We start from the raw sequence: 144,179 nt of genomic DNA, 5'->3' as shown, positions 1-144,179 counted from the left end.
AACCTACTCTGTAGGAATTGTGAATTTCTGTCCAGCATTTGAATACCACGTATTCAATGCAACATTGTCAAGCTGTCAGCTGTAACTGTGCTTAATCAAACTGTTTCCCTTATTTTTAATTAATTCACAGCGTGCCACCTGCCCTGTGAAAGAGAGCTTGTACCTGACTGTTACTGCCACGCATTCCAGTCAGTAATCGGAATAGAGACTGAGAGAGAGCCACAGCGAGCTACCGGCCCTGTGAAACACTTGTGTACCTAGCTGTTACCACCACGTGTTCCAGCTTGAATTTAGGTAACTGTGACTGACCCTGACTGTAATTGCCCTGCAAACAGTTAGTGTGCCCAAACTTTTATGCCCACTAGACCCACTAGATGGTGCTGTAGCTACACCTCATTCACAGGAAGCTACTCCTCATAGCGTAGGTAACTACACTTCTAGGTTAGGCTAGTGTACTGCCCAAGTTACACTACAAGGTGTCTGCCACTGCAACACCATAGCCAAGTACCTAAGTTAAATTCATAACCTACCCTATTTTACATTACTTTAGCTTACCCCTCTAGCTAAACATAACAATGGATAACCCCTGTGTAGATCAGTTTATCTCTTCCGTAGCACAAAGCCTAAAACCTGGTTACCCTGAACTCATTAACAGTTTGAGTTTTAGTGAATGCAGGAAGGAGATAGACTCTCTACTAAATAACAGGTATGATGCGCAGACTGCATCCAAAGACCCATTGTTAACGTGCTTGCTACTGAACTTTCACAGGCAAACCAGCCTTGCCTTTCAGTGCAATGCAGCATTAGAAGCGCAGAATGCTAGTCTCCTCCAAGAGGTACAGACAGCTAACAAGAAAGCTATGCGCTACCTAGGAGACCTACACTCAACAGAGTTAGAACTCTGTTCACACAAGGAGGAGCTACTGAAGGTTAGGTCAGAACACCCTGCCCCACCACAGTCGTTCAGCCGATGTGAGTCTGGTTACTCTGATTCACACTCCTCCCTTGGTGAAAGGTCTACCCCTCCTTCATTCAGATGGGAACACTTCCCAACTGACCATCAGTCCTTGGGAATGAAGTCAGCTCCTCAACCTCCACTGAGAGACCGAGTTAACAGCCTGACTTCCCATTTGCCCCTAACAGATACAGAAGAAACAGGTAGTTTATTCCCCAGTAGATATACTGCCCATCCTTCTTCTCAGCCTCTGTTAAATAACACTTTCTTCCGTGCCCTTCCCTCCGAAGGCAGGACTAGGTCATGTACAGACTGTTCAGCCTCCTCTCCATACATCCACGAGAGTGAGTACCGCTGTCCAGCATCTGCCTCTCACCCAGAGAGAAGCACATTAGAATGTGATAGACATGTCCGTTCCCATGCTAGATTAGTCTCGCCTTCTTCAGAAAAGACCCTACAGAGTCCCCGTCTAGAAGCGCTTGAGCTCATAGCTAAGGACATTAAAATGTTTGACCCAGACCACCGTGATCAACACATTGACGATTACTTTAGGGAACTAGACAATAACATGACTGACCTACCCAATGCAAACCAAAGGGAGAAAATTAAACTCATGTGGAAAACCAGCTCTAAAGCAGTCCACAAGTTTATTCAGGCACAACCTCCCCGTATCAGAAATGATTACGCCGAGCTCTGTCATACTTTAAAAGAAGAATACTCTTCTCCTGTTGACGAGATTGCATCATTGGTTGCTGCCTCCCAAGTCAAACACACCCGTCGAGAACACCCTAGGGATTTTTATAAACGTTTGAGACATGCATACTTCCAGGGCAAGAATGCACCAGGCTTAGAAGAGAGTTCCACCTTCAAGTCTCTGTTCTTGCGCAACCTGCACCCATGTGTGCGCACTCACGTTTCCCTAATGACGCATGAAGGTAACCCCTCAATGAATGAGATCAGGAAGATGACACAGATGGCTTGGGAAACTGTTGTCAATTCCAAAGAAAGGGGGAAAACAACTGAGCCTACCTGCTCAGATAACAAAGCGTCGACCAAATTCACGGCCTCACAAGTTCACCCTCACTACAGATCAAAGGGGGGTGACAAACGGCCACATAGGGACACTGAGCGTAACCGCCATGTCCATCATCAGCGTCGTAATGGAAATACATCCCCTAGAAGCAGCAGAAGGCCATATTCCGAAATCATGGCCCAGAAACATGACCTGCCCCTAGATTCGACGGACGATGACTACCGGTACACTGACCGACACTCAGACCATGGCCGCAAGGCCACAGACAGTGATAGTGCCTCTGACTGTCCCTCTGACTATGGTTACCCCGAGCGTTACAGCCCTGAGCCACGAGTCAGACGACACTCCAAGCGCATGAACTCCAGAGTTCGCCACTAACTGTCTGTTGAGCCAAGCAACACAAGCCCACTACTCTGACAGTAAGACAACTGCTTGCTCAGGGATCTCACTTTTCTTGTAGTTGTAAAGGCCAAACTTGGATTTGTTAGCAACAGCAGCAACTTCCATGATTCTGAACTAGTTTCATTAAAACTACTGCAGTAGCACACTAGCTTCATACATCGCAGACAAAGCTAGTAATGCACCTGTCCACATCAAACACAAGTTTAGGACATTACCATACTGCCACACAAAACCTTGATACAGCCATTTGAGCTTTAAGATTTTGAGATCAAGATGACACCCTTCCGCAGCAGAACATGCCTGAAGGACAAAAACAGCAAAGGCTGCCAAGACTAGTCAGTCACTAGTCATCTACTAGTCAGTATTGTCATCCAATCTATTGAGTGATTCACCAAACACACTCTTGGATTCTCAAGAAATGGTTTTATCATTGTATCAGGTGCCACTATCTCTGCATCTCAGCCTAACAAGTTGACATCACTAACTTTTCCTATTCTCACTAACCCTGATGAGTAGACGATCCACTGGTTTATTTGTTGTATGCTATGTCATTGTCATTACTGTTTATTTTGATTTTGTCTTTGTAACTTGATGACCTTGTACCTGCTAAGCCAGAATAGATAGTATCAACAAATGCCCAGTACTGATGTTACAACTTTGACTGTCTCACCAATGAACTCTTTCCACAAATGGACTATGCACAGTTGTGCTCACTGGATCACACATCCGGTGCAATCAACTGATCACAGGGGGGATGTCGGTGGTAGTCCAACCAAAGACTTCATTACCCACAATTCCCTTATCACCTAAACTTTCTAATCTGCATTCTGCAAGACAGCATTGGCTGCAACCAAGGTGTTACAAACCGTGACGCACTTTCTCACTATAAACTGCGTTGAAACGATACATTCATTTTCTTTGCGCACTCTCTCTCCACTGGCCTTGGCCAGGCTCACTTCTCCTTCTACTCACCTCCAAGGGTGAAGAAACAACTCTCTTTGTTCTCAATGGAAGAGAACAGACTAAGCTCTCACCACGGCAAACAATTGCCTAAGATCTCTCGTTAGCTAAACACTGACCGCTAACGTAGTAGACCTAACTTTAGCAAAGCAGCTAACAAAGATCTGCAGCTAACTCTGCAACGGGAACAAAGCACAACAGAGACCTCGCGGAAACTGCAACATTCCGAGCGATCAACTCCTCCGAACTGAACTGCAGTGAAACAAAGACTTCACAACAAGGACAACGGACTTCTCTGCCTCAGGAACATCGGATGCGCCAACACTTTTCCAAAGGACTGGTAACTTCGACTGGGCAGCTAGCTAATCACAACCTGGCTAAGCATAGGACTGTTTACATATGCCATTGTTCATGTATTGTATCTGTTTTGTTTACCGAACATAACTGTTATATACTTTCATTGTTAGTTGGTAGTTGGCTTCGCCACACCATGTAAGGGTTAACGTTATGATTGCTTCTCATATACATCGGGACTTGCATGCGTTACTAACCATTTCCCTCTTCTAACATGGCATCTTAAATCACATACGATTACAAATACATTGGCCTTCATATAGCCACACACGCGAAGCTCATAATCGAACTTGGCGCTGCATAAAGGCTCGTCCATTTTCACACCACATAGTCACGAACGTGCACACAAATGCACGCGGACCTGCGGTGGTCAGGACAAAGGCACACACACACATACTTTCAGGCGCGCTCCTAAAAGCGCAACACCGAGTTTACAAGCTCGCTCACACACACACTCCCTCTCCCTTACACATACATACTCCTTCAATTCATTAGTTAGATACATTTAGCTAGATTACATATTGTGTGTTATTTTCTTATCATTGTGTAAATAAATACTTTGATTTATATACGCTGGTTTATTTAATGTTACACAAGAATGGACGTTGTCAACCTCTTCTATTCAGAACTCCAATGACCTTCAACCATACTATTAATAAGGTAACTTTGTTTGTAGTTATTAATTTAATTATTAATCAGAGTTCCAAATTGATAGTATAATATATTTTATGAGACTGATATATTTAATGAGACTGATTTGTGGATTATCAACTTAATTGATCTGCCTTTGTGTTGAATGGTTGATCCCTGTCCAATCGGGTGAGATTACCAACATATTGTTGCTGTTGCAAGGACAGCACCAGTGTGTCTTGGTGGCCCTCGTGAAGTCAATATCACAATTCATACACAATTGCACCCACATTCACCCGGCGCCTGCTCACTGGGTAAGATACCTATATAACCTGGTACTCCCATATGAGAATGGTACCCATTTTACCTACAGTAGAATTATATCAGTTATCCTAAATGTTTGCTTAGGTAAATACTTTTTATTTAGTCAGTGAGCTAGATGGTTCAGTCTTTCAATCATTTGTTGTTTTCATAATGTACATCGAGATTTTTTATGTATTTTAACCACACAGGTCAGCAGTGCTCTGTGTTGCCATACATAATATGTGGCGTTCTGGCATTTCTGTATGTCCTCACGGTTGTAGTGGATGTTTACAAATACAAAAGGTACGTCAAACAACTACAGCAAAAAAATAATTGTAAATATTAAGTCTGGGTAATGAGTACACAGCAATTCTGTAACAGGGGTGTTCTGAAATGATTTAGCTTATTTGTTTTAGTTGCCATGATTTATATCTTGCACCAATATGCACGATATATGACTCATCAGTATGTTTGACTGTGTGTATATTTTGGAGTTGAAAATGAGCTCTTACCATTTCATGGAGATGTCTATGACATGAGAGCACCCATGCCAGGATGGCTACTAGGCCTAGACCTGTGGTGTCTTTCTTTAGTCTTTTTAGGCATAATTAACTGTTTTTTGTTTTTGTTGGCTTGTTTGTTTTATGTGAGTGTTAGTCCATCCATCTGCTCAGGATACACTCCTGTTACACTTCATATTAGATGTTGGATCTCAGACCACTTTCCCTAAAACCTATACCTGGCGAAAAACAGTCAAAAGCACGGACTCCTATAATAATATGTATTTACTAACTGAAAGGCTTATGAAGGAAACCATCTATAGAAGTGCAAATTGTAACCTGTTCTATTCTGTTCTACATGCTCTTGGCAAATAGACTGACTGTAAGTATAATTTTTCTTTTGTCCTTATAATGAATTGTTCAAATATATGGTATCTGCTGCATGTATACAAAAATGTGCTAGATTGAACAGAAACACAGTAGTATTACCTACAGTCTGCTGTTAAAATTGTGTCTTGTCTGAATTAAATGACTTACTTTGATTTGGTTGTAATAAATGCCTATTGGACCAAAAGCAGACTTTGAAGACCCAAGCAACGCTTTCAGGGCCATATGCTACCTTGGCTTTAGCAAACATCTCCCCAGATTATGAGCAGATTCAGGTAAGGAGCACAGCCACCCTACGGCTTCCACAGTGTGACCTAATCAATGACTATGAGCAAAGTGTTTCACTCAATTCAATTAAATTGTAATTATATAGTGCCAAAACAATCAAATTGTCTCAAGGCGCTTTCACTCAGCACCATGTAACACTAAACCCCTCATCAGCATCACATTTTACATGTCAACATGTGTTTTATTCTCCCTAGCTCATGTGTTGTTGAGGTTTTCAGTTAACCATGTGTGTTTGTGTGCTGTGCATGTGTATCATTTTATTCTTCCTTTGATAGCAAAACGTCAGGAGGATGCCTGGTACAGAAAACGTGTGTACTGAGAGAAGACAGAGACCAGCATAATGAATGCATTACAGAACTCTTCAATGGAATGGCCTGATCATTCAGTCCACTATTAAGTCTGAACTATTCCAGTATAACAATTCATCAGTATTGACATGTTATTAATCTCTTAATATATTGTATATACTAAAAAGATGGAAAATGCAGGCAATAGAGATCCATAGGTTTCAGCCAAAGAAGAATATATATATTTTCACCAGACTGGGCATGAAGATTGAGCCCATGATTAAAACCAACCCTTTTAATGCCAAAAAAAATGCCACTAAGAACATATCTCACAGTTCAAGAAAATGTCAACTGATGGTTAAGTGGCACCATATCAATGGGTGCATAAAATTGGTTCATAACTGGAAATGTAATGCCTGTAACATCCACTGCGCTATTCACAAGATGCATCTCTTCATTCATCATGTGGTTATATTGTGGTTCATTAAACTCTCTTATTGGCATTGTTTTCGTTGTTGTTGACTCACTTCTTTAAAAAAGGAAAATGATCAAGTATCAAGAAAATTATCAAGTATATGTTATTGTCACCATAATGATATTAAAGATCACATTGTCACACCATGTCAACAGAAGTCCATATAATCACAGGGGCTTGGAGTGAGCAACAGTGGGAGTTACACAAACTGCAGTTTAAAAAGGGAATTAATCAAATTCCACAATGTGATACCCAACTCTACTCTAGGCTTCTTGAAAGGTACATGGGTTTGATGAACAACTAAAACATTTAAAACTTTCAAGGGAATTCTTGATCCCCTCCTCAAAATCCAGTCACCTTGTTTTTCAAGAGGTATGTTGCGCATTGTTCATAAACCTGAATGACCAAATGATGAACACTGACACCAGAACGTGAGGAAACAAATCATTGTATTAACGGTTTTATCATGAAACATTACTCTTTAGTAGTCTCATCAGCAGGGAATGTATTATTTAACATCATCAAACAGTATAAAGATTAACAGACTGCTTCCAGTACCAGAGGAACACCAGAGTACCTTGAAAGATGTGAAATATCTCCTGTCATGTAGGCTAATGTTGCCACTCAGGTGCAACTGATGTAGCGGGATGACTGAATGGTAATAAACTGGGAATGTATGTGACAGGCAATTACATGAGGACTGGGGTGAGAAAAATGCTTCGCCACAACAGAGGCACCAAACAGAGAAGCGATCACTTCTGTTGGTGAGCAGTGAGGGTTAACCAAAACGGCCACATTCCCAGCACACTGGTAAAATGTAGGGCTTTCAGTTAGTTCATTTCTGAAAAATACAATTGAGTGGTTGGCTCTCTGGAACTGTTGAAGGACCCATGAGGGTGAGCAGGGCCCTGTAGGTCCTTTCCCCCCCATCCCGGGGCAAAGCTGGGTCTCAAGCATCAGAGGGTTCTGGGTAACCACACTTCCAACACGACAACCATTTAATATCAAAATGAATGTAACACAGCCAGCGGATACAAGAAAAATGATGTTAAAGGTGCTTGAGGCCAGTGGCTGTAGGCGGGGGGGGGTCATCTAAAGTTGCTGTCCAATCAGCGGTCAAGAGATCGCTTCTGGATTGCCTCCATGACAACGTTCTTGAGAAGGGCGATGACTGAGCGGGGGTCTTCGCTACTGACGACGGCACTGCCGGAGACGATCATGTTGGCCCCTGCCTGAGGAGAGAAGTGCTAATATCAGAGGAGGATTTGCATTCAAACAAACAAACAAACAAACAAACAAACAAAGTACAAATAGGGCGTGCAACACAGCCATAAGCAACTCAAAATCGAGAAAAGGTGCACTCGGTGTCAACAGTGATTTAGTGAAGTACTTTATCATTTAATTAGAACACTCAAGAAAGATGCACAGTGACAGATATGCCTTCATGTGGTATAATATACTGACCTCGGCACATCTGTGAATGCTATTTGGTCCCACTCCACCATCAACCTCAATGTCCAGGGATGGAAACTGACTGCGTAGCCAACTGACCTGAACACAAAGAAAATAGACAAAATGCAAAAATGACAGGAGATTAACAAAAGTGTTCTTCAAGACAAAATCACCTGGAGTTAAGGACAAGTATTTGAACCTATACTAGCAAAAATATAGCAACAGCAATATATTGAAATAACATGAGAATCATCAGAAAAGTATTCTTCTGAGAAAAGTATTCCTCTCAGAAAAGTGTTCCAACCCATCCAGTCATCTACGTAAGGAAGAAAAACAACTCTAGCTGACTGTTGAGTATTCTACATAAAATAACTCTCACCTTTGGCATCATGTCGTCCATAAATTTCTGGCCACCAAACCCAGGCTCTACAGTCATGACCAGAGCCATATCAACCTGTCCAGCCCAGGGGGCAAGCTCCTCAACAGTGGTCCCAGGCTTGATAGCAATGCCCACCTGTCAGAATAACCACAATATATTTACCAAGGTTTACACCCAAAAACATACACACTGACTAAAATGTGCATGCAAATTTTTCAAGACCCAACGTGGAATGTCTTGCAAATGCAGTTCAATCAATTATATATCAAGGTAAGGGCTGACGTAACAGGTTTTGAGATGGGACACTAGTTCAACACAATTAGAGAAGCAGCAAATACAATTCATTAACTGAAGAGTTGTTGAGAAACGGACCTTCATGTTACTTTCTCTGATCTCCTTGATGAGGTTGCCTGGGTTTGTGGTGGACTCCAAGTGGAAGGTGTACTGGCTGGCTCCCGCTGCAGCCATTGGCTTCACCCACTGCTCCGGCCTGGACACCATCATATGCATGTCTGTTAGAAGCAAGCAGCAACAAGCTGGTCAGAAGCTTACTTTGTCTATGCAAACTGTCCTGTGATGATCATGTATAGAGAGACAGTTTAGGTACATGATATCAACAGACCGATGACAGAGCGTTGTGCTTACGTAGTTAAGTGATTACGTAAAGAGCAGTATCAAAACATAAGCAACATAAATGCATTTGTTTTGGTGAGACGACAAGAATATTCTCGGAATCGGGGATGAACATGAAAGCCATTAGTATTATACACAATCATACATTAATATACTGATCAGATAGTTTCTCTCCGTTATATCGGCTCACATTTCGAAAGGCCACAATGTTGCAATCTGAGTAACTTCAGTTAACTCACCAAAAAAAGGATCCGGACCCACGGCATTCCGTAGACATTCTACCATGGGGTGGCCGAATGTAATGTTTGGGACAAAATGGCTATGAAGAAAAATATGTAGCAATAATAGCCTTAGACTTATATAGACCGAAGAGTCTTACGAATAAGCCTAACGTTAGCTAAGGCCTCTGGCTTAACTTCTGACACGTGATTCATTTAGGATCATCACCTTGCTTAGATTGTTAGTACCAGCAATGACAGAGAAAAAACTATGATGCGTATATGAGGCAAATGTCCCCATTGATGATTCACTTTAGAGATTGAACTAATTAGCTACTTAGACTGTTTTGCAGAATACTTCTGCAGATGCTACCTGTAACGCTATTAAAAGCGAAGGACACTCACCCATCCATCACATCAAGGTGAAGGTAATCGGCTCCACATTCCATCATTCGTTTGCATTCATCTCCTAGTTGTGCGAGATCACTGCTCAAAATAGAAGGACCGATTTTAGCAGAATAAGACATGCTTGCCTCCAGCTCGATGGCACCGACCTTACGAAATATTATAACTTCCTTGTTCGTTCAAATTTCAAAGTAAAAGCTCACGTCAGGCACATTCAGTAAAAATAATAAGGAAATACATGGGTGAGTCGCTGCTCAGGATACAATATCCTGAAACTGATATAATTAACTATTCCCTTATTTTGCATTCATTTTATTTATTTATTTTTTAACCTATAGACGCTATTTGAAATGCAGACTTTGGCACACGTCGTGGTCTGTTGGTTTGCTCTATCAAAGTGAGCCAGTAGATGGCGCCAAGAGAAAGCTTTGCTGTTTCCATACCTGTGTCTTTTTTATGTTCTAAGTTTTCTGGTTAGTAATACGATCCCCTACGCTTTCGTTTAGGTATGATGAGAAGGGTACTTTCTTCATTGCTCTCCCCTTCATGACCCTTCTCTCATCTCTGCATAATCGTCTTCAACTAAATTTCGATACTTAAATAATAATAATGACAATATACGAATAATTATTATTAAGATTATCATATACATATGCCTAGGACCATCATTTAGCTGTATATTAGGCTATATTCCCCAGCTCTTAACATTTCGATGAGAGTAAGCTGTTCTAATAAGTTGAAGGCCCAGGCCTTGTGTAAGATGGAATGGGTAAGTGTGTGAGGTCAGGCAATACTGAAGGGAAGTCCTGGAGGCAGGGCAAAAGGTCAGACCTTGAAGCAATGAAGACCTCCTGTGCATTCATTAGACAGGGGTACTCATGGTGTGAAGAACATTAGGCCCCGACGGACACTTAAGTGTTCTTCAAGACGTCCTTAAATCTGTCACTGTGTGAGTATGGGAAATGGATGTGATTGACCTCTACATTGAAGAGGTTAATTTTCAGCGGGTAACTGCCCATGCTGTTTTTTGTGGCTGAGGTGAAAGGAGAAGTCTTTATTGTTACCGGTATTTGTGTAGCAATAACTTATTTCGTATTTGAGATGCTGAAATACAATGGGAATATGAGTAATTGTTGAGGACTGCTTAAGAAATTTGACCCTCTTTAGATAATACTGCCTGTTCCTGTTATTGTGCTTCACTATGATAACAAAGTAGCCTAAGGCCTCCATGTAAAGTTTGATCAAACTTGTGGGACACAGTCATGCTCCAACTGTTGATGGGAATTATTGGTGAGCGACAGGCGAGTGCTATGAAATGGTGTTGTGCTTTTAAAATCAAATGTTCTGGGTTTTCTGTGGCTATGAAACGGTATTGTGCTTACAAGGACCCAACATTGAGGAGTTTAAATCAGTTAAAATATTAAAGTTTTTAAAATAACATTTTCTGGGTTTTTCTGTGGCTATGACACCAATGCAAACTAAAAAAATCTTTAAGACAGCATATTTTCATAGGTCATACATTTATCACCATTTGCTGTGTGCTATAAATATCAGAACCCCAACCAGAATCAGTCTTTGTGAACTGCACTGTGGCATTTTGGCATTACAGGTTCAGCAGGGGACAAAAAAATAATAATACAATCACAATCTAATGTTGAGTCCTGCCGTGATGCCAAGTGTGTGAAACTCCCTACATTCACAAAGTCTTTTGAAGTGTTTCCTCTGAGTTTCTGTTTATTTCGCTTGCCAGCAGCTTTTTTTAATCACTTCAGCCTTCCAACTTGGTACAGGTGGCTAATTAATACATAATCCACAACAGGTTTGTTAAAAGTTTTAAAGTAGTTTTACATGCTTCCAAGGCACATTGTTTATAGCATATTAATCTAATTCAGCTTGTGTGTCACTCCAAATGTGTGGTCCAGAAATGCAGGGGTGTGCGTTCTGTGCAAGCCTGAAGGGTTAAAAGCCACCCATGTAAACAGAGCTAGCCAGATCTGATCGAAAGAATCTGTGTGGCCTTTCAAATCCTTTGAAACGCGTTTACTACTCAGCTATGGTAGGTCCGGGTGGGCTCGAACACAGAGAAGATTTGTCCTAAAAGACTCTAAAATGGAAGTCATGAAAACCAGGTTAAAGGCCAGTGCCCAAGGCCATAAAGTCATTTTGTGTATTGAGCAATGGATGGAGTCATTGACTTAGCTGCCACTGTTTTGAGGAGAGAAATATTGCACTTTTGCAGGACATTACTTTAATGGCACCAGCTGTATGGGAAAAAAGGAACAGTTTCACCTAAAATAAAAAATTTTACTTTTGGGTTCTCCATCTAGAATTATATTTTCATCAATGTATGATACTCTTATTTTTACACTGGTTTTGGTAGTTATAGCATAGTTACAGTTACATCACATTACTACAACTCTCTACAGCTGTCGTCATGCGGAGGATTTCCTGATGAAATGGATAGTGAAGGTGAGATTTCATTGTTCTTCACAGATAAAAAAAAGGAATGCTCTTTATCTTGAAGGGCCATTCCTGTAGTCTTGGTTCAGAAAGCCTTGCTTATTTTGTACTCCATCTCACTGTCTCCAGTAGAGAGGTGCATGTGTGTGTGTGTGTGTGTGTGTGTGTGTGTGTGTGTTTGTGCTTTTGTGTGTGTGTGTGTGTGTGTGTGTGTGTGTGTGTGTGTGTGTGTGTGTGTGTGTGTGTGTGTGTGTGTGTGTGTGTGTTTGTGTGTGTGTGTGTCACTGCCAGTGCCTCCTCCCTTCCTCTGCTTTGTGTCAGGTTGATCGTAGGGGCCAAAAGGAGGAGGAGGAAGACTCCCCTTCCTCTTCACCTTCACCTCTCCTATCTGCCATCTTCCCCCTTCAACCCAGCAGGAGATCTGGAGCAGAGCAGTAATGGCAACTCCTGATTATCTCGGAAGATGTTTTTCTTCCGGGACGGCGGTCGTCCTTGGACATACTTATCACAAGGTGGCTTGATGATAGGGATATCCTCAACACATAACAAGCCCGTAACGAGAGTGCAGCCTACAATCCTTGTAAGGAGAGGGAGAAACTACCCGTCCATGTTCAGACAATGTGGATGTGCATGTGCGGTAGTGTCAAATGAGAGTAAAACATAATGTGTATTGGTATGTATATGAAAATATAAGTTACATTCAAACGCTCTTTTTCCCTATTTACAACTACTACCTCTCCCTGTGTCCCACTCCGTGGCTAATTAGTCCGAGGGAAAACAAATGGCTGATCTGAGTGTGTGCCAATCCAGGTGAAGAGGTCTTTTAATTTCTTTACAAGCTGCAAGCCTCTGAGAGCCAGCATCATGCGGGGAACATCCCATTTCATTTGAGTCCACCTGCAGCTTTACTGGCCCTCCGCAGACAGGCAGATGGTGCTGCTGCAGGGTGAGGAGAAAGGGGTTGAAGCCTGCAGGGTCACTGTGGGGGTGTTTCCACAACGCTGGCAGGCCTCAGATGGTAAGCCCTTAATTCCAACTGTGAGTTATTAGTGGTCCTTCTTCACAGATGCCCCAACCTGTGTGTCATTTTTAGGCTTGATTTAAACAGGTGTATGTCATAACAAGCTAGTAAGTTACATGTAGCGCTAGAACAAATAGGCCATTTGCAATGTATCAGAAGAAAAAGCATTTGCTTTATATCAGGATGTAAAAAGAGTTATACTGTGGACAGTCAACAGTGGCGGCGCCAGAGATTTTTTTCTGGTGGTGCTATGGGGGTGCTCGGCGTTTTACTGAGGGTGCTATGAAATTAGGGTGATAGCATATGAGTCTCATTTTTCTCTACTACAACACCTCCCCACCATATCGTCACATATGTTTACACGTTTGATCTCTAACGCGTCTTTGGGGTACATAAAAAGCGTCATTCAAATCGATTGTATTATTATTATCATTAGGCTACTTCTGACGGACGCGCACAAAGCCGCGTTCATCTCCGACGGTCAAAATGGATGCAGCATGTTATAGATAACGTAATCCCAAATACTTCACTTACTTCAGTGTGTGGATTAAAGTTTGCGCCAGATGACTAACAGGTCACCACTACCATGTGCGACAAATTAAACTACACATACCAAGTTCAATACACTTCTAACTAAAGACGGCAGATTAGAATATCAGATAGAATTAACTTAAACAGGCAAAGAGTCAGAAATGCTTTCAAAAAGTGTATATTATTTTAAGTCACAATCAATAAAAACATGAATGAGACCAAACAGTAGGCACTCAAAACCACAATAATAAGAGATCAAAAAGTGCACACAAAACTATGCTTAAAACATCCCTTAATTGTTTCCTAATCATTTCTGCCATTACATTGATGATCTCATTCTGCAGGTCATGGTGCACATACTTTGCATTTGACGGGTTGTTATCTAACTTTTTCTGAACGGTTTTATCAAATTTTCCAATTACAGATAGCAACTTGCGGACATTACCCCTGTTTGCTGAATCCTCATCTTCAATGTGGCCTCGCTGTGAGATCCCCTGACAAGCAGTGTAGCGCAAGCTTTCCACAACATTTTTGTAATATTGGTCTTTTCAGGCCATCCTGGGCGTTCATGCTTAAGTCACCCAGGGTGCTAGCAGCATGGCTAGCAGCGCCCTCAGTAGAGGTGAAGGGTTAACTTGGACCAGGACGTTCCTCTTCTTCTACATCAGAATCAAAATCCAATACCTCTTGCATTTTTTCTTCCTCTTGAACATCTTATTCAACTCGAGGAAATTTGCGGATCAAATACCGATCCATTTTCGTGATTTTGTGAACGCTTGACTTAGAATTGTCCGATCGCGAGGATTACTGTTACTTAGCCTACTACTCATTGAACAATCACGTTCACGCGCAACGTGTCTGTGTCGTGCTACGTGAACAATCTGTTTATTTCAATCTGTTATTTTCTTTTGTGATTAAAATATTATTATCACACAATACATTTTATTAAGAACTCAGAATGAAATTAAATAACAATAATAGGCCTAAATAAACCATTATTTTCTTGGGGGTGCTATGGGGGTGCTATGGCCAATCTAGGGGGTGCTCTAGCACCCCCTAGCCCCCCCCTGGCGCCGCCACTGACAGTCAAATAACAGACAAAAGATTGTAATTGTGTTGTAATAATGGATGTTATGGAATGGATATGGCAAATGTGTATTTGTGCACCTACATACTGAGTTTAAAATGTATCAAAAGAATATTTCACAAGTTATGCATAAAATAGCTTTGGTGTTAAAATAATGGGAGGACTATTTCATCAGCTGCAGTCACATGGTGTGTTTTAACCTGTGATTGTAAATGTTATTAACCTGAATCTCATTAATCCTATCTCAAACTTCTCCCCCCAAACCATAATCCTAAAACCTCTAACTTGCTATTTTCTCTCCAAACACTGTTTGAAAGTTCTCCATGTCTGTGTTGGCCCAACAGAAAAGAGAATCAGAGGTTAAGACGCAGGAAAACGGCTGGCAAGACATGCAACAGTTCCACTGAACCACTTGAACTGTGAACTTCACTCCTTCATGACTGAGTGAACACGAACAGAGGTTATTCTGTCATCTCACCAGCCCACAGTCGCCTGGTTTTTAATCACTCTGATGAACTGCTCGCTGTGGACAGCTCACAATTATTTTGCGCTGCGAGCCTTCATAAAAAAACTCATGTGGAATGATTTAAAAACACATGGTCCACAAATGCTTACAAATATTTTGACCACCATTCAGTTCTGATAATAATCATATAGAATGGCGTTAATATTATAACATCATCAGGTTAGTGGCGCCTTGAACTATCTAATGGCCACAACAGCATGGAGCCCCACAAAACATCTGTGCCCTTGCAGCTGTGAGACCTGTGGTCAAAGACTCTGGAGGGTTTCAAAATATTGGCAAATTATCCCCTTCGACATCTACTTTCTGACCATAACAAAACATTAAACATCTGTGAACTCTTTCATGACGCTGCATCCATCTTTTTAAAAAGATCACGAAGAATTTAAAAATAAACCCTTTCTCCTAGTGTTTCAGCTGTCCAAAACTCTCTGCAACTCAGGCCATGTCTGACCATGCTTGCGTCAGTTTTGTCAGTCCAACAGTTTGTGTAAATATTTTATAAAGGCCTTTGAAGTGATATCTTACAGTTATTCCACATATCTGTGAAAAAAGAAAAATCGAGATGGAGGTTATTTTCACTCTCACAGCAGAGGTACCGGAAACCTCCCTCAAACGAATAAACCAATTTAAGAGAAGCCAAGGGAAACACAGCTTAACCGAAGTACAATGGTACACACCACATGTGCCACAATTAGCCAGATTGCGTTACCAAATGGACACCTCCGTGAACACTGCATACTCTGTGTGGCTTTATTGTCTTTCCATTGTGTTGCTGTCCCAGGAGAGGCCAGGGTCTTGAACACCTCGTCTTGGCTGGGACACCATGTTTGAAGTTTTTTTTTTAAATAAAGGGATGGGTTTCCATGCATGGAAGTGGACCCTGCATTTTTGGCAGATAGATAAGAGTGTCCCACATGCACACACACACACATACACACACACGCACACACACACACGCACACACACACTCACACACACACTCACACACACACACACCCACACACACACACACACACACACACACACACACACACACACACACACACACACAGTGCATTTACACCCACACACACATGCACGCACACACATACACACACACACACACACACACACACACACACACACACACACACACACACACACACGCACACACACACAGTGCATGTACACCCACACACACACACGCACACACACACAGTGCATGTACACCCACACACACACATCCACAAACACAGACACCCACACATGGACATGCACAAACTGTCTCACACACATACAATCTATTCCATTCTTTCTCTAACGTATTTGCTGTAAAACACAACATATTGTCTGGTTCCATCCACCTTCACATTCACACACATGTTTCTACTTATTTACATCTAGTTTCTTGTTTCTATAGGTACTCCGCAGATGTATTGTACTGTTACTTCTTTGCTCTCCAGTGTAAAAGCTGAATTCAATCACAATCCATTTTCCTCGCACACATTACACCGCTTTGGCAGATTGCTCCCCTCAGAAACACAACAGATCGTGGTGATACATGGCGGTTCGCTTGACACCAGAGATATCAGTGCACGGCACAACCCCTCTGCTTCCCTTTTGTTGTCATTCACCGCACCAAGGTGGAGGCTCCAAACCTGGTCCCAATTGTTCTCCTCCGGCAGATCTCATCTCCAGCCAGTCAGTTCAATTATGATGTGATGGACTGATTCAATACACATGTTGTTCTGCTTGGCCTGCGTCCTGCAGGGCTGTTCACACCTGGACCTCGTCCTGCTCGAGGTGAGCGAGTGAGCTGCGGTATTTCACTGCACACGCCGGGGCTCCTATGAGGAATGTGGTGGCCGTGAGGCTGCCTCTTTTACAGCCGTGGAAGAGTTGAATCCCACAGTCCTGTACTCACATCCACCCCCTCAATTAAAATGTTCACAAGTAAGGCACAGACAGGGTTCATTCACATACTGAAATAAGTAAAACCAATGCACAATAAAACTAATAAGCAAATAACAAATTGATGAAAAGGCTGAAAAAAGACATAATGAAACTTGAGCTAAAGTAGGTGGTAAAATGCCAAATCCCCAAATTGTCTTCATTATAATCCTACGATTGAGCTTCCTCAAGCTCTCTTCAGTGTGCTAGTATTCTAGTGTCGATCGGCTGGCCTGGCCGCTGGGCGATGCTGCTGCTCCCTCCAGCCAATGCCCGTCCCAGACTGGAGAAAAAGTTTTTGCATTTCTGCCATTTCATTTTCGCCATGGTCTGTTTTTAATCCTGCCTCCCAGTGGAATTCTGCTCTGGCTCTTCAGTGCAGCTACAGATGTCTCTGGTCGTGGCGACAATGTTATTCTGCAGTCGACACACAAACCCTCCACCAATATGCCATGTTTCTCATTTGTCTGGAGTCACATGCAATAGAACCAATAAGCCCCACAAACCAAGGTATCTATATCATAGTGATCCACAAAGACTATAACTATAACCATAATAAACTTGACGTAATTGGGTGGACCAGTGTCAATAAACTGCTATACAAACTATGGACAAATGCCTATATATTTACTCAGTTAGCGTATCAGGTAACATCTAATCTGTAGTCCCTGGACATTTCCACAAAAACAGTCTGACTGGCTACTGAAAGACTGAGTATAAGATACCTAAAACCCTTTTCAACAACTTGGTTTGGGCCTTGAAGCTATGAAATGATATCACGTAAACGGGTTCTGAGCATTCTTTACGGTCACATCCATTTGGCTGTTTCCTGGACTGGTTGCCAGGACAGCCTGTAGGCGTGTGCGCTTCCCTAAGGAGTGACCCAGGCCCCATGTGGCCGCGTTCGCGTGCACTCCAGAGGAGGAAACACTATTTCAGCTGCACCTTCTTGGCGTGGACTACCTGACCCCTGTTATCACAGGAAGTCACTTGTAAAACAGAAAGCAAAGACCTCCCCTCGAGAAGGATAATGCATCCAACAGAGCTCGGCAGTGGTGGATTCCAATCAATGTGAGGTAAAGGCGCTCCAAATGGCAATCACCACATCCATAGCGGAACACACTGGTGGATTAAAAATGATTTGCATAGCCTTTACCTTGAGGCTTTTGGGCTACTGACAAGCTCAGTTCACATGGGAAAGCTCCAGTCCTGGATTGTCTGGTCATCGTATAGCCGGTTACTGAGTTGAGTGGTCAGAGCCAACATGGAGATCAGCTTTGTAAATCTAAGGGTCCGCCTGTAATCTGTCTCAAACTTGACATTGTTTTGCTTCATTAATAACATTGTTATTATTTTTAGATCATAATTGAAAATTTGTCAAGGCTTTGGGACAGGTTTTATTGTCAAGGCATGAACCTGCTCTTGTAGTCAAAGTATAAACCTTGTCTAAGATTAAATTATGTTCTCTCTCGGAGGGGAGATCAATCAAATGTCTGCCACAACCTAAACAGCTAAAACAGTTGGATAGAGCTATAAATTAGCTTTACCGGTGATTTAAACCACATTGTTATTGCAAAATACATCACCGTCAATACTCATTCACCCATTTGATGTTAAACTCAGTCTCTAACAGCCCTCTCTGAAGTTTCACATGCTGGGAGCCCCTCTCCACCCAGACCTCTCCACCCAGACCTCTCCACCCAGACCTCCTAACAGTCTGCGCAGGCCGTCCCATGGTGCACTCACCGCTGTGCACACCCACACAGGAGCACAGCTGGCCCCGCATGCAGGGATTAGCCAACATCAGGGCTGTGCATGAAAAATGTAAAAGAATGTTTACTCCCAAACCCAGTTAAGCCCATCTCTGTGATGTGTCCCTGCAGGTGTGGATTTGATTTTATGGTGGGGTTTATGTGGATCTGGTTCAGCTACAGCCTCAGTTTGTTGATGCGTTGCACAGAGACCCTGGGCAGTATTCTGATGAGAAGGGGAAAAAAGCTTGGTTACACTGCATGTAGTAGACCTTTGTGAAACAGAAGGCTTAGGCCTTTGTAGCATTCACAGATGTCTTTGGGGTCATCATTGACACAGAATTTCTCAAAATGAGTTTGTCTTCTTCAAGTCACAGATGAAATGTGGTCGTTGGTTAGGTTTGTAACGTTGTACAGTGTCTCTTGTGAATATGAGATAAATTGAAGATGGCAGCTCCAAACAGACACTGAAACAGATCGTCTGTATCTTTTTCAGTGTTTTTGGATGGCCTGTGTTTGTACTGCTATCATCGCGTGGCTGCTGGCAATCCCCAAGCACATGATATTTGATGTGAAACATGCAACCACACATAAATTCTCATTTCACTACCAAATTTATGGTATATGCTCGTAACAAAAACGTTTTATCTGTTTCTCTGTGCAATACATTACATATTGTGTTGGCTCTTGCTTTTTTATCTACAATATATAAAAAGAAAAACACAAATGGTAGTATTTCATTAAAAAATATGTTTAGTAAAGATCCATAAAGTCTGGCTTTGTTTTACTTTGAATTTATGTTTTACTCACTTTTTGTTTACTTCCTGTCCGCAGTATAACTTTTTAAAGGATCTGCGTGTCCTTAGGGCAAGGGTATATAAAACAGCAGAGAGGCTCATAAACATCACTTCATCATCAATGAACTTTCATGACAGTGGGTGCAAGAATATATAAAAGCATAGTTTGTGGTTGTCCTGACCTTGTGGAATATGAACACATTTTCAAGATTTCAAGCATTCTTTACCAACTGTACACTCTAGAAAAGCCTGTGGTTGTTTCTAAATACTTAATGGGTAGTGTGAGCGCCATGGACCTTATGGACTTAACGCTCACATTCCTCTGGTATTACCGAAAGACAACCCCTGGAACATCAGCAGGAATTTCCCATTTTCCCAAGTTGAGGCAGAGGTCAGCGAGACATAATCTGTAATCCAATAGAGGAAGTTTCTTCTTCAGGAGATGTCTCCCTAGATGAATGTTTATGTTTGTATGTGCATGTGCATGTGCATGTGTGTATGTGAGAGTGAGAGCGTATGTATAAAGGGTTTCTGAGTGTGTGTGTTTGTGTGTGTGGGAGAGAGACAGAGAGAGAGAGTGTGTATGTGTATGTATGGTATGTGCATATCATGGGATTTGCTCCCAGTTGAATACACTTGAGTGAATGTCTCACGTCTCAAACATTACATATTTTTTTGTATTCATAACACATACTTAAACATTGATCTTGTGTTTATGCCATCACTGACCTGAACAAAGTCAGCCGCATGGCTGCGAGCCTTGGTGTTTGAGGGACAGTCACCTTCGGGCCGGGGTTAACCTTGACCACTTCAGCCTTGGTATTTTCAACCCTTCTATGAGCTGACCTCGGGGAGTATCATATTCTGCAGTGGTCCACAACCAGTTTGACAAGATCCATGGATCACAGCGCTGTTGGAGGAAATTCAGGGAATTAGAAGCTGTGTCGATGCTGAGTCGCTGACTACAGCTGAGTCGTACCACACTGTTTGTGTTTCAGGACATTTGTCCATGCCTCAGAGATATTACATCCTTGTAGATGTTAAAGATGGACGAAGACCCCATGCTACTGACCAAAGAGCACATAACCAACACATGCAGTCTCATAGCTGGCCGCAGGCAGAGAATATCAGCGAGTGATACAGAGGCGAACATGCGTTTCAGTTTAGCCTAAGCATTATTTATGATCGTACTTCAAATGCCCCGAAGAACCTTTAGGACGTATCTGTCTATGCAGTCATCTTCAAAGAGCAGCTGATCAGAGGGAGGCATGCGTGTTACGTGCCATAACAGAGCCCTCGGCTGCCATGTGCACGCAGAACAGCTTGTGGGTGGGAGAAGGTGATGTTGGAGCACCAGTATTTCACACCACGTTTTGGAAAGTGCTGAAAGGCGTATATGATGAATTACGTCTCAGTTGGAAGCCTAGTTTGTTTTCAGATATACCTGGTTATATTGTGTGAAAAGGTTCATAAAGTCTCCTCAGGTGATCTCACGCTTTAGTAAAATTCACACATAGTGATTACATATTTACCAGTTGCGGCTTGTCGGCCCATGTGCTCTTGATAAATTCACCTTACATTATACAATGCAACTAAGGATGATGGACATGTGTTTATTCGCATTAAATCGCATAGGTTGACATTTTATCATGTGTTTCTGGAAATGTTGCCATGACAACCTCAAGTTTTGGACCCACAGCTGTTTACAACTCCCTCCTTTTTTAGGAGAGTGTCCATTTTTTATTTGTATAACACAGCAGATGGAAACGTCAAAAGACTTGCATTTCTTTCAGCCGAATATTCCATAATAATTTGCTTAAAATAGGCAAATTAGCTGGAAACCCAGCAAATACAAATGTTGGTGTTTTAATGATGTAAGCCATGGGTTTGTAAACAATGGCCAGTTGTTACTGGCTAAAATGTCGTGTTGAGATGAATTACTAGGTTCCATTTCAGAGTGGCAGTGACTCACCATCAGGTATAGAGCGGAGTGTAGCCCCTGAGACTTCCATCACACAACACATGGATAAAATTTCCACCAGAGGAAAACTTAACGTATACCACAGGTTTAGCCATATTTTACATTACACACACAGGGGTCAACCCCAGTTGCCTTATTCTGTGAGTTTCCCTATTTAATTTCACTGCATGTCAATGACAGTCCATAAGATGTCTTATTTAATGTATTTTTAAGCTGATTCTGAAAGCTTGATGGACAAGACACACTGAATGAACACATTGTTTCACATAACTCCATTACATCTGCACAAGTCTGAAATGTCTATAATTACTGAGCATGGAAATACCATTTGATGTATGTATAATATGACCCATGGGTTCACAAATAAGCTACCATTGATTATGCTGGGGGAAGTTCGCCAGTTCACTGTGCGGGCTTGCAACCTGAGCTAACCCTTCTCCAGTGAGCTAAACGAAACAACATACTCAAGATCTCCGAAAGCGGGCTGTCAGTCACGTCGGCAGAGGCAGTGGGAGTGCTCGCCCAATAGTCCCTCTGCGCTTTGTTGAAAAAAGGCCAAAAGCGTTGGAGCGGTTGACAGCGTTGTCCAGGTTAACTGACTCGCTCGCACCCACCGCTGTGACCCAGGTGGTCTGGTGAGTGACGGCTCGGCCACTGATGGACGTTTAAAGGCACCCCCTGGAGATAACTGCAGTTCTCTATGAAACCCCCACCACCCCCAACCACCCAACCCAGTCGTGCAAGGGGGTGAAGAGAGGCTTTGTGGAGAGATGTTGGAGCAGTTACGCCATGCCAACCACCCACCGAGAGGAGCTGGAGAAGATGAGGCCGGGGCCTCCTGAAGGCTGACTGCTTCACTTGAACTCGGTTTGACTCCGTGAGAAGGAGGCTGGGGGTGAGCGGTTTATCAGACTTTTAAAGTGCTCATTCATCTAAAACCTGTCTGAAAGGCAGACCTCCAACAGCACCAAATTCATTTCTATCAAGCCAGGAAGGGGAGCTAAATGAATAACACGAAAATAATCATTTCAACCAACCTAACTAATGATTGTAGTCTGAAGGTCAATGATCTCAAAATATATAAAAGTCTTTTATACCTGCAGAACGCAATTCACATTAAAGCAGATCATAAATTCTGCTGTGGCAGGATCAGTGAGTTTAGATTTATGAAGTAATGCTTGATCTCAGATTGTTTCAGCTGACCCATACACTCCTAATAGTTGTAGACTGGAAGAACCACAAGCCACATGTGGCTCTGCTGGGAATTGGGAGAGGTGTGTTTTTGGGCAAAGTGCTGGAGCGAGCGAAAGAGGAAGAGAGTGAGAGAAACAGAGAGAAAGAGAGAGAAAGAAAGAGAGAGAAACAGAGAGAAACACAGAGAGCGAGAGAGAGTGAGAGAAACAGAGAGAAACAGAGAGAGCGAGAGAGAGTGAGAGAAACAGAAAAACGAGGGAAAGAAAGAGAGAGAGAGAGAGAGAGAAAGAGAGAGAGAAAGCAAACGTCCAGCCCCGGGTGGCATGGGAAGCTTGGGTTCCCCTGGTGGCAGCGTATCGGGTTCCGCGGCGGTGTGCCTGTGCCGCCTCGGCAGCTGTGATGATGGATGATGCCTGGGGGTGCCTGGAGCGCTCTGTTTGTTTATAGGTGTGGCCAGCCCGAGACTCTCCGGGCCTGGGACCTGAGGTCTGCGACCCAGCTACTGTGCTTCATTAGTGGGATAAGGGTCTCTATTACAGCACACTATTCATAACTACGCTGTGAACTGCTTGTAAGGATGTTTGGTCAGCGGGTGAGGAAAAACAATATGGATCAATCTCAGGTTCATATTCACATAGGAAAGCAAAAAGGCCAACCTGCAGACTCACTGATATCTAACTCCATGAATGGCAGGAAGCAGTTGACACTCCTTAAAAGGAAACCATCTGGATTCTGGCCATTTTTATTTCACCTCTTGATTGTGCTTCTTCCGCTCCCCACTCATGAGCAGCCTCAGTGTTTGGTTGTATTTACTGTAACTACAACAAGTGTGTGTGCATGTGTGTATGAAAGAGATCATAGGATCCAGGAAAAGAAGCATAGACAACTCTCTTTCCTGTTTAACTACGGCAAACTGCATGTGGAGCAATCAAAACAGCTTAGTGACTAAATGCTACGTTAACTCAAGCGTCAAATTGATTTTGCCTGCCTTCAAGCCCTGTGTTTCTATACCACCCATCAACTGTAAGTCCTGGCGCTCTGAGTCGTAAGGATCAGAGGTTATTGTGTATTGTATATCTCATTCTCCATTATTCTATCAACCTTCCCCAAGCACAATCTGATTGAGTACTAAATCAAATGTTCAACAAAGTAACCATTATGTGCTTCAGAGATTAAATATAATAAAGTCAGACCTCTTGCAAACTATTTTCTGCTGACTGTCTCTCAAACCGATGGAAACTCTGTGTGTATTTGAGTAACAGCTCTACTTCATCACTGACATCATCTATTTCACTTACCTCCACAAACTCACTCTCAAATGTAGTTCTGGTCATTTTTGGCAAGTTCCCAGTACTGTTCCTCAAGACTAAATATACAGCCGCGGAAAAAAATAAGAGACCACTTCAAAATTATCAGTTTCTCTGGTTTTACTATTTATTGGTATGTGTTAAAGTAAAATGTACATTTTGGTTTTATTCTATAACCTACTGGCAACATTCCTACCAAATTTCAAATAAAAATATTGTCATTTAGATCATTTATTTGCAGAAAAATGACAATTGGTCAAAATAGCAAAAAAGATGCAGTGTCTTCAGATCTCGAGTAATGCAAAGAAAACAAGCTCATATTCATTTTTAAACTACACAATACTAATGCTTACACTTAGGAAGAGTTCAGAAATCAATATTTGGTGGAATAACCTTGATTTAAAATCACAACTTTCATGTGTCTTGGCATGCTCTCCACCAGTCTTTCACATTGCCGTTGGGTGACTTTATGCTACTCCTGGCGCAAGAATTCAAGCAGCTCGGCTTCTTTTCATGGCTTGTGACCATCCATCTTCCTCTTGATCACATTTCAGAGGATTTTTATGGGATTCAGGTCTCGAAATTGGGCTGGCCATGACAGGGTCCTGATCTGGTGGTACTCCATCCACACCTTTACTGGCCTGGCTGTGTGGCATGGAGCATTGCACTGCTGGAAAAAACATTTCTCAGAGTTGGGGAACATTGTCAGAGCTAAAGGAAGCAAGTTTTTCTTCCGGGACAACGTTGTACTTTGCCTGGCTGAGGTTTGTAAAAGACCATAAGGATTGAAAAAAGCGGACTGGAGGGTCTTCTAGTTCGTCTTCTCTGATGAGTCCAATTTTCAGCTTTGCCCTACACATGGTCGTCTGATGGTTAGACGGAGACCTGGAGAGGCCTACAAGCCAGAGAGTCTTGCACCTACTGTGAAATCAGACTCATCAGAGATGACGAACTTAGAAGAACCTCCAGTCCGCTTTTTCAATCCTTATGGTCTTTTACAAACCTCAGCCAGGCAGAGTACAACGTTGTCCCGGAAGAAAAACTTGCTTCCTTTTGCTCTGACAATGTTCCCCAACTCTGAGAAGTGTTTTTTCCAGCAGGGCAATGCTCCATGCCACACAGCCAGGCCAGTAAAGGTGTGGATGGAGTACCACCAGATCAGGACCCTGTCATGGCCAGCCCAATTTCGAGACCTGAATCCCATAAAAAACCTCTGAAATGTGATCAAGAGGAAGATGGATGGTCACAAGCCATGAAAAGAAGCCGAGCTGCTTGAATTCTTGCGCCAGGAGTAGCATAAAGTCACCCAACGGCAATGTGAAAGACTGGTGGAGAGCATGCCAAGACACATGAAAGTTGTGATTTTAAATCAAGGTTATTCCACCAAATATTGATTTCTGAACTCTTCCTAAGTGTAAGCATTAGTATTGTGTAGTTTAAAAATGAATATGAGCTTGTTTTCTTTGCATTATTCAAGATCTGAAGACACTGCATCATTTTTGCTATTTTGACCAATTGTCATTTTTCTGCAAATAAATGATCTAAATGACAATATTTTTATTTGAAATTTGGTAGGAATGTTGCCAGTAGGTTATAGAATAAAACCAAAATGTACATTTTACTTTAACACATACCAATAAATAGTAAAACCAGAGAAACTGATAATTTTGAAGTGGTCTCTTAATTTTTTCCGTGGCTGTATTTGGTGCCTTGTTTCAAACTCTATTCAGGAAATCGCTTCTCTCTCTCTCTCCCCCCTCACTCTATGTCTTTCCCTCCTTCCCACCTCCTGTCCTCCTCTCTCTCTCTTTTTCTCTCTCTCTCTCTTGCTCTCTTCCTTTCTCTACTCTCTCTTTCTCCTTTTCCTTTCATCCTTAGACTGCCTTCCTCAGGACTCCAGCGTCCTCCCTAGGGGCCATGGTGGCGGGGTTAGGGGGGCATTGGAAATCAACTCAACATGCTGCGCTGCCATTCTGCCGGGTGCCGGGCCTAATCAGGAGCGCAGGCCAGGTGCGCGGGCCAAAGCCCACAGCCGCCACCGCGGCACATTAATGAGCTGTCTGCCGGAGGAGCTTTCCAGTAGCCTCCGCTCCTCCACCTCACCCTTTTCCCTCGCCGGGGTGTCTGCCTAGCACATGGGACCAGATCCTCTGCCCTTTCTCTCTCTCTCTCTCTCTCTCTCTCTCTCTCTCTCTCTCTCTCTCTGCTATCTCCGTGGCTTTTCTTGGCTCCTCGCCCAAACCTGGCGTTTGATCCACGACAGGGCCCTGGTTCCTGTCTGCACGGCGAGGCTCAGGGGTTATCGTAATTGCACATCTATTTACACTGGGGCGCAGTGGTGGAGGACGGGGATGTACACAAGGCACAAGCAGCCTCGGACAGTGCGCGCGGGGGGGGGGGAGTGACAGTGGGTCGATAGAAAGAAAGAGAGAGGGAGAGAGAGAGAGAGAGAGAGAGAGAGAGAGAGAGAGAGAGAGAGAGAGAGAGAGAGAGAGGCCATTTAGGTTTAGATATTCGAGCCCCTGATTAATGGCTCTTAGTGATTCTGCACTTATCGGGATATGATCAGAGCGGGAGCACTTTTGGGGGAATAAGGGGTTGGCGTTTGGAGGATGGGAGGGGCGTGGGGGGGGGGGGGGGGGGGTAGAAGGCGACGGAGTGAGGCCACATTCATGGGCCCCCTTGCTGTCAGGCATGTTAAGTCATGTCAGTTTCAATTATGACACACACGTAATCTCTCCCATGTGTGGTTGGGGCGTTAGGCGCCTTTACATTTTCCTCTTGAAGATATTCCGTATAGAGTCTAAGTCCCCTCTGCACTGACACACATAGCGGGAATAGCAGCAAGTTTGACATGTGGAAGTAATACAACAGCTGACTTGTGCTGTAACAAATATTTCTAGAAATCACACTCCAAAATGTGACTCCTGCTGCCTTCTGCAAATGGTCACACAAACTGCTTCACAACAGCACAACATGTCCAATACAGGAGTGTGTTTCCATGCTTCAGTGTCAAGAGGGGCTGCAAATTGAAAAAAACAAAACTGACAAATTGCCTCAAAGGCCTCTGAGTACAATCAATACTACAGAGGGACTGATCCAATGCACTGGACCCGTGTATTAAGCAGACCAGTGGTGTTTCTCTTTCATTCAGTCTATGACGATGATGAATGACTACAAGTACGCCCCTCCATTCATTACACTTAGACACATAGAGGTGGAACTCCATACAGCCCCAAACAGAGTGTGTGTGTGTGTGTGTGTGTGTGTTTGTGTTTGTGTGTGTGTGTGTGTGTGTGTGTGTCTGTCTCTGTGTTTGTGTGTCTGAGGGTATGTGTGGAAGACTGGACTCTGTCTGCCAACACTGACTATAACCCTCTTTATGAAGCCATCAATCAAGCTGAAGCCCAATTTCCCTTCTATAGAGAGAATGTCTTTTCTTTAAATGATGGCTCTTCAGAAACTCACAGAGCCCGGGCAAGTGTGTCACATATAACACATAGTTTTGGGGGAAATTTGTGTAAACTAACTAAACACATCTGACGGTTATAAGGAACAGAGACTTCAGGGATATTTTCATGAATTTAACATGTTTTTAGAATGTATGCTTCCAGAGACACGGTTTGGTAAAATTGTATCAAAACCCAGCTTTAAATGGCGAAACCACAAATACATTAAGCATTAATCTTGAAGTGAGAATGCAAAATGTTCTACTGATGCTGGGTTCTCATATGGTCATATACATCTCAATCCGATTAGGAAGCAGGGTGGTCCTTTCAACTGTACATGGCAAACCACTCCAGCGTTACCACATGTTGCATGGAGACAGTGATTTTTCTCTTTGCCTTTGACCACTGAATTGAATGTGTAAATAATTGCACAAGAACACTTGAGAGCAATTTGCCGGAGATCCTATAATTTTTCACATGTGCCTACAATTCCAAATGTATTCAAATGTGCTTCTCTTGGTCTACTTAAAAAAAGAAAACGTATTTATTATTATTTCATCTCGTCTACTTTGTCTATCATCTAGATGTAATACTTCATTTAGATCTGAAGATGTGTTTGGTTCATTTTGTGTAAATATTTTCCTTACACGTTTTGATATGATTTCATCCTTGTGCATGAGAAAGGTGTTTTTGAAAGGCGTTGTCATGATGGCTGAAGACATTCTTTCTCCTCAGCCTTTGTGCTTTGACAGCTTTAACAGGAAATCCTCTACACGGGTGTACGCGGTGTCACTCATAGCCCAGAGGGGGTGATTATGGACCTCATTAACCAATGGGAGGGGGTATCAAGAAGAGGATCGCTGAGTCTTCCTCTGGTTCCCATTGAGAAAGCGGGGGGGAATGGTGAGTGAAACTCTACCCGCAGGTATTTTGACTCCTTACATTCTAAGAGGCAGGTGCCAAGAATTTGATGTGGAGTGGGACGGGAGTGCCAAGGGCGAGTAATGCAGCTCGGGTCCGCGGCTCTTCACCTCGCCTTCTCACAGAGACAGACAGTGTCACTGGACTGACAGCATAGCTACCGGCAAGACGAGGCTGAGACCCTTTTGGTCACATATCCGCCATATTTCACCTTTGTGTCACACAGGCTTACGTTTGGACACTGACTGCACTTGCACACGGTGTGAGATTCCTTATCTGTGTGTGTGTGGGTGTGTGTGTGTGTGTGATTTCAGTGCAGTGTTTTCCAGGTTGAACAGATCTAGTGCCAAAATCCAAGCAGTTTTTCTATTGTCTGGACTGTGTATTAACCAGCATTTCATTGAATGGATTTATGTTTGTAACTTCCTCAAACTCTTTCATGTTTAGATGGGTTATGATATGGGTTATGATTTTACTCCCTCTTTATCTGTTCTTCCTCTGCAATTTTGGGCTCAGTTCAGACGAATGGACACCAAAAGCTTAGGAGTAGTCCCTTAGGAGTCTCAGAGAGGTGTACACGGGTCATTGGACCTGTCCTATCTCAAATGGCAAAAGGAATTTGTATGCCCAACCTTGTAATATAAGGTCACACTCCAAACAGCTTAATTAACTCTGCACCTGTTTTTTATTGTTGCCTTCAGTTAATGTAACCCGCAAAACTAATACACAAGTAGGATGAAAAGCTTTGATTAATTGTAATTTAATATGTGGTGTTGGCATGTATATGTATTAAATATGGTTTCACTATGCTCTAGTTGTAATTACTTATCAATAACAGTACTTCAGTATTCAGTATTCAACAAAGGAAAAATATGGCTCAGTCGATCAAAAACAGATGGAACCATTCTCATCAGTACAAAGCTGGAGGGAGAAACACCTACACATGCGCCCTCAAACACTATGGCCAACAAAATCAGGATGAGCTGAACTTTAAGGACCAGGAAGTAATGAATGAACACATGCAAGCAATTATCAATGAAGTCAATAAAGTATGCACAGCACAATATAATTACAAAAAGGAAGAAGACCTCCACTGTACGAGGATTAGGAAGTGCATTCTGGGATGTCATCAGTCCCAGCTCATCAGTTCATCATTCTAAATCAGTCACATGTTTGACAGTAAACTGTACAGACAGGGCGAGGGTCTGGAAATGAATTATGAACCGTTCATTCAATGGGTGTGCACACAGCACACTGTTCAAACTCAAAACAGCCGACATTTTGTTCATCCATAGTTCCAAGTCATATATCTTCTAGTGGAAAGAGAGTGGGGGAAGGATAATGGTGTGATGATGGCATGCCATATAAAACATATAAAACCAATGGCGTTCAAAGCATTACACAGCTCCGTCTCTCAGATTCTGAAAATATAGTATAGATTTTCCCAATAAAAAAGTCAACCTTGTCATTATCCTCTATTATAATCAGCAATGTGTCTGTAATTATGCTACTTCATTCAGACGTTGTTTGCTCATGTGTTTTGAAATACAACTATTGTCAAACTAAAAGCCCAAGTGATAGGGCAATAAGCTTCTGGACATACTGATATCTGAGCTCTGTTGTGTGAAACATATCAACTCTGACATCCGCATCTTTGTCTATGCAAAGCGGCTGTTTTTACAGGCCAAGGACGTGTCACATTAAATACAAGAAGCAAACAGCCTCTCACCACATTTTGGGCTCTCGGACCGACCAAATAAAAATTCTTTATGAGATGCCAGACTTTGTTGGAGGCAGAAAAGAAAAATATGCTTGACATTTGCTTCTCCACGCTGACTATTATCCTGACCATGTTGTTTCCTGCTTGCTTCATTTAATAGAATCCAAACAATCCAAACAAGTTCCGCTTTTCAGGCTGAATAAATCTCCATGATTCACTCTATTGTTCACTCTATCAGCCAAAACATATTTTTGAAATCTAAAACCCTGGTTCATTAAGAAGTTCCGTTTGTCACTCACCTGTTCAGCCGCACTAGACATTTTTCAGGGTTTGCCTGAAACTTTCCCTAGAAATGTTTGTTGCATTCTAGAAAGTTTGTGAAATCTCTCACATCTACTGTCATTAATATGGTTGACAGCCATGGCGGTTGCATGACTTTTGGGCGTGGGGTGTTGTGAATTTTAGGCTTCCTCCATCAGCACTGTTTGAGTTCAGCTGCAGTTCAGGCAGTGTATTAGTGCGCGTCTGTCTTAATTGAGAGTTATCTGGTGGTAATGGCGTGACCGAGCCAGAACGGGCATGCCACACCACCTAAAGAAAACTGAAAACAAAACAAGAAAATGTGCAGGCATGAGAAGTGAGCTAGCTAGGAAATGCATAGTCTTAGAGTCTTCCTCACAGACCCATTCAAACTGACAATGAAAATATTTTAGATACAATATAAACCAGTTATTCATATGTTTTGTTTTCCCAATTACATGTAGCCAGTGATGAGAGATCTATGTTTTTGAGAATATTGGAACTCATCTCATCGGTTCTTTTTAAACGGTATGCGTGCTGAATGATGGGAGAAAACCACTGCGGTTAAAAGAGCGGTCTCCATTTCAAGAAAATTTCCATTGTGCGGCGATCCACTGATTGTCACAGTAGCCTCAGCTTTTGGCTGGCAATCAGTGACCTATAAATCACCGGTGACACAATGGGAACATGATCCCTATCACTGCCCGTGAGACGGAAACAAATGGCGGCAACTGTACCTGGGGTGACACATTTGGACATTCAGCAGCAAGGGTGGAGGCCAGGGAGTTTCACCCCAAGAGCTTTCTGAGCTGCACAAAGCTGGCATTTGTTTTATTGAAGCACAGTGACGGTGTGACATTTCAGCTCTCTTTGTGGAGGTTTCGCTCCTTCTATAAATAGTGAATCCTGTCAATTAGCCAAGTTTTTTTTCCTGGTAATTTCTCAATGAGTTTTCCATTTACCTAATGTAAGGGAGTGGTTAAAAAACAGCCACACCTTTAAAGACTTTCAAATGCAGTCAGAAGATATGTGATGCCACACCCAAAAGAAAATATACCCCTGAGACAGTTACACTACCTGGCATAGCCATTGTGAAAGTAGATAGAAATGTTCAGCTGTGTGTTTCTTATCGCACGTAGAAGATGTATGGCATGGTGTCGACAGCGCTACACAAATAATGCAAGGCACTTGCACAGTAATATATATACAGTATGGTGGTGGCAGCCAGAGAGCAACCTGTCAAAGCAGCCCATGATCAATGCTTTGAAACAGAGCTTGTTATCACGGAATTCATAATACATGTGGAATGTCCACAGCCAAAGGGGGGACTGTGATGTATCATCTGATAAGGCTTTGTGAAGCCCCTGTGAAATACTGTGAGAGCATTGAGAGAGCATTGTCTTGAGTGGTTTTCATCGCTAGTTGGAGCTAAAATTAATCATCATACCACATGTTGCTGTGAAATGTTTTCTTTCTATACATCTATCTAAATTTCTTTGTTTTTTATTTTCTGGAAAACTTGTATTGAATGCATCCCTGTCATGTGAACTGCATCATCCATGTCTTCTGTCAAGAGGACAATCATTCAATCTTTGGCATGCCATCATGGCGAACATCCCTTGGATCCTCTGGGCTGGGATTGCTCTTGTGCTGACTGTCATCACAGACTCTCACGCTAGGAAGATGGACAGTTTCTAGGCTTTAGCTTCAGACCACTGTCAGACCCACTGCGACACAGACACTCCAGCCTTGGGATGAAACACGCCCAGGTCCTGACTGCGTCTGTCTATGAAGATCTTTCGAGAGTTCTTGAAAGTCCTTGCTTCCAGGAAGTAGAACCGCACTATTCAAATTGAATTTAGGCTTATCAGACATCTCTCAGGTCAAAAGCCTCGAGAGGAGACAGCTCCTCGGAAATTAAGTTGAGTGGGAAGGCCTCATTTGGATAACCCTAGTTCTAAATCACGAAACACAAAATGAGATCATCCTTTCCGTCTACAGACCGTGATATGTGATTACATTGAATAGATATCTTAATTTCCATCGAGTGAGTTAATGGTAGATAAAGTTTCTCTGGAGAAGTGTACCAAAAGTCATAGGTGCTCTTTATCCCAATTACGGTTGTTATGGATTCAAACTAATCTAAAACTAATCTTGTGTCAGCGCTTAACCTTGTGGTCCTCTGTTATTACTTAAAGGAACAAACCCCTCTCTGGAACATTTCCCATGAGTCTGGCTTAAGAAAATGGAGATAGCAAAAAAACTATAGGCTCTATTTCATTGTGACAGAGGTATTTAACGGTGGTGGATTTATAAATGAGTTTGTATGCTTAACAATAAAACATCACTGACTGTAACAGATGTGCTGTGCTTAAAAAGATACTTGCTCATATCATACCATTAACTCCCGCCCTCCAGCTATGATTAAAGCACAAGGTCTGGCTCACGACCCACAGGGGCCACATATCTTTTCCCCTCAGCCACGTACCACCAAACCACCCTCCATATGGACCAGGAGCTAATGACCTAAATCGGGTGAGACATCTGGAACTCGAGGACCAGCAAGACGACCGCTGACAGGGAAAGGGCTGTGATGCATGATTTTAATTACTGTTTGGCTTTGAAGTTGAACAACAGTTCATCTAAACGTCCTTTCATAAGACATGAAAATCTTTTCATAATTTGATACGCTTAACAGCCAGAGCCCACCAAAAGCTAACAGGCCTCAGTTGACGAGTCTGTTTGAGGTTTGTTTGGAGCCCGTGCATAGATTTAAATAACTGCATGGCTGTGTTAGCATAGAGGACACAAGAGACAGGATAACCAGACAGAATAGGGGAGAGTAATGTGAACAGGAGGAATTTAGAGATGTTGTTTCTGCCCCAGATAGGGATGAAGTCCTCAGAGTCAGACGGATTACCTATAGCAGTGCTAGAATGGTCACCCTTAGTGGAGCCAGCCTTAAAAACAAGGCTGAAACATACCAGGGCTGTATTATAGTCAAGGTATACGACAACATGCATATTTGGGGCATGATGTAGTCTGCGCATCTGGTTTTCATGAGACAATTCACTCATTTATGGCGTGAAAGTTACGTTTTTGTGTAGAGGGGAGAGGATGTCATCTGAATTTCATAATGAACTGGAAATCACAGATTGGGACGGACCAATGATCAAATTACGCTCCTCATCCAAAAATGAACTCATGAGAGCTTGAGTACTCACACGAATATCTGCAACTTAATTTCAGAATAAATATTTATTTCACCGCACCAGAAATAGCACCAGTCGCCTTTTGAGTGGTGAATGTGATTAGAATGTTTGAATTCCTGTCGTGCTAACATAGGAAGTTCAAACAGATCCAGCGTACACACACTGTGTTTTTGGTTTACACTAGCCAGAATTTCCAGCCTGTGAGTGTTAGACAGGGGTGTGACAGCAAACACAGATGAAACAGATGTAATGCCGCCACAACCTCTTTGATATCTCCACTGTTTTACGCTACTAAAATACGAGGAGGATAGGTCCCATTGTTCCTCGTGTTCCCTGTCATTGTGTGCGATTGGATTGTTAAAATGGGGCCCCTGGAGTCTTGAGCTCAGTGCACTTTTGAGGGTGACAAGGGTGCTCCAAACAGAGCAAAAAACACTCTCTAAATTTCAACTTTGCGTTCCCTTAGGGTACTAAGTTTCTTGAATACTGGCCTTCGCAGTCTATTAAGAGAGCCACACATAGCAGTGGCCATAAGATGTCAGCTAGCAGGAATGAGAAAATAGCATTTGGACATCTCACGTGTTGTCACGGTTCTGGGATTTCGTTTGTTTGAGCGTTTTCTTAGCCATGTGCTCTTTTGTTTATATAGTAATGTGCTTTTGTTTTGCCTATCTCTGTCTTCCTTGTGTCAGTGTTCATGCTCCTTCTGTTACTGCTAGTTCTGCTTAATTTATTCATTGGTCTCATCTGTTTCTTGTTATTTGGTTAATCCTGTATGTATAAGCTCTTGTTTTGCTTCAGTTCGTTGTGGTATCGTTGTTCGTGTTTGGACTCTGTGCTGTTTGAATGCACCTATCCTGTTTGGCCCTGTGTCGTTGTAAGTAAAGACTCCTCATTGTGTTTAAATGGTCCCTATGTGCCGTACATTTGGGTTCGGCTATACTCCTGCAGTTTTGACGGAATCATAGCACAACGAACTGAAGAAACACAAGGGCTAACATATACAGGACTAACCAGATAGCAAGAAACAAGTGGGACCAATGAATCAATTAACAAGAACTAAGGAGCCAGGAAGTAACAAAAAGGGCGTGAACAGTGACACAAGGAACAGAGACAGAGACAGGCCAAACAAAAGCACATGAATACAAAAAGAAAAGAGCACATGGCTAAGAAAACAAACAGTCGAAACCATGAAACTAAGAGAATGAAAACCCAAAACCGTGACACATCTGTGTTATGGTCATGGTGCTAGGTGATCTTGCTATGGGCTTACTGGGTCGAAAGCAAAACAATTAGCTTGTCACAATCATAACAGCAGTCATTCAAACCTTAAATCTTCTAGAGACCATTCCTGTGTGAGAACAGTTTAATTGTCTGCAGGAGAATTTTAAATTCTGTTTTCATGCGCTTGAAGAAACAGCCAAAGTCAAGATAAGAGGGGAGTGGAGGCCCTCCGATGAAAATCAAGCAAGTCACTTTAGAGGGACATTGTCAGGGACGTGCAGTCATAGGAGGCAGGGGAGGCAGAGCCTCACCTGTCATTTTGAAAAGTAAAAAAAAAAAATATTAAAAAAAAATATTTTTTTTTTTTGTATAATAATCATATATATTTATGTATTATAAAATAAATATTCATATTTCTCTAGTTATCTGTGTTACGAGTGTCATTTCTGCATGATTCCGATCATTTCGAGCATTTTTATTATCAAAATCGCTGAATTTGAGCATTTCCGGTTCCCAGTGATCAGCCAATGAACATTGGACGTGCGGTCAAGGGAGGCAGATGCATTGCAGTCTATGGGCAGGGTAGGCAGTGCCTCCCCTAGGATTGCGAAATCACTCCAAACTGGGTTTTACGCATGCGTGCGCAAGCGTAGAACCTTTTGAGTTGAGCTGAAAACGCATTGAAAAATATTGCAAGGGAGGCACGCACTACCACGGATTCAAGAAGGGTGGCGAGCGAGAGGGCACTTGTTGGGTATATAATCTGACGTTGGATTTTCTTCTTCACTTCTCTACTTGAGTTTGACAGCGAAAATGGAAGATTGCATTGCTAACCTGAAGCAGTTCTCAAAACTGAACTTTCAGTCCAAACAAACAGTAGTATTACACATTTGCATTGGAGTATTTCACGTTTCCCAACGGGACTACATATTCATGCGCAACACGAACCTAAAGAAGCTAAAGGATGTTGATGCAGGAAAGTTGCCTTGAAGTTGTGAGCAGACTAGGTAGGTGCTAATCCTGAGCTAAACTAGCGAGTGGATTAATTTAGTTTCACCTCAAACTGACGGTTATGAGCTCCAACGAAAGTGCACCAACTTTAAATTATACTGGCCAGTAGAACATTTTGGTATTGTGTGCTATGTATGCGGTGTTTAACTGTTTACATGTTAATATGTTGTGTAAATAAATATGGAATTGTTTTTTCGAAGCTGTCCGAGTTGGTTAAATGGTCATTTAAATTAGCATCCCACCACCGTAGTTATATTTTCTCCAGACAAAATGAAATGAGCCATATCAGTGGTGGGAGGGCTACATACACTAGCTTGCAACTATTAATATCTTATTAATAACTCATCATAATACAATAAAAAAACAATCGTTTGAAAATAATGGTATTAGACAATAAAACAACGTTTTTTCAGTTCTGATCAGATGACAATTTTAAAACCATAGACATATATACATGTATATATACATTATATATATAGTTTAAACTAGAGCTCAAAATGACGTAATCACTTCCGTTTTCTGTGCCTCACCAGCTCCGAACCTCACTGCACGTCCCTGGACATTGTGATACATTATTCTAAACCCTGAGGAGAGCGATTTGAGATAAAAAAATATCAATGACTGGGTTAAAACAACACGGCGTGAAACGACTGTTCCTTCGCGGGCCGTTTGAACAGCTGTATGCCTTTCCTCCCCCCCTTGAGGTGCACCTCAGCCGAGATTGGCAATGGTCGTGAAAACGAGGTGGTTTGCACTGACCCAGAGGGGAGTTTTCCGGCATGAGGAAGGCGTTGAGTACATTTAACACAATTTAGAGAGCGGATCTCCTCCGGCAGCCCCGCCGTGGTATAAATCATCGGCTCAGACACGGCCTTCACCTTCAATGCGTACCCCCTCGCCACCGAGGCCTTTGAAGTGGACAAGTTCACATCTCCACCGTGCCAGGACCCATGTGGTGATTTTGAGAGGTATAGAGTATCATAAAAGGGAAAGATAGGCTTCTAGAGCCCTTGTTGTCCAGTGTTGTCATTACTGTATTCCGTGGACCAGAGTGTACTCAAGGCTAAAGAGTCAGAGTTTGTTTTAAGGGATAATCTTATATGTATAGGATTTCAAAGAGGAGGAAAATAATGCTTAGCTGAAAAGACTACAACCTCAATTTTTTACTTGAGAGGTAATCTGTGGTAGGATGAGACATTATGCTGATACACATGATTATACATCATCGCTTTACATGTTTTTGTAGTTAAATGAGCCATCGGTATGGTGATAGATGCAGGAGAGGAGGCCTTTGTAGATGTAAATTTGATTCCATACACTATTACAGCTCTATGATTTCCAGTTGGAAGTTCAAACATCAGACATCTGTGACACATGTGTTGTGAAAGTAGAGCCTAAAGGACAGAATTAATCTCAGTCCCCGTCCTGTCTGCTGTTAATTCTTCCGTCTCAGCAACACTTCTTTACCATTTATATCAACAGCTATAATTTTACCTTTTAACTATATAGTTTCTATCTAAATATCCAACCTATTAGTCTTGTCTGTGAAACCCAAGAAAACTTCTTAAGACGTGGTACGGGTGGCGTTTTTTGCGGAGGGAGTCAGATTCTCTGATTGTTTTGATATTAAAATGTTACAAATCTCTTTTTTTGTCAGGCAGTTTAGGTTCAAACTTTAAACCTCACCCTGACTAACAACAGCTGTTAGCTCGAAGTGGAGCCTGCTCTGCATGCAAGGGCTCATCTGCAATTAATTTTAGATGCACTGGAGCACACAAAATGCCTGATTGAATATGTTGGGAAACGGGCCAACATTAAACCTTGTGTGACTGAACCAAAACATTAGCTCACATGCACATAGGGGGCTCCACACACACACACAGACACACACACGCACACACACACACACGCACGCGCACGCGCACGCGCACGCACACGCACACGCACACACACACACACACACACACACACACACACACACACACACACACACACACACACACACACACACACACACACACACACACACACATACACACACCATGCCATTTATCATGATCTGTCACATCAGTTAAAAAAAAAAAAAAACCTGTACCATTGCATGCATGCTTATAAGACCACACTAAGTGGACTTATGTGAGAGGATGTCAGTATGTTTAAAACTATATCAGTATAAATAATGTATGTGCTCAGGAGTAGCACTTCCCTATGCTCTGTTTTACATCATCTAGTAGATCTAGCACTGTATGCATTATCAGACTAATATCTTTGCCATGGTTCATGTTATTCCCTCCATTTTCGTAGCATGCATATATACTTTGTACACTTAAGCCATTGATTTGTAATGAAAACCTAAACCTTTGACATCAGCATAATCCTTCTAGCATAGTTTAAGTCCATGTTTCAAATGATACATCACATTCAAAATGGTGTCAAAATGGTAATCACCATTGACTGGGGCCACAATACTTCTGAAGAGTATAGAATGTAAGGGCTCACTATGTATGTGTGGATTATTATAGTTGTTTGACTATACAGTATCCTACATGATTTGTTAGTTTTGGGAATTGAACTGAAGAGATCTGCAGGGCTTCAGTGTGTTACTGTGAAACAGTGGAAACACTAAGATTACCTGAGTTAATACGGATTATCTGGGGTGATACAGAAACATTTGACCGGAATGGAAAAATACTTTTAATCCTTTTAGTTGTGACCCTGTCCTAGATTTTAAGAATGACTATGGACACATTTGTTAATATTTGCACTATGGTATGTGTGTAATATCATTAGCTAGTTATATGCTATATATAAACTGTTTATAAGATGTGAAATCAGCCATAGCTGAATCATAACAAAATACAATGAAACATTTCTACACAATGCCCTTATTTTTTCAGAGCCTCTAAAGCTATTACAATGTGTATATCACACATCATTTTGCTGAACACAGTTCTGGCATTGTCATTGATATACAAGAGATTTTAGAAGAAAAATGTACATTTAAATTAATTTAATTGCCATAACTATTTTAATTGGTGTATAATACATGCAGAAGTCAGCTCAACCACATAACATCTTCTGCCTATGGTAAATAACAGACAAACGGGACATGACCGAGGACATTATCTCATTTCCTGGACAAACCAAGCTAAGGACTGTAATTTAATAAGAATAATTACCATCCCATGGAAAGGGTTCGTTTGGGTAAAATGTAAATTTCTGCTACAAGAAAAGCCAAACTGGTCTGCAATAGTCTGTTCATATATACCTTTATCCTAACAAAATCACTATCCAACAGCCTTGCTTTCTTCACTGAGTGTTCATTGGTGCTTTTCTCTAAATATGAATTACAAACAGATTCCCGAATGGTGAAATGTACCGTGTAAGCAGCTGAGAGAGAACTGGCAGAGGATTTGATCATAGTTGTGTGCACCGTTGAACAACTGCCATGACGGGAGCACTTTAATAAATAAATGAATGAATGACGTGATGCTGTTTGTGGTTGTCAAAACATAACAATGGATTGGCTGAGCTCAGGATATTGGCAATATCCACAAGTTTTCTTAGCTAATGGTTTCCATGTTATAGCAGGAGGGAAGTACGCATTCAATGAAACAAGAAGTCTTTGAAGAAGAGATCTGCTTCAAAGCTATTGTTCTTATGGTATTTTCATTTTAATTCAAAGTGGCAGATGACACAGTTCTCTTGTCAAAATATGTTCAAGAGAATGTTAAGGTCAATAAGATGTGGCACTTAGAAAGCATACATAAATATTACAATACTTAAATTACATAAAAAATGTAAAATATATACATCTAAAAGTAACAGATAAATGCCAGGATATTCACAGAGGTATATTTCATGTAATTGTAGCCTCAATTGACACCACAATTTCAAACGTGTATAAATGGTACACATATGAACAAACAAGCACTCAATCACATTCATATGCATGCTCAATATACAAAAAACAAGTGTATTTTGATAAAAATAATTTTCCTTTCTTTTTCCTGATAAGTCCAATGGGCAGCTTTTACAAATAGTTTGTGGCTTTGCCAAAGGGCCAATGGGCAAAAATACAAGTGAGAACAAAACATTCTCTGGTAAGAATCAAGGATGATCACCTTTTTTGACGTATAAATACCTTTTCCATAATCTTTTTTAACAGAAGTTTAAAAGTCATAAAAAAATCAAAACTCTTTACAAAAAGCTTCTAAAACAAGTGCATTTGTGATATTTTTTTTGCCTTTCTTCAAGGGCAACCAGTAACAGCAGTTTATGACTCTCGCATGAATGCATGAACACACTTCTAAAAATGAAGAGATGCCTCCTCACTGTCTTAACTCTAAAGCCTCAATACTGCTGAAGATGCCTTCACTGGAAACAGGCACCCTGAATTGTAGCTACATTGCAGCACCTTGTTAAGAATGCAGTAAGGCACAGGTAAGAGGACACACAAAAAGCCTGAACTTCTCAGTCTGTAGGATCACAGCTGTGAGGGGTTCTCCACGGCTGAGTACTCTGTCTCGACACCGTTGGAGTTCTCCATGAGGCGAGCGATTCCCGTCCTGGTGGAGTACTTAAAGATGAATGCCTTCATGAGGTCGTAGCGGTAGTGGCGGTGGATGAAGCTGTAGACCACGGGGTTGACGCAGCAGTGCAGCAGGGACAGGCACTGGGTGAGGTTCATGCCCACGTATAGCGCGTTCTCCATGGCGCAGGTGAGCGGCAGGGTGCCCAGCAGCACCAGGGCATCCATCAGCAGGACCACGTGGTAGGGTGCCCAGCACAGCAGGAACACCACGATGTAGGTGAAGATGACCTTCCGGCTCAGACTGCGCTCGTGGTCACCGGCAGAGGAGGAGGTGGGGGAGGCAGAGGAGCTCAGAGCACTGGCCAGCAGTGCATAAGAGACAGCGATGACAGGGAAGGGTACAGCGAAGCCCAGCACCACGAAACTGAGCTGGACGGAGGCCATCCACTCTTGCTGGCTCTCCTCCGGATACATAGGACAGCATTGGGTAACGTCGGCATGTGGAATCTTCACGGCCCGCAGGAAGTAGGTGTCGGGCATGGAGGCGACCAGAGCCAGAAGCCAGGCGCCTGCACAGACCAGGCGACGCACCAGCCTTTTCCGCCGGCACGGCGAGTCGCCGAAGCGTGTCACCGACAGGTAGCGGTCCATGCTCATGCAAGCGAGGAAGAAGATGCTGGCGAAGAGGTTGACACTGAAGATCAGGTGCGTTAGCTTGCATGCGGCCTGTCCGAAGGGCCAGTGACCTGCCTGGGCCAGCGAGCTCACCCACACCGGCAGCGTGGCCACCACGCACAGATCGGCCACGGCCATGTTCAGGATGTACAGGTGCGTCTCGTGGCGGTGGTGTTCGGCGCGCACGTTCACCCACACCACCAGCGCGTTGGCGGCCAGGCCCACGATGAAGATGAACACGTAGAGGGTGCACATGGCCTGGAGGAGGGTGCCGCGGTCAAACGATGGCGGGCATATCTCCCAGTGTGTGTTGTTCAGTTCTGTGAAGTTCAGGTCTTCATACATGGGAAAGATTTCCGCCATTTCGTGGCTCATCTTTCTGCTGGCCATGCAAAAAAGGAGAACACACAAACACAAATTATTTCTGGGCACATTGAAAGAGATAAATGGCTAGGGTTGACATGAAGCGCTACTAAAAGTTATTTCTGTCTCTGAGCAGTGACTCTTCCTATGGAGAAATTATAGCGGTGAATGATATGGAACCAAAACAGTGTATATTTATGCAATTATAAGGCACATTCCTGAGTCACTCAAAGCGGGAAACCTGATGCTGCATGAAGGAATTCTTTTAATGTTTTGTGCTGGATGCGCAGAAACATCTCCCACGCTACCCGGGTTTTTCCCAAAACAAAGCGAGAGCTGGCGTGACCGTCGTCGTGATTGAGGATCAAAGTGCTGAGTTTTGACCTGTCCTAGATATCTGAGGCAGTCCCCTAGTAACTGCCTGGCCCTCTGAGTCAACCCTGGCTCTTGGCCCTTTCCTCCGTGCTTCATTATACTTATGTTAAAACAACAGGAATAGGTGCCAAAGAATTTCAAATCGTTTCACTTCATGGGTGTCAGCGGACATAGATAAAGACCTCTTAGTGAGACTGTCAGCCTGTGTGTGTGTGTGTGTGTTGGCGTTTTGTGTGTGCGTGTGTGTGTGTGTGTGTGTGTGTGTGTGTGTGTGTGTGTGTGTGTGTGTGTGTGTGTGTGTGTGTGTGTGAATGCGTGCGTGTCTGAACTCAGTGTCTTTAAGAGACCTCAGAGAGAAAATAACCTTAACCGTGGCCACTGTGGTAAATGTCCAACACCTCCAGTTGGACCAGCCATAACTTGTCAATGGCAGGTTACAAGCTGGGTGCACAGGGTTAGAGGTCAAAGGATTTAGGAAAACCGACACCCTGGGGAGCTTAAAGCAGCAGTGGAACGTGACACAGTCCAACTCAAGAGCTTGAGTGGGATTTGGACACGGTCTACTCAGAGTCAAAGTTGGGTCACTGACCACAAAAAAATGGGGACAATAAAAAAACATTCCTTAAATACAGCTGTGTACTTTTCCCTATGCATGGCATATAATACTAGAATGCATCAATGTATTGAGAAATATATGGAGCTTTAAAACAGAGATAGCTTGTATGACAACTGGTCGCATTAGGATTAATCTCCAAATTTCACAGTTCCCACACAAGCATACACGCAGATTATGTTGATACATCATTAAATCAGGACATGTCATCGATGCTCCAGAATGCTTCAATATCAGTACTTGATTACCCTGTGCATGATATTACTGTCTTTATACTTCAAAAAGCTTGATTGGCATTTAGAGTCAGAAGTCTTTTTAGTCTATAGTTATAGTTTATAGCCTATAAAGACACAATCTTAAAAAATAATAATAATGGGAAGATAATGTTTTCATGAATATATGTCAGTAGCAGTAGGTTAATCTGTTTCTATTCTTCATCTGTATCAATCTGAAGCTATTCGTCACTACTCCACGAAGCAGAACGAAGCCTCATCAATATATCAGTAAAATGTAAACAGTTTATCTATAAACGGCCCTGTATGACAATTTTCAGTCAAAAAAATAATTCAGAGCTACTTTATCCATAAAATAATGACAGGTTTGCCTTTCTGCTGCATCTTCACGAAGAAGAATCTATAATGATGGGAATGCGTGTGGAAGTCTGTTTTATTGCATTCGCTGCCCCAGCTCTCTTCTTTATAGACTGCACATGCGGGATACAACATTAAGGTAATAGGAATTTCGGCTACTTTTACACAAAACTGTACTATGATGATGAATTATAACACGATTCATTTCAGTGCCTTGGGCAATGGAAACAATGTTATTGCCAAAGGCACTCATTGCCAATAATTATGTGAATCCGCCGTTTAAATGAAAATGTTAATCCAGCACTATTGGAACACTCGCAGGTGCTGCTAACAAAACGCATCTCTCATCGGTTCATATTCAACCAGTAGTGATATCAGTCCAAGTGTGGTAATGGCAATGGCAATGGCAAGTAATGGTACTTAGTTTCTTTCGCTTTGTAATAAAGTAGCCGTGGCTAATATGTGAATAAGTTTGTCAGGCGATAGAACATGAAAATATTAAGCTTCTCAAAAGTAGCTATTCAGCAGCGGCCTGAAAAGGAGGCTGTATCGCTTTTTAGGTGACAATACTCGTTTGGATAACACAATGTCTCCATTGTTAGGGACTAAAGAAAAACAGAATGCAAAAGAGACCTTGTGGACTTGGAAAATTGAACTGAGGAAGGACTGCAAATGCGCCTCCAATGTTGATGGTCTATTGCCCTTCTCTAGATGTTGGCAGATTATGTAAACCCAGAAAACCTTGTCTGTTGACCCTGATCGAAATTTCTTCAATTAAAAGAGCCATATCAAAACAAACTAATTGCATATTTCAAGTTCATGTCAATTTTACAATATCATTCGTCTCTCTTGCTTCATCAAAGCTACCGAAGTGCATTTCACTGCACTCAGACTGATATAAACTAATAGATTTTAAGTTTTTAAAGGTAGAGGAGAACCTACCAGTTTCCAGAGAAAGTTGAGGTGATTGTGACCTCTTATCTTCCCGCACTGTCTTAAGGGATACCGGAGACGTCTGTTACTGCACCTCTCCGCCCAATATCAAGACTGCTGAAGAGCCGTGCACACACTTGTTCATATAGCCTTCCCTCGCCTGCAAGCAGGAACGCCTCCCGTGGCGGAACTGAACAACTTCAATTCAAGCCCCTTTCAGCAAATAGGGCTAGGCCTACATAAAAAGGAATCGTTTCTTTGATGATTTTACGGAGGCAGAAAACACTGCGTGGCGTTCTTCCCGAAAAAATGGTCGATAAACCTGTCAAGTTTTTTTTTTTTAATACGATGGCAATATATGTTTTTGTTGTTTGGGCAGTTTTGCATTAGTAAGTCACTGTAGTATTTGTAAGACGAGTTCAAGGAACGTAGCAGCATTAAACGACACTTTCCAACAGATTGCATTAGGCACCCGCCCATTCTAAAACCATATAATGAAACCTCAGGACTGGTCCAACCCATAACCGTTCAACCTCAAAATGACATCAAAGATCAAGACGGTTGACGTGACTGCGTGACTGAATGGTGCCTAGTGAAGCCAAAGGCCTAATTAGCCTACACCTGGATAAACCATCAGCTCGCCTTTATCTCACACTGAAACACACACATTAAAAAAGAGTATGTGCAAATTGCTATTTGGCAAGAGGAAAGAAATTAGTTTACCTTGCGCACAGGAAGTAAATATCCATTTGGACTAAGCTCAAGCCATTATGAACAGTTCTGAAAGTAGCGACCTGAATGACGCTCCTTTCCAGAGAACACAATCCGCTTGTTAATCTGCCTCTCTTATTTATAAAACTTGAGGAACAGCAACATTTTCCCAATTCAGTTTATTCGTTGTTCTTTTTTTGTCGTTTAAATGTCTGACATTATGGAATGGAACTGAAGATTTCTTTTCAGTCTTACTAGACATGACAAGTTTACAATAGCGAAACAAATATTTTCCAATAGCATTTTTTTTTACTCAAAACACAGTGACAAATAATACCAGCTCATTACTTATTTCTTCAAAAGGGGTGTATTGCAGTGTGTGGTTACAATGCTTCCTATAAAGAATAATAGCACTAATAAAGCACAGGAATTGACAGAACAACAATAGCTCATCAAAAAAAGTTGAAAGAACCGTTCCAGCATATACGGATGTCCATTGTGCTACCATATCAAATGCATCAGCACTGATTTCAAAGGCACAGAGATAAACATTGCCGTGCCTTGAAACCCATGCCAACATCTTTTCTTCTAAACCTTTCCTCATCCAGAGGCAGGTCACCGGTCACCGACTCATGGGCGGTGGGTGGGGATAAAGGATTTGTAACTTTTCTCATGTTTCACACTCATTTTCACACTTAGTGGCATAGAATGATAATTACGTCAAATAGGCCCATTCTCAATACTTCCCCTTACCCCTTATCTTCCCCCTTACCCTTGAAATTGCGCGTTCATGTGAGAGCTAGTGGTGTCTCAATACCCAATTTGATCAAGATTAAGGGATAAGATTGAGGGCTATGTACCCCTTATTTTTAAGATGATCGGAGAGCTCACTTGCTCCTCCAAGGGCTATCCCAGAGCACACAGCCAAACCAGCTCGGGAATTTTCAGAAAAACATGGCTGCTTGAAGCGAGGAATATTTTACATGAATAAAGCTATCTTCACAACTTTTTATATGTTTATAATGACTCGGTTTGATCTGAAATGTGCTACACGAACGATGCATAGTATTGTAGGTCTTAACTGAAGCTTTCAAACGGTAGTTTTAGGTTACAATTAGCGCGTATACCACCACTCCATTGGCTTATATGGTAGCTTGCCAGCTAGATGCTACATACAGTACATGTAAGTATTTTTGGCTTATAATTAATTTAAAAATGACGACAGTCTTGTTTCGTGCTCTACACAGTTGTATACATATATATTTGCAACCATGTTCTTCATTGAAACTTTTTTTAAATCGCTAGTTTCATAGCTCATACAGTCACGCATGACGTACCCAAAACCGAGTGGCGTCTCATTTCATAGGGGAAAGGGGTTTTCAGCCCTTGGCCCTTACACTTGCAAGTGCTAGGGTTAAGACAAGACAAAGACAAAGCAAAAGGGGCAAGGGGAAGAATCGAGATTCGGCCATAGACTGCTGTGCAGCGCAAGTGCGAGACTGTCCGCACTGCACGTCAGTACACCTGCATCGCAGTTACAGGCCTACTAGTCAACGATATTTCAGAATTTAGAGTGTCAGCACATTCATCACAGAACTACTTCTTATCTCTATGGGGCGAAAATACATACAGTATGTTCACGAAATGCTTAATATAGGCTACCCTTGCTTTTTTGTGAATGTGGGCAGTGAGGATGGATTTCAATCACTGACCTCACGGATGTCAGTCATTTTAACTCGACAGGTATGCATGGTAATGGAATAAGTTCGTTCATCTGCCCGCCAAAATGGATATCCTTAGTAGTCCCTCCAACTATATGCCATATGAATTACATTTTCATAGCTCATCTAGGGTCACATCACTAAGTTGACGACTTGTGTACGAACGTGTGGTGCGTAACGTGACCTTCGAATAAAGTGAGAGACTAAATAAGAATATTTTTTCTGTTCCAGGAAAAGTGTTTCCTTGAATGATTAAGTTTCTAGACTACTGTTTGCTGTATATCTTATTCTTATTTAAAATGTAAGGAACTATAGTTTGTGGACGTGTCAGTGTACACTGAGTTTTGTTCTGTGTAGTGAATGAGGATAAGTGTGACTTTATAAGAGATACATTTGTATGCTAAATTTGAGTGTTTTGGGAAATATAAATGCAACAATATGATGCTCAGTGAAGTTGTACTTTTTTCCAAGGTAGGACAAATATGCATGAATATACAGACAGTAGACCATATAGAATCTAGGATTATTAGTTGAAGGTAAGAAAAGATAGATAGATAGATAGATAGATGGATAGATGGATACTTTTCCGAGGGAAATTTAGGTCATCCAGTAGCATATATACTTGTGCAACTCACAGAGATACATACATAAATCACATACAGGGAGAACATGTACACAAGGAGTGGGTTGTTTACAGATACAGGAATGGATCTGACCTTATAGTACAGTGTGCATTGATTGTGACAGTGTTGATGTCAATGAGGAAAGTGTTCTTGTGCTGCAAGTGTGGATAGTGCAAAGAGATAGTGTTCATGTGCTTGTGTGGATAGTGCAAAGATAGAGTTATTGTGCTTGTGTGGATAGTGCAAAGAGATATAAAAATAGTAAAGTCTGTGAAGGGGCTAGTATAAATAGTATAAAGGAATGGACATTGGGATGAAATATAATGAGATGAGAATAGAAGGGGAGGGCAGACTGAGGTAGACTCATGCAGAGAAGTCCATCTCCCTCCCCCTCCCCTTCTGCGAATATGAATGTGTTTGAATACAATACTAAATGTAGAGTAAATTACATATGTAGGCGTATTTGTATCTACATTTATAACAGGACAGGGATATACACTATCATAATAAAAAGTTTAAATATAGCCTCAAGCAATGATTTTACCACTTCAACAGGTGAAAGAAGACCAATTAATTGTAAAGACGGACCAATCCATTAACTTTGGACCTTTACATTACAAGATATTGGCTAGTGAAGCGTTAGATCTTTGCATTGAACATTATTCCCTCGGTGGCACTACTCTACAAATTAATTGTAATGAACTAGGGTAATGCACCTTGCCATGATGTAGTGAAACGGTTTTCGAGCTTTTAACATGTGTCAGTTGCAGTGCCCCCTATAATAAACATTTCATGAAATTTGGCTTGCCTCCAAAGAGTGTGGTAGTGATGCAGCGTGTCACATCTCCTGAAGTTTGACCCTTTACATCAGAAGATATTGACAAGCGAAGCGCTAACTTTTATATTTTTCTTTATTCACTTGGTGGCACTCCTCCACAATGAGTCGTAATGAGCTGAGAACATATGCCTCCAAGTTGGCCTAACTTAATTTTTTACGTAATGGTTGTCGAGCTACTGCCAAAAAGTACTCAGAACTTACCACACTTCAGCGTTTACATTTGTGAATCATTCATTAGTGAACCACGATCACATTTGTGAATTCTGTGAAATTAATTTGTCAATCACAAAACACATTTGTGAATTGTGTGACATTTATTTTTGAACCTGCCAAAGACCCCATGATTATATTCAGCAGGTGAGAACCGCATGATAACGTTCGGCAAGTGAGTATACTCACTCAGTCAATAGCTGGTTTCCTCATGCCATTAATTTATAGCTTGCATGGTATACAACCGTTATCTCACGCATACAGCCACACACAAAGATATATACTGTATATATGCCCTCTCTATCTCTAGCTCACACACACACACACACACACACACACACACACACACACACACACACACACACACACACACACACACACACACACACACACACACACACAGAAACAAAAAGGCACATTTTGCTGTTGCCTTGCTTTTCAAAAATATTTTACATTTGACATGGTTGCATTTGCCAGGACAGCTGCAAGTGTACGGCGAGAGGAATTCTGTCGATAAAGTTGTCTTAGAATGACATCTTGGGTCACAAGGCCCTGCTCTCTGTTGGTCAAGGCCTGGGGGTCATAGGTCATGTCTGCCAGTTGGACAGCTTCATTAAGGCCTCTCTAACCTTTCCGGCTCTCTGAGACTGTTTGCTGACAGGTCTTCTGAAGTGCTGATGCAGATATGGTTCATACATATGTGTTCTATATTTTTCCATGGAATCATTTCAGATACATGTCAGTAAAGGTATCCATGCATATAAAAATGTTTCATGATAGGTCTACCCAGCTTCGTTAGAGACTGAAAGGGAATGAAAAGTGTTAAGTTCTCAATTCGGTGCTGTAAGGTCAGACAGTGATTGGCAGACCCACCTAAATATTTAGCATTTCTTCAGTGAGGACCGTCGTAGAAGACATTTCAGAAATGCACTTACATTCTGGCTTTATTTAGAAATTCAAAAGTCTAGTCAGTGATTATTAATATAGCCTACTCTTGTATGGATCCTTTCAGAGATAAAATTCACACTTACAGTATATTACTTTCAAAAAAGAAATCAGCTGAAATGCATGTCACATGTACAACACCTCAGAAAACAGGTCCTCTCAGAATAAGACTGACTACTTTACAGCGTAAAATGCAACATAAAGCCATTTTTAATTTGCCCCTGTAATCTGAAGAGGAATGTGCCGTCCCTGTGGGTCAGTATGAAGGGCCAAGTGTGATGCAACTCCTTCCCAGGGAACACAGGAATAGGTTCACAGAGGACGTGAACTCTCCCCTCCATTGCCACACGACAATCAACTCAGAGCAGCTTGCCTCAACATGGCTAGATGAACTTATGGTACTCCTGAGGAAAACAGATGATGCTCATCCTCTTTATCAGTCTCTTGATGTGTCTTTTTTTCCAGGCCCTGATAAAAACCCTACAGACATAAATATTGGCCATCTTGCGGTTTTCATACATTAAACAGCGCTCAGGGTGGGCCGAGGTTGTCTCTGCCATTGGCAGCCATGTGCTTCAACGCCGATATCAAAAACTGAAGTGGTTTAGTGTTGCGGCACTTACAGGATGTACATGTCGAGTGTGTAGGTGTCTGCTATGAGGGTGACGGAGAGATTGTTTGGACATGGGAGCTTTGAATTACATGATTCTCATGAAGACGAAGCAGAAATAAAGTGGCCTTCATGTCCTGGTGGTATGACTTCACTGGTGACACTTCAGAACACATCAGATACTCTTACATTCCCCTGAAGCTATTCTTCATTTACATTAAGGGGTTCTTAATTTGCAGACATACTCCCTTCAATTTACCTTGAATATAGTCAAGCCCTTCGTTACTCCTTTAAAATGTATTGTTATTTGAAGGCCCTACTCAAAATGTCTGTATTGATTATGCTATGCATAGCCCACGTATTGTGAACCTTTTTTGAAACAACCTTAAGTGTGAATACCAGAAGAAGAGTATTGTTGGAAATTGATGTATTTTGTACTTTTCCAGCTATATTGCCTAAAGACTCCAGTTATCACATGAGCAAGCTTTATCAGTACCAATGCAATCTGTTGGTAGAGTTTCTACGTTCTAGCAAGTTGCTAGTTATCTTGTTTTAGACCAAAACTCTTTCAGCTGCTTTAAAAAGAGCAATGTTTTGTGTGTCTTATACAATTAAAACAGGAGCTGTAAACTGTTAAGTATAAGAATGCAGTCACTTTGTGTCTGTTTGTAAAGAGTTCAACACAGAGGTACTATGACAAAGAGACAAAAACAATTATAAACATACTTTGATCACTGTATACTATACATTCAAGAATACTGTGCGGTCTTTAATCTTAATTTCCCCACTAAAATACCAGTATTATTTTTAAGGGTAAGTTAAGGTGTAAATTAAGGGATTCTGTTTTGCAGTGATCGGTGCTGCACTTGGCGTGAATTGATTCAGAGCTCGGTTCCCCTGAGTTCATCTGATGTATGAAGAATGAAATATAAGATTTGTAATATTATCTTCAAGTCTCAAATGTGCTTTCTAGGTCATGTCAGGCATTATGCTCTCTGAATCTGTATTAGAAACAAAAAAACTTAGACTATCAATTCACCCTGTTCTTCTGGTGTGAGTTGTATTAGGCCTTCCTTGGTCTTCTTTGTAGAGTCTGCCATTTCTTCCTGCTGTTCACACTATTATGTGTCTCAGAGGCGTGAGGTTGGAGGAGGCTTCCAGCGCTGCGGAATGGGAGTTCCAGACATAGTCAACAGCCTCTGGAGGGTGCTCAGTAGCAACGCTCTTTGAAAAATGACTTAAATTATGATCCTCATCTTTAAATCTTTATAGTCTCATGAATCTTTCCTTGTAAATAGTTCCATTCTCGAGTCTGTTTTTTTTCTTTTAGGCAGCGTTGTTTCCCAGCTGTTTCTCCAGTCTCATTGTATTACATCCCTTCCCAGCTGATGGCCAGGGCTTTGCAAGTGAACCATGTTTGCATTCCGTGTGAGGAGAGAAATGAGATACCCTGTTGTGTCTCACTAAAAGCTCATGCAGGTGGATTTTTGGCACCGCTGCTGAGCCAAAAACGACGCCATTTTGATACACAAAATGCCTTGGTCTGAATAGACCTTTTCTTGATGACTTTGAGAACCTCATTTTAGAGAAGCCGCCCAATTCAGTGCCTGTCAGAAATGTCAGTGGCTATTGTGAGAGAGAAACCGGTGTCCTGAAGCTGCTGTACTGAGCAAGACTGGTGTATGTGGGTGGGGTTAACCTCTTCCTCTCAGCTCACAGGTACTGGCCGATGTGTCAAAGCGCTTCCATTTCCGTCAACTCCCTGTCTGCTTGTCAACACCACAAGACAGTTTGTGGGGAGGTATGTAGTAACCTACCTTTTCCTGTGAGGTAAAGGGTTGAATGTACTGTATTTTAACTGCAACCATGGGGTTACTCTTTCTGTTTATTTGAGAAGAGGCTGTGTAGGATAACTACTATCCATTCCAGACTTCTTTTATCTCAATTTCTCTGCCTCTGTAAAATGTGGACAAATGCATAAAACACTCATAACTTAAGATGCATGAAATGCAGAAGATAATTGTGGAACATCTGGTGACTGTAACAAAGAAATTAAAGTTTGACATACAGGAAGGCTGGGAAGTAGAATGAATAGTGCAAAATTATTCAAAAGGACAGATAAAACTCTTTGAAGGGTTACATTTGTCCCTTCTCACAATTTTACTCTGAGATTTATTTAATTTCCTGCTAATTCCCAACATTCCTCACAAAACTGTGCACTAGCGGTAGCCTAGCATCTATCCTCATAGTGTTTTTCATGAGCTCCGCACATTCATCTTAGTTCCAGCAAACACCACACCTGCTATGTCATATTGGGTGGAAGAAGTGAAACATCATTTCTATTTAGCAGCGCTGACAGATTTCACACTAAATAAGCCAGACGAATGTGGCTGTCTCTGGTAAATAAAACATCCTACAGAGCTCCCCCTTTCTTCTGCCCTTGTGGTCAGTTTATTTCTGTTAGCTTACCTCAGTGGCTCACAGTTGCCTGCCGCTTTCAATCGGTATAATGCAGCTCAGCTGGTGACTGGGGACAGGCACAGCAGTGGGCCTCACGGGGACAATAGCTTTTCCATTTCTTATGACTCCCCTGCCTGCCATACTGTATTTCAGGAGTGTGTGTGTGTAATGTCTTTGTGCATACCCCAGAGACAATCTAAACACACACACACACAGCGCTCCCACAAATGTTTCCCTTTGCCCATTTGAGGAGGCAGACTCTGGTAAAAGCGGCAGGTGCTGTTCCTGGAATGCTTAATTGTGTTTGTGGAATGGTTGTTAATTTCGGAGAAGCAGCCAATCCGTTTCTGACTCGTCTGCACGCAAAGAAAACTAAAGGGCACTGGCCAAGTCTACGAGCTTTCCTCTTCGACGCTACTTAAACAGTTCTCCTTTTAAAACGCTTCTTGTTTAACCCAGTAAAGAAAGAGACAATGTTTGTCCTGTTGATTTTGTTTATCGCATATAAAAGATGTTTTGGAACATTAAAGCCTTTCAGCCTTTAGTTTGCTTATATTTGTACATATACATGTTCCCTGAGGCCAGAACATGAATGAACAAAAACAGGCCAAAGGGACACTTTGAAGAATCCTCTTCATGTGCACACAGCATAAATAATATGGCATAGAGCTGCCACACATGCTAGACAGTTGATGATGATATCGTAAGTCACTCTGAGCAATCATGACAAGAGGGTTCGTGCCAAAAGGGCCTGGTTAGTGTACGGTTTGGAAGTCTGGATGTGATTACGCTTAAAGTTTAAATACTTACCAACAACTGCTGCATTTTTTGGAATGCACACTAACAGAATGTCAATGATCGTATGGTGGGAACGCTGTCATGGAAACACACACGCAAGGCCAAAGGAAGCAGACATAAATATACATGTGTCAAAACATGCTAAAATAAATGTGTGAATGTGACCAGACCATTTCTGTGCAAAAGTGGACAAGGAATCACATGCAGTATTATCAACCTCTCCAAACAGTTAATATTTTGCCCAGCATAGTGGTGGAGGGAGGGAGCGTGACATAGGGAGGGAGATAGTACATTTTATAGATCTACATGTAGTGCCAAAACTGTGGAGCGGAACATTTGTGTAACTGTACAGCAGGCAAACCCACTGTGTAATGGTCTAGAATGGACTGAAACAGTCTGTCTGTAGCTATCAGACAGGAACTCCCTCTGTAGTTTCCTTATGACTGTGTGACCATAGTGTAGTGGGTGGTACAGGAAAACATATCAACCGTCTATCAACAGAGAGACACAAAGGAAGAGAAGGACAGAGAGAGAGGGAGAGAGAGAGAGAGAGAGAGAGAGAGAGAGAGAGAGAGAGAGAGAGAGAGAGAGAGAGAGAGCAGGCTAGGCGATAGACATGGTGCTAATGAGGAAAAGGCACACTCCTGGACACAAAACTAAAACAGCCTGTAATCTGGCAGAGGAAGCAATGTGACAGTCAAACACAAACATGTGGCAAGTAGCATCACGGGGTAAGAAGAGTCCCCCAGCCATGCCAGCCTGCTCCAGGTGGTTTACATTAGTGGTTTCCCATTGATGTTCAGTCAAAGCACGACAGCCCTCAGGCAAAGGGGAGGCAGGACACACTGTACCATCAGGCACAGGATCAGCTTCTTCTCACACGTCTTGTTGGAGATGATGATGAATCCCTTTCTATCTGTAAGAATAGCACCAGGCATTGGCCCAGTGGGGGGAGGTGGGGGTTCTCTGCTCTACCTCTGATAGTATGCAACATTAGTATAGGATATGATATTTTCTGAAGTATGCTAAATTAAGCAACCAACCAAAAGGCAGAGATTGTGCCTCTATGTCATCAGAAACCATTTGAACCTTCACCTTGCTGTAAGAGTGACGGGGCGCTCACATCTGCACTGCTAAAGCAGTTCTGATGACTCGTGCTAGAGAGGTTTGGGTTCCCAGCATCACGGCTCCAATAACACACACTTCAGTCAGCACCGGTCCTCAAGTCAGCAGTAACGTTGCAGTGAAGCATCTCTGGTGGAAATGGGAGAAACAGAGGAGCTCCACTACGCTCCGTAAAGCTCTGCTTATTGAGTCTGGATGGTTGCATGTGGGGTAATGGACTTAAGTGACTTCAGCTGGCAGAGCCAGGAGCAGGGAAACAAAAGCAATGCCAAAACACAAGACGCTTTCCCTCAAGGACAGCATTATTACAGAGGGGACTCCTTTGATACACCACAACTCCGAGCTTGCAGCACACAAGTATTTTTTCGAGAGCACTCCGATTCGTTTCTTGTTGGAGGTGATGACATGCTAAATAAATACCTCCTTACGAGCTGCACAGTGAAAAGTCGAAATCAAAATTAAGGAAAGGAACCACCAGTACCAGCAGTGCGTTCACTGGGCGTACAGCTTCCACGGAGGTGGCTCGGGTGCCCCCGAAAAGGGGCTGCTTTGCATTAGCGACTCTGAGTTGAAGCTAACAGCTGGATGGGCCTGGATGGAGGGAGTAGTGGCAGCGAAGGCTGTGTAAGACCCAAGACACACACCAATCTGTCACCAAGCCCGGAAGTCATGCAACCCTGTTGAAAAAAATAAAAGAAGGCGCCTTTACAGAAGGCCACACACACACTGCTGTTGATCCTCCAGGTGGCTTCGCTCACTCTAAGGCCCAGTGGTGGAAAATAAACTGCGGCAGCCGCTGCAGATGAGGTGATACGGCCCACCACCGGGGCGACCGGTGGATGCTTGAATTGAAATAATTTACCGGCTGGAGAATCCCTCTCAACTGGTTTACCAGACATTGGCTGACACCTAGCTGCTCGGCCTGCAGAAAGTTGGACCTCTACTTATGACACGGCAGGTTCACCCAGTCTGAGCAGAGTAGATTTCATTCCTTTTTTATGATTCACAATGGCCAAGCTTTTGCAATTATCTCATGCTTTGATTTCATAGCTAGACAGAGAATTTTAACAAATGGTGATAAAAGCGATATAGCAAACATCTCCCTCAACAGTCGTTGCCTCCATGACTTACAGTGTGTGGATGCCATTTCCAGAAGGCGGATGCTCCACAGTGTAACTGACTCGGTTTACACGCCGCTGCACTTCTTGGCAGCGGTTGCTCATCCTGACACCCTCTCAGTCACACAAGTGAGCCTGTGTTGTGTGTCGAGCTTCACGCGCTGCTGAGGAGAGGGAGATTTGTGGGCCCTGAGAGCTGAGCATCATTTGTCCCACTGCGCCCTCCTCCGCTTCAGGGTGTTTGACATGAGGAAATGGAGTCCATAAAGAATTGCCCGCAGCACGCCGTCACTAATCGCTGCTCTGGCGAGTGCGGCTCAGGCAGCAGGCTGGAATGTCTTTGAAGACGTTCCAGAGGATGTTTGTGGGAGATGGTCAAGTGAGTGATATGAAGACAATACAGATTTATACATCAGCAGAAGAACATTTGAGGGTGTCATAATACGTGTCTTGGATAAATGCATCACTTTAAAATGTAAACACAACAAGGAGTTGTGTTAGTGACACATGATAGAACGGTAACTCTATCAGTTACAGTCCAGACACAACGCACCCGGATCAGCTCACCTACCACTGGCTCTTGTTTCAGATTTATAAACACTTAGTCTCATTTGCACTCAAGACTGTCAACCTCACAATCAGAGATATAAATTCCTTATGCACACCCACATAACTGCATATGGGTAGACACTTTAATGTGAAGAGAGTTTGGACATTGGTTGCCAAAAGTGAAACGGATTCCCTGGCGTTGGTTTCTGCTGTCATTAAAGTAAGTGAGACAGAAACACGTGGGCTGGGGTAAGTCAGCGTGGCCTCCACGTCTCCTGCTGAGGTTCATAATTTTAAACGACTGCCCTGCCGTTAACCCTGTCACAGATGAGGTAAACGATAGAGCCCTGTGAAAAACTCATCAATCCTCCTCCTGTCCAAAAATCCCCATATAGTAGTTCTCATCCACCTCGTTAACTCGGTTGCCAAAGATTAACGATGAATATCGGCTGCAAAACTGCGAAGAGATTAACATTCGATGTGTCCACTGCTCATTATGTATCGCAGTCAAGCGTGCCCTTGGAGCCTGAATCAGTGTATGGAGAGTGGCGTCCCCTTGTGGAAAACAGGAATGAGGCCAGTAATTGAGCAAGAGATGATTCAGTATTTGTCTATGCATCGCGCCTAGTCACGATCAAACATGAATTCCCCACTATACAATGTTGTTTTACTCAAAGGGGTATTTTAAAAAAAATGTTCTACATATAGGCTGGGAGCAGTGCAATACACAGTTGTTCCTAAAAGTGTTAACCTTAACCTATACTTAGGATGCATTTTTGGGCATTTGTCTTCACACAATGACACAATAGCAGTAACATAGGCCTACACATTTTAAAGAATTGATTATGCATCCAACAGAGTGACTGAAAATAAGCCATCACTGAGAAAGAGGTGATATCACTGCCTGAACGTCCATTTGGCTGTTTGAATTTTTTTTAACAAAGTATATTTCACAACGGTCGTAAATGAACACAACACAAAATAAAAGTGCAAGAAACATTTGTATCTGTGCTCAAAAATCATGTATTAAACGTGAGATGTTAAAAGCACCTAAAGACACCAAGGGTGCTCATCACATAAACTTTGACATCTAAAATAAAACCAAACCTTGAAAGCAAAATCCTTGAAAATCTAAAGTTGAGCAAAAGCTTCAACGCTCGCTACACTAAAGCCAAACATTTGGGGCATCATTACTAAAAGTTCTTTCAGCTCACAAAACAGATATATTACCAGTGGTAGTAGATAACTCAGGTCCAAGTTCAGTATTTCCACATCTTCACAAATTCAAACACAGCAAAACTATTCAAAAGAAGTTTGTCAAAGCACTGCATGTGTGGCACCAAGCACTTGTTTTAAACCAGAGGGCCTGTAATTATGAATACTTAGAGGCTAATGACTTTCAAGTCAACCAAATTGTTCCCTTAAACTTACATCAAGAGAGGCTGCTGTGGGTTTAATCAACACCTTATGAGTGAGACTTGACAGCAGTTTTATACAAATAAGACTAGAACCCATTATGTAAAACATTACTTGCCTGTAATTATGGCTACAGCCACATCAAAGACAAGTTTGACACCACTGAGGACACATTACGTCAGTTAAAATAATATTTTATTTGAGAAACAGAGGCAACATGGCTTCACGCGGAGCCAAGACTTCACACACCAGCTCTGATCTGGTTGTTGGGAGGGAGAGGCTTGCCCATATGATGACCCACAGTGAGGCCGAACGGAGCTTCAGCCTGCTGCTCCTTCACTTCCTTTGTCAGTTGACTTCCGGTGTCAAAGCTGTCTGAGGGGGCAAAGGTGAGCGCAGTCTCACTGAGGAGACCCTTGAGACGCTGGCGCCAACCCTCCAGCATGGTGCCGCGGGCATCGGATGGGATGTGTGGCGGAGCCCAGAAGATCTGTGGTGCCAGGACCTGGAAGCCACAGTAGTAGAGAATGCCATTCTGCAAGGACAAAAAAATTAAATAAAAAGTCCAGCAAAAGCCAATACAAATGACAAGTGATTTAGTAATAGTAGGTGGTCCAGGCACACCTGTATACTGTACCTGTAAGGGCCACAGTGTGACATTCATGTCTCCATTGATGCCATTGGAGCTGAACATGGACTCATGGGAGCCAGTGGTGAAAGACAGCATGGCCCGCTTCTCCTACAAGGTAAGATGAAGCAAATCACTTTTGCCCTCATGCAAAGACTCTGCCCCAACTGGAATAGAGCAGTTAAACTAAACTAAGATTACAAGACAGCAAGGTACTTAAGGTAATGCCAAATATCCAGATGTTCAAGAAGAGTAAGGTGGAGTGGAAATAAGCCTACCTTAAAAAGTCCTTGACCATACCGCTTCTCAGATGTGAAGGCAAACCCTTGTGTGAGAACGCGATCAATCCATCCCTTCATGATGGCTGGCACAGAAAACCAGTACATGGGGAACTACAAAAACAGGTTCCTTGAGCCATAACCTCTGATACATGTTTTAGTACAAATCAACCATTATAATAAGGGTTCAATACATGTTGCCAAGACCTGTTTAAGGGAATGAGTAACTGAACAGAAATCAGTGGCATACCTGGAAAATTATAAGATCAGCCTCGGTCACTTTCTTATGCTCTTCCACAATATCAGCACTCAGGCGGCTTTCCTTCCATGCCACCATGGTTTCCTCTCCATACTTGAAGTGCTCGGAATTATTCACCTCACCTACAGTATAGGTGGTGTTAAACACTTATGGTAAGACCTTAAAACAGTGTGCAGTCCTTCCTTCCAAAAGGTTTAAGGCATTTCTTGAGGTGAGCGCTATGGATAAACGCACCTGTGACGTCCTCCTCTGTTGCAGCGGCCTTAAACTTCATGGCGTACAGGTCAGACACCACGACTTTACAGCCCTCTGCAGTAAGCTGCTCCACTGAAGCATCCTTGGCAGCAGCATTGAAAGACCCAGCACTTTGGTGTGCATAAACGATCAACACATTCTTACCTGCTGGAGAAAGACGGAAAAATTAAGTAGGGGGAAGAGTACAATAGAACTAGTAATTTCACATTAATTAACAGTCAATTAAAAAACTAAGAACATTATTCAAACAGCTTATTTCAGCAAATCAGACCACTGACCCATTTTGCTTCTAGATGCTTTAGGATAGCAGCGGAATACAAAAAATAAAGCCAGCAGACTGTCATTTTAAACAGTTTCGATGTTAACCAATTAGTAATCAACCAATCCCTCTTTACCTCAAATTTCGCCTCCCAATTAACAGCAACCAATCTAAGTAACCAACCAATTAGCCAACAAAGAATGCATCAGCTGGCAGTAACTCGTCAGTTAAGACCAAATCTCGAAAAAGCAAAATCCTTAACAGCTAAATTTGAGCATAATCTTCAGCACTCCCGACACTCAAGCTACATGCTGTGGGGCATCAGGGCATCATTCATTGAAGTTCTTTCAGCTCCCAAAACAGATGTATTACGAGCAGTAGATTGCTTAGGTCAAAGTTCAGCATCACTGTTTATTTTTATTTTATTTTATTAAAGGATTCCCATTAGCTTATGCCATAGCAGTTTGCTAATCTTCCTGGGGTCCACATAACATAACTGTTCTGCCCATAATGTGTTTTATGTGTTAGGTCACTTTAATCTTGACGTGTTTGTATGTTCACGTCACTTAATGTACTGTTTGATATGAGTCTCAACATTGAGTGGGACTTTTGTTATGATGCCCACAGAGAGTGGTGATGCGGTGGGAAGTATCACCGGAAGTTTGGAATGTAGACAAACCAGGTATGGTTTGCATCGCTACGGTCATGCAATTGTTTTTTATCTCCATCCTTTGTGTCAAACTTCCAGATAGCAATGACTTTTCACTGTACTGCTCAGTGTTGTGCGTCCTAAGCGTAAACAAAGTAAACGGCGTGCCAAGTTCTTTTCCAAGATCCAGGAAGATTAGCCTTCCTGCTCCTTTATTGACTTCCAATTGTCTGCTAAAAAATGGGAAGTTAAAGGAGCAAGGCTGCTCACTTTCCTGGCTCTTGGAAAGGACTTTTGCTTGCTATTTATACTCCAGGTTAAAGTTTAGCACAACACATAGACAGAGCAGTTACAATCACCACATCAGGGTTCCAAATGACAATCCACACGTCACAAAATCAACGTAGCGAAACTATTCATTAGAACTCGGTCAAAGCATCGCATGAGTGGCAACAAGCGCTTGTTTTAAACGTAAAGGGCCTGTTATTGCGAATGCTTTGAGGCGAACATCTTAAGTCAACCAAATTGTTCCCTTAAACCCAGGATGTCAAGAAGCCTTTGCTAATCAAGAGAAGCTGCCTTGGGTTTAATCAACACCTTATGAGTGAGAGTTGACAGCAGTCTTTTACAAGTAAGATTAGAAGCCATTATGTAAAATATGACATGCCTGCAATTATGGCTACAACCACATCAGAGACAAGTTTGACACCACTAAGGACACATTACATCAGTTCAAAAGAAATTCCTTTAATTTGACAAACAGAGGCAACATGGTTTCACGCAGAGCCAAGACTTCACACACCAGCTCTGATCTGGTTGTTGGGAGGGAGAGGCTTGTCCATATGGTGACCCACAGTGAGGCCGAACGGAGCTTTAGCCTGCTGCTCCTTCACTTCCTTCGTCAGTTGAAAGCCACTTCCACGGTCAAAGCTGTCTGAAGGGGCAAAGGTGAGCGGAGTCTCACTGAGGAGACCCTTGAGACGCTGGCGCCAACCCTCCAGCATGGTGCCGCGGGCATCGGATGGGATGTATGGCGGTGCCCAGAAAATCTGTGGTGCCAGGACCTGGAAGCCACAGTAGTAGAGAATGCCATTCTGCAATGGGACAAAAACAAACAAAATTTGATCAGGTTGTGACACCAGCAAAATCCAATACAAATGACAGTGACTTAGTAATGGCAGGTGGTTCAAGCACACCTGTATACTGTACCTGTAAAGGCCACAGTGTGACATTCATGTCTCCGTTGATACCATTGGAGCTGAACATGGACTCATGGGAGCCAGTGGTGAAAGACAGCATGGCCCGCTTCTCCTACAAGTCAAGATGAAGCAAATCACTTTTGCACTCATGCAAAGACTCTGCCCCGACTGGTTTAGAGCAATTAAACTGAAGTCATTTGACAGCAAGGTAATGCCAAATATCCAGGTGTTCAAGAAGTGATGTAGAGGGGAAAATAAGCCTACCTTGAAAAGTCCTTGACTGTACCGCTTCTCAGATGTGAAGGCAAACCCTTGTGTGAGAACGCGATCAATCCATCCCTTCATGATGGCTGGCACAGAAAACCAGTACATGGGGAACTACAAAAACAGCAGGTTTTTCTTTAAGCAATATAATCTTCTACAATTTTCAGTACAAATCAACCATTATAATAATTAAGTGGTCAATACATGTTGCCAAGACCTGTTTAAGGGAATGAGTAACTGAACAGAAATCAGTGGCATACCTGGAAAATTATAAGATCAGCCTCGGTCACTTTCTTATGCTCTTCCACAATATCAGCACTCAGGCGGCTTTCCTTCCATGCCACCATGGTTTCCTCTCCATACTTGAAGTGCTCGGAATTCACCTCACCTACAGTAGGCAGGTGGTGATAAACACTTATGGTAAGACCTTACAACAGTGTTCAGTCCCTCCTTCCAAAAGGTTTAAAGGCATTTCTTGAGGTGAACTCTATGAATAAATAAACGCACCTGTGACGTCTTCCTCCGTTGCAGCGGGCTTAAACTTCATGGCGTACAGGTCAGACACCACGACTTTACAGCCCTCTGCAGTAAGCTGCTCCACTGAAGCATCCTTGGCAGCAGCATTGAAAGACCCAGCACTTTGGTGTGCATAAACGATCAACACATTCTTACCTGCTGGAGTATACACAGAGAAATGAAGTAGAGGGCAAGAGTTTATATAATAAATAAAAATAAAAATAAACACACCCCTAGTCATTTCACAGTAACAGTCAATTAAAAACCTTAAAATAATATTCAAACACGTTTTAGCAATTCAGACCACTTACCCATTTTGCTTCAAGATGCTACAGGAGAGGAGTGGAATACAAAGCAAAAGCCAGCAGACCGACTTTTTAAACAGTTTCACTGTTAACCAATTAGCAATCAACCAATCCCTCTTTGCCTCAAATTTCGCCTACCTATTAAGGGCAACCAACCAAAGTAACCAAACAATTAGCCAACAAATATTGCATCAGCTGGTAGCAACTCGTCAGTTAAGAACTCGTATTTGTCATTCATTAATTGCTATCTCCACCTGCGTCTACCGTTGATAACTGATAGGTATTTGGTACAGGTTACACTCAGAGGAATTAAATAAAAGCATGGGTCAGTGAGGCTGCAATAGGACAATGGCCATCAAAAAAGACATAGGTTGTTTTGATTAAAAACTGTAATTTAATGTAGCCGCATACAGTGTCACATTTAATCTGGAATATCCAAGGCGATAAATTACATATAAATGTACCACCAATAGAGGTCGCCAGACAAGCATAGATGACACACGTCCATGCTGTGGGTCTGTACTTGTTGCTCAAGTTTAAAGTCTAGGCTTCGTAATCCAGTTATTACTGTTGTAGTGTTATATGGACAGTGATAAACTGGCTTTCTTGATTAAATGATAAATAATGAATCTGGCACTGGAAAGTTATCATGTAGCTTTAAACATCACTGCTGGCTAGATACGCGTAAATATCCAGATTCGCATAAAGGAGATTGTGCTTCTTGAAGTGGCGATATTTTGACTGCAGTTAGACATAGGTTGTTGTTAGCATGTTTCTTTAATAGAGTATAAATCAAGCAAAGACATATCACAATTTATAGGTTAGACCACAATGTCCCAACTATAGTGATCACCTCTGTTGTATTGATTGGGTAGGCTTTATTAATGAGATATCGCCGGGATGCAACATCTTGTTGAGCCAAAAATTCAGAGTAGAATTTGCACCTTGAAAACTACAGACATGTGGACTACCAGTAGTGGTCTTAAGTAGGCTATGGTGACGGGGTTCGAATCGCGTGTGCCTTTAAGAAGTGGGGGCTATAAGACAAGGGTTCTGTTTTTAGCATTTGCCTCTCATCATTAAAAATAGCATGGAGGGTGTGAGAGATTGCGATAGCCTTCCCCTGCGCGGTCGCAAACTCGCAAACTGAAAGCAGTACCCCGGAACGTGTATTCACTTCGTTCTGGGCTTTATCCGGGTTTGGACCACAGTTTGGCATGTCTACCTATGACAGTCCAGTGCTCCCTATATGCGTCAATTGAAATAACGAGACTTAACGGAAATATAGTTTTATTAGATCTACCTTCACAGCAATAACTTTCCGTTCAACGTGATTTATTCATCGAAAATATTTTTTTGAGAGTGGACAACGTGCATCTAACCGGAAAAGTAAAGGCAATTACTTTAGTCTAAACTTGGAATAAACTAAAGAGTCATTGATTGACGGAGATTTTGTGAACATTTCAACAAGGAAAGTAACACGTGCGTCGGGGCGACAATGAACTGGATCCACTTACACCAAGTTGAAATGTTCAGTGACTGAAAAAGAATCAAGGAAGAGATCTAAAGACGGATGTATCACAATGCACCTCCATTTACGCTTCACAGAATAGTTGCTGGTGATTTGTATGACCGAGCTACTGGGTGTAGCCTACACGACTGATTTTAGAGCCTGGAAAATGCGTCGTTTATTTTTATGCTGACCTCTTCTATTTAAGGAATTTATGAGACGTCCATAACGCGACGAAGTAAAACAGGATATTGTTATTCATCGTATTGGAATAGAAAAACAAAAGAGTAATAACGTTAAACCACCATGGGGACACAAGGACCAGGACGAAAAAGAATTCCCAACAAGGACCGATTTACAGCAGAAGAGGATGCTCTGAGTGTAATTGCGAGGGAGGTAAGCAACACTAAAATGGCCAAATTATGTACTTCTTGAGTGGTTTCTACAGGATGATCAAGTTATTGTCATTTAATAGGTTAAATGTTTCTTGCAGCCAACATAACGAGTTATGACAGGACTCCTTACTACCGAATGCACAGCAATTGAGGAAGTCACAGGGAATTAAGTTACGATATCGGTCAGTGTTCCTTACTTAAGGGACTCATTGGTGGATGGCCATTTTGCATCAAATAGGTAGGCTATATGAAGTCGCATGGTGGAACTCGATGACGTTGAAGGTGGAAAGATAGTAAGTGTCCCAGGACAGCGTCTAAAACCATATGTTGAGACTAATACCCCGTGCTAACCTGTCAGAATCCGTCACCTAAGTTCAGATCTGCCCGTGATGACAAACTGCCACAGGTGGTCGATCTGACAGGTGCTCGTGTGGCCATGTTCTCTCTTCTTAGATTTTGGCGCATGGGCAGAAATGTTAATCCTGCAGTGTAACGGGGACTATATGAAAGCATAGTGAAAGTTCTGCCCATCCATCCCCTTTATACCAACTTATCCAGCAGGAATGTCCTCACAAAAGGGGCAAGCTGGGGCAAATGGTAGCAACTTTATTAATAGGGTGCTTTGAGGCTACAGCATCTGTTAGGGAGTTCCTACCCTGGAGACTCTCTTACCCTACTCTCTCAGCCTTGTTAGAAGTCTGGCCACAGGGACTTCTGCTTTTAAAGTGTGAAATTCATACTACTGAGACTTCCTTGGGTGTAATTAGCTGTCCTAGACCCTTTACTTAAACGTTAACTATTTCAAACCACCATTGCAAATCAGTTTAGAGTTTTTGGCACTGAAAGATTATTAGATCAGATTAAGTGTGAAGTGGTGAGGTGGTCCTCAGAATGCAATCTCTCGAGGGAAAGAAGTTGTTGATGTTGATTCATTTGATCATTTATATGAATGGCTGCGAGGTGGAGTGATAACTCACAAAGTTGTGTATTCATATGTTGCACAAATTTGTGCTTTTACACTTACATAAAATTGCAAATTCAGTAATCGAAGCACTCTCTCAATGAGCCATCATGCATGTTATGTCTACTGTGTCCACTGTGAACCAAGGAACATGGCATATTCAGGCAGAATAAACAAAATGTAGTGCATATGTATTTAATACCCTTTACTGCACCCAAACAGGATGGTGGTTAAATATTTGCATGTCATACAGTGTGGCAATCTAGTTACTCTGCAGGTTATGCAGTTATGCTGCAGGAATCGAACATGGTTTGCCTTTTGTCATGGCATACTATCCCCAAGCTGTGCAATTCTTAACCAACTTAGTATTCTTTGTGTTGTTGTTGTATTTATGTAGTTATGTTTAGTTATAAATACACATTGCTTTATACAGTTTTGCCCAGAAAGATACAGAGGTTTACTGAAAGTTAACTGAAAAGGGATCTTCCCTCAGAAAACAGAAAGTCATTCATGGAACTCATGTTTCAGCCAATTGTCTGATAGAACTAAACCCCTTAAACGTTCTTTTGGCAGATGGTGCTCACCAGTTATGACAGAGTTCTTGACAACTTTCCATTTCTCAGTGTAGGTACTACCGCCCCTAAAGCTGGTCACCATTGCAATACAGGTTGCCGGAGCCATTGCGGCATGTTATATTTGCATGCTCAGTGTGTGTGTGTGGAGGAACATGGCTGTGCCTTTAAGCAGAGGCAGAGTGGAGTCCCACACTCGCAGGACTCTTGACAGCCTGGTATGTCGGCCCTCATGAGCTGGCTGATTCTGTAACAAGGGCTTCAAAAATAGAAGGCCCTTAAAGATCAGCTGTTGGAACGCTGTGACTGGGCTGCGCGCATGAGAGGAGGACGCTTATCATTCAGGGGAATGTAGGGAATAGAGTCAGCTGAGAGTGGTGGAGACATACAGCTGGAACTGGTTGAACTGGGTTGTGGAGGAATGTCCAGGTTTCTTTATCGTCAAGTTGGAGATTTGTGCTTTTTGAAGGGTAGCCTGTCTGGCTAGAACAGCTATGTGTTTGTCTCCAGGGCAAAGCTGGTGGAGGCTGTTGAGCAGTGAAAGTGAGATGGTGTGTTCCTTATGCGTAACAGGAAAGAATGTTTTGATGAGGTTTATGTACTATGCTTACAACTTGCTTACCACTTGATTTCCCATGTTTCTGATGTATGACAAGTTAGAGGCGAAGACCAGACATGGATTTAGGGTTTGTTATAGATACTGTAATCAGCCCCAACCCTATTGTTGTGAACAATCCGACCCCAGCCCTAACCCTATTTTATTGAACAACATGACCATATGAAATATAGTGCCATTTCTTTTTACTGCTTGGGTTATAAAGTTGTGGGTGTGATGTTTTCTCTGTCCACTTCAAAGGAGATCAGTGTCAAAGTGGTATTATTTTCAGAGCCTGTTGACACCAACATGTAGTGACTTTGCAGTAGGTGAAGTGTCTTAATGGTTTGGTTGTAATACAAGCTTCAGTTGAGGAAGGTTACACAAATAAAGGATTGAAGAAAACAACCGTACAGCCACCACTGGATCTTTAAAATATCTCTTTTTTTATATGCATGTCTTAGATTTTGTGTCTCACACATAGGGGAAAGGGGTAGGTCTAAAACATTATTGGAAATAATTCAATGTTTCTTAGAAACGGACAAGTATGAGAAGAAAAGGCAGAGTTTTCAGTCATTACCAGAGAGGCCATTCCATTTGTGGAAAGGAATTCCACAGAGCACAGCAGTTATGAACTTCCTGTCCAGGGCCATTTGCACAATCATGCTTGTTAAATGGTGCTTGGAATAATGGGGTTGATGATGTACAGTAAAATGCTGTGCTCTTATATGATTTCCATGTTGAAAATGGTGCTCTAGAATTGAACAAGAAAGCTCTATTCTGAGGATTGTGATGTGTGTTATTAGCAGTCCTCTATCCAATCAGATTGTGTTCTTAAATCTTGAACGGGTCCTAAAGCCAATCTTGCATAGATTTACAAGTGGAAATTTGTCTGGCTTGGTGCAGTGAGACTGAAGGATTCCGTCGAAAAGCCCAACTGCGTCTGAATGATAGCCGTAATTGGAAGACTGTGTCGGCTAAACCGTTGGGATGGCAGATTAATTAATTATCCTCCCTCTCTCTTAAGCATTGTAAACATTGAAACTACTGCATCCCCATCCAGTGGAACTCTGGAGGTTCTCCGGATGGAGTTGACCCTAGAATTGAACGTAGTTATTGTCATACATTTATAACAGGAACACATATAATTACATAGTAACTAAATATTATAAAATAATATTACTTGTAATAAACTTTTATAGGATTATGGCCTATATGCTAATCTGTGTGGAGACTCTTCATCAGGTTGCTATTTCCCCGTCTGTAGATTGGGATGTCTCTTTGGCTCCGAGGGCTCTGGGGGTGGCTGGATTAGGCTGAGGAGTTTGACTAAATTGCCGGGCTGTTGAAGAGCAGCTTCATGGTGTTTTAAGACGGATTAGTCTGAACAGCAGAATTAGGGGCAGGGGATCAGTGACCCTCTTATCATGTGGAAAACAGTCTGTCTTGTGGAGATGGGAAGACACATTGAGCCATTTGAAGGGAAACATGCACAACCTGCTTACAGCTTCAATGCAATGCTAAAGTGATATACAGGGTTTGAGAGACATTGAATGTTTGCCAACGATTCAAAACAAACAAATGTAAGATACCGTACAGGGAATAAATCTATACATCAGTTCACTTTTGAGTGTGTATGGTTTGTTTAGTGTGGTTTGGCTTGGCTTTCATTAGAGTCAGAACAGTAGTCAGTGTGCCGCAGTGTGACTGGAATGTCTGTAAAACATTCTAAACAAACAACCATTCCACTCTGCAGTAATGCTGAATGAACATGTACATTTTTAAGATTTACTGGAGTTCAGAGGAATAACATCTGAAAATTGGGCAACATGTACGACAGAAACTGGGGAAAAAACCTAAATACATAGACAAATACAGCTCTGCTTCACTGTAATGTAGACCAATCTGTATAAAACACCCTCCCCCTGTCCCACCACTCAAACTCCCTTTGAATGTTGTTTGGCTGTCCTGACCACATAGAGTGGGAACTCTCCATATAAGGATGTGGGCACACTATGGGTTTTCTTCCTCCTCATGACGTGGCTCAGGGACTGATTGTTATCATGAATGTCTTCCTGTTTATGCTGAACTTTCGGGGCTCCTTCCAAATCAATGGAGTGTGCCTGAAAGGCTAGGCTTTCAAGCACACTTGGGTGTGATCCATGACTTCTGAACATTGTGGAGCTGCTGGGCTTATTGTGTTGCTGGAAACTAACATTTCCGCTTGTGATTTATGTAGCATTACACATTACAAGTTCTGTTTTGAGGCCTGGTGGAATGTGGCTCTATACAAATTGCGTTTGACGTCTGTTTTATGTAATTGAGCTTAAAAAAGAGTGCAAGATAGAGAAAATCTGAGACAGAATGTACATGGTCACATTGTTAGTGGCCATATGTGATAAGACTGTTTGCTGACAAGAATGGAATGCCCCAGCAACGAGTTTGAGGGCTGTGTCTGTGACCTTGGACCATATCTTTGACAGGACCGTGTCTGCATGTGGCAAATGTTTAAATTGTGTGGGAGAAATAGTCCTCTCTCTGACCTCAGCAGCCGACATTATGTACCAGACTTCTCATGGTTTCCTTTTGACTGCAATATGATCCAAGGCTACTAGCTTCTGACACCACACACCGTGATGCAATACCATTGTGCTCTTCTTCTTGGAGTATGATATGGCCTGTGTGACATATTAGCTGTCTTAGCTGGCATACCTGGCTTCAGATGGCACCCTCTCATACAAAAAGCCTTGATAGATATCCAGGTAGCTGTAAGTCATATGGTTTCAGTGACATGTTAGAAATGGTGGCTCTGAAATGTGCCTTGTGATAGCTGTGTTATCGCTTTTTTTTTTTTTTACTTTATAAGGGTTGTTTTTAGCAATGATATCTTTTCCGTTTTACAGCTGTGGTTCTAGTTGTTGTAAGCCAGACATGTTTCATAGATCTAATCATGCAGCTGAAGCGTATGTGGGAAATCACAAGCGTGTGGACCCATGAGGTTTTAGTAGTAAGACCAAAGTTGGGAAGGAAACAAGTTTACGAAAGAGGAACCCGAACCACTGCCCTGCCCTTCTCACATCGCCACATCTGAGCAATCGCCTGTTTTTCTCCATCTCTCCTCACCACACTTGAGCAACTTCCTGAGGCCACTCATCTAAACAGGCCTCACTGGCTCCTTGAGCATCCCAGTTAGCCGAGAGAGTGAGTGCAGTGCCATGTTCTCCGAAAGTGGAGCTCAAAACACCACGCCTGAGAGCTTGACTCCCACACGAGCTGAGAGTGTTACGCCAAGGGGCCAAACACAGGACCTGGCATCCTCTCCTCTTTCACAGAGCCCCAGCACCTTGTTTCATAACAAGTTACAAGTTACAAGTCTTTTATTGTCAGATGCAAAGAATAACACAGGGTCAGACTGGGCACTGAAATTCTTAAGACTAGGCACCGCACAACAACCTACAATAACATAACATAACATAGTACAACATAACATGACATACTGTATACTCTGTACAAGTACAATGGTACTCATGCTGGGCCATCCCCACCCCCTCAGGCTGCATGTGCCTCTCCCTCTCCACTGAGGAGCTAGAAGTTTGGCGTCTCGTACCAAAGCGCAAGGATACAAAATCCCTCTTTGTTTCTCCATCAGTGTGCCTTTCTCCCCATACTTGTGAGGGAGTGTCAAAAGCCCCAGGTTATGTAGTCTTGGGTAAACCACGAACAATGGAGATGTCTTGAAGGCACATCATTTTTTAGGTCATCTGGGAATGGTCACCACAGATGGTGCAGTCATTGTCTTATAGTCAGAAAAGTGGCTTTGCTGAAAACTGAGCCTCAAGTCATAACAGTCATAACTTTTCGGCTTTTCATTATTTAGTCAGTGTCATCTCCGTATACCCTCTATAGTCATATTCTCTTGGTTTTGTGGGGTATTCTGTGCAGCTGGGTGCAGTGCCTGGTGCATTCTTTTCTGCCTGCCTAACTTTTCCAGTCTGGCTCACTTATCTGACCGTGTCCTTAACACAGTGCTAATTTTGGCCATGGAGGGAAAAACAGACCTTTGGAAACAAGAAGTTCTTTTTTTGGGTATACTTCCAATATGAAGAGGGATATGTGTTTATTTGACATGGCAGCCTGACATAATGAAAGCTTTCAAGCCTTTTCGGTGGGACACAGATTGTTTTATATGTCTGACCAAACAGGGTGGGGCAGAGATATTTTTAGACCTCACATAACTTCATCAGATCCAACTCAATTCTCTTTTGAAATCTGCTATGAAAAAGGTGTGTCCGTGTTGTTGTTGTTGTTGCTGCTGCACAAAGCCTAAAAAGAGCTGGAACAATTACCTCCCTGATTGCTGAGAGTTTGGGAAGTCTGTCGCAAATGAACCCGTAATCAAGCGTTGGCAGAGTCACCATGAAAATAAAATGGGCCCTCCTGTGTGTGTATGTGTGTGTGTGTGTGTGTGTGTGTGTGTGTGTTTGTGTGAGAGTGCATTTCCCGGCCTTGCACATTCATGCCTGTGAAAAGGTTTAGTGGTGCTCCAGTGCCATGCGAGGGAATTCTCCTGCATCCGCCCATTGTCTCGTCTGCGTGCCCTAAGTTTAGAGTGGTGAGACAGAGGGTACTGGGTGACTTGGCATTTCACTCTGTGGCATTTTTCCGCCATGATAGTAAAACTCTCTTGTGGCTGTCAGCAGATGCCAGGGCTCTAAGAATGAAAGGACGCAGAGTCGCAGACATACTCCTTTACTCAGGGGGAATGGTACTTATGGGATGGACTGTCTTCAGGAACAGAACAGTTTTTCCACACCAGGGTGCCATTTTGGATAAGAAGAGTTTTCTACACTTACAGATTAATCAAATATATTGTTGCTGGCAGCACAGGCAGCATACAGCCCAATGTTGGTAGGAGGGAAGACAGCCCGTTTGTGGTGGATCTGCTGTGTCTTGTATGTACTGTGTCATCGCCCACCAACCTGCGGTCTGCTGTGTCTGAACCACACAGGCATGGACCTCTCTCCCCACTGCCATGTCTGTGAAGAAGGAGCCTGCGTTACAGGCCCACTTTGCGTACAGCACTGTACCTTCACCGCAGTGTAACTGAACCAGGTCTCCAGGGCCCAGGAGGATGAGGCACAGAACAGAACTCGGGCTGAATTAGAACGTTTTCTGGAAATTTATAGAGCTCTGGTCCATTTAGGTCAGTAAAAATAGCTGTGGAGGAGAAGAGAGGAGGGGAGGAGAAAACGAGAATTGGCAAGAAGAGCGGGGGATGAGGAGCGAGAGGAGGAGGAGGAGCAGGGGAGGGGAGGCAGAGGTGCGAGCATAGTGTCTGGGAGGGCATGAGCCTCGGACCACTGCATCAGGCTTAAGGAGGTGTGGGAACGTGGACGACACATGCTTCCATATGCTGGCTGTGACTGACATCATGCTCTATTTGGAGAAATGCAGGAAAATAGCGTGTGTGTGTGTGAGTGTTTGTGTTTCCGCAGGTGTGCTGGCCTCCAGAGACCTTCAGTGCGCTGATAGCTTAACTGCATATTGCAGTATGCAGATACGCCAGACGGGGTGTGTGTGCTATAGATTGTGTTGCTGAAGTGAGTGTGTTCTGGCGGGGCTGTGGTCTCTAGCCATGAGCGGAGCAGGAAAGGGTGTGATGACGACTTGTGAATGAGTTCACTGTCTGAGTGGCTGAAGGGTGCGAATGAGCAAACAGGCCTTTGTGCTCAGTTCTTGCGGAAGCACCAAACATGAACTCAACTCAAACTTTTCAGTGTTACATTGGCTTTCAATATTACAAGCCAATTTCTGGCATCTTAGGGATTTAATACATCTCTGCCCTACTTGTCATATAGTGTGTCAGACAGAACACTGTAGACTTAACAATACAGGTTTTACCACATGTCTAGTCTGAGATGTTCAGATATTTGTACGCATTTCCTGCACACAGTGCTTTTGTCATGCTCCATAGCAACAGGCGCTGTCGTTGAGTTTTGTTGTGTTTGAGCGGGAGGGTCTGATGTGTGACTGCCTGGACGTCAGAGACCTCCCACAGCAAAATGCTGCCTTTAGACCAGGAATCACTGCTCCCTGTCCATGAACTGCAGGGGCCGTCAGGGGGGTGGGAGGTGGGGGGGTCGTTGAGTACATGGAGTTGCCTGGAGTTGTTTGCTCCCTGTGGTTTGAGTAGGGATATTGTGAAGACGGAACTGCCAAACAAAGGTCTCATTTCAGACAACAAAATGGCAGTTGGACATTTTACAGAGAGTTTATTAAAAGTAAACAAATCAAAGGGGAAAAAGACACTTGGTCACTTTGTTATTTTCTTTGGCTTTCCCACTTCTTTTTAAATAAATTATACCCTGGCTTATGGCCTAAAGGCACCATCATCACAAGATGGGTCTCATGACTTCAAAGAAATGTATTGATTAAGTCTCCATCTATTGTAATGTGCCTGATCCCAGTTGAAATTGTAGTAGACTATATATTTGTTCTCAACTACTTAGAATATTCCAAAATGCCATACACAGTAATGAAATATATTGTATTGTATATATTGTATACAATGTTGTGTAAAATACTTGATCTCGTATATTGTGCAGACACGCTAAAGTGTACATGACCTGGTTCTGTGAAATGAACAGACATGCTGACAGTTGGATACTCCTTCTGTACTCATTGCCTCCTTGGAACTTGAGTCGTTCCATGTCCCTCGTCTGCATGGGAAAGTGTGCTCTCTAGTGGCAGTGCCGTGGTGTCCGTTCTCTGCTGATGAAGCTTCTGGCGAGGACAGGCCCCGCTCAGGATGTCATCACTTCCTGGCCCACTAACTGGCTGTTTTCTTTGGACTCTGACCACTGAGTGTCAGACCATGGACTAACTAAACTGTCCATCACACTGCAGTCACATTGCTGTTACCATGAGGGGATTAGAGTCGGTCTATGTATATAGACCTATGTGGGCGTGCATCCACACCAAGGTTGTATCATACATAAATTCACAATGTTGAATTGTTACGATAAGTACAAAGTTTGCATTGAACTTTCTGTACATTCCAAAAAACAGACACACGGTTAAGTCTCCCCCTGACATTATGGTATGCCCAGAGTACGAATGCGCCCATAGTCCCTTGATTAAATGCAAGCGGTATCTTGTTTGCTTCATTAGCAGAGAGAGACTCCCCAGTGTGAGTCATGCCATTGAGGGAGGAGGGCTAAGAGAAAGCTCCTTTGTGACCAGCTTGTGACTCGGTCCTAGAGACTGTTTATGTCTGATGTGTCTTCAGCATCGTGGGGCTCCCAGAAGTGTGATATATCTGGAACCAGGCAGCTGCTTCCTTCCTTGGGAAAGCCCGTACGAAGGGTGGCCAGGAAAGGCTGGTCCCTGAGACACTGACATTGTATGCCGAGGTGGAGGGGGCCAGATAGGGTGATGTCAGGGGTCAAAGGGTAGCTGTGCGGCTGAAAACTCAGCACAGGAAATGCCGGGCAACAGATGGGTTATAGATATTTAGAGTTTCACTGAGCAGCTGGCTAACAGAACAGGTTAACCTCAAGAAAGCAATAATGCATGTATGAAAGTATCTAAGTAGTCTAAAGGTATAAGTGAGGGTATACAAATGTGCACTTTGGCATGAGGTTCTGAGGAAACTGACGGTTAAGGGGGTGGGTAGGGTCATTTCAGTACTCCATCACTGATTGGACGAGAGCAGAGTTGTCTCCGCCTCAAGGCCACTTGGCCCCCCTCCACATTCTGCTGCCGTCAGTAACAGGAAGGAAGTGCTCTCTTTCACTCACTCATGCACACACACACACACACATACACACTCACACACTCACTTGAGCACAGACAGAGTCTTTTCCTTAAAAGGAGCTGCTCCTACTCGTCAGGAGTTAAATCAAATGCTCATACACTCAGAGACACATGCTTGCCCTAGCACACACGCACACACACAGACAAATACACACACACACACACACACACACACACACACTATCCATCACTCATGTAAAACCAATACTCATGTAAACATGTGTGTTGGTTAACATAAGCATGTAAACATACAGACATGTGGTAAAGTAATTATGCCTCTAGATCAGAGAGCATGCTTAGAATAAGCACAACACGTGCATGTGTGCACATACACACACACACACACACACAGACACACACACACACAGACACACACACACACACACACACACACACACACAGACACACACACACAGACACACACACACACACACACGCACACACACACACACACACACACACACACACACCTGTCATACGGGATTAGATAACAGGCCGGACTACTGACATTTTCTGAGGTGTTTTCTTTGGTCCATAGGAACCACATACACACACATCTGGATAGGTGCTACCTCAGGGCTTTAGTTTAACCATCTTTCTACCCCGATATAGAAATGACTCTAACACTGAAAATCGATATGCGTGGAAAATAATTCTATATCTATATATTTTAAAGATATACGGCATACAAATATATTAACGACATGTGTATTATCGCCCGTAAATATACCACACTCCAAGCAGCACTGCTCATTTCCGTATTTATAACAAGAACGGTTCATATATAAGAGCTAACAAACATGAAAATGAAATTGTAATAATAAACCTATATCTCTGGACTACTCTCTATGGGGCAGATGTACTAACACGTTAGCACCAGTTTAGGCATTATTTCGTCACAACCTGCACATAACAACGTGGCCTGGTATGTAACGTTAGAAACCAACCGCACAATCCTCAAACAAAACTAAAAAAGTGACAAGTTGCCCGTTGTCTTCTAATGCATTTATGGGAGGGTCGTGGCATAAAGAACGAGACGCAATGGAAGCAGTATTCCAGACCCCAGCATTGTTCATTGGTGCCATGTTTAAGCAAAGATCTCTTTTGTCCATCGTTCTATGTCTCTGGTTCACTCCATCCACCCCCCTTTGTGTTTCTGCTTCTACACTGACTTGGTTTGTCATCCTGCCTGAACAGGTACAGTAGTTTTGGGTGGGTGTAGAATAAGAGCCCTGCAATAGCTCTCTGTTTGATAACATGCCTTTAGGATGGATTTCCTGACTGCTAAACTTCTGTTGGTCACGGTTGCACCATTCCATTCTATTGCGTTTCAATTCGTGATTCCTTTCATATGTGGGCGCCTCTGCAAGTACAGTAGGAGGGTGTGATTGGGGTTGATTATGTGATTGGCCGCAGTTTTAGAACATTCAGCGTAAAATAAAAAGACAGCGTGTGCTTTCTGCGGAGTGGCCAAGTTGCTTTTTGTGATGCGCTCTCTAAGGTACACACACATGCCTCTGTGAGTGCTGGTTAAAAACACAGGACATTCCCCAAGAATAATAATGCAACAGTACTCAAGGCTCTGTGATACTTTCCACATATCGTGTTTAATCAGAACCACACACTGCCACTGGATTACACTCTGCCAGTTTCCTGTATGGTGATATTTTTAGCAGGCCTGGCTGCAGCATTGCTGCACGAGCCACTGTTTGCTTATACGCATAACTCAGGTCAACTATTCATTAGCACAAAAATAGCCTATACAACACGTTGTCCTGAGAGTTCTGTGGGTGAAGGTATCAACACATGTTTAGTACCAGTTTGTGGTCAGTGCATGATATGTTCACTAGTAGTGATTTCAAAATGTAAGTAAGTATAATACTAGTAATAATACTTATAATATTAATAATAATAATTATAATTATGATTTCTCCTCTGTGAATCACTATAGTATCATTATAGTACAAGCAAGCAATATTTTGCATGTGTATTAAATGGGGGAATACAGTAAAATTACCTGTAATTAAAAACAATGCTCTAACGCATTGGCATCTATCGTAGTTTGAATCTTCAGGGCCCAATGAGACACCAAACAAATGGTGCTTTTGTCCAGCGTGGCAATATCAAGCTGCTAAGATGCCTGGCTACAGAACAGATGAGGCTTGATTTACATACACTGAGAAGAGCTTAGATGTTATATGGGTTGCATGTGACCAGGCGGTGTTTGAGGAGCACTGACTTATTTCAATGTAATTATCATATTAAAACAGATGTTTGATTGTTAGGAATCTTTTATTAAAACATTTGTAAGTGCTTAATTGTAGACACAATTTCAATAAAAGTGATTTGCTGTTAGTGGATTATTCATGAAAATGTCCAGATGTTAGGTGTTACTGGGCTCATAATCACTACTATCCCATGCCAAAGTCGTGAGCTTTTAGTGCATTGCTAACTAAAGTCTGTTTTTAATTCTGTTTGAATTCAGCAGCCTGTCTGGATTGGCATTTAACCAACCTTTTCATGTTTTTTACCACCTTTCTTACTTTTCACTCTTCCTTCTCTCTCCACCTCTCTCTCTCTCTCACTCTCTCTTTCTCTCCATCTCAGGCGGAGGCCAGGTTGGCAGCCAAGAGATCAGCGAGGGCAGAAGCCCGAGAGATCCGCATGAAAGAGCTGGAGAGGCAACAGAAAGAGGTGATTATGACACACACACACACACACACACACACACACAGACACAGACACACAGACACACACACACTTTGGGTTCACAAGACCACACACATAAGCACAAGCTTTTGGACCAGCACCTTAAATAACCTTTCCGTGCTTTCAATTGACGTGATACTGTTGGGACCTCTAAATGGATCATATTCCTTCTTAATGTGCTGCTCCAGGCTCCATGATATCCCATCATTTTATGCCAAACCGGTCACAGTGTTGACAGATCATAGTTAGCAATGGCCTAGTGCCCACTGTATACATGCAGCTTCCCTTCTCCCTCATGCAGTGGAATTCAGTACAGTCTACTTCAGCAGTCAATCAAATATAGGCTTTCTTCACAATAAAGTCAGGTTTAAAACATAAAAGGAGAGTGGTTTCACAATCATTTTTTTTACATTTTCAGTTGTGTTTGTCAATTTTATTGAGACATACATGGTGAACTAGCTTTATGACACTTCAGGCCTCGGCCCCAGAAAGCAAGTTCATTCAGTATTGACTTGAGCAGTCTGTGATGTCAGAGAGCAATGTAATTTATCCCTTCCTCTGGCCTTTAGGGATATGGACACTTTTCCTACAGGATGTTCGGAGATTTAGCATCACAAAAAAAGTCTGAACTGTGAATCGTAATGGCCTGTGCAGGACACCCCTTTTCTTGATCCATCCTTCCTTATATCTGTAAGGCCAGCCTTTAAGCCTTTGGGTTTTCTAGTGTAGCCATTATTCTGCCAGTGCAGCTGTTTGGACCTGCACTCACAATTAATAATCCCCCCAAAACTGAGTACCTCCTCTGTGTGGTTCTCAATCTGCATTGAGTGGTTGCTGGCTGTTGATTTTATAGCGGGGTCCCCACAGGGCAGGGGGTTCAGCGTGTGCGGTCTGTTGATGGCTCCCCTGTTTGTGTTTGTGTTGCTGTCTGATTGTAGAGGGACAGCTGGCCACTAAGAAGCCAGCGGGGGATGTCTCTTTGCAGAGCTTCAGATCTCTAAAATACCTCTTTATGGCCTCCCTCTGTCAGGCATTGGTTAATGAATAATGGGCTGTTTTAGTGGTTCCACTGCTCTAGTATGAAGTCTGAGTCTGAAGGGGCTCTTTTTCTGTGGAGGGTTGAGTCATGATTTCCTTGGAAGGTGTGCGTAAGATGGGTGAGGTCAGCTGCAAAGAAGCATGTTTCAGTAACCACTCCTGTCTCTTGCCCTTTGGTTAATGTCAGTGGGTGTGGGAGTCCAAGTTTGTGCCTCCACAGTGTGCTACTGGACCTCTCCACCCAAGCAGGGCTGTCTCTAGTGGGTTATGGTGTGTGATGTGACACGGAGTAACGCAGTATAACACTGGGCCGCCACTGACTGATGAGTCTGTTCTATGAACCACAACACTGATCGACTCCAGTTGTAAGATAACAACTAGAAGAATGGTTCAGACTTGCTAAAGGAGGCATGGCACAGGCTGATGGTTGGAGGAGTAATATTAAGGGGGATAGTCAGCAAGGATATGCTGGGTTTGTTTATACCGGTAGATTAATGCCAAAGCATTTTAGCAGGTCAAATTCCTACTCTGGTAACCACTTTAGACTCCCAAAGGGTAAACGTGTTTTCATCAAAACCCTGTTTATTTATTTTTTGTGGTATTGCCCTTGCCAACACAAACTCCTGAAATAAATCCCACTGAACATCTTCTGTATGAACTGGAATGAACCACAAGTAGAAGTACCATGTCCACCATCTGTGAATCAGAACCATGGATTGTGGCAGCTGGTTTCAGGACCAGAAGAGGTCACTTGTTGACACAGGTGTATGGACACTGAGAGTGGGGTGTGGAGTACACACCCCTAAACCCAGCCTCATAAAGTACCACACCACTGAAGTCCTCACAACACAACAACATCTCCTTCCAACCCACTTTTCTTTAAATTCTCACCCTGTAATCTTCAGTTGTAGCGCCCATAGCTGAAGCACTCTCTAAAAGCCCATTTCCCAGAGCGGATCACTCTGTTTTGACTGGCCAACATATGCATATGGGTAATCACCAAACATCCTTATGTAATCCTGATGTACACACACCTCGTCACAAACACACATACACACACATATACAGTCACACTCTAGGGATTATCCATCGCTGAGGGTTAAGACCAGTGTGATCAGGAGGTGTATGGCAGTGTTTGGGTGCGTACTGTATGCACGGTGTGTGTATGTGTGTGTGTGTGTGTGTGCGTGTGTGTGCGCGCGTGTGCGCGCGCAGCTTTAAACCTCCTGCCAAGTCCTAAAGCAGATTAGCAGGCTGTGCTCTTTGCGCTGCCCCACAGCGTGTTTTTGCTTGACTCGCTGGAAAACCCTCAACGAAACTGTGTTGACGTTCTACATGTTGGAAAAGACCCCATGAAGAGGGACTTGACCTCAGCCTGAGACCTGCCCCTTCCTTGGGTAGAGGAGCTTATACACGCCACCTCTGCGACGGGGACCCACCTGTGGGGGGACTTGCTGGGAGGAATCAGCTTCTCTGTGTGACTGCGACGTCGGTCAGCCTCCCCGTCGGATCTCCCTGTCTGCCTGCGCCAGACAGCTCCCTAGGCGACCGCGCTGCCGCGCATGGCACGGACCTGGCGGGGGAGGGAGGGCACCGTAAGCTCGGCAGGACGGCTGGCAGGCGCTTGGCGGGGCGAGGGACGCGGGCGGCGCTGAGCGGGCGCCCACGTACCCCTCTGTTGAGGAAGGTGGGTCATACGCAGCACAGTGACCAGGATCATGTTTAGCTTCTCAGCAGGTGGCTATCAAGAGTGACCTGCCTGCTGTGACAGGGTGTTGGTACAGTTCCAAGTGAGCTGTCTGTTTCTGATTCTAGCCATGAATAGGTAGAAGGAATTTCAAGTGGGTTTAAACTGAAATGTAGTTGATGAACAGCATTCGACTTGTTATTGATCTGTTGTGTTGTTAGCCATGTTGATTTTCAAGGAAACAATCGGATTGAATGGCTTTATTGGAACTTAGCTCATTGTAATCGTTAAATGTAGGTCAGTCATGGTTGTGGTCTGAACAGTTGTGTTAGTTTTAAGCCATTAAGTTCCCTTAACCTTGGCGGCTTCTATTTCTGAATCTCTTGATGGAGTGCTCATTAAGATACCTCCTTATATATGTCTGAAGTGGCAGTGTAAGTGGTCAGCCAAACCACAACAGCAGCAGAACTCGAGGGTAAAGCAACGGCAAGTCAAATTGGCTTCAGAAGCACTGAGCCAGAGAAGACTGTGACAGTTTTTGGGATTGAGATTAGATGGAGAGCCAAAGAATGTGCTGCGTAGAGCTAGCTCCAAGGTTGCGCCAAGGCCTCTGTGGCCAAGCAATGGGGCAGTCAGCGGTGCCACACTGGCATTGTAGGTGGCAGAGGGTGAGATGGGAATGAAGACAGATGGGGTAGCAGAGGTGGCACTGTAAGCGAAATGTGGGCATGAATCAAGACGAGTAGGAGGCTGTGGAGGACAGCCAGAAGACTTCATGTCTGATCACCTTATCATCTGCTTTGTACAGGCTGAGGGCATTAAAGAAAGCGGAGCAAGAGAGTCTGTTCATCAGGGCAGTTGTGCATAGCTGTGGTTGTGCCTCTTTTTTTTCACGTGAGGGCTAAGGAAAAGTACCTCTCAAATGAAGATGATGGCAGGTTGTTAAGACATTTAGAAGGAGAGCAAGGTTTGGAGCGACTATACCTTACATGTACCTAAAGCTTTTGTGCTGGAGGGGTCCACTTAGTGTTCGTGAGAATAGCCTGGCTTACTGTTAATGGTGAGCCATCCTGCAGTGCCGGTTTAAAAGACCACTGTGGCACCAGTCCTGTTGTGTGGGAATTGCCAACAGGGTTATCAAGTCTGGGCAAAGCCCCAATGAGAGGAGTTAATAGCGTTTGGTCAAGGTAAGCTCTTAGATGAAAGAAGATGATAGGATCAACGCTTTAATTCAATTCACTGGAAGAATCCCTTCGACGTGCGGGTGGTGAGTGGAATTTCATTTCTCCGTTTTGGATTAATGGATTAAAATTGTTTTACTGTCTTAATATAATAGTCATCACTCATCCTCACTAATATGATCATATCAGGGGTTTCCTGCTGTTTCACATTCAGTAGGATAATGCGACAATGTGGAAGCTTCCCTACATGCTGCATCTGTGGGTGACTGAGTGAAATGCATCGACAGGTTTGGCTTCCGCATGCATTGGTGGTATCTTAGGTGCAGAGTAAGATTTTTAAAAGCAGGTAACAATTGTGCCGCATTGGTTTTTCATTAATTTCCTCTCCACCTACCACAATCAGTTGTTAATGGATAAGCTGCTTTGGGTGAGTGGTTTCACTTTAAGTCATTCCTCATTGCAGTCAGGTTTTGGAATGACTGCAAAGCCCCCGCATGTTTAATGCGACGAGCATGATTCAGGAGGAAATGCTCCCCCGATGCCCTGCAGCAAGTTATAAAACTCTACAAGTTCCGGAAAGGGGTAAACTGACAGGCAGCTGTCACTGGGAGGGTGGGGAGGGCCCCCCTCAGGTGACAGGGGTGACAGAGGTCAGGCGACGGCTGGCAGCACACTGACTGAAACCTCTGCCAGGCGTGGAAAGAATCTTGGTCTCTTGGCAACCAGGTCACATGCTGTGCTGAGATCTCGAATATGAATGTGTGTCCGTTTCTAACAGTATGACTGTTCAGCTCGGGTCCACGCGATAACATGCTTCCACCCAGCGCCTAAATAAGTAGAAGTGCCCTTCACTACCTTGTCTTTTCACTATTTTTTTCCTCTTTTCCCCCTGAATTAGAACATGTTTCCCTTCATTGATGTTTCCCTTCATTTATCACTCCTCTCTGCATTCCTGTTTCTCTTCCTTCGTCTCGTCTCTCTGTGTTTCCCCTGCTGTCCTGCGGCTGTGCTATCCTGTGCTATCCTGTGCTGTCCTGCGGCTGTGCTACCCTGGGCTGTAGATCTATCAGGTCCAGAAGGTAGGCCCCTTCCTCTCATCCACCCCCCCTATTTCACATGAATGTTCTCAACTCTGTGCCTCCATTTAACAATTCCCTCCCTGAACAGAGACAATTGTGTCGCATTTCCTATTTCCTTGTCATGTCTTTGTCAGAGAGAAAGCTCCAAGAGTCCCTCAAGCAAGCATTAGATTTATTTGATATCTTGCTCTATTTCATCGTGTGATCATGTGCTTAAATCACAGGCATCTACTGTATGCTCTTATTATCACATATTTCCATTGGGGCCTCTCTTGTTCTGTCACCTGTCTGTTTCCTGGTTGACTTCTCCTGAGCCTGTAGTCTTTTCTCTCTTCACTCTCTCCTCCCTCAGAAGTACTCCGGATTGGACAACAAATGGGGTGACATTGAGCAATGGATGGTACTGTAAAACTGCACCAACTCCATGTGTTTGATGTCAAAGCAATGCTAAATGCTCCTGAAAAATGTCCCCTACCCATATGCCATTGACACTCACGTTGTTTATGTGTAGTTTAAGAATCAAAGCAACGATTTGTGGTGTTTGTTTGTTTTTGCAGAAAACAAGCCATGATGCATGTGTTTGTGTCTGCATGCACATGCATGTCTGAGAGCTGTATGTTTTTAGCATAGGCTTTGAAGTTGCGCTTTGTTTGGGTTTGGATGCGTAGACATCCAAGTCAATGTTCCAAGGAAGTGTGCCTGAAGGCCTGCATGCTTTCAAGACTTGCGTCAGCATCAGGGCTGGATTGTTATGGATTGTTCTGGATTGTTTTTTTTCAGATGTAATCAAAGCACTGTCATTCACTGTGCTTTCCACCACAAGCACCACACATTTTGTTATGTGTTCTCAGTCAGTGACATAGGGACTGTACTGTAAGGTACAATAAGCCCATTCTGGAATGTAATCAGACGTATTCACTGCTGTCATTGGCAGTTGAGATTTGCCCCTTGTATTCTGCATGCTGCATGACTTAGAGCAGTGGGAGGTCTTTAGCAGGTGATAGATAAATACATGCTGGTACATACAACAAGGCTCCTCTTTGGGTTCATGCTAGGGTCTAAGTGATTCATAGTCACTGTTTATTCATTGGCATGATATAATGCTTATGTCCGAGGTAGAAATAAGTCTACGGTCTGTTGCCCTGTGAGGGGATTCTTGGAAGCACAACAACCTTCTGTTGGAACATCTGCATGTGTTTGTGTGCTGCATTCCTGAGTGTGCATCTCCCTTTTCCACCTCCATTCACTCTCATTCCTTACCTTTGACCTCTCTCTCTCCACCTCTCTTTGATGTCCTCCCTTCATCACTGTAGGAGGAAAGCGAGAGGTACTCTCGCCACACGCGGAGACATGCCTCGGTCTGTATCCCTCCATTTTTTCCACCCCTTTTTGCTTTTCATCCCTTCTTGTCCTCTATGTTGTCTTCCCCCCTCTTAAAATGTGTTTGATTCATCGTTTACTATCTATTGGGTGGTTAGATGTGAATGTTACTCTGCTTCAATCAGTTTCTAGGATCAGATAACTTAATCCCATCTGCAATGTACACTAAAGCTTTTGATGGATTCCCCAAATCAGTAGAGTAGAGCAAGCTTATATTTTGAGCGCTGGTGATCATGCTCGTAAACATTTAGTTGCTGTGTCCAGCGTAGTTTATATCTGTAGTGCAGTGAAAACATTTGCAGGGGAAAACAACCATTAGATGCAGTTATGCACAGTGTGGAAAGGTAAGACCTCAGCTACGTGGTTTTATTTATTCTGTTGTGACTGTTCAGTATTAATAAGGGCCACCCCTCTCTTCCCTTCTGTCTCTCCAGATCTCAGATGATGAGGAGCGGATGTCTGTTAGTAGCCGAGGGAGTATACGGGTAAGTTTCATTAAGTTGAAGTCATACAGGCTCTGCTCAGTTTTACTCAGAACAGCATCTTTCATCTCTCTCAGATGCTTCTAAGCCCACTCTCTCTCTTGCCGGGTCCATTCTATAACACAACCAGATATACCTACAAGTGTGTGTGTGAGATTCAGTTGTGTGAGATGTGGTTGGTTGGTCATTGTGGGGTGCCGGCACATGGCTCCCATGGTGAAACCTCTTTCCCTCTGTGCAGTCGGATGTGGATGCTGTTGGGGCATATGGAGGACTCGGCAGCGAACGGGTAAAAAGACTCACCGTAATCGCAGTGTGGTGTGGTTTGTGTCTGTGGCGCAGACTCGGATACCAATTATGTTAACTTCCAGTGATTTCCAGCGAGTCACTGTTTTTGATGTACAAATAAGGGTAACAGTACGATTAAATAAAGTTCTGATGTTGCTGTAAGAGTCTTAGGCTCCTTTGGGTTGTGAAAACAATGACCTGGCCAATGAACGTTCTTATTCTGATCTCAGGAAAGATAGCACAGTGTCAACAGATGAAAACATTATGTACCCTCAAAACATATTTGATGGACAAGCTGATACTAGGTAGAAGCTGTTATCCCATGGCCATTTTAGGTTCTTTGACTTTCTAAATTGTGTATTTAGTTTTTTTATATCAACAAATAGAATTGTGATGCAAGATGACTTTTTAGACGTGCATGTCATATATCAGATTGATTCAGCAGGTAGAAAAGAGGGTTTAGGGCCTGACTTCTGGTGCTAGTAATAAATCAGACTTCAGACTGTAATATCGTATCATATCAGTGTCCATCCACCCATCTCCTTTTGGGACCATTAAACATGCTCTGCTTTTATAAACGGTTGAAACAGTAAACTCCTGTGGTTTTCTTGTTCCATTCTGAACATATTTTTCCCCATGGGTCTTCTGAAATCTCAGGGTTCTACGTCACACTCACACAAGAAATCCAAGAAAAAGAAGAAGAAACATTCAAAAGACGTATGTAGCTAAAGCATCTGAATTCGGTCCAATTTTATCCTCAACTCACTAAAACGTCCAAAAGACAAACCCTTGTCACAATGTGTTTTCTGTCCTCCTCCCACAGAGCAATGGTTATGATGACGATGATCGCAGTACAATATCCGGCTGGGTTAGTAGTCCCGGTGATGCGTGCAGTGCTCAGTAAGAGCTAACTAACATTGGGTGGTCGGTTTCTGATCAGCATGCTCTAACATGGGTGTAGTCATGTCTTTGTTTGGGTGGTTAAATCAGTCACAACATGTCAGAGTTATTGTCCTAGCTCAAGTCTTCATATGGGTGGGTAGTATGGTGGCCCCCCAGAGGCCCATTGTTGGGAGTGTGCTGTGGTTGTTAGGAGGTGGCGTGTTGATCTTACTGGTCTCCCCTGAATGTTCCGTCAGAGCTCAAAACTCAGCGATGAGAGCAGACCCTCTCGCTCCTCCAGAGTAGACCTGCAGCCGTCGGGTTCCACTCGCTCCTCCAGAGCAGACCTGCAACCGGTGGGTTCCTCTAGTTCAGCGTGTGCCTCCTTCCCCTAGTCTAACCCTCTTATGCTCCTTCCTCTTGGGTTTGGATTTTTTTTTGCTGATGTTGATGAAACAAGTTTGAGTGCGGTGATGTTAATGGCAGACTGTCATTAACATGTTCATAATTTCAATAAAGTCCTCGCCAATATTGTCAGTCAAAGTAATATTAAGTAACATCTGCATGTTTTGCTAGTTTGCTAACAGAGGGACACAATGTTCACAGAGTGCTGTGTGTTTTGCTAGTTTGCTAACAGAGGGACACAATGTTCACAGAGTGCTGTGTGTTTTGCTAGTTTGCTAACAGAGGGACACAATGTTCACAGAGTGCTGTGTGTTTTTGCTAGTTTGCTAACAGAGGGACACAATGCTCACAGAGTGCTGTGTGTTTTGCTAGTTTGCTAACAGAGTTTCACAAGGTTCACAGAGTGAACTGATGCTCACAGAGAGCTGTGTGTTTTTGCGCTGTGTTGCTGAGTTCTGAGTTTGCCCCCGTCTCTCAGCTGTACAACACTTAGTGGTGACAGACCTTCAATTAACAAAGACTATTAACTGACTATATTCACACAGACTTAAAACAGACCACCATTATTTCTTTATGTATCTATACTATCTTTCTGTTTGAAAAAATCTATCACTCTAAATCTTTTCACTTGCTTTAGGGATCTTATCGCTCCTCTGATCTATACAGCAACAGTAGCCTTCCTTCCACTAGGCTGCAAAGCACCAACTACAATGGCTACCAGGTCTGTTCCAGGTCTATCCCTCTATTGCTGTTAGCCAGATCAGAGATCCTGTCAGTTTCAATGGAAAGTTAATGGAGACATATTGTATTTCTACTCTGTGTTGCCCTTGTCAGTCTTTGATTGTTTGGATTGTGTATGAAATTTATTTCAGTTACCTTTCACTTACCTTATCTTATCTTACCTTTTATCTTCTTTAATCTTCTCTCAGAGTATGTACATTTGAATAGTCAAGCCATAGGTTGATTCTTGGATAACCACATTAGCCATGTTTTGTTGTTGATTCTCATGAGACATTCTAAACTCATAGAAGAGATTCTTATGAGCAAACTGTGCTGTGTTCTCCTGTAGTTATCATTGTTACACGACACCACCAACTATGTGAGGAAGCGAATGGTTAGTGGAGCGTTCTTCAGTTTGCCCTCTGACCCCTGCCCTCTCACCTCCCCCACAGTCTGTCTGTCACCTCACTGAAACAGGGCTCACTTTCACCTCTTGGCACTACCTGTCACCCACAACCTCTTGTTGACTCTGAGACACATGGCTCACAAAGACACGCCGTATAAATTAAAAATGCACAATCAAATGCTAGTGCTTGCTACTGTTTTGGTGACTTTTAGCCCTTAGCTACACTTGGTTCTTTACCCCCATAGTACTGACTTGAGCCACATGGACTTGAGCCTATTAATTGGTCTGAATTGGATTGAATCAGTTGTTAAGGGCAAAAAGTGCCATCGCACCTGTAAAGGAGGTCAAATGAGCATGCCCGGCTTTGCACATTATCAGACATCACCTTCAAGCTTTTTGTCCTCACGTTACCGTACCTTAAAAAGAAAGGCTCTTAATGTCATTGGGGGTAGTCATTTGAGAACAGTCGGATGCGCGTCACTGTAGCCCAGGTAAGTGTGTGTGATAGAGAGATGAAGAGAGCTAGAACAGAGAGAGTGAGTGCATGAGGGGGAGAGGGGTGAAGAGAAAAGGGGGTGGCACGTGTGTACTTGTGTTTCTGTGTTTTCAGTCGTCTCTCCTGCTTTCAGGGGTCTCTGTATGAAGACAGCATTTACAGCAGCAGCAGCTCACGGCGATACGGTGGCAACGCCGCCCGCGTAGTAAGCACCCCCCTCCCCTTCTTGGCATTGATTTGCATTGTGGGATTGCAAGTGTGCGCTGTGGATGCCAGGTTTTAAACGACAGTTGCCTCACACTACACTGAGTTGTGAGTGGTATCCATGTAATGGATGATTGAGACAGATTGTATACAACTAATCCTATAACCACTGGTTTTGAAACATTGTGATATACTAACTTTAAAAACAGGTCGTCAAAAAGTTAGACATTGTGCATGAAGTCTATACAGATATGATGAATATACCCTCAAACCTGTTGAGTTTCTCAACCCAATGCCAGGTTGGAACACATTAGCCTGTTTGTGTTATCAGATCTGGTCTGCGTTATTTGCATTTGCTGTCGTTACTTGTAATATGAGTGTGTGACCAGAGAATGAGTTTGCTTGTGGAGTTTGTGTTCTTAGCAGGCCTGTCTGGGCTGCATTAGTGTTCTGTTCTGTGGGCCGTGGAGCGAGTTTAGCTCCTGCTTGGAGAGTGGTTTGTGGTTCGCCTGTTTCGCTGCTGGTGTGGGATCAGATATTTTGGGCATCTGGTTGTCTTGTTGAAATGCGGCCACTCCTTCTGTGAACGTCCTGGCAGTTTGAGAGTGGCCCATTGTTTATCCCCTCTAAGTTGGTTTATGTGCCTGTGTGTATGTGTGTGTGTGTGTGTGTGTGTATGTGTGTATTTGTCTGTGCGTGATTGTGTTTGTGTGTGTGTGTGTGTGTGTCTGTGTACATGTGTGTGTGTGTGTGTGTGTGTGTGTGTGTGTGTGTGTGTGTGTGTGTACTCTTCAGTCGTCCGAGTACAGTGGTTTCTTGGGCTCCAGCTCCAGGACATCCTCCAGGGCCAGTTCAGCCTGCGCCAGCCCAGTGGTGAGCTCCATCTCTCTGCCTCTCTCTCTCTCAGAGCCGGGCGGTTCCCCAGCACCACTTAACAGCTTAGATTCAAACAAGTTTATACAGAAGTGGCTTTTCAGAGCTTTCTGAGTCGCATATCTTCATTATCTGTGTGTGTGTGTGTGTGTGTGTGTTTGGCCAGGTGCTAGTGCATGCTTGTGTATTAATGAGTACCTGTGAAAGCAAGAACTGCTCTCATCAATGACACCTTTCAGTGAAGCCTCAGTATCTAGGTTAGAGCAGCCTGTAAAAGCGTAACCTGATCCACGTGGACAGTAGACAGATCCTCTGAGTGTTTGTGGTGTTGGCACTCAATGGACTGCTGAATGAGCCTTCTCTGAGGCCAGTCCAGTGTGTCCCGTCCCATCTGTGTGGGCCGTGGGGCTGTGGTTGTGCCGTGTTGTAATGGCGCTCCCTGCTGGCTCTCAGGAGGACTGCGGAGGCTCGGTGGCCAGCTTCCTGCGCAGCGCTGCCAGCACCAGTGGCCTGCCGAGGGACCTGGACCATTTGACCATCCCAGACGTGAGTGAGAGGCTTGGGGTGACTGCATGTCTGTCGTGAGCCGGTTCTGTGCGTGAAGAGAAGTGGAGGATGCCATGGATACAGGATGATATCAATGGCCTGTTTGTTTGCTTCATATGGTTTTAGAGTCGAATCCTCTCTGCTGGATGCTTCAGGCATCCAAGTGTGTCATCATCATACATCATATACTAACCTTTTAGTCATGATGATCTGCTGTGTGTGAAGGGTTGGTGATCGTTGGCCAGTTCTGTCTGCGGTCTAGACATTGTAGAAGTCTGGATATGGAACCGCAAACCCCTGGATTAATGAGAAGGAGAATGACACTCACAATGGCATGCAACGATGAGCTGAATCTCATTTTGTAGGATACTACCTTCAACCACACTAACAAAACTATGCAACTGTCGACTCAACTGAGAATGTTTCTTAAAAGAGTATTTTTAGTTTATAGCTATAACCATCTGTCACTTATCTTTGTTATGTTAAAGCATTACTACATTTTTGCTCCTTCATGACACTAGTTTAGGGCTTAAAACAAATAGTTGGTTTAAGCATGTTTGTACGGTGTGATGTCATCTGTAGCTTGTTCTCCGGCTGTTGAGGAAGTAGGCTGAGGATGTCCACTTCTTCTTCAGCATCCTCACAACGGCTGGGTCGTACTGGATGATGTAACCTTTGTCATGGCAACTGAGTGGTGTTTCTGAGAACTCAAGTGGCTTCGTCCTGGACCTCACAAATGGCTTCCCTTTTTAGAGAAGCAAAACAGCAGTCTGACTTTTTGTTTACTCTGTGTCCACAGGTGGATGATCGGTTAGAGAGAGACTACTTGGAGAAGGTAAAATGTTTTAAATATTAATTGTAAGGGTTGAATATATTAGCCTGTTTCACATGGACTCTATGTGTCAACCACACTGACATGAACAAAGGGACAGCCGGTGTGTACTTCAGCTAACCAGTGCAGTGTCTCCTCAGGGGTCTCGAGCTTCATCCCTATCCTCAGCGACCCTTGCATCACTGGGCGGGTCTTCCTCACGGAGGGGCAGTGGCGACACTTCCATCACTGCTGATACGGAGGCCTCCATACGAGAGATCAAGGTAGTCTTTCTGCCCTCTCTCTTTGGCGCTCTCTTTTCCAGGATCTTAGATTTTCTGCCACCAATGTCAGTTCTATGTTTCACTATCCATTCTTAATGCCTTCCTGTTGTCATTGCTGTTTGCCCTTATTCTCTTCAGCATTCTCAACACCTCCTGCTAAAGTTTGACCATGTCATCCTGTTTCCCTTTTCTCAGCTTTGTCATGTCCTGTGTGCCCTGTGCTCTGCTGTTTCATTCTCACACTGAAAAACACAAAACTCACTACTGTCAACACTTAGCTGTGACACACATGGTAGTTTGATGTGTCAATTAGGGTGCCTTGGGTTGGAGACCCTTTTGAATTCTATTACAAGATTTGTGGAAAAGGCCGTTTGAGGATTTATTTTATATACATACACTACGGCAGCTTTTCCATCAAAAGTGAAAGTTTTGTATTACGTGTCTTTGTGATTCAAATAAATATGAATCACATAGTTTTATTCATAGTGTTTATTATTAATAATAGGTAAATTGTTTTATTTGTAAAGTTTAGATTCAGGCATACCTCAGTCTGGCAACCCTTTTTCACTCTTTTGTCCTTTCCTCCATGTTTGTTCTGTACAGCAGGCATATTTTCTAACTCTCTTCTCATGCAGTTTCTCCCTCAGCACTAATGTCTGAGCCGCATGTGTCCCACCATCCTGCGCATCCTCATCTCTCTCTCTTTCTCTCCCTCTCTCTCTCTCTCTCTCTCTCTCTCTCTCTCTCTCTCTCTCTCTCTCTCTTCTCTCTCTCTCATTCTTCTTCTGCTTTCCTTCATACTCGGCACCCCAGGAGATTCACGAACTTAAAGATCAGATCCAAGATGTGGAGGCCAAATATATGCAGAGCCTCAAAGAACTCAAGGTACCCAGAAAACCCAGAGCCAAATGTAGACTAACCAGCATTGGACTGGTGGCTCCCATTGCACTTTGACGTCTTGCATCTTGTTTTTTTTTTTTAAAGGAGTATATTAAGGCAGTTATTGTCGATGAGAGAAAAACTGAGAGGTGGCCATTTTAACTGGTAATTTTGGCATCACCAGAGTAGAGTGTTGAGTATGTGGAATGTGGTCATCAGAAAATAGTCTACCTAAATATGAATATGAGTTTCCCTTACATAGGCACAGAATTGACAAATCCATCTAAAGGCTGTGATCTAATGTAAATGTACATTAGAATTGGACTGAAATACATTCAAAAATCATACCCAAGCCCTTTAAAATGAAAATTAGAATTTAGATAGGCGAATAAACTTTATTCCTTAATGCTTCTTTCTTTTTATGATGTGCTGTTATTTGGACTTCAGATCCAAAGCATGAATAGATATTCGGCGCTGAATGAATGCCAGATGAGTGAATCTATCTAAAGCAGCTTGCTTACCTTCAGCCTCTCTTCGATGCATCTCTCTGTTATTAAACTCAGTGGCACGTTTCCTCTGCTTGGCCTGAGACAGAAACATGGCATGAAAACAGTGCCTGGTCCTTTTCATGCACATCCTGTTTCTGGAAGTGTGATCTTTTAGTTCTGTCCATTCTCATCCATGTCATTTATCACTGTACTCTCACCCCCTCGTATGGTGTCATGTTTCATGCCGTCACTACAGGAGATAGCATGGATTATGACATTGTGAAGAATGTTTACAGACATGTTTTATCCAAACACATACGAATATTTGAATCCTTCTTCCTCTATTTGGGATAATCTATGCATTCCAGTGGCTGGTGGTTGACACAGAGTATGAAGTATGAAATTGTGACTCCAAGAAAGCTAGTGAGTCTGGGGATGCCCCCTTTTTTGAACAATATACCCTTAAATGGAGTTCTGGAAAGACATTATGAGACTCTCAACAGATTCAAGATATCACCTGTTACTACATTCAAGCATTACATGATCATGCTCCTACTGATAATTGTCAAATGGCTGCAGAAATACTGGAATTTTCACGAAGGGTAAAAAAAAAAATCATGTTATAAAATGGTTATGTCCCTGTCTGGGGTGTGGGGAACAAACAGTACTCCATTCCCCTGTCGCAGCAGTACATATACAAAACAAAGATTTCATCAAATGAATTAAATGTATAACTAATGAGATCATCCAATTAAAAAAAATTACAGGAAAAGAACAGGGAGATGTCAAGGATACAATAAGTAACAACAGAAAATCACTATTTCAAGTGAATTAAATCTGACCAAACACAAAGAAAAAGTCAAACACCAGTAACTCATCCCATCCTACAAAATAGGAGGGCAAAAAGTAGAAGAAATGTCTTCTGAACTTACTATACAAGCTTCCCATTCATATAGATTTTTACAATTAGATTAGATAAGTAGGTATATTATTGCTGTAAGATGAAACATCACCAGCACCTATTCCAAAAACAACTGAAATTAAATACATTTCATTATCAGTGTAACATTATATACAGATAAAAGTTTATTTTAATAACTAATGCATTCTGACCAACATCAAGATTGTCCAGAGTTGTTTGTACAGCTTACTTTGTCAGTTTATCTATGCAATACACAGCAACACAGGCAAGTAATCAATTAACAGACACATGCACACACATTTGCTTTAATGGATGAGCCACCCCTGATGCATTCACATACTGTATGTTTGTGTATGCAGGTTTGTTACATGTTTATTTTTTACTAGTGCAGTGCCCGTAGGGGGTAACATCTATGACGACGACTGTTCTATGACTATGACATCATTCACAAAAAAGTGTCCCGATGTATCTGTTGTAATTCGTTTACTTTGTTTTCTCATTATTGCAATATTATAAACCTCAGTCTGCATTTACCCTGGCTGGGAGAGGCTGTCATTCGAAAGATACTGTGTGTGATCGCCTTTGCTCTGTGTTCATTAAACCTGTCAGAGTGTGTGAATAAAAGGCTGGGTGCCAATCAAAATCACAACGCAAGAGTGGAGTACTACACCGCTACAACGGTGACATGGGTTTGCACCGTAGGCTACGGCAAACGGTAAAATACAAATATCTCGCGAACTATGAATTCAAAAATCTTCTAAATCAAGGATGCAAAGGTTCATGACATGCGTAAGCTACATTACTTTGAAACTTAATATAAAGAAGCTTAAAAATAAACGAATAGATCAAATCAATCACTGTCTTAAGATTACCTGAGCAAAAGTCTGTATCTGTTCACCAAGAAGAATTTGAATGCGGACCTCACCTCCTCTATCCAACGGTATTCTGAACTTTGAGTGAAGGCAGGATAGTTACTACGCGTATATTGTTTGATTGTGACGTCACTACCCATAGTGCCGACGGGACGGGAAACGATAACCCATTGTTTCCTATGGGAAACGGTAAAATACAAATACCTCGCGAACTATAAATTCAAAAATCTTCAAAATCAAGGATGCACAGGTTCATGACATGCGTAAGCTACTTGCGAAATATCATAACTAACGTATCTACCGTCAGGGAGATACGCCCTAGACAGACTGACACTGACACACACACACCCACACACAGAGATTCCTGGATTTATAGATAGATTTATGTTTTTGTGTGAGTGTATTTGTGGGTTTTATGAATGTCTAGGTGCAATCTGTGTGTACTGTGGATTTTTGTACTATTTGGTTATTTCTATGTATGTGTGTTTCTATGTATGTGTGTGTGAGAGAGTTGCGTGTGGAGTAATGTGTGTGTGAGAGTTGTGTGGGTAGTAAGCATGTGTGTGACAGTTGTGTGGGGAGTAAGCATGTGTGTGTGAGATGTGTGGGGGGAGTAAGCTCTGAACTTGACCATGACCCTCTCTGTAGGACACTCTCACAGAGATGGAGGAGAAATACCGCAAAGCCATGGTGTCCAACGCCCAGCTGGACAACGACAAATGCAACCTGATGTACCAGGTAGACATTCAGAAGGACTCGCTCATGGAGCTGGAGGAGCTGCTGTTTGAGATCCGTCGAGAATACGAGGAAAAGGCCAAGGTAAAGCAGAGAAGAGAGATTTATTTAGGGAGTCTACCATTCTCTGTGGTTCATTTTTCTCATCACAGATAGAGATGGGGTGAGTAGTTTGTTCACTTCAATAATGAAGAAAAACACTATTTGGAATAATCTATGCATTCTAGTGCATGGATGGGGAGGGGGGGGGTGCAGTTTGTCCACTTCAATAATTATAAAAAAAAAAAAAAAACAACAATGTAGTATGGTATTCCATTCCTATGCCACTCATCTGTCCAGGAACTGGAGCGGGAGAAACATGCCCACAGCATACTGCAGTTCCAGTTCAATGAGCTCAAGCACACACTGAAGCAGAGTGAGGATCTATTAACTGTGAGTAAAGAGATATATTTTACAAAGTTCAATGATGACTGCAGTCATACAATGTTGTGTAGTTTCCTCATGTTATAAACACACTGATGTGAATAGACAACATATGCTGTATATCAGACATGCTACACAGTCTTATTGTAGCTCTCTAAATTAGGTCTTTTACTCTGGTCTTGTTCTGAAAATAGCATTGCAGTGCATGTAGACTCTAACCTAAATGTTAGTACAGTGTCATACATATTGAGTGATATCTCATTTATAACCTAGACAATATCTTCTGCTTCTAGCTCCTGCTGTCTCAATAAATAATATAATTTAATACTGTAAGCCTAAACCTTAAAACCAGCATGGTTTGGCAGTATTAGTATTATGTGTTAAACGTCCCATGAAAACTGTGCCACAAGGAAAATCACAGTTTTGTTTTGGAATAATCAACTTAAATTGAGGGTGAGGTTAGGGTTGCTAAACAGTAGTTTATCAGGTAGTTATGGAGGCCAGCTGACTTTTCTGTAGCTGGCTCTCCAACACTTACTCAACTTTCTGGTGTCTAGTGGTTTAACTGACTGTTTGTAGAATATCAAGGATGAGTTTAAAGTGTCTCATAATAAACATCTGGGCCCGTATTCACAAAATGTTTATCTTAAGTAAAACTAAGTCACACAAAAGTTTCTAACTCAAGGTTTTATCCTAAATCCTATTCACAAAGCTGCTAAAAAACAGTTTTACTAGGAAAAGGTAACAACTCCTAGTCCTTATCTAAGAGAAAGACTCTACTCTTGATATGGCTGACATCAAGTCTCATGAATGTCTTATGAGGAGCTTGCTTTAAAAAACCTTGGTGATCCCGGTGAGTGGTTGATGAATGACCAGTCTGTTCACTCCTTGGCCCACCTCAAAGAATGCTAGATAAATAAAGATAGATAGTCAAAGTATCTTCACAAGGTTTTCAAAATGCATCTGTATGATGACGCGTTTGTGTAGATATGAAGTAGTTTAATTTTACAATAAAATTATACATTTTGGCAATGAATGGGTCGGTCGGTGGCGTTACTGGATCCCTTACAAGCTCCACACTTATCCCCTTTCAATTGAGACGGTGGGCCCTAATTTCATTGATGGACAACTAGCAACAAGCAAAGCCACAAGCAACAAACAACGTGCAAAGTCTGAAATATGAACTACAGCTAACTTAATACCATGAGCAAGATCCTAAGCGCAAACATGGGCTGGTCTTCTCCCAAACACCACACGATGGCTTTAGTTTATGCACAACAGACTCAATGGAGTTAGGGCCGATCATCGATCATGATCGTGCAGTTCAGAACATGGTGTGATGTGGAATGTTTGATTAGGAGTGAGAGTCCTCTTCGCTACTTCTTAGTTCTCCTTGACTTAGGTGTTACTGTTTTGGCTAAAGGGCTTTGAGAATTACTCTTAGTCCAAAAGAACCCTAAAGTTAAGTCCTAAAGTTAAGACCAACACGTCAATTATTTTTCAGAGTTTTTCCTAAATCAGCAAGTTAGGAGCTACTTTTAGCCTAAGGATGCTTTGTGAAGATGGGCCCTGATTTTTAGGCAACATAAAAGGGCTGTAAGGGTAAAAGCGCATGAATTCAGTAGACATTTCTGGTTCTGTCCTTCTCTAATTGGGTATCAGAAGGAACTGTCTTCTGATCTTTTTCTCAAAAGCATGCTTTCTTTCTCCTTGGCTGTTGTCTTTCTCATCCTCTACCTCCCTCTCTGCGGTCCTCACCTCATCCTCCTGTCTTCATCTCACTGCTGTACCATTGAGCAGGAGATCCGTCAGCTGCATCTCCAGCAGGAAGGCAATGTTAGGGAGATCGCTGACCTGCAGGAAACTCTGGAGTGGAAAGATAAAAAAATTGGGGTATGCCTAGAGACCCCCTCATACAATACAGTGCTGGTCTTAGCCGCTAGTTTACTTTTTTTTCTTCCCTTCTGTAAAATATCCTGCATGATCGCGTTGTTGTTGTACTCTATTTTCCATTTACTCTTTCAGCATAAACATCTATATGGCTTTCTATCATGTATGCTTTTCTGCCTGCTTCACTGTTCCTTTCCCACCTTTGCTTCCTCCTTCTCGCCTGTGGGGGCGCTGTTCAGGCCTTAGAGAGGCAGAAGGAGTATTCTGATGCGATCCGGAATGAGCGGGATGAGCTCAGGGATGAGGTTGTCCAACTGAAAGATATTTTGAAGGTACTAGAGTAGTATGATGTGCTTCTAAAGGTTTGTGAAAATAATCAAAAATTGAACACCAAATGTTTTTAAAAACAGCAGTGTGTGATGTATTGTAAACATTCTTATTTCATAATATTTACTCTAATTTATAAGCCATTTTTGTTGATATGTTCTCAAACTCAATCACTTAAGATATGTGTTAAAAACATAAAAACATATTTGCTTTGTCCAGAAACATGGTATTGTCCTTGGACCAGACTTGAGCACCAACGGGGAGACAGGAGAGTCTGTGCTTGAGGGACCAGGTCAGGCAGACTCTGACACCAAGACAACACCCACAGAAGGAAGTAGCATACTTGGTAAGAAGTTTTGTTCCGTAAGCTACATGCTTACATAGCACTGTAATATCTGCATGCATCTGCATCTTGCCTAACAAGCTTACCAGGAGTGCATGTAGAACAATTCTGTAGTATCCTCTTCCGCATGCCTGCTGATTCTCCTCAAATGCATGCGTCCATGCTTGTTTCTGCGTTCTGTTGTATCAGCAGCAATATGTCGATTGCAGTTTTTTTTGCATAATTTTCAAATCTGCATCAATTGAAGTGAATTATATTTGGGTGGGATGATTTGATACACTTGATTTAGGTGAAGGAATGTTCCATGACTGGAATCGATGTAACATTTTATGTCCTTAAATCTTCACCAATTGTTGGATACCTTCTTGATTGACCTTTGATTGGTCATTTTACGGCTGTTGCAATAATAGGCGTTTGCTTTCATATCATATTATGCAGTTTATTTCCAAAATACCAAAGCCCTTCGTTTATTGTACTTGCACAACATGTTGTGGTAATCAATACTTCCCCTGGTTCTTCTTCTTGAGCATAGATGGTCTTATGAGTACATGCTCTAGGGAATGTCCAACATACTAGTCTTGCACTTCAGTTGCCAACTCATTCTTCTGTGAGAATAATTAGCAGAAAATACAGTCTGATGTAAAGCAGGAACAGAGTTGGCCCTGTATACTGCAGTAGATGTTCTGGGTGTATGATTTGCATAATTCCTAAATAAGGTGCTGAATTACGCATCCCTGATCCGATTCAACCAGGATTTAGAGCTTTGCTTCTGTACCATCTTCTTCCTTTCACTTCCGCCCACTCTGATCTTCCAAATCTTTTTCTGATCTTCTGCAATACGCTAACTGGCACAGCTTCAACCACAGCATTTGATATGGCCACCTGATACTGACTTGCTAATGGTCTCACAGGCAGAAGTGAGGCGAAGCAGTCTGGAGTTGTGAAGGCGGTTGAAGGCTTGCAGGCGAATCAGCTGGATGAGGCAGTGCCCCAGAACCATCTGACCTCCCCCTCCCCCTCCCTCAGTGGCCCTGCAAGTGTTGTAGAGACCTGCCAATCAAAGGAGCCAGGGGCTCCGCTAATAGGAAACAAAGAAGAGATCGAGTCAGGGAATACAATTAATGCTAAATTAAATCATTTGTGCGATGATGCAACAGAAAGTGTGCATTTAGATTATCTAGTTAGTACAGGCTCTGAGGAAGAAGTCACTACAGAAGACAAGGTGGGTTTGGATGCTTCGGGTAGTAGTCTAGAGACATGTAAGCCTCCTGAGGACGTGAAGGAAATGGGTAGCACTGAGGTAGATGGGCTGGATCCCAAAGCAGAAGGCCAACTAGACCAGAAAGTTGAGGAGGTGTGTGCTGGAGAACTAGCAACAGAAGCAAGGGGGGAAGTGGAGGAAATAAGTGTGACTGATACATCTGAGAATGGGAATGTTATTGGAGCAAGAGAGAGTATACCCCCTGTGCCTGAAATTATTGTTAGTATTGACAATTCAGACCAGTCAGAGGAGAAATCATTAGAGATGGCTTCAGAGGATACTGCAGAGGTGTCCTCCTCAAGGGTGGTGGAGGCAGAGGCTGAGGCATCACACCAAGCAGAGGCTGAGGCATCACACCAAGCAGAGGCTGAGACATCACACCAAGCAGAGGCTGAGGCATCACACCAAGCAGAGGCTGAGGCATCACACCAAGCAGAGGCTGAGGCATCACACCAAGCAGAGGCTGAGGCATCACACCAAGCAGAGGCTGAGGCATCACACCAAGCAGAGGCTGAGGCATCACACCAAGCAGAGGCTGAGGCATCACACCAAGCAGAGGCTGAGGCATCACACCAAGCAGAGGCTGAGGCATCACACCAAGCAAAAACAGAGGCTAAGGCTGAGGCTGTGCCAGTCAGTGAGGAGGAGGCCGAAGGTGCAGCATCACAGACACCTGCCAAGCCCCCGCAATGTCAAGTTGCCAGTGCCTCTGGCAAGAAGAAGAAAAAGAGAAAGAAGGGTAAACAGAAGCAGAAAGGGGGAGTACAGAGTGAAGCAAATCATGACAAAGACTCAAAGCTTCAAGAGACCAGCTCACTGAGTAAAGATCCAGGACAGAAAACAGTAGAGGAGAATTTAGCAGGGAAGGATGAAGGCAGCTGTGTGGAGTCTCCTGTGTGTGGTAAGACTGATACCATTGCAGATGAGAGGCCTCTGGCTGAGACAAAGGATGATGCTGCTTCAGAAGATTTAGAAAATGTGCCATGCCTTCAAGCTTCAACCAACACAGATGACGTGAGAGACACACCTGAACCAGTAAGCAGCTTGGAAAGCCCAATAGAAACACATCCTAATCCTGAAAGGGATAACAGAGAACATCCTTCAGGTGATTCAGAATCTACACCAGATACAGTTAGTGTTACAGGTGACGCTGAGTGCAATACTGGTTGCAAAGACCTTATAGGCACCACAGAGCCCAATCTCAGTCAAGATAAGGATTACTGTGCCCCTGAGGTTCCCACTTCAGATAACCAAAAGAATACAGTTGCTCAGTCAATTAATACAGATGAACAAGAAAATACTGTAATCTCTGTGGATGTTTCTGAGTCCATTGTAAACACTGATGTTTCTGAAAGTTGTCAGGATCAACAAGTTCAAGTGGATGGTCTTCCTTGTGACACTCTGATAAATGCACAACTCCCCATAGACCCTGAAACCCAGTTTACCGAATCAGAATTAATTGTAGAGCATCAAAGTTCAGGTGGCCTTCCAAAGGATACAGATGCAAGTGACTGTCCTGATAATGAGTTGGTTGAGCAGAATACTGAGGGGTGTTCTGCCTTCCTTACTGATTCTGCAGATACACAGTCTCAGCTCGATGGCTCTGAATCAGTTGAGACAAGCGGAAGTCAGAAATCAGAATTAATATTGCACTCAATAGAAAACACCAAAAGTCAAGATGACACAACAGAGTCACCATCAGACACTGGGAGGAATGGCTCCGAGACTCAACCAAATGAAACAGAAGAGGCTTCTGATCCATGCATACAGAGTGGAGAAATGGTTCAACAGTGGACTTCAAAGGATGGAGAGAGAGAGCAGGTCATCCAAGACCCGCCTGCTGCCACTTCTCTGTCTGATGATTTCAACAAAAGCCCTAATGGAGGAGCTAATCCAGAAACAAACAATGATGCACCTGAATCAAAAGATGAGGAAGATGAGGAAGATGAAGTAGGGGAAGAATTTCAATTTGAAGACCAGGATTTGGAAGCAATGCCAGAGAGCTCCAGAAGCCCCCCTACGGAGAGAACCGAAGAAGAGAGAACCAAAGAAGAGAGAACTTGCCCAATGGTGGAAGCGGGTCAAGAGGGACAAGACCAGGACAGCAATGGTAGTCAAGAGCAAAGTAATGTAGAGGAGGAGAATACCGTGGAGAAAGAGGCGGATCAACAGCAAGTTGGTAGAGGGATAACTGAGGATGAGCAATTTGAGATCAGACAAGACCCAAAGGTCATAGGCGGGGAAGAGGGAAGTGCAGGAGAGGAACACAAAACAGAGGAAACGAATGAGGAGGGATCTTCAGGGAAGGATCAAAGCCCAGCAAAGAATGAGCCGCCATCAAATAGCACAGAGGAGCAGCCATCAAATATCACAGAGGTTGAGTCTGAGGCGCATCCATCAAAAAGCATAGAGGTTGAGTCTGAGGCGCATCCATCAAAAAGCATAGAGGTTGGATCTGAGGCCACAGAAAAAGGAGAGGCAGTTTCAAGAGGTAGGGATGCAGAGGGAGCAGGTCAGGTTGTAGAGGCAGAGTCCGGCCAAGAAGGAGGGCGTGAGGTTGTAGAGGTAGGGTCCGGCCCAGAAGGAGGGCCAACAGGGAAAGCCTCTAAAAAAGGAGGAAAAAAGAACAAGGGGAAGGGGAAAGAGGATTGCAAAATGTCCTAGTCCTCATCTTGCCTGGTAAATGTACTGTATGTGTCAGTGGATAGCTAAATAACAAATTGAAATTGTGTTTCAGTGGCTAAAGAAATAACAAGACAAGCATAGGCATATACAACGATCAGCAGTCACACATTATTTAAACTGTTTGGAATATTTTTGGAATACATTTGAATATTATTTACAATATTTTAGCAGTTTTCAAAGTTGGATATTTTAACTATTTTACTTTTTCTGTCTGAAAGGGCCTCTACCTAGATGCGGTTGACTGTTTTGAAAATTGAATAACACTTGGAGTGCTTGATGACCTCCAGTTAGTTTAGATGTGCACATATCTGTCTGGTTAAATGTTGTTACATCTCCAGTGGTTTTTGTCTGAGAAGATGCTTAAAAGGTTCCATTGGGTAGTGATACAATGTAGTGTTTACTAATGTTTCAATGTTGAATGTGGGTGTGAGACAAGACCAATCCAATAACTTATTTATTTTACAATTACATTTCAAATTTAAAGGCAATTTTTTTTTACACACCTGAAAAGAATGGCAGATTTAACTGGATTATTTCAGCCTCAAAACCATTGAAATGTAATATTTGAAGAAGAAAAAAATACTATGTACTATGTATGACCTAAAATGTTGCAGTTTACTTACCTAATATCACAAAGGGCTAGTCAGATTTCATGTACATGTCACTAAGTGTCATATATGCGTAATTGATGTTTCTAAACCACAAATTTAACAAATAAAAGACTGTTAGTGGGGTGGGCTGCTTCATAGAGATGTAACTTTAAGAAGACTTTTGTATTTTTAATACCTGAATTGAGTTTATATCAGTTAAGTCCTATGGCTTTTATGTCCTTTGGCATTCCCTCTTTATCACAAACCATACAATGTTCTTCCCAATGCAGAGTATTAAGGACGATAGTTTTTCCCTTAGGACACAAAACTTGGCATGCTACAACCAAAGATTGGCTTATGTGTTTTTATATTAATATTAAATAAAACCCCATGTTTTGTGTTTTATCTATTCCTGGGTCTTTTTATTTCCTTTGAAACAATATGTCAACTGTTGACACAGTGACATCATTGTAATACTGGTATATCATGTCTGTAGAAATCAAAAGAGACATAGTAAGATAGTACCTACTCTCAATACGTACCACATTTATCTGTAGCTCCACCAACTTATGACCGTGTCCTTTGATATGCATGAGAGTCTTTCTTACGTTGCTGAGACAATACTTTAGACTGTGCATATAAACCTCCCCATCACCACACTTACCCCAGCCTTACTCCCTGCTGCCCACCCCTCTCCTCACAAAAGACTTGCATGTTGTGATCCAACTCCTCCCCTTTCCATGTCTCAGGCTCCTCCCCATCCCGGTATGTGAACATCTCTTCTGAATTCTCATCATTCTGTTCATTGCTCCTTTACCAAAGAAATGGTGTATCATCTGTTTAGTAGTAATGTGAAACTGTTAAGTATGAGTATAAACAGTATCAAAAGTGCTGTGATTGTATCTGAAACCACTATCTTAACTCTACTGGCTGTTCTCCAAAGCCGGTATTAATTGTTCTCGATCTTTCGCTCTTACTAGATTCATAACTGACTAAAGGAATCTCTACCCAGGTGTTCTCTGACTTTGGATCCATCTGTTTTTTTTTGCAGAGATCCGCTTGAGAAAACTGGTGGATGAGAGGGAGAACCTCATAGAACAGGTGAGAAACCTCAGCATGTTCTCATGTTTCCTCTGAGCAATATTGTTTTCTCAAATCAATTGAAAAGGACCCTAGAGGATTTGCTTAAATCCTATTTTTTTAATTCCCAGGTTAAAAACCTGAAAGCACAAATGGAGCAGAGAAAACCGAGAAACGGGACAGACAATGGGTCTAGCCCTGAGGGAGAGGAGTTGGAGAATGGTAGCGATCCAAATATTATTGACATGCAAAGTATGTCCTACATTACGACTGTATGCTATCTGTTTTAAATCTATTTATGGGGTGATTAAAGTACTGTAAAGAGGTTTAATTAAAACTTTAATTGTCTGGTTTTCAGGAGATGCCAACCGGCTCATTAGTGACCTCAAATTTAAAGTTGTGAAATCAGAGCAAGAAGTTACTGCTCTGGAACAAAATGTGAGTGCTATCAGACTAATGTTTCTCATAACTGTTGGTCTCTGTGTGTGTTGCACTGTGTAATTATACTCATCATGTTGTGTATAACTAATGATTAATTTATGTGTGTTGCTGATCAGTAGTGTTTTTTCATTGATTTGGATTTCTTGATTTCCACTGATTAGATCTCCCGGTTGGAAGGTCAGGTGACACGGTACAAATCGGCATCAGAAAATGCTGAGAAAATAGAGGACGACCTTAAAGCTGAGAAACGCAAGATGCAGAGAGAGGTATGATATGGACGCCTGTTTATGCTTCCCCTATTGCAGTCAGTGGTCTGCAGTCTTATACCTGGCTTCTTTTCTGTCTCTGCAGCTTCGCTCAGCATTGGATAAGGTGGATGAACTGGAGGCGAGCAACAGCCACTTGAACAAACGGCTGGAAAAGTTGAAGGTGGGCCGTGGAAACGCAACGAGTCCGCAGTGAGGAAGGGACGCCCTCATGACTGCTAAATGCTGAGTGTTACCTCTGTCCCTGATTGGCTGGTTGCCTTGAAGGCCCACTGCTCTTCGCACTCTGCCTCACTCCTCGAAGAAGACTCTTCTCTGATGTATCAACACGCAAACGTGCCATTTTTGCCTATATGTTTTTATTTCTCCCACCGTTGGTTCAAATGAACTTATCAGGATGGATATCCTATTGGAAAGCACATACAGGACTGTTGAGAAATAAACTCTTTGCGTATGTGTGTGTCATCCTGCGAAAAGCACAATGTGGTTAATGCAATGCTGTAATTGGAATGAAATCTTATTTCAATTTCTAGCCTTTACCCACGAATGATAAAGGTAAAAGAGGTATCAGGTATTGGAGACTGGGTTTTCAGATGGGCTCCTGGCTGATGACAAATAAGACTAGCCTAACCATATCTTACATCCGTCAGACATCTTGAACAGTGTTGTCTGCAGCTTTAACAAATCATTTATGGGTGTCCGTTAGTGTTACCATCTCTCTCTCTCTCTCTTGATCGATATGTTGACCCTTCAACTCAAACTTTGCATCTTTTCACATGCTTTCTTAAGCCAAAGTGTGTACCATTCTCTTTTTTTGTCTGGAATGTATGCAAGTATGTAAATGTGGATTTTTCTTATGTTTGTGTGTCTGAGACCAAGGGTGTTAAGGGTAAATGTTCAGCTTCTGGACATGCAGTTGAGAATGCATTAATTCAGTGTATACCTACACAGACACCTGTCACATTAGATATAGTGTTGCACAATCAGGAAATATATTGTATCTGCACTTGCAATTTCACAGGCTTTTATTTCAGATGATTTGTTGGGGTGTGAGGTGCTTTTCCCCCACCCTTTTAGCTATAGATTTAAGTAACTCTTGAATGTACCTGCTGTTTCATTGACATGGAGAATCAATGAGAGCAACCTGATAAAGCATATTTTTCAGAGGAATTGCTGAGCAGGAACATTGCTGTTGGTAAATAGCTAGCACAAAGTTGGCTGCCACCACCCTGGATGGTGGCTTTACATTTACAGTCAGCGTTATCTTATGATTGAAATGAACTTGCAAATGTATGTGACATGTATGAAACTCTATATACAGAAAAAGGCCTTTGAAGGAACTGTCCACAAATACACTATGGAGTCACTAATTATTTTGCTTACTCACAACCTCTGTCATAAGTGTATGGTTATTATGGCAATTTTTGAGAGTAGTTTTACAGCAATGTCCCCAGTAAACTGTAGCCTTCATACACCTGACTGGCGAGATATTTTAAGTATGTTTTGACATTCAGGCATAGCTAAAACATTCAGCTTTGAGGCTAGATTGTATTTTAAGGTTCACAGAAATATTTAGTGATGCTTAAAAGCCCTCGCTGAGTAAGAAAATCACTACGATAATAACCTTCGCCCTGGTGAGAAGCTGCTTCACCTTGTTTACAAAGCTTTAAAATGGTTGAAGGAAACCTACTGAATTGTATTTTTTTTGTGCAATAAAATGTCTTCTCTGATAAAAGTGTGAGCATTGGTGTAGTTTATTCACACAACATGTATAACACGTTGCTGGATCAACTGGTCATGCCTGCTGGAACTCCTGATACTACTTGCTGAAATGCTCAAAATGTGAGTGTTTCCACATACCACCTCTGGCATAAATCAGAGGTGTGACACCACAATAATACTATTCTGCGCCTTTTAAAAAGAGCATTAAGTAGTTTTGGCCTGTAGCTCCCCCTGAAGTATTGGAGGTATTTAACGTGTACGCAAGTGTCGTAAAAACACATTTACGATATAGACAGTGTCGCTGCCCTATCAGAGTAGGCTGCCCTATCTGAGTACCACACATCGCGCATGCTCAAACACAAACGGTTTACGGCAGAAGGCTCAATATCAACATATCTGGCTTGTCTTAACGCATAATGTAGGTTTATTTAACGTAATGTTTTATAATTTTGTAAACGGTTAACAGCATAAGGCTCAACGTCAACATATGGGGCTGGTCTTAACACATAATACGGGTACATTTAATGTTATATTTAATTGTGTTGTAAACGGTTAACAGCATAAGGCTCAACGTCAACATATGGGGCTATTTTGTATTACTTTTTACTAGTAATGAATGAACTGCTTAACTAATAATTCAATAAACATGCAGCTTAACATCATAAACCTTGGTGGATTACCTGGCTCGTTGTAACAGTGTCGCAAAGTGAAGCAAGCGACTACGATCCGGTAACTACTACGCATGCGCGACTCAGATAGGGCAGCCTACTCTGATAGGGCAGCGACAGACAGCTTCGCCTACAGGTGAAGCTGAAGATCAAATGAGACTAGAAATCGGAAACCAACAAATTAAGTCGACCGAGATGGTAAGAATATTCAAATATTTTACAGAAATATGATTGCATAGTTCTATTTATTGTGATATCGGAGATGAATGCTTAAATAACCAAAATAATGACATTTAGTTTCGACGAAATAGGCTAGGCTACTGCTCGCGTTTTTAGCCAATTTACATTGTTTTTTAAGTGTTTGAATGTGGAGTACGTGAAATCGAATACAACATTGTTACATCCAGGGTGCGATTTGTCCAAAAACCAGAGGGGGGGATGTTTTTTTTTTTTTTTTTATCATGAAAAAAAAAAAACAAGCAATACATAGGCCTAATTCTCTTTATGCATCATACATGTCTATGATATGATAATCGCTGCTAGACGCTCAATTCTTGTGCTCCCTCTCATTCACGTTGAAATACTGAAACCGAAATTGAAACTGAAACGCAACTGTTTTGGACAGAACTCGCTAATTCAGTGAACAAATAGGCTATTTTCATATTCCTTGTACAGTAAGGAAAGCCAGCGAGTTCTGAGAATGCCGACAGTTCGGGTAAGGTGGACGTTAGTGTCAGCGATGTAAGCAAGTGTAAGAAAACGCTGTCACAACCTGTCTGTTTTTCTTTGTTTTTTTAATAATTGAGGGTTATCCCCCCCATGTATGAAATTCATCCAGCTGAGGTGGGGATGTAAAAACCAGAGGGGGGGTAAATCCCCCCCATCCCCCCCGGCAAATCGCACCCTGGTTACATCAAAAAGCTACATATTCATAATGGAAAGTGTAATTTGTGACAAGCTAGCGAAGTTAGGTTTCCACGGTTGTAAACTTCCAAGGCTTACTTTGCGTGAGATTGAGGAAGACTGACCACATTTTTCGCGTGTGATAAACTTATTTACATGCTAGTCTGAGACGGGACTGAGGTCGATGTCTTTTGGCATCTACAAAATCTGCATATCTTCGAGAGACAGGGATGACACTGATAAGGTTACAGCCTACGTTGCATTCTTCATTAATTACATTGGCAGGGATGTACATCACAATACATCAATTTTCGTTGTTTTATCGACATAAGACAGATCACAATAACTAACGTCAAAGACTGTAGAAACAGTTTATTATTAACACTAGCTAAATTCGAAAGGATAATCCATGCATGGATAATGGTGTATGAAGTTTGGATGTCAACAACAGTTTTTTCGATGGTTGTATTGCAGGAATCAACTTCAACTTCAGCGTCTTCTGAGGTAGAGACAAGCCAGAGTGGAGGAAGAAGTCAAGGGAGCAGACGGGGGAGGGGGGGGGGGGGGCTAGGGGGAGGGGAGGTAGAGCTAGGGGGAGGGGAGGCAGAGCTAGGGGGAGGGGAGGCAGAGGAAGAGTGTGAGGCCGAGGAAGAATGGGAGGAAGAGGAAGAGTGGGAGGAAGAGTCAGAGGATGAGGCAGAGGCAGAGGACCTGAGAAGGCTACAGGAGCTCAAGGAGAGAAGAACAGCTGAAATACAGGTTTGATTATTTGTTAACAATACTCCATGGAAATATTTATCAGTTGCCAAAGTAAAAAAAATAATAACAAAAAAGGCTTATGTTTTAGACAAAGGTTCGTTCCCTGACCAACCTCCAAAAAGATGTGCTACTGGAACAGGTGATGTCCAGACTACCAGGCGTGATGTTCGACACGTTGACCTTGTTAGAGGTTCCCCAAAGTCCTGAAGTGCCATATGGGAGGCCTTTACATTGGTGCACCTGCAATAATTGCGGGGAGATGAGCACAGACCTAGAAAGGCTCTGCTGCCGCCAGGCCCCTGAGAACTGCATCAGCAGTATGGCATATATGCAGTTTTATATTCTTGACATGGGCGTTTTACGGCTGGCACGTGCTGCATGGAACGACGTGTTTGCTCTTGATGACAAACAGGAACCAGGGGTGGAGCAGCGACAGTACAGACAAGCGGCATACCGCCAATTTGTACTGTGGCAGCATGGCCGCTTGGGTGACGGCAAAAGGGTAATTATTCCAAGCTGCTGTGTTTGGAAAATAAGGATTACATTTCCTGACCCCTTGGGTCATAAATATATGTTGGATTAAGGGTGAGCTGTTTGATGTAAATAGTTTTGTTATTATGTTATGTTCAATTTAAAAAAACACTTGATGTTCATTGTTTTTTATTTACATATAAATGAAAACATTTCTTTTCACCACTTTTGTATTATTTGCTAATTATTTACATACACAGCTATGAAAAAATGAAATAGTTTAGCATTAACTTTCATTAACCCTCTCCCCGTGAAACCTGAGTCCTGACAAGTTCAGATGTGAGTGTAATAGGCCATAGGCTAGCTTTTCTATTGTATCATTCCGTTCCAGTATTATGGGAAATAAAATCTCTCAACGTATTCTGAAAGTGTACTACACCATCCTGCTTACATGAAGTTTCCACACGCTGAAATCCTGTATTTATTTTGCATTTTGACTCTGAATATCGAACTACCTTATCTGCCGCGGTATGATTCACGTGAGTGTGAAGCGTCACTGATCCAGTTCCGACCAATGAGCGATCACGATTACTACTTTGTGATGTGAGTGAGTCGCAGTTTGTTGGTAAACAAAGATGGCGGCGCCCAGTCGAAAGCGGTTGCGTTCAGAGGAAAATCCTGCTTGCTGTATGCATATTTTAGAGAATTGTGACGAAAATACCTGCGTTTTAACTCGAACAAGATGGGACACATTCAGGAAGATCGCAAAAGAGTGGATATCGCTGAAAGGGAGAGAGAACAACGCCGTGTTGCCAATTGTACACATGTTGGACAGTGAATACTGTGAACTGGAAACACTCCCCTGCTATCATCCCTCCTAGAGACGTGCTAATGCTGATCAGCTGTAAGTGTAAAACGGGTGAATGTGCTACAAAACGGTGTTCCTGCAAATCATCAAACCTGAACTGTACTGACCTTTGTTGGTGTAAGAACTGTCAGAATGCTTCCAAAACAGCTGGTCAAGAGGACATTCTTGATAGTGATGACAGTGATGATGATGATACACTTTAGCGTGAGTAGGCTATTCTGGAGCGCTTAATCGTTTATGATGATCAAATTTGTGGTACATTGTGATTACAATGGATGACCCACAGGGTCGTAACAAATGTGTTTTCTGTTTTGCTCTGTGTCTTGTAGGTGGGTTGGTGCGCAGCTGTAGCTGGAGTTGGAGATGGGGGAGTCTGGCCCTGCACCTGGATTACATGTGTGTTTGTGTGTGTGTGTGTGTGTGTGTGTGTGTGTTTTGTGTGAGTGTGTGTGTGTGTGTGTGTGTGCAGGGGTTAAATTGGGATTTTCTATGTAGGGGGGCTCTGATCCGGAGGGGCAAATTTCACAAATCTTTCGAGGATTATGCAGTAAATAAGTTGCCAAATTAAACAAAAAACACATCACCGTTAAAGTTAACTTTGTGAAAAGTAACCTACTAACAAATACTTTCCATTTTCCACCACTTGTTTGTCATGTCATCCATTCATATGGATGTGAATCAATCAATATTAATACAATTATTAGTATTTGTTAGTAGGTTACTTTTCTAAAAAAATATTCACAGGGTCAATGCTAAAATACACTACTCACCCAAAAGCCAGATATCACTAACTTTTTGAGTGTAGTGTATGTTCAAGGACCAATGCATAGCCAGGAGGAAGATTCAGATGATGAGCAACCATCCACAAGCAGTGAAGCAAGCAGCCAACAACTCCAGCATTTTTTATATGTTGCTTAATATGTACTCTGTAGATTTTGAGTGTGTTTGATGAGGACACATTAAGAGCTGATTCATTGATACAAATAAGTTTGAAATTCATCCAGCTAGGAATGAGAAATGTGATTCGGAGATCGCATAGACTACTTGCTAAATCATTTAGAATTAGCAGCATTGTTCTTTTTAACTAGCGCTTGCGAGTTGACACACCAGTAGCAGGCTATCCCTGCATGTCTAAGGTTAATTTTTCCTGCTTAATGAAAATGCAAGCCCATATCTAATGATATTAGCCTATTGGTGATGATCGACCTCTTTCAAAATACCGTGCACCTTTAATTTTGTTTCTCTTACCTCGCCATTCACCTGTCTACTACGATATGTCTGATGATGACCGATTGACGTTGTGTTGTCTGATCGCGGAGGAGGAGCTGCTGCGCAAGTTTCGTGCGCGATATGCCTACTTCTCAAACTTGCTCCAGATGTCTAGGCCAGCCTTTCCCTACCATTATTTATATTTGTGTTTTAAAACAACATAGATTTGCAATGGAAAAGTTTTAAATGAGTAGGACAACATTGCTTGTGAATGGACTAGGCAGATTGCCAAAATCGGCTGGAGCTGCTGCGCAGCAGATCTGCTTTGCAGAACTCCAGACCCGGCAGCTTATGTGCCGGGGCTCCGCCCCGGACAGCCCCGGCCCAATTTAACCACTGTGTGTGTGTGTGTGTGTGTGTGAGAGAGAGTACGTGTGTTTGTGTGAGTGTGTGTGGGGGGGGGATCAGAGAGTAGCAGCTCTCTCGTGTGTATGTGTGTGTGTGTGTGTGTGTGTTTTGTGTGTGTGAGTGTGTATGTTTGTGTGGTGTGTGAGTGTGTGTGGGATCAGAGAGCAGCAGCTTTCTCGTGTGTGTGTGTGTTTTGTGTGAGTGTGTATGTTTGTGTGGTGTGAGTGTGTGTGGGATCAGAGAGCAGCAGCTCTCTCATGTGTGTGTGGTGTGTGTGTTTTCTATTTTTGTAAATAAATGATTATTTTTATTCCGTTGTTCGTCCATTTCATTTTCGTTTTGTCATGTCCTAAAAGCCCTAGACAGGGGCGTGACGACAATATTGGTATATGTTTTATTTGATTCCATTGAAGGTATATGAAATTATTTGGAACTTATCTTAATATTCTGGTATTAATATCAGTTAAGGGGCCTATATAGTCTAATCTGAAATGTGGTATGTGAAAAATTACACCCCATGGTGAGCTTCTTGCGCCTGGTGAAACATTTGCCAAACAGCTAATACTGGCAAACTTTTCCCGGGCGCAACCCACAAACTCAGCTCTGCAGCTCATCCTACGAATGCTTGTTCCTTGCAAATGTGGCACCATTTGAAAGGGGAGTAAACAGGCTTTCCAATGGTATATGGTTCATTGCCAAGAAGCGTTGTTACAACAAGAAATAATCTACCAAACACAAATTTCCTTAGTTTCAGTTTATTCTGGCACATTTTTCATGGGCGCAACCCACAAACTCAGCTCTGCAGCTCATCCTATGAATGCTTGTTCCTTACAAATGTGGCACCATCGGAAAGGGAAGAAAGGAGGTTTTCCAACGGTATAAAATGTATTGCCAAGAAGCATTCATACAGCAAAGAAATAATCTACCAAACAAAAGTAAGTTTCCCTACTTTTTGTGCTGAGTTTATGTCCATACTTTCATACATTTCCAACTTCAAAAGGCGATTTACTCACTAACTGCAAAATTCCTGCTTGTGGAACTTTTTGTGGAAGAAGTTTAACTATTGTACTTGATAAAAAACAAAAAAAAAAGCATTTCCCAGGATACTGGAACGGAAGTCAATTTCTAGGCCCTTTCTGAGAGCTAGCCTATGGCCTATAAGCTGCGTTGCAGCAAGCAAACCCAAGCGCCTGGGATCCTCAGGCCTTAGACCCTTTATTCTGGGAAGGCCCATTCCACTTACCAGCCTCTCAGCAAGGATGGCCTTCTGCAGGTCTGGAATGTAGTGGAAGCCTTTGCTTTCCTTCAACACATACAGTATGCACTCTAGCGCTTGGACTTCTTGTTGAAGTACCGTCTGTACCTAGTAAAGTAATTGCACAATTCCACTGCTTAGGTAAGAACTAATTATTTTTGGTAATACACTACTGTTATAATAAAGCTTACATTCAGTGTCCATCCCTGGCATGTGCAGGAAGGCGGTGGTTGTGATCGTTGTAATCAATTGCTGCAAGCAATGTCCGGGTTTTGTATACAGGGGGGCTGTAGGCAAACCGCTTTCCTACATACATTAGTATATGGTTTTGGAAATTCTCCAAAAGTTGTCCTGAAAAACACATACATAACCCGAAAGGCCCAGTCAGTGACACACTTCTCACCACTTGATGCTATTCCAGGAAAAGTATCAGATGAGGCTTCATTTGATTTTCAATTCTGATTTGCTTAGCAGTTAGGCCTTAGCAGCTGATTTTGCACACAAAATGGAAAATCAGTTATACAATACTTCACAGTGTACGTCATCCAGTTATTTCAGAATTATTGTATTTGTAATGGTTCTCAAAACAGACAAATAAGTTCAGAAATATGATCAAAGTGCTCATGTGTATGTGCAAATATATGAGAAATACTAGCATTTGCAGAACTATAGGGGCATACCTGAAATTGAGGAACTTGCATTCCTCAACAAGCGCTTTTTTTCAAGAATGACTGCAGCAAGTGCCTGGTGAGCTGCTGTACCTGTAACCACATCACATCATTGTTAGCAAACTTATTAGAGTTCATTCAAAGTAACAAAAAACACCCGAACATAATGTTTTAAATTACCTTGCTTTATCCACTGCTTTACTTGGCTACTGTCATCAATGGATCATGATCACAGCAACCACTTGCCACTATCACAAGTAGCATGCTAAGCTAACGAAACATGAACCATAGACCAGCTGTCTGTAAGGGAATGCTAACATATTCTTACTTAAATATGAATACTTTAAAGTGAAACAACTTTAAAGATGAAGTTTGTATGAGGGTGATTTACCATAGTTACCTTATGTCCTGGTAAATGTTTCATTTAGGTTCAAGCCACAGGTAAATGTGAAGCAAGTCACCTGTACACTAACTTAGTTAAAAAAACATCAACCCACGGCAACCAGTTGAGATCAAGCTATGTCTCAGTCTGAGCAGGACCCAGATTTGTTTCACTGGAGGTGCTAGTGCTCTCTGTGTCTCTGCAGTCCTGTCCAGCCTCAGCTGGCTGAGTGGAGTAAGCCCGGCTCTGGATGCGCAGCACCATCCTGCGGGCGTAGAAGTCTCTGTAGTCTGCCAGGAGCTCGTCCAGGACACCCAGCACCTTCTCCAGAGCCTAGAGGGCCCGCGAAGCTGCCACCGGGTCTTTGTTCCCATACGGATCCTTCTTGTCATAGCTGTTCTCTGGCAGGTGCCGCCAAAACACATTCACACCCACGCCAAACTGAAGGGCCAGGGTGAGAACCACAGAGCTGTGAACAAAATGAAGATGTAATAATTATAAATAATAATGAATACATAAAACTAGTTTAGAAATTAAACTGAAATTGTCATGTACTATCCATGTTATATTTCATTCATTTCTGGAAGGAAAAGATTATTTTCTTCATTTGCTTACAAAACTGCTTCTTTTAGTTCACTGCTTTATACAAACCAGGGATGAAGAGCAGGTCCCCCCTGGCTCCAGTACGCACTCACAGTGCTGGGCCTTCACAAACTCTTTACCTAAAATCAAGCAGATGGGACAAAATTGTAAGATAAATGTGGGCTGTGGGCTAAACTATACTCATCCTACACATCACATAATTATAGTTTTTGTTTGGCTATGAAGTTCCACAGAGAAGGCTTACCTGACAGGTAGAGGTATTCTGCCTCCTGAGGGCTATACAGGACAACACGCTTCCTACCAGTCACCTGGGCTAACAGGTTGTCCATCACCTGACAAGGAAATAATGCATGAATAAAAGAGAGATAATGCTACTGTGTCCACACAGTATGGTACAAAAATACAGTTATGATGATTAACTTTTGTAATTTGCTTTACAATAAATGTAACAACTTTAAAGAGGACCTATTATGCTCAGTTTCAATGTTCATAATTTAATTTTTGCGGTCTACTAGAATACATTTACATGCTTTAATGCTCCATTATTTTTCTCATACTGTACATATCTATTCACCCTCTGTCTGAAACGCTCAGTTAGGGCTCCTGTATCTTAAAGTCCCCACTCCTGATGAACCCAGTGTGCTCTCATGTGTCTTCTAGATGGACAATAAGGATTGTGTTACAAGATTTGCATCATCATGTAACAAAGGAGAAGACCTGGAATTCCAACGAGGAGAGAGTTACTCCCAATGGCGTGTACTTTGGGCTTTGTAACTTTGTAGACCATTTACATGCACAGAAAAGGAAAGAGAAAAAAATGAAAAAGGCATTATACAGTATGTCTTCTTTAATGTTACAGGTTTACATGTCTTCATCGCATCTTTTATTTAAAAACATTATTCCATAAATGAATGAAGCACTATTCAGAGCACTAATTTCTCACATCAAAATGGGTCAAGAGTTGTAGTCCACAAGAGCTTATGCAGAAAAACTGCTGAGGCCCAAAAAAGCAGTCAGAAAACTGCTTTCTGAGGTCAGCAGGCTCCTAAGAAAACAAGACAATAGTTTACAGAGCAAAGATTTTTTTTAATGGTAGTCTTATATTATTGAAATGTAATGTTGAAATTTTACTAAATTACTGATGATTAGTTTTAAGGGATTGGGCTAAATAGAGTTATCTCAGTGGATCAGAAGGCTGAACAGTTGCAAATATCACTCATCAAAAGGATGAGGAGGATCCAGTCTTTCCTGAAGCTAATTATGATTTATTGGAAGAGACACTGGGGCTAAAATCTTTCAGGGACAATCGGGGTACCACCTGACATTAGTATCTTTGTGCAAGGTCTCCCAAAGGCCATTACACATACCTTGCGTGCATCCTCTCCAAGTGAACGTAAGTAATAGCTCTCGTTCTGTTAAAAACAAGTTGAAATTGTATTTGCAGAAATAGATATAGATATAAAAGTATAGTGCTCATGAAACGTTTAGCATTATGTAAGGTAGGACACTTACCTCACTAATGAAGAAATCCAGATGCTTGGCATCTGATGCTATTTGAACAAACTTGCCAAACAGAAGTGTTCTAAACAGAGATCAGTCCCTTCAAAATAGTTCCAGTGGACTCTGGACAGTGGTTTAGCTTGTGAACAAGAATTTCCAACCACCGAGCACCAAGGCGACATGTATCTTGACCTCTTTGTCACATCCCTTCTCGCAAAGGTAATCCACGTTCCATTTCTCCAGGCATGGCCCTAAAGGAACACCCTTTAGGACAGCAGGCAGTGATTCTTGAGACCTGGGACAAAACATGTCTGTGAAAAAAATGTACGTAATATATTTTAAAAGCCTCACCAAACTCATCAACAGGACAAGGGTAGCCCAACAAAGTGTGTTTTGTTGTCGTCTCACATTTTGTTTTTATTCTTAATGATATGATATGTGACCAGTACCTACAAAAACCCATGTCCGAAAGCAGGTCACATCACACTCCATTGCTTTAAAAAGTCTGAAAAGTGATATAAAATTGAACTTTATCTATATCATATGTAAATAACATAGTATTTTTTTCACAAGCATTAAAACAAATAATTTTGAAACATTTTGAATGTACTTTCTGGTCAGTTGAACATGTGTCCAGAGTTTTCGTCAACACCATCAGACTTTTTTAAATTGGGAAAAAAATCAGGAATAATTTAGGGCAGCTTTAACTCAAAGGACCCCTTTCCTTCCTCCTTGGTCTTCCTGGTGACATGAGAAAATTTGAGCTCTGGTAAGTTTTTAATAATACTTTGTTTTTCATATCTATTAACTAATATGCACATGTCACGACCACAGCGTATCAACTCCAAAATGGCTAAAGAGTCAACATTAGAGTAAAATGTTCTGCAATCTAGTGTGTATTTATATAGATTGGCTGGACCATGATCAACAGATGATAAACAAGATGGCTCCTGTGAGAATCTTGTGTGATATAAGGAGAAATGTACTTTTTTGTTAACACCATCAGACGTCAACACCATTAAACACCATCAAACACCATCAAAATTTGTGTCTGATGGTGTTGACTTTCTCTGATGGTGTTGACTAAGGCCATTTTAGTGTCCATTTTAATTTATTTTAATGCTGTTTGTGCCAAAAATATCACTTCCTATGCATTTTTATTGCTATTTCAGTTTCATGTGTCGAATTAAATCTAGTTTAGATATAGAGTATCAACTCCTTCAGATATAATTTTTATAGTATTTTTTTGATAAGGGTATCTGTTTCATTCCTTGAAGGATATTTGATCAAAGACTAAGACATTTCCAATGTAGATGTGTATTTTTAATGCTTAAAAATGTCTCTGTTAAATCTGAAGGTTAAAGACAAATGTAATTCATGATATGATTTCAAGTCTACTCATTAAACATCGACGACTTTGGCTCTAAACTTTAGTTTTTAATGATTTAAAGACCTGTGTACATTATAAGGGGAACTGGGAAAACTAATGAGTGAAAATATTTCTGATAAGATCATTTAAAATAATTTCCATAAGTATATTTATGTTTATGATGGTGTTGACAAAAATCAAGTGCTGATCCAGCAAACATTAAATTAACATAAAAAAATCTACAACTGGGAGGTTGAACCAAAACATGTTTGGATAGACAAAACTTAATTTGACATAAATGTAATCATATATTTTGGAAGTTATCCAAATATTTTTGGAAAAATCAAAACCTGTTTTGTCCCTTATCTCAAGAATCACTGCAGGGCGACGCTGAAAAACAAAAAACAATACATCACAAAATACAGCAGAAGTATAACACATTGATGTAACTTGCCAATTTCACTACCGAGACAATGTGACAGCTTGGTTGAATAGCTCTAGCCAGAATAACTCTTACCAGAGGATATATCTTTTGGGTAATAATAGCCTACCTCTTTATCCACTGCTGAGAAGACGGCCACTGGTACCTTTCTCTGGTGTTCCATTTTAGAGTATGCTAGCTTCACATGGTATTTACATTTCCCACGTTTTTGACAGGCTTACTGTTTTTGGATATTTCTCATGTATTGGTTCCCTTGTATTACTGTCCCCGGCAGCAACGACCCGTGTGTTTGGGAAATGTTTTTAAATCACTTTGAATATAGTGGAATACTTACACAGTCAGATACGTATTTAAATGTAAAAAAAAAAAAAAAAAAAAACTGTGTTAGCTCACTGAAGTGGCTTTGTATATAGGATATTTAAAATGTATCGATCATTTGGTCTGTCAGAACACTAAACGTTACTAGCGTTGTTTCCAGTGGGACGATTTCAATCGCAGGACATGTGAAGCCCTGAAGAAAGTGAATGATGGCGCTACCCCTTTTGAGATGTAGTTGTAATGTCAGTAGGCCACCCTCGCTTCTATGTCTTCTCTTTAAATCTAACGCTCTGGTACAGAACCGAATAAATGTTACACGTACTATTCCCTTGGCATCTGTTGTATCCACTGTTCGAAAGTTCAGCTCGGACCGCGGTGGGGAAAAACAGAATCAGAAGGTGGTTGTAGTTGGTATTCCAAATCCTTTCATATGGTTCCGGACACGGATATACTACTTTTTGATCAGGACATATTTTGATAAGGAGTTCAATATTGAAGATTTCACCGAAGGTGCAAAACAGGTGAGTGCAAACATAAGACCGCAAGGTTTTAACAGCTTAACCACGTCTGTAATTAAGGCTGTTTAGCTGGATAACGTTAGCTAACTTTTCTGTAGCCTGGAAGAAAACGAGAGGTCAACCGATAGACATACATCTATGATTTGACAGCTGAACATTTGCGTCATATGTGATCATAGTTAATATTATACATTTGTCAGGAGTTATTAGTTAATTGTTAGATGAGAAAAGATCCAGTGACCGTGGAGTGAGTTGATGGCTGCCACAGTAAAGTTGTCGAGATGCAGAGTGATTTAAGACCGCCATGTACCTAGGAGATCACTTTTGAAGTTAACAGTGTAATATGAAGTATGCCCTTTTAGTTGGAAAATACAGTTTTTCTCCATTTTGATGTCTTTGTAGGCGTTTTCCCATGTATCCAATCTCCTTTCTCGGTGTCAGTTTGAGGCTCTCGAAGGACTTGTCGCAAAAGACGTAAGTAGTAGCTAGAGTGTACTTAATTGTTGTGTCGGACCATGATTAATGTCCTTCCCTCCTATCAGACTTTTAAAATTGAAATGACAGCCTTAATATAAAGTCTGTAGGCCCGTCAGTAGTGTGGACAGCAGTCCTCTCTAGTCCACTGAAGTTCCAAAGACTTATCAGCATTTGGCAATTACCACACCACAATTACAGAGATTACATTGCTGTTCACCGTCCAGTATTTACAATTGCACTTCAAGGAGTATGAGTAGGCCAGTTTGAGTAGTTTTAGTGCAAAGCTAGCCTTCTACATTAATTCTGCCCACTAGAGTGAGATGCATAGCAGAATAGGTACTTGCATGTTAATGTACACATTACATTGAATTGTAGGCAACCACTAGCAAGCAAACTAGTTATGTCCATATATGTAAGGAATGGGAATTGCTGGATTAGTTCTTGTTTTACTGCCAGTTGGATGTATACAATAAAGCTTCCAAAACATTGTGAAGAATAACTTGGGTATTTTATTGGGTAGGAAATGATATTGACATCAATTATTGAATTGCAAAGTGCCCCACAGCTTGAGCTTATACTAACAACTTCAATCAAGCAAAGTTATTTTTATTGGCATCAAAGTTACAGTTTTAACAGACCTATTTTTTTTCAGTTGGTAGGTAAACTTCAGGAGAAATGGGATGTGCTTCCAGCAAGCCACAAGAGGGCCCTCTCTGCTGATCCAGACGATATTATGTACACCACTCCTGGTGATGTCGGCATTTACTATGATGAAGATGGTGAGAGGCAAAGATGTGAAGAGCATCAGAAAAAGCTACTAATTGACAATTTAGTTAACTGATGAAGGAGTTGAAAATCTCTTATCTCCTGTTTGACTGTTTGAATAAAGTTGGTCTAGTAATGACTGGTAATATACGTTCTTTAATTCTCAAATAAGTCATTTGTCATCTATTCTCCCACTTTCAGGGCGGAAATTTGTGAGTATTCTCATGCGTTACTGGTACTTAACAAGTGCCAAGCTACCTGAGGAGACCATGGAGGGGGCACGAATCTTCCAGGTATCCATTGGTGGAGAGGGTGAGACAGAGACCAAGCGACTCCTCACAGCCAATTATGAGTGGGTACCTCCTGACACCACTTTTATTCATAAAGTCTTAATGTTGTTATGAAAGTACAGAATTACACAATGAGTGAACAAAAAATTTCAAGTAGGCGCATACCTACGTGACAATAAATCTGTTTCTGATTCTGATTCTGATTCTGAACAAGTGACTGAAGTCTGAATACATTAGTGCAGTTAAGTGACCTATAGACCTACAATCCCAACGCTATATATTGACACCACTTTTGTTCTAACTGTGACAGGTTCCAGAGGGAGTTCACCAAGGGAGTGGTACCTGACTGGATCATCACACGAATAGAACACTCCAAGCTGCTAGACTGAAGTTCACTGAAATCAAAAAGATGAATGGAGGACAGGGGATACTCTTCCATTCTTTACTTTTTATTGTTTGCACTTTTCAGGAAGTTCAAGGTCCCTTGTGAGCATTGCAGGGATAACTACAACACAAGTTTGCCTGACCACACATGTTGAAAACTAAGATGACAATGCCTCATTTCAGCAGCAACAAGGGATTTTATTGCCAAGCTCCCTGGGAAAAGTTGCCTTTGTAATGTCTGTATGTTTGTAGCTGGACTAGTTTGTTACTTTAGTATTCAGCTCAGACACAACATAAGAGGGGAAAAGGTCAGAGGGGAAATAAACATACAGTCAGTGTATGTATGTATGAGATTTAACTGCTAGTCTTAGCTCAGCTGTGGAGTTCATTTTTGTTTTTATCTCTGTATCGGGTCCAGATGAGAGAATGGACTAGCACAGACACAGGTTGTGATTTGGGATTTTTTTTCTTTTTGTGGCTATCGCAAAAATATCATTGTCATTCCCTGCATAATCTGTACATCTCTTTATATGATGCAGCCCAGTGTACAGAGATGTATTCTATACTTAAGGAGGTGTATCTGTCCTCTTCAGGTTTCACAATTAAAAGCTTTGTAAGCTGTGGAGACTTTTGAAGAATCTGAACGCTGTCAACTGGTGGGCCTCATTCATGCACCATGTGAAATTAGAAGCCCAATTTTATTTAGAGCCAAGCATCTCTATTTTTAATATGTTTTTGTGTCATTTCAAGTGCATTTTACTATGATAGTTTATCCCACAGTGTGACTGGAGTGAGATTGCTGGCCCGTGCAGCACAGGAGACTTGTGTGTTTGTGGCAGCTTTACACAGCTGAACTTTGACTGGTCTTTGTAATAAATCAAACTACTGAGAAATCCATAGCAAAATTACATTCAGTTGTATTTATATAGTGCCAATAACAACTGAAATAATCTCAAAGCACTTTACAGAGCCTGAACCCAGAGCAAGCACTAAGGTGACAATGGCAAGGGAAAACTCCCTTTTAACAGGAAGAAGGGAGAAGAGAATCAGATCATGCAGTTCAATTCATAGACTCCTCAAGATTAGCATACATATGGTGTATAGACACACACATGCACACAAGATGACATTTTACGAGATTGTATGATTGGTAGTGGATACAAAATCGAGAGAGCCATTCAAAGTATTAGTGCAGTTTAGTGGGTATAGAGTATTCATAATGCCAGCATGCAATTATAAAAACATTTAGTGTTGTGATGTTCTATTCATAGAATCAGCGGATAATGGTAATCATGTTAGCAGAGAAATGGGTAGACAGTCTGGCAATCGGAGTATATGTGATGTATATATCATGTATTATAGGCAGGCTTGGTGGGGGGACGGAATACATGGACGGCGTTATATAGTTAGGAAACAAAAAAAGGGGTACAGTTTTTTTTAAACACGTAATTAGATTACAGATACTTTTAGCAAAAATTGCCATTATTAACAGGATAACAAATAGATTTTAAAATGCAGAACATTATAATATCATCCACATGCGCACGTCACGAGAAGACAACAGAGAAAACTACAAGTCCGTATGATAACCTCGAGTTCAAAAAATGGTTCTCTGGCTGGAAATATCGACACTATTTTGTCTTCGAAGCTGAAAGTGGGAAGAACATAACAGTGCAGTGCTCCTTATGGGTCCCGAAGTGACAATACTGTCGCTGTCCAAGGAGTCACGTCAAATTACATTTTACAGGCAAGAGCAACGCTGCTAACGTCTACACAGACATCCAGTTAGGTTAGGTTAGGTTAAAGTTGGTTAGCTAACCTGTAAGTATTGCTTGCCTACTAACGTAATGAAAAAGGGGGACTGATAAGAGGAATGATCGTGTTTGGATAAACACAAGCCCCTGACCCGAAATATGTTCGTGGCAGTTTAATTGAAGTTTCAGTGTGATGTCTGACTGAGTAACATCTGTTTATTAACAAAGCAAGTTTAGCTACCTGTAAGTTAAGCAACATTCAAACAGCATATTTAAAATATATATACTAGGCTACTATTCTATGATTAGCCTATGCTTTGTAAACTGTGGTGTTTGTTGTGCACTTTCAATGTAGGTCTGTGGGCTGAATTTTCATAAGGACAAGCAGCTTGTCTTGAAAAAACACTGAGCAGAGGGAAGGTTTAAAACTTGGTTTCCTCATTGTCTTTTCTAAAGTAACATTGTGCTGTTGGCTTACAGAATACGCTTAAGTGAAAGCCATTTTATTATGATGCGAGGTCAGAGACGAAGTCAGGGGAGTGTAGGGTTTTAGTAGAGAGGTGACAGGTGTGCGTGATTAGAACCCCGGTGATTGTGAATGAACGGAGTTGCGTGAGTTGAAAGGGGCGTGGCAGAAGCAGAGTTCAGCGCTGGTGTGACATGCACACATCAACCCCAACCACACGGCCCTCATGCCCATTTTCCTTCAGGGCAACAAACTGAACTAGTTCACATTTCCGACCAGCAGGCCCACGCTATATTGCAAAGCGGATTGGGCCAAAAGTGTAAAATTATGCAAGGAATTTGTTTGTACAAAGTGTTGACAGTGAGAGAGTGTTCAACTATGGATAAGAAAAGTCGGGGCTGACCGGTTTATTTTTTATTTTCAATGGTTCATACTTTCTTCTCTGTTGTCGCAAATTATGCGTTATTCACTAGTAAAATATCTCGGTGAAATGCCGCATTCGGGCCCAAAAAAGATATCCTGACATTCCAATCAGTGGCACATAGAAATAGCTTTACATATTTAGTATTGAGTTCAGTTTGTTGTCTAACACATATGCCAATTTAGTACATTTTGATATTTGTTTGATATAAGTCCTCCGTAATAAGTAGGACGCCCACACCAGATGTTATTTATACAACCCTACTACTGCACAAATGCAGAAAGTATGTCATCTGAAAATGATGGTTTGTGCCCTTATAGGAGGGGTTTGTGGAAAGCACAGCCACTTCATGAAATGCATGTGACCATTGAGTTGCACAGTTTCTGACGCTAGCAGTAGGCCTACATGTCTTTGTCTTCAAGGTTGGACCAATGTTTTTCAGCATTTATATCCATCACAGACATACAAATGGAGAAAACCACCAATATGCATTGGATAGGCTATTGATGTCTCTTTTCTGTTATCTTCATTTGGCATTGAGGTAATTCAAAGTAGCGGAAAGTAATCAAGTTACATTACTTTAATATTGTGATAGGCTACTTGGATTTGGTTACTGAATGCAATTTTTTAACAGGTCATCATTGTATCGGAATACATTTTTAAAGTAATCCTCCCAACCCTGTTATAGGCAATAGAGTAGGCCTACTAGGACACCATTATTAACTGGGAATGGGCAGCAGAAATCAGAGGACAGTAACAACTGTCAATGGAGAGTTTAAACTGAGAAATGGAGAGAATACATAATGACAGGATGGATTTGGGTATGCTAAAAGATTATCGTGTAAACGTAGTTATAATGGTGGAGAATAATGCACGGCCATCTGCGTTGGAATCACTGCTCATTAGATGACAGACAGGACTTCAGCCATTTCTCGCCATGGTTTACTACGGTTCAGAAGACATTACTGACTGATTTTTCAAATCCACTCCCATGCTCAGAATAGAACTGTTTCTTTAAAATAACAGTTTCGGTCATTTTTAAGTGCCCTCTCTCCTATTGGTTTATATTCTTGCATTTCAGTTTCTATTGGCCAATTATTATGTCAGTGTAAACGTCGATTCCACGGAGGGTTTCCTTGAAAACGCCCCCCATAGGTTGGAACTTGGAACAGACAGGCAGTGTGGGTTTCTATTCTAATCGGCAAGATGGAGACATGAAGCATATTCCTCTTTGCAGCATCACAACATAAACTATACGACATGAAGCCCGCCGCTTTAGCGTTCTACGGTTGTGCATTAGGACTTTTAGGATTGGGGCTTAGGGAATTACTTCTTGGTTACGAGGAAAACAGGTGTAGCATGACATACATGTTCGAGTACCCCGAATACCGGGTGAGTAAAGAATAAATGCATATCTCTATCTGATCTTCTTTCATTTAAACTTAAGATTAGGTTTCGAGTGCTAGGCTTTGCAAACAATATCAGCAACATTTGAGTTTACTTCGCAGCTGAGTTAGCCCCCAGCTAGTTTGGAGAGGGAAGTGGCTTAGCCACTGTGTAATCTGTTAGCCTTAACACTTTGGGCATTATATCAGCACCCCTGTCAACCTGTTGTGGTGGACCTCAGCATCTATTCCACTCGTATTGAAGTAAAACGTCCATATGGACAGTTTATCGGAATAGTCGCGTAAACCCTTACTCAAAGTTTTAGCATAATTTTCAAATCAGCGCTTTCAACAGTTTGTATTGGGGGGGGGGGGGGGACAGAACACCGTTTCGAAGTGACACCTCAGACAGTCAACGGCACATTTGGTAGTTGAATATGAACCTGATCGTACATGTTGTGAAGGAAGCTGGGTTGTGTTTTGAGTGAGGCAGGTGTTAGATTGTCTGAGAGGTCACGTGTGTGCCCGGCCACCTTTAAGGTGTTGACAATGGGCTGTTTCACATGATGACAGTGTCAGCAACCGTAACCTCATACAGTCTCCATTGACAGGCTTCTCCGTGCAGCTATGAAAGACTCCCAGTCAGGCAGTGCAAATCAGATAGGGGGTGGGGGGTGCTGTATCAGGATGCTGCTTTAATGACCTAATTGATAAGCCGAGTATCCAGTGGCTAACGTTTTTGCTTGTGTTGTTTGTCCGCTCAGCGTGTCCAGCTCCCTCGAAGAGTGGCCCGTCTGTATCCAGCTTATGGACTCTACCTGTATGGAGAGGGAGTGTACGCTCAGGAGACGAGGGGCCTCAAGCTTAGCGGAGCCCCAGTGCTGTTTTTGCCAGGGAATGCTGGCAGCTACAAACAAGGTATGTCACAGCTTTCAGAGAAGTGACATTACATCTGTGGTCAGTTCACTCAAGTTTAACTATAATGTGTTAATGGTATGCAGGCTCTCTAAAGTATAACTTAATGCTTACTTGTCCTTAGAGGCACCTCTAAGCCAATGAACAACCAGTGCAGAATCATAGAGATTTCCCCATTAGACATTCCTCTGTGAACTTTGGCCTTAAGTTAATGAGAAGCTGAAAGAAGCTCAACCTGAGGGATTTTGCCTACCAATGAATGTCAGGTGATGGACTGGGCAGCTTGGGGAACCGGATGTGTCCATATCTGGCTAACACGGGTTTGATTCATGGATGCGTAGAATTTATTAAAATCTGTTAGGCCTGTTTATTAAAAAGTCTGTTAGTCCTAAATGATGCCCAGGCTTTAACAAACATGTACCTGCAGTATTTTCCCATAGTGTATATTATATAAGTCAGTCTATGTTTTACTGTTTTGCCATGTTTGCATGCAGATTTGAGTTTAACAAGTAGCCTATATCTAGAAGGGATTTGTTAGTGTGTCTCCATTTTGTTTGGTCTTGTCTCTCTTAGGGCATGTGTAGGTGGAAACCACCCACTCACTACTGTACACACACACACACACACACACACACACACACACACACACACATTGATATGTGGGTGCGCACAGTAACATGGGTCTGCTTTTTTTAAGGGAAGTATAATTCACAGCATTCATTAATTACCTTCGTTCATGTTTGTGTGTGTTTGTTTGTATGTCACACAACCACATCTGTGCACATTAAATCTGTAGCTATCTTTCACATCCACACAATTCAAAATCTGATTGATTGCTATCTGGGTTCTTGTCAACATCTCTTGAGGCTCATTGGTATTATGTAGTAGAGAAGGTATCCAATTCCAAACAACAGGTCCTAACAATGAGTTACTTTATGACTTGAACTTTTTACCTCAGCAATTTTATTACTTTAATACCACAATATCAATTATCCTCAGCCCTGTGGCTATGCAACCAGGGGTTTATGTCATTAATTTGCTTGTAGCCTTCAGGACAGGTAAAGTTGCATGCAACTTAACATGTTAACAGTAATGTTTCCAGTGTTCAGACTCTGTTTAGTCTGTGTGCATAATCTGCAGTATTCATTGAAAGGCAATGATTACATGTTTGAGATTTGTCTTCCTGATTATTCCAATTGGCTGTGATTCATTCAATACTAACATTTACCTGTTATCACCATTTATCTGGCTTGAGAAATACTGTATCCTCAAGGAACCTTAACTTTACTGATTTGATGAAGCATAGGCCATTTTTAACTATAACATATGTTATATGCATGGTCAGTTTTAATACAGTATCGTACAATATAGTACAGTTGTTTGGTTGCCTCTCATTACATTATAATAATAGTTTTTTGAAAGACACTTACTTACTATTATTAGACCTTATCTTAGACCATGTAGTGGACTACCTGTTTACACTATCTTGAGGGAATATAAATATATTAATGGAAACAACTCATATATTTAAGTTTGCTGTGGAACCTCACCCATTCTGATTGTCTGATGTTTCTTTTGTTTAAAAAAAACAAATTTGTTCACATATGCTGATCTATCTACATACAGTAGATGCAATAGAATTTGGTTAGTTTTACTGTCACTGAGGTCATATGGAATTTGACCTCAGATCACTTCTAATTAGAAGCTTAAATGTAGGCCTACATCAAACATAACCGACTACGCTTGAAGTAAGGCGTCAATGTCTCAAAAGTCCTCAAAAAATAAGAATGTTCATCCTGATTTTCCACCTTTCTTTCTGTCTGTGCCAGCTCGTTCCCTCGGCTCAGTGGCGTTGCGGAAGGCAGAGGGGCTGGAGGGGGGTGTCCACTTAAACGTGTTCACCATAGACTTCAATGAGGAGCTGGTGGCACTGTATGGAGGAAGTCTGCTCAGGCAGACCCGCTTCCTGCATGAGAGCATCAAAGCCATCCTGCGCCTTTACAAGGTGTGTGTACATACATGCATATACATACACATACACAAATGAGAGCTAACAGGGCGCAAAACTTATTTAGTCATTATTGTGAATGATATAGTTGGGTTAAAATGATTTATGTATTTATTAGTGCATGACACTAAACCAGACTTCAGGATGCAAGGGTAATATGAGTGTAGACAAACCCAAATACATACTTCTGTCCGTATCAGACATAATGCGATTAAGTAATTTTTTACCTTGATAATTAACAATTAGGACAACATCCATAGCTAAACTATGTGGATCCGTTAACCAACTGAAATGCTCTTTCTCTTGCAGGAGCAGCCAGACCCCCCTACTAGTGTGGTGTTGGTGGGACACTCCATGGGAGGTGTTGTGGCCCGAGCTCTGTTCACTCTGCCCAGGTTCAACCCACGTCTGGTCAGCCTCATCATCACGCAGGCATCCCCACACCAGGCTCCAGTGCTCCCACTAGACCCGTACCTACTGGGTATGATCCAGACGGCACACATTCATCCATAGGAATAAATGTACCACTGACTAAAGCAGACACACACACCTACATTTAACCATGCCACGCCCACCACTGTAAGCATTTATGTATAACATTCACATTCATTTGGTAGTTTTATAACATGCGCAGAGAGTCGAGTGCTTTCGAGGGCAGACTGATGCTTCATTTGGCTGGGTCTGGTTAAAAAAGGTAGCCGTTTTGTGTAAATAGTTTTAAGGACGGCACACTCCCATTTCCTGGTTTTCGACGTCTGACAGGCACATCTAATCTAATCTCTACATTGTTGAACAGCATAATATTGACCACTCTGTTACTAAGTGACCCAATATCATGCATCAAGGCGTTCGGTATTGGCCAACAAAGAGTGAGACACAATAGTCATATTTTTATGTTGTTTTGTATTTTACAGCATACCCAGTTTAGACCCCTGATCACTGCATCTGTCTTCCATTTCCTGTTCCAAAATAGACTAACGTCATTACGATATGTAGATCCAGCGAAGATAGGCCTTAAGTGAGAGGGAGGATAATTTCTCTGTCTGCAAATGGGATCATTGCCATAAAATATTCACATCGTTTGCACTGTTTATTAGCAATAACTTATAAGTTAACATTTCACAGTGCAGGGTGCACTGTGAGTCTATCCGAGTTAAGTAACGTTGCTTGAAGCTCCAGCCACATAAAGCTGTACATTTAAATGTAAGGTAAATACTAGAGCCATTGTAATAGTTATAGTGTCATGCAAGGGTCGCCTTTATTATATAGGGAGGCTATGGTATTCTATGTCCACGTGATGTAGAAGGCCAGAAACATCGAGAGCCTGGTCAGATGCTCAGTCTATATTACCAATATTTCCCAGTCTTTATTTCGTCTCACAGTCAAATCCATTGGATTGAATATTCTCTTTAAAGAATTGTTGTAGTGGGATCAATGCTTTATCCTTATTTTTCTGTTGAAGTTTTGCTGGATCAGCTTGACATTGATCGGTGGGCATTTCGTTATTCTTGCGATAAAATATTTGAATACGACCTGAATATTTTTGGCTTACTGATTGATGCGTGCATACAGCTTGCATTCCTTTCTCCACAGAGTGAAAAAGGACTTATAAAAATTAGACTATGCATCATTACTAACCTCTTCACTTACCTTTCCACTATATTCTACATAATTCCCAAACATCTATGTTGTTGGCTTTCAGGCGTGTTGTTTATTAGGCCATTATATATATATATATATATATATATATATGTATATACAGCCGCGGAAAAAATTAAGAGACCACTTCAAAATTATCAGTTCCTCTGGTTTTACTATTTATTGGTATTCAGGTCTCGAAATTGGGCTGGCCATGACAGGGTCCTGATCTGGTGATACTCCATCCACACCTTTACTGGCCTGGCTGTGTGGCATGGAGCATTGCCCTGCTGGAAAAAACACTTCTCAGAGTTGGGGAACATTGTCAGAGCAAAAGGAAGCAAGTTTTTCTTCCGGGACAACGTTGTACTTTGCCTGGCTGAGGTTTGTAAAAGACCATAAGGATTGAACCAAAGCCGACTGGAGGGTCTCCTAGTTCGTCTTCTCTGATGAGTCCAATTTCACAGTAGGTGCAAGACTCTCTCCGGTCTCCGTCTAACCATCAGACGACCATGTGTTGGGCAAAGCTGAAAATTGGACTCATCAGAGAAGACGAACTAGGAGACCCTCCAGTCCGCTTTGGTTCAATCCTTATGGTCTTTTACAAACCTCAGCCAGGCAAAGTACAACGTTGTCCCGGAAGAAAAACTTGCTTCCTTTTGCTCTGACAATGTTCCCCAACTCTGAGAAGTGTTTTTTCCAGCAGGGCAATGCTCCATGCCACACAGCCAGGCCAGTAAAGGTGTGGATGGAGTATCACCAGATCAGGACCCTGTCATGGCCAGCCCAATTTCGAGACCTGAATCCCATAAAAAAAACTCTGAAATGTGATCAAGAGGAAGATGGATGGTCACAAGCCATGAAAAGAAGCCTAGCTGCTTGAATTCTTGCGCCAGGAGTAGCATAAAGTCACCCAACGGCAATGTGAAAGACTGGTGGAGAGCATGCCAAGACACATGAAAGTTGTGATTTTAAATCAAGGTTATTCCACCAAATATTGATTTCTGAACTCTTCCTAAGTTAAAGCATTAGTATTGTGTAGTTTAAAAATGAATATGAGCTTGTTTTCTTTGCATTATTCGAGATCTGAAGACACTGCATCTTTTTTGCTATTTTGACCAATTGTCATTTTTCTGCAAATAAATGATCTAAATGACAATATTTTTATTTGAAATTTGGTAGGAATGTTGCCAGTAGGTTATAGAATAAAACTAAAATGTACATTTTACTTTAACACATACCAATAAATAGTAAAACCAGAGAAACTGATAATTTTGAAGTGGTCTCTTAATTTTTTCCGCGGCTGTATATATTAAACAATGTGAAGGTCAAGGCAAAGATTACACTTTGGAGGCTTGCACTGTGCTTGAAATTCTGCTCAGCCACTTCCTTTGATGTTATCCTATTTGATGCCATGACACTTAATGCAGAGCACACTGTCTTTCAAATTAGGCCTTTTTGTCTGCAAAAAGGCTTATCGCAAGGAATGCATAAATGCAACATGTAAAGAAAGTGTTCAATTTGTCATCTGCATTAGCACAACTGTAGATCTTTCTCCCTCTCTCTCTATCTGTTAGAGTTCTACTCTGCTGTCAGACGGCGATGGATCGCTGGAGCACAAGACCTCCGGAACGTAACGGTGCTCTCTGTCGGGGGCGGTTACCGTGACTACCAGGTGCGCTCCGGCCTCACAGCCCTGCGATGCCCCATGGCTGACCCCAACAAGCTGTCCCTGGTGGTAAGAGACGCTGCACTGTCAAGGCTGCCATGACTCATTTGACATGTGCCCACAGAGGTGGCATGCTGCTGATGGTTTAAATTAAGCATCCAGGGTCCAGCCACCTCTGGCCATCTTCTATTCATGACCCAATTGTGCCATTTATTAATTCATTGTTTTTTTTATGTAGTTAAGCTGAAGTTCTTTATCTCGGGAACTGGAGTGATAATTCTAGTATGTGTTATGCTGGAATGTAGACTACCCAAGTTTACTTTCCTTTTGTCAAAGGCCACTGCTGTACCAAGGACCTGGGTGTCTACAGACCACCTGTCTATAGTCTGGTAAGATGCTAATATGGTATTTATGTCTTGCAGTTGTGGCTGTATGGTAGTTTTTCCACATCTTTGGTTAACAGTATGATATGTCCACTCGCAATGGTAAAGCACTTGGTAAACTAGCAGATTATGGTACCTTACCTGCAGTCCAGTAGCGATTGTGAAGAACCCTGGGTAAGCACTGTGAATCCTCTGTTTGTGTTCAGGTGTAAGGAGCTGGTTCTGGCAACAGTGAGGGCTTTTCTTGACCTCATTGAACCTGAGACCGGCCAGGTAAGCTGTCCTGGTCCTACCTCATCCAAAAGTTTATATATCTGCACTTAGAAGTGTTTGTTTACATTTCACACTCATGTCGAAGCATAAGTTATCCACTCATCCTTGAAACCTTTAAGTTGATGTGTGATTGATGTTAGTTCACAGACGACACTGAGACGAGGCTATCCGTCCTGAATTATCACTTCATCAGACACCCAGTGCAGGTGCCTGATGAGAAACCAGAGCCTGTAGTCACCTTTACAGGTAATTGTGAATGTCCTATAGTAGTCAGCAAGCCATGCACTAAGACATGCAAGTAAGTTAGCGTTACAGCTTATTTTCTCTTATTGGTTCTTCTCTTATTTTTCTCTGAAGCCCCACCTGAGGCCTGGAGTGAAGTGAACACTCTACGCCTCTTCTACAGTGCCCCTAAGGTGAGCTGCTGCACATGCATTAGACAGAGAGAGACAAACAGTGAGAGGGAGCGCCAGGACGATACAGGGCCACAGACATGTGCGCTATCCAAGCTAGCTCAAAAATGTTTGAGATCAACCTCCACACTAGTGAATTCCATAATTGTCTCATTTCAGGAACCCCAGGTGAAGCACTTCCTGTTTGCCCTCTCCAGCCGCAGGAAAGCCTACAGTCATTTCCACTGTCGAAACAGCAACTTGGTGAGGGCACCGCTACTATAGTGTACATCATATGGGCCTTGTTTTTCCCTGTTTTCCAGCCTTGTTTCTTTCTCATGTCCGTTTTCAGACATAAACCACAAAGCGATGCTGTTTTTAGTAATTTTTTATTTTGTTTTAGTCAGAACATTTCTACTGACAGCATGTAGTAAACCCTTTCTCTGCTCAAACCCCTCATACAGGAGATGACCAGCTGGCTCTATGGCTGCACAGAAATGAATGGCTCTATGTGGTGAGTGCAACACTGACAAATTGTTCTCTGCAGATGTTTTTTTTTGTCTTTCTTTCTGGCTCTATAAATGGCTCTGCCTGTTTGCTAAAAACAACAATCAGTCTGGTCTTCCTTTTAGTCTGCAGGCGGTGGATCTGTCATGGAGGACTGAGCTGCTCCCTTCTTACAAGGTAGAGTCTCCTTTGGTTGGCCTACTTACTGATGATGACCCTGATCAATGCTCCTGTCTCACATTAAACAAATATGAGGGAACAACCTCAAAATGAACCTTTCCTTGTTGCAGTGGGAAAGGCTGGGTGAGACTTTTTCGTTGCAGAAATTAAGACGTCTTCGCTAAATTTTACATTTAGCTCTCATTGGTTAGGACCAGCTACATTTCCTATCTAGGAAATTCTGTCAAACTAGCCTGCTGTGTTTAAGTTTTCACTTAATCTCACACCTCAGATTAGAACCTCTGATTAATACACATTTCCCTGTGTACTATCGTTACGGGGTATAATAGCGGCATGCGTGTGTTATCGACCACGTTCGCGTTGTCATATTAATCTATTATTAAACTTAGCATATCGATTGTTTAACAGACTGGCCAATTTTTAACAAACTGGCCGATAACCGATGTAGCTACACTACAAGAGTTGTGGTGCCCATTCTAATTCCCCTCATACCTAATGTCCTTGCTCTTATTATTCCTCTAAAGTCCCTTCTCTTGTTATCATTCTGCCCATTTCTCTAGGCACTGACTGTTCGAGTGAGCGAGCTATCTTCAGTCTCCCATCTGGTCATCATTGCCTCCAATCCTAGTGGCAACCAGGTACACCCCTACGTCCCATAGGACTATGTTTATCCATACATACATATGACCATACGTCGCATAGGACTATGTTTATCCATACATACCATGTAGGCATCCATACATACCATGTAGGCAAATGCAAATTATGTACCTCCTCTTTGTACTTTGTTGTATTTCGCAGTTTATTATCGAGTGTGAGTGGCAGAGGGAAGAGTCTCAGACCATTCCCTTAGCTGTGCCTCATGTGCTGTCCTTCGGTGAGTTGAACCCGACCACTGACCAACTGAGCTTTCTGTCTTCACAGACATCGCCTGCACCTGTCTTGGCCACTTAGAGTAGCTGGGGTGTTTACCTTAAAGCCACCAGTGCCTATAATTGATTTTCTTTTTTAAACCTCATTGGAATTACCCTTTTTTTGCCACCAGGCCTGACTGTTAGTGATGTGACCATCAACTCCACTGGGCTTCTCCACACAGTTCAGCTGCAGCATTTTCACCAGGTGATGTAACCTCCCCTCTCGGTCTTCTAACTTGTTTCTCTTCCTGTGTAGTTTCTTTATCCATGCTGACATGTTTGGTGACTGTGTGCTGGTCTATCTTCAGGTCTACCAGGCATTCAGAATCACAGTTGTGAGCCAGTGTAAGGTGAGCAGAGGTAAGTTGGCATGTTTGTCTTTTAGTTCTCAAGACAGGTTGGGCTGTGTGTTTTTCAGAGGAAGACAGGGATTCAAGAATGACCGCTGATGTGTGTTTTGGTGCCGTTCTGTGAATTTGAAGCACGGTTTGACTTTTTGGTTTGCAGACCGACTGCCCAGTGTATACAGACTCAAGGTCCCCTGGTTCAGAGAGGACTCCTTCACTACTGCAAGGTAGGAATTGTTGTCCTCTGTGATCTCCACTGTCATGACCCTTTAAGTTTGCAGATGTGCAGAAGAGAAATCTGGCAGGACTTTGTCTAAGGCCTTCTGATTTGCTTTGATTCTTTACGTTTTCCGTTATTTTTCTCTCTAAGCATCCCCTCTATAACTGAGATTGCTGGAATGCTTCATACAAGTCGTACCGTCAACACCTCAAGTGCCCGCTTGTTGCTTCACACTGCCCCTAACTGCCAGTATAAGGTATTACACTTCTTACTCTCAAGTTTAACTGTTTTAACAGTGATGTATGGAGTCATTTGGGCTGTAAACTCAGCACTCTCCATTTTCAGGTATCAGTGAGGACCTCCTTCCCCAAAGTGCTTGGACAGGTGAGGTGCCCAGTCATCAGCACTGAATCAATCCTCAGAAAAGTAGTTCTATATTCAACAGCAGACTTGACATTGGAAGTTCATAAAGCTTATTAAGCATTAAAAGAAAAGAGTTTTTCATTTTTTAAAACATTCCTTCGTACTGTAGGATTTACTGGATAAAAGACGCTACATATGTACTCTGTCCTTGAGTTTTGCTAAATGTGTGAAAGTACATACATCCACTGGAGGCTTTGACTTTTGCTGTTGCAGGTCCTGCGCTTCTGTGGCCCTGTGCTGCCCGTCTACTTGGCCGTGACTCTGCTCCTCTCCCTGGGGGTGCAGCTGTGCTCCATCAGCCAGGCGGGGCGGCCTGTCGGGATGGGCGAGGCCATGAGCAAGGCCCTGAGGCCGCACAGGCTGGAGCTCCCCATCTACCTGCTGCACCTGCTCCTCAGGTAAGCCACACCTCCTTACCAGAAGCTAACACCTTACCCGTATGCTGAGGTCAGCTTCAGCTTTAAAAAAAACAAACTGGTTCTCTTATTTCCTCATTCCTTAGTTGGCAAGTTTTTTTTTTTTCATCCTTGTTTGGATTGTTAAACTCCATTCTCCAGTTTCTCACCTCTCCGATGTCTTTTCTGTCTGGTTGATCAGGCAGAGCTGGTTTGAAGAGGTCTGGGTGTCTCTCGGCCTCCCTGCGGTGGACACCCTGCCGCTCACCCTGGCAGAGAACACCATCCAGAACACCCCAGTGCCCACCGAGGACTGGCCCCGTCTCCTGGCCCCCATCCTGTGCCTGCTGGGGGCCACTGTTGCATTCTGGGGCAGCATAGTGATGCGAATGGGTCTGCGCCTGCTCTCCTTCTTGCTGGCTCCTTTGCACAGGTGCGACTAAAGGAGGATGTCACTCACAAATCTGTGTCATGTGTCACGTCACCTCACTGGAAATCACACACAGTCTGCTTTTCAGCTAACTGTTCCTCACTGTTCCATAACTGTCTGTTCAAATGCCCTTGTGTTTTTTACACAGTCTTGGCTCTGTAAATGGAAAGCAAACATAGTTGCTCAGACTGAACCATAAACAATTCCAGCCAATCAACACGTTGCTTCAGGACCACGGAAGTGGCTGTTGAGCTGAAAAATTAACAACATTTCAGCAGGATCACGGACTGTACCTTTGATTGTGTCTTTGTGTGCTTTTCTGTGTATCATATTAGGCCCTCAGTCACTCTGGACTGTGGAACCTTCCTCCCACAAACTCAGGTCTTCTTCATCCTGGCCTTGTGTGCTTTGGGCAGACTTACCTGCGGGGCTGTGTCTGTCACCGTGGCCTTCATGTTCCACTTATATCGGGTGAGATAAGGAAACTTCCAGTCCCCTCAGAATAATTTAAGCGATAGCACTCTAGCTTTGACAGTAACAGTAATACTGATACGCACATACTAAAGGACAATTGTCCGTTTTTATTTACATTCAGTGATTTGGCTCATCCTTCATCTTCTCTGTGTTTAGGTGCTAAGGTTACAGATGACTCTGCGGTCATTACGCCATGTACTCAACCTGGTGAGTGATAGGAAAGCACAGCATAAATCTCCATAGTGCAAACTAGTATTACAAAAAAAGGAAATCCATCTCTCGACCAGCGAACAGGTGCTGTCTGTTCGGAGATGCATGTCAGTGGTGCCAAACTTAATTTGGCTTTACTCTACCCAGAGGACGTGACCTTCTTGTTTCACCGTTATCCATCTACCCAGGCTCCTCAGAAGATATCCCCAGAGATGGAGAATGGTTATGGGGCTGGTGGTTGTAAGAGGCAGCCTAAAGAATGTAACGGTGGCCCCCTGCTGACCCAGTCAGCGCTGCAGGAAGTCAGAGACGACCTACAACTACACCTGAGTCTGTCAGCGCTGCTCACAGTACCCATGATGCTCTGTGCCCCGTCACTCATTTATTGGTTCCGCAACCTCAGGTACTGAAGAAAGTCCTGGCATTTAAAAAAATATGAAACGTAATATATAATTACCAATGTACGTGGACTGTTGATGAAATTAGGGAAGATGTTTATGAAAATGTCTTCTTGCATCTACATCACATGCCACCTGAAGCTTAAATTATACCACATTACTCAGATGTACTTCATAACTAGCATGTATTCATGCCTGTGTAGGAGTTGAAATGTTGTATTCATTTTCTCCTCGTGTATGATGTGTCTTTCAGTCTTTCAGACATTTAGTCATTTAGCAGACACATTTGTCCAAAGCGACGTACAAGGGAGAGAAAAGTCAAGCTAAGAGGAATACAAACTTGGTGTAACAATAAATACTACTTTACATTAGAAATAGAAAATTCCTCTCTGTGTCCACAGATACTCAGTGCACCTGGACCCCGATCCCTGCTGGCCACACACACTGCCCCTGCTCATGGCCACTGTGTTGCTCATCAACTGCAACACTGTCACACTCAGTCACAGGTAGGTTGTTCGTCTGCCTAATCCTATTTGATCACATTATTCTCTGCGCAAAATAGAGTATGTGATGAACATTTATGTGTTTCAATGCTTTTGCAGTGTGAATTATTCGTACTCATGACCTGTGTGTGTGTGTGTGTGTGTGTGTGTACTCATTCTAGCAAAATTCTAAGACTGACCTGCCGGCTGGTGTTGCCCCTGTGCATTGCCATGGTGATGTTCTCCTCCCTTCACCTGTATCGAGTCACACATTTCCTCTCTGTGGCTCTGGGCTTTTTGGCTATTTCCTGTTACCTCTGACAGCTCCCGACTGGGTCCAGTCCCAAACCCGTCAGCAGGTATAACCCATTCCGGACAGCCTTACAATGTGTGTTACTACTCCCACCCTGAAGGGGGAGACAGTGACTCGACTTCGGAAGACCCATGCTGTGCAATCTCACCAATGGAGTCTCAACAGGGTATTCCTGTGTTAGCCATACTGATCTGTGTTTCTGATTGTGCTGTTAGGATGTGGGGTGTGGTGGGCATTAGTACTGTGTTTTGTGTTGTTTCCCTGTCTTCTTTGGGTTCTGTCTCTATCACAATTCAGTTTCTTTTAGCTGACCTGATGTTCTGTCTGTCTCTGTCTATTGTTCTTGTTGTGTACTTGTCTGTTCTGTCTCATCCCCACATACGCCTTAACTTAAAGCTCAGATTGAGATATGGGATAAGATAAATGCATAGTTTATGTTTTGCTGCCAGTGTTTTCCCTGCAGCACATTCATACATCATGTGGAACAGTGCATCCATGTCACAGTGGATTCATTGCCAAAAATGACCCATAGACAGCCACGCTTTCTTTTTAAAGGGAGAATTTCCCGTTGGCTTTTTTACGCTGCTGTGTAATGAGATTAATGTCACGGGTTTACTGCTAGCACTGACCATGAGATCTGAGAATTTGAACCTGGTCAGATTAGTGTCATAGTTTGCCAGAACATTCAGTCAGTCAAGAGCTAGGAAATGGCCATGAGTCTCATGGCTCCTCAGCTCCACTCCATCTACAGACCCAATGCGTATGCAGGGCAGATGCCGTGGACCGTGTGTATGCCAACCTTAGTCACTGTTAGTATGACATACTGTATGGGTCACAAATGCGGTGCGTCTATCATTTAGTACTTAAATAGAGTACTATATAGAGATCATAAAGGGTAAGAATATCCATTTTACCAGCTGGTACAGCCATGGTGCTGGCCTACTGTAAGTAGTGATTACTAGTGTGTGCTACTAGCAGTAAATACTGACCTGTGAGGGCGGTGGCTCTCACACCTGCATGGGAATGTCTATCCTGCTCACATCTGAATGATCAGAACACTGACAAGCAATGTAGCTACGGAATGTTGCCATAGCAGCTGGTCCTTGTTTGTTTTTGGGATGGCGGAGAACACTAATCTGTGTACCAGCACAATGTACTGTTTGTGGTGCAGAGTGAACATTTATAAGTGTGTTTGTGTGTTTGGGGAGTAAAGGTGGGAGGGTTGCAATTATTCCCATTTCAGTTTGGGATTTGATACTGTATAACCTTTGTTGTCATGTCACTGTAGTGGGGATAGATTGTCAGTTTAAACTACTAATGCACCGCTCACCAGCACCACCTATCTTCACTATTAGATCTGTGTTCCACTTGACGTCCTTAACGAATGAACCATGGCCACGGATTAAGAACGTTTTCTCCCAGTGATTTATGGTCTGTATGGGCAAGAGGTTATGCTAAAAAAAACACTGGGGAAAGACAGTGAGTTGGCAGAGCATTCCCTGAACAAAACAACTAGTGCCTTGCTACAATTAGTCCCATGTGGTTTGCGTGAGCGCATCTCTCTCCTGTTCCTGGCCCACCCAACAGATTTAGTCAGATATCACAGGATGGCTGGTGCGAGCACAACGAGGTCTAATAAATGACCAACCAGTGTGATTTACTTATAGCAGGTGCAGAGTCTTCTGTTAATCGTCTTATTCTGTAAGTTAAACCTCGGCTGTGGTGTCAAAGAGTGTTCAGAGATGTTACCAGTAAGAGGACTGATAGATCTCTAAACGGTGTGTTAAAATCAGGGTGTGTCTCAATGTTCCGTTACTCGATAAGCCAAAAATATCTGTCAGGATTCATAGATTTTACAACAGCATCCCTCATTTAAATGTGAACAATACCAGAAATCAACCAGAAGACAAAAATCCAAAAAAATGCAGAAACTGTTTGTGAACATTTGAGAAACACTTTTCATTTTATGATACCTTTACTATCTGAATCATTGGTAGAGGTCTAGAAGCATCTTCTTCAGCAACAAGAACGCCATACTGCACCTTTTAATAAGCTGGTATAGATCTCGCTTCCTGGACCAAACTCCGCTGTCACGCTCCTGTTGAGGACACACTCCTGTGCCACCTGCACTGTGATTGTACCTGTACCTGCACCTGTTTGTATGTGAGTGTGTGTTTACTGATGTGGTGATGGCACACGAAATTAGTGACTTGCGCCATCTGCCTAGCGAGGCGTGTGGATATTGTCCCTGTGTTATTGTGAGGTGCGGTTATTTTCTGTGCTTTGAAGTGCACATATTCTGATTTGTTTTGAGTTGTGAGTCCCGATGTGATTTATACGATGTTAACACTTTGGTATGTAGGCTCTTCTTTGAGGTGAAAGTGATGGAGAAATGGACATTTTGGACACTTTTTTGGATCAAACATGATTATTTTTTTTTTTATTTTTTTTTTTTATTTTTTACAATTATTGTTCACTGTGATGTGTTGTGTATTACCAGGAGCAAGTTTTACAGCATTGTCTGTTTGTTCCTCTGCCCTGGAGGCTTATCGAGACATGTTGAGCTTTGTGGCAAAAATACGGTCTTAAGCGATGTCTAATAATACAGAATAGATGTTTTTTTTCTGTGGTAGATGTTCTGTTTGCAGGTAGAGCTCTTCATGGACTATATGACTATGTATTAGCCTCTAATGCTTACTCAGCTTTGACTCCTTGTTCATGGGCGTTAATATAGGCCTAGAGCATAATGTAACACAAGCACGTTTTGTCATCATTCAGCCGTGCTGAACACAACCATGTGTGCACGCTGACTTTGACTAAAACATTGCAGCGACTGTTTCTGACTCCTCCTGATCCTCCACTCCTCCTTCACTACAGTACAACTGACTCACTAATCAACCAAACGTCTGTGTTTTTATCAATGGTGTTACTGCTTTTTTCAAAGTACACTTCCTTGCACTAGAAACTGCTGTCACTGTCTAGTATACTGCTCTGAGTATCACAGAAGCGAACAGATGTGACTCCAGCGAGATGGCATTAAATTAATTTGTAAATACATTATGACCAGGCAAGCAGATGTTTTTTGCAGGCATTTTTACTTTGTTAATTAGTACAAGTGCGAGCAAGTACAAGTGCTTGGTGTGAATACACTGTAAGATGTTTAAGTACAGTGATGAATGTTGATTTAGTAATGTCAAATTGTGTATCCATCGTGGTGACTTGCCTAAGCATCACATGTTTCTCTAAGGGGAACCTTTAACAATGTGGAATACATCTTCTACTTGATTTGTGGTTTTAGTATTTTGCGAGTTTCTTTGCTTTATTTTCAAAAAGGGATTTTATCCAAGCAACCTCTACAGAGAAGCATACGCTAGTTTGTTTACCTGACCAGAGAACGGCCTGATCTGCTTTTCCCATCAGTAAGCTACCTACGTCTGCTACAGCTCTGGTAAGACCCAAGTGTGGTTAGTCATGCCAGAGACATTATAGGAGGTCAGGCATCCCCTACCTGCAGTGCCAAGTATGCAAAACATAGCCAGTTGCATCCAATTAAAAAATATCCTGCATACTATGACCATGGCACAGGGATTCCTTCTGGTTATTTTTTTTATTTCATACTCATTGCTGTAAAGCCAATGTCCTAGTGTCAGTGGCTTGACACGTGTTTCTGGTCCTAAAGACCATTCATGTCTTCAACCACCTTGGCATTTTTATCTTGCTGTGTGTATTATCAAAGTGTTTATGGCTAGCTAGCTGGTTCACTGTATACTCTGAGTCTTATGATTTAATTTGTCTAATGGACATTAACTACAATGTTTTAAGACAGATGCTTGGTGGTGGAAATGGTCAGGTCCAGCATTACTGCCTATTACTGCCCTTGTTATTGTAAGGTTTTATATAATAACTGAGGGGCCCAGATGGCATTCTCAATTCTCAGGTTTAAATACTGTCACAAGGAAGAGATTGATTGGTGTTTTATATGATGTTCAGATAAAAAAAAAGTTATTACATTGATCAGAATGTTGTGCTATTTGTGAGCACTGTTACTGTTAAAAGAAAAAGAAAAAAAAGTCTGTGTATGAAAGTTTTTTTGCTACACTCAACACAAGCACTGTACTCTTCTAGAACAATCTAGCTGTCCTTTGACGTCCTTTTTTCTGAAGCTCTTGCATTTGACACTTCGTGCATAGAATATCCTCTGTGGTATACAGTATGTGCCCTAAAAATATGAAAAGGAGATGATCATAATAACATTTCCCAGAATATTTTGTTCTATGAAATTAGATTATTTTAATATTTGGGAATGTGTTTTTTGCCCCTGTACTTGGCTAGATTTCTAGATATTTAATGTTAAAGGTGCCTTCTACTTCAAGGTGATATAACTTAAACTAACATCATCATAGTCTGTTGTTCTACCTAAAACTGATCTCAGAAGTTGCCTGGTAGATGTGCCATAACACTGCTCTGTTGCTGCATTACTTTGCCAAAGATACACTAACTTTCTATAACACTGCAAAGTATAAATCACTTGATGAAACTATTATTCGTTCATCTTATGGACCTGTTTGCAATTTATAGATTCAAGAATGAACCTAGTTCTTATTTAATCTTTTTACTGAGTGCAAAACTCCTCACTTCATATTTGTGTAAATATATTTTTCAATGGCTTATCTGTAACAGTTCATAATCCTCCTTTTTGGAATATTAGGTTTATTTAATAACTTACTTTGTGTCTTTTGATGTGATTTTGAATTCTGTGGTGAAAATGTGTCATCCAGGGAGAGAGCCTGTAACTTAATGACTTAATGAAAATAACACTTTCCATTGATATAAGGAAAATGGTTTATTTAGTGCAACATTTTTAACTGTTTGACCATGGCAAATGTTATGGAGTTTTGCTCCAGGGCAGAGGTAAAACCTGTAAAGAATGAAATTCAGAAACCTGTATTCGCTTCTCTCATGGTGGGGAATTGCAATTTTGGCGCCCCTGGAGAGCTCGAGCGTGAGCAGAGGTAAAATGCTGGGAGGGAAGAGGAAGGGAGAGGAAACAAGTGGAGGGGAGAAACTCCGAGGAGAAGCTTCGGGGCGATTTGAGGAGAGGGCAGTTAGACGGAATATGCATACGAAAAATGGAGAGAAGTAGCCATATCTGTACTGAGGGTGAGTTACTGAATGCACAAACGCAATGTATATGTCTTGGCTATACGTGTGTATATAAGGGTGCCTCCCACCTCCCATCATAGCATGACGCCTCGAGGTCTATCTTGGTCTATCCCCCTCACGTCGCCGCCCACTCACGCCGCACATCAGAAGCACGAACGCAGAAGTATTGGCTATTATAACAAGCCAATTACGAAATGGCAACTTAAGACGACTGGCGAGGTATTTTTTTACATTTCAGCTGCGGTGCTTAAAGATGTGGGGAATACGGGGGAACGACGCAGCGGGATTTGGCAACGTCAACAGGGGAATAAACCCCCAGCGCATATTTATCACATTGTAATGCAGGTGACTCGGGGCACGTCTTACTGAAACATTTCTTTAGAGTAGCCTAGTTCGTGAGTGCTCAGGGGTGTCTGGTATTTTGTATGCGACGCTTTCGAGATAAGGTCTCAGTCACTAGGCTAGAGGTAACGGTACGCTGGTCAGTGCTGTAGTCGTGATTTTCAGCGCGGATGGTGACAGACCCTCTCTCCAGGAGGCCCCGCTGATTCCCCGCTGATCTGCAGCAGGGGTGATGAACCCTCAAGGATTGCCATTTTCTAAATGAATGACAATTACAGACGAAAGGTAATTATGATGCTCATCCGTCACCTGTAAATTAGTGGTTTGCTCTGGACTATAGAGGGTCCCTGCATTAGACGATATGTTACATAATGTAGCCTACCTCCGATTTAAAAAATGTATGTTATGTTAGGTAACATTCTATGGTCTGGCTTTGCGCTTTCGATTAATGCCAAGAGACCTGTACTGCAGTAGGCTATCATATGACGTGTCGTAATGTGACAATTCATTAGCAATGGAAAAGAAATGGCTCGCCCGTTTGAAAGCTTTGATCAGAATGCTGATACTGCGTTATGCTGCATAGTGTTACGGATATGATGAACATAAATACATGACGTAGGGAATTCCCAGTGTAACTCAATAGCGACCGATGACTGAGCCGCATGCTTGCGTGTCAGAGCGTGCTTGCTGGTCAGTAAAAAAACAAATTGGCTATCGAAACACGTATGGAGCCCATACTGTTGTTTTGGATAGCAAATGTAGGAAACATTTTGAATATGAAATTCTGTGAGAGCCTGTGGCGCAACAATAATAATATTTAATTATACATTTAATACTAATTATAATGATGATAATGATAATGTTTTGATATAACGATTTTTTTTTATATGTATATGTAGCCTAAAGCCTTGCTTATTGAGGTCTTGACTACAAATGTAACGCTATGCTTCAAGTTACTTCCCCATCTTTAAATTACCTAATTTGAAAAGGAAGGAAAATGATTTTGGCTTGAACACAAGGGTTTTGGCACAAACTTGATGGTTTTGGAATGGCACTCATGTATCTGTGCCCAGGAGTCTGTCAGGGGGATGTTTATCCACAGCAGAGGACAGAGGTGAGAGCCAAAGCCTGCCACTTATAACTTATGTATGCAACTACCCTGTAATATGATGTACCACTGTAAATGAATGTTTAAAATAATGGACCATTTTGCAGTAACCTACATGCCATCAGTCATGCATGGTGCATCAGTGGGGAAAATATGCCCAATCTCTGAACATCAAAAATAGTGGTTCTTTAGCCAGCAGTTTACTGTAAGTATCCTGCAGTAATCTACTGAGCCAAACCATTGCATTTCAAAACCGAATAAGTAAGAAATACTTGGGATAAACATAAATGAATCAAACAGTGCTGCATCTACTGAAAATGTTACTTTCACACAGGCTTTTTAAAATATTCTAAACCTATGTCTTGAAATGAAATGATGCCTTGCGTAAGCTAGTAAGGTCTGCTACATGAACTGGCCACATAGGGGTCTAAGGTAGGGTCTGAGATGAGAGAGATGCTCCTAGGGTAGGGTTTCCTTCGGAGGCGGGGTGGTAGTGAGCCGAGGGGATGCTGTGTGCCTCATACAATGGGTCACGCTGGGATAATTCCCATGAGTAAGCAGCTTGGGAAATGGCCCAGAAGGCATCTGCAGTGATATCTGATGGGCATTTAGGAACTAATACTCTGCAAGTATTTCAAAGCTCTTCGTTCTCATATTGTACGGACGAAATGTTGTGGTGCTGTGCGTATATGTGTGCGCGCGCATGTGTGTGTTTGTGTGTGTGTGTGAGAGAGAGAGAGACAGAGAGAAAGAGACTGTGTGAAAAGAAGAGATGAGGGGACCTGTGTGTGTGTGTGTGTGTGTGTGTGTGTGTGTGTGAGAGAGAGAGAGAGAGAGACTGTGTTTCTGTATCAAAATAAAGCCTGTACAATTCTGTCTGCCAGCTCCCCAAGGTGCCCGTTCTGTCAAGCAGTAAAGTACTGCAGTCACCTCCACTGGTGCACAGAGGGGTCCTGTGCTGACAACAATACTCTAGTCCTCTCTCTCCCTACCTCTCTGTCTTTCTCCATCTCTCACCCTCTCTCTCTCTCTCTCTCTTTTTGGGGGGTTTCAAAATGAATCTGTTCAAATCAGACGTGTTCAAATCAAACGTGTATAACCCTTATCTTTGTAAACCCAGGCTACTAAATGAATACCTTGCTTGAACGGTTTCGTTTTTAAGTCTGAGCCACTCAAGCTCTCGTGAGTCTCATGAGTGAGAGCAGAGACTAGGGCAGCAGACATATCATTAAATTACCCAGAGACTGAGACTGAGACTGAGACTGAGAGGACCAGGGTGAGGATTCCTTCTGTTCTCTTCAAGGAGCTGAATGTGATAAAGAAGTGAGATCACTTTGCAGTCAGGGACTCAATATGAAATAGTTGACGTGTTAAACCTTTTAAAAATTAGAACCTTTCAGTTTTTAGATGTCACAAAGAATACATTGATAAAAGCGATAGTATTAATTACATTATATTATATAATAATAATAGTATAATAAAAGTTACATTATATTATATTAATAATAAGTGGAATTCTTTGTGAAAAAATAACTTATATATGGGAAATATCAAAAGAACTAAATATACTTTGTCCTAAGTAATACATATATGAAATACTGAATCCAGGAAAACATTGGCATGAGTCTTTGGGGGAAAAAGGCAACAAAACCTGCGGTAGGGAGATGGAGGCGTGAAGGCCTCCCTGTGTCGTCCATGAGAGATGAGCTGGAGAGGGAAAGGCTGGTTGACATGCATCATCCTGTCTGGCGTCCGTGCTGAGCGGAGGTGGTTAAGACAGGCCCAGTGTGGGGCTGCACTGACGGAGCCGGCTGACAGCGCTGATTTAAAGGATCTCGTCCCAGTGGCAGGCGCAGCTGCGGCCCCCCGACCACATGCAGCACATGTGATTTAGCTCCCCTGGATACTGACTGAATGAGACTCTACTGAGAGAGAGAGAAAGAGAAAGAGAGAGACAGAGAGAGAAGGAGAGAGAGAGAGAGAGAGAGAGAGACCAGAAGTGGTAGGAGCAGAGAGTATTTTTTTGACAGCTCGTGTAGTCATTTTTGAAAGGTCACAAATATGTTGGATATGTGTAAAATCAATCAAAGGCCATACAGTGTAAGTCATGCAGGGGATGCCTGTGACGACCATGTCACGGTATATGTTAGATTAGCTTGTGTTTTTGCAGGTCTGCATACTTCCATGTCAAGGAGAGAGCCCTGCTGCATTTTGCTCTGAAAAATTGCACTGTAGATGAAAATGAAGCTCTGGAGGGCTTCTGTGTGTGGTTGTGTGAGTCTATACCTCGAGGTCGCTGTCTTTAGGGGGCGGTGCAAAGGTCCAGTGATGAGTGCTTGTTCAGGGATTCCTTGATTCCATTTTTGGTTTTATCTGTGTGCTACCCTTGCAGTGCATGTTCTGGTGAAAAAAAGGCCCTGACGTGTTCATTTCCTGTACCCTCTTCCATTGCCCTGCCCCTCTCCTCTACCTCCGTTCCCCTCCCCATTTCTTCCTCTCCCTCTGTCTCCCTCTCTCAGGCTCTTCATTAATCTGGTGGTTGGAAACCATCTAATCCAATATCCAATA

At 42.3% G+C, this 144,179-nt stretch overlaps 9 protein-coding genes across 11 annotated transcripts; 4 read left to right on the top strand and 5 right to left on the bottom strand.

Moving 5' to 3' along the window:
- Positions 1 to 7,006: 7,006 nt before the first annotated feature.
- On the bottom strand, positions 7,007 to 9,783 carry rpe (ribulose-5-phosphate-3-epimerase; the record flags this gene model as incomplete). Its single annotated transcript, XM_080839392.1, has 6 exons — positions 7,007 to 7,806; positions 8,039 to 8,125; positions 8,406 to 8,540; positions 8,778 to 8,917; positions 9,278 to 9,357; positions 9,662 to 9,783. 6 exons carry the CDS (start codon positions 9,781 to 9,783, stop codon positions 7,684 to 7,686), a joined length of 687 nt encoding a protein of 228 aa, XP_080695518.1. The 3' UTR covers positions 7,007 to 7,683.
- A 29,991-nt stretch (positions 9,784 to 39,774) lies between these two features.
- ackr3a (atypical chemokine receptor 3a) lies at positions 39,775 to 44,276 on the bottom strand. 2 transcript variants are annotated; one of them, XM_080838691.1, is made up of 2 exons: positions 44,175 to 44,276; positions 39,775 to 41,673 (listed from the first exon to the last, which is right to left on the bottom strand). In XM_080838691.1, exon 2 carries the CDS (start codon positions 41,664 to 41,666, stop codon positions 40,569 to 40,571), a length of 1,098 nt encoding a protein of 365 aa, XP_080694817.1. In that variant the 5' UTR covers positions 41,667 to 41,673; positions 44,175 to 44,276; the 3' UTR covers positions 39,775 to 40,568. The 2 variants fall into 2 exon arrangements, with proteins under 2 accessions (XP_080694817.1, XP_080694816.1); XM_080838690.1 differs by having other exon boundaries at positions 39,775 to 41,670; positions 44,175 to 44,273.
- Positions 44,277 to 57,530: 13,254 nt separating this feature from the next.
- Positions 57,531 to 58,991, bottom strand: LOC308366088 (NAD(P)H dehydrogenase [quinone] 1-like; the record flags this gene model as incomplete). Its single annotated transcript, XM_080839724.1, has 6 exons — positions 57,531 to 57,824; positions 57,927 to 58,028; positions 58,196 to 58,309; positions 58,446 to 58,576; positions 58,689 to 58,853; positions 58,988 to 58,991. 6 exons carry the CDS (start codon positions 58,989 to 58,991, stop codon positions 57,531 to 57,533), a joined length of 810 nt encoding a protein of 269 aa, XP_080695850.1.
- A 1,420-nt stretch (positions 58,992 to 60,411) lies between these two features.
- On the bottom strand, positions 60,412 to 61,911 carry LOC308366087 (NAD(P)H dehydrogenase [quinone] 1-like; the record flags this gene model as incomplete). Its single annotated transcript, XM_080839723.1, has 6 exons — positions 60,412 to 60,711; positions 60,827 to 60,928; positions 61,081 to 61,194; positions 61,341 to 61,468; positions 61,588 to 61,752; positions 61,908 to 61,911. 6 exons carry the CDS (start codon positions 61,909 to 61,911, stop codon positions 60,412 to 60,414), a joined length of 813 nt encoding a protein of 270 aa, XP_080695849.1.
- A 1,138-nt stretch (positions 61,912 to 63,049) lies between these two features.
- LOC308365883 (leucine-rich repeat flightless-interacting protein 2-like) lies at positions 63,050 to 104,151 on the top strand. 2 transcript variants are annotated; one of them, XM_080839499.1, is made up of 26 exons: positions 63,051 to 63,807; positions 76,357 to 76,443; positions 81,426 to 81,443; positions 81,796 to 81,843; positions 82,757 to 82,801; positions 83,258 to 83,308; positions 83,547 to 83,594; positions 84,251 to 84,310; positions 84,417 to 84,461; positions 84,733 to 84,831; positions 86,636 to 86,707; positions 87,502 to 87,579; positions 88,033 to 88,125; positions 88,925 to 88,960; positions 89,098 to 89,220; positions 90,034 to 90,105; positions 93,030 to 93,200; positions 93,456 to 93,548; positions 95,340 to 95,432; positions 95,669 to 95,761; positions 95,976 to 96,102; positions 101,687 to 101,736; positions 101,847 to 101,967; positions 102,074 to 102,153; positions 102,318 to 102,422; positions 102,508 to 104,151. In XM_080839499.1, exons 1-26 carry the CDS (start codon positions 63,718 to 63,720, stop codon positions 102,616 to 102,618), a joined length of 2,109 nt encoding a protein of 702 aa, XP_080695625.1. In that variant the 5' UTR covers positions 63,051 to 63,717; the 3' UTR covers positions 102,619 to 104,151. The 2 variants fall into 2 exon arrangements, with proteins under 2 accessions (XP_080695626.1, XP_080695625.1); XM_080839500.1 differs by lacking the exons at positions 81,426 to 81,443; positions 81,796 to 81,843; positions 82,757 to 82,801 and having other exon boundaries at positions 63,050 to 63,807.
- On the top strand, positions 96,113 to 101,677 carry LOC308365882 (uncharacterized protein). The gene is made up of 2 exons (XM_080839498.1): positions 96,113 to 99,772; positions 99,809 to 101,677. Exons 1-2 carry the CDS (start codon positions 97,385 to 97,387, stop codon positions 100,022 to 100,024), a joined length of 2,604 nt encoding a protein of 867 aa, XP_080695624.1. The 5' UTR covers positions 96,113 to 97,384; the 3' UTR covers positions 100,025 to 101,677.
- A 7,719-nt stretch (positions 104,152 to 111,870) lies between the features above and the next one.
- On the bottom strand, positions 111,871 to 114,147 carry tyw5 (tRNA-yW synthesizing protein 5; the record flags this gene model as incomplete). Its single annotated transcript, XM_080839722.1, is given in 9 exon segments — positions 111,871 to 112,068; positions 112,072 to 112,204; positions 112,383 to 112,408; positions 112,411 to 112,507; positions 112,570 to 112,670; positions 113,282 to 113,383; positions 113,706 to 113,750; positions 113,851 to 113,920; positions 113,987 to 114,147. Coding segments are annotated over 9 exon segments (933 nt in total).
- Positions 114,148 to 116,173: 2,026 nt separating this feature from the next.
- Positions 116,174 to 119,204, top strand: maip1 (matrix AAA peptidase interacting protein 1; the record flags this gene model as incomplete). The annotated part of the gene is made up of 5 exons (XM_080838421.1): positions 116,174 to 116,488; positions 116,888 to 116,959; positions 117,615 to 117,741; positions 117,929 to 118,079; positions 118,328 to 119,204. 5 exons carry the CDS (start codon positions 116,174 to 116,176, stop codon positions 118,404 to 118,406), a joined length of 744 nt encoding a protein of 247 aa, XP_080694547.1. The 3' UTR covers positions 118,407 to 119,204.
- Positions 119,205 to 122,302: 3,098 nt separating this feature from the next.
- pgap1 (post-GPI attachment to proteins inositol deacylase 1) lies at positions 122,303 to 135,174 on the top strand (the record flags this gene model as incomplete). The annotated part of the gene is made up of 26 exons (XM_080838447.1): positions 122,303 to 122,434; positions 123,192 to 123,345; positions 125,172 to 125,347; positions 125,660 to 125,831; positions 128,566 to 128,726; positions 128,994 to 129,046; positions 129,247 to 129,313; positions 129,454 to 129,559; positions 129,671 to 129,729; positions 129,886 to 129,969; positions 130,170 to 130,219; positions 130,338 to 130,389; positions 130,953 to 131,030; positions 131,194 to 131,269; positions 131,438 to 131,511; positions 131,615 to 131,666; positions 131,814 to 131,880; positions 132,024 to 132,129; positions 132,219 to 132,257; positions 132,510 to 132,694; positions 132,894 to 133,124; positions 133,457 to 133,592; positions 133,752 to 133,802; positions 133,994 to 134,208; positions 134,605 to 134,709; positions 134,868 to 135,174. The coding sequence occupies 26 exons, from the start codon at positions 122,303 to 122,305 to the stop codon at positions 135,004 to 135,006; spliced, it is 2,820 nt and encodes a 939-aa protein (XP_080694573.1). The 3' UTR covers positions 135,007 to 135,174.
- Between the last annotated feature and the right edge of the window lie 9,005 nt (positions 135,175 to 144,179).

The sequence above is a fragment of the Sprattus sprattus genome, assembly GCF_963457725.1.
Source record: "Sprattus sprattus genome assembly, chromosome: 5".
NCBI classification, from domain to species: Eukaryota; Metazoa; Chordata; class Actinopteri; order Clupeiformes; family Clupeidae; genus Sprattus; species Sprattus sprattus.
Note: the sequence above shows the minus strand (reverse complement) of the source record. Positions and strands in the feature narration are given on the sequence as shown.

Excerpts from the sequence above, each read along its gene's own strand:
- ackr3a (XM_080838691.1), bottom strand. The coding sequence starts at position 41,666 with ATGAGCCACGAAATGGCGGAAATCTTTCCCATGTATGAAGACCTGAAC.
- LOC308365882 (XM_080839498.1), top strand. The coding sequence starts at position 97,385 with ATGGGTAGCACTGAGGTAGATGGGCTGGATCCCAAAGCAGAAGGCCAA. Across the intron at positions 99,773-99,808 it reads ATCCATCAAAAAGCATAGAG|GTTGGATCTGAGGCCACAGA; the intron begins GTTGAGTCTGAG and ends AAAAGCATAGAG.
- LOC308365883 (XM_080839499.1), top strand. The coding sequence starts at position 63,718 with ATGGGGACACAAGGACCAGGACGAAAAAGAATTCCCAACAAGGACCGA. Across the intron at positions 87,580-88,032 it reads CAGCCTGCGCCAGCCCAGTG|GAGGACTGCGGAGGCTCGGT; the intron begins GTGAGCTCCATC and ends GCTGGCTCTCAG. Across the intron at positions 95,762-95,975 it reads AACTGAAAGATATTTTGAAG|AAACATGGTATTGTCCTTGG; the intron begins GTACTAGAGTAG and ends TGCTTTGTCCAG.